This window comes from Symsagittifera roscoffensis, chromosome 8, assembly GCF_963678635.1.
Source record: "Symsagittifera roscoffensis chromosome 8, txSymRosc1.1, whole genome shotgun sequence".
Taxonomy (NCBI): domain Eukaryota; kingdom Metazoa; phylum Xenacoelomorpha; order Acoela; family Convolutidae; genus Symsagittifera; species Symsagittifera roscoffensis.
This window is the reverse complement of record NC_087069.1, coordinates 40,304,344-40,448,522: the sequence shown is the minus strand read 5'-3', so window position 1 is coordinate 40,448,522 and position 144,179 is coordinate 40,304,344. Positions and strand designations below refer to the sequence as shown.

At 37.0% G+C, this 144,179-nt stretch overlaps 3 protein-coding genes and 2 long non-coding RNA genes across 7 annotated transcripts; all 5 read left to right on the top strand.

Moving 5' to 3' along the window:
• The first annotated feature begins 35,473 nt into the window (after positions 1-35,473).
• Positions 35,474-45,825, top strand: LOC134853111 (monocyte to macrophage differentiation factor-like). Its single transcript, XM_063869054.1, has 4 exons — positions 35,474-35,773; positions 36,901-37,080; positions 44,046-44,219; positions 45,467-45,825. The coding sequence occupies exons 1-4, from the start codon at positions 35,524-35,526 to the stop codon at positions 45,658-45,660; spliced, it is 798 nt and encodes a 265-aa protein (XP_063725124.1). The 5' UTR covers positions 35,474-35,523; the 3' UTR covers positions 45,661-45,825.
• Positions 45,826-53,360: 7,535 nt separating this feature from the next.
• LOC134853057 (SUN domain-containing protein 2-like) lies at positions 53,361-60,737 on the top strand. The gene is made up of 5 exons (XM_063868988.1): positions 53,361-54,224; positions 54,783-56,252; positions 58,870-59,125; positions 59,646-59,951; positions 60,307-60,737. The coding sequence occupies exons 1-5, from the start codon at positions 54,021-54,023 to the stop codon at positions 60,609-60,611; spliced, it is 2,541 nt and encodes an 846-aa protein (XP_063725058.1). The 5' UTR covers positions 53,361-54,020; the 3' UTR covers positions 60,612-60,737.
• Positions 60,738-61,190: 453 nt separating this feature from the next.
• LOC134853359 (serine/threonine-protein kinase D3-like) lies at positions 61,191-112,609 on the top strand. Of its 3 annotated transcripts, XM_063869335.1 has the most exons (22): positions 61,191-61,785; positions 63,009-63,153; positions 63,601-63,757; positions 74,306-74,456; positions 77,570-77,875; positions 78,701-78,886; positions 81,161-81,263; positions 83,661-83,738; positions 84,067-84,266; positions 87,212-87,528; positions 88,312-88,347; positions 93,243-93,450; positions 95,848-96,325; positions 96,579-96,701; positions 97,157-97,263; positions 97,507-97,650; positions 98,460-98,580; positions 103,277-103,416; positions 103,713-103,873; positions 107,958-108,064; positions 110,636-110,721; positions 111,365-112,609. In XM_063869335.1, exons 1-22 carry the CDS (start codon positions 61,324-61,326, stop codon positions 111,542-111,544), a joined length of 3,996 nt encoding a protein of 1,331 aa, XP_063725405.1. In that variant the 5' UTR covers positions 61,191-61,323; the 3' UTR covers positions 111,545-112,609. The 3 variants fall into 3 exon arrangements, 2 of the variants coding, with proteins under 2 accessions (XP_063725405.1, XP_063725406.1); XR_010164353.1 differs by lacking the exons at positions 110,636-110,721; positions 111,365-112,609 and adding an exon at positions 104,549-104,653; XM_063869336.1 differs by lacking the exon at positions 88,312-88,347.
• Positions 112,610-117,252: 4,643 nt separating this feature from the next.
• LOC134852930 (uncharacterized) lies at positions 117,253-120,151 on the top strand. Its single transcript, XR_010164304.1, has 2 exons — positions 117,253-118,474; positions 119,648-120,151. It is a non-coding gene; the product is annotated as an uncharacterized LOC134852930 (long non-coding RNA).
• Positions 120,152-135,185: 15,034 nt separating this feature from the next.
• LOC134853312 (uncharacterized) lies at positions 135,186-136,249 on the top strand. Its single transcript, XR_010164338.1, has 2 exons — positions 135,186-135,572; positions 136,042-136,249. It is a non-coding gene; the product is annotated as an uncharacterized LOC134853312 (long non-coding RNA).
• The last annotated feature ends 7,930 nt before the right edge of the window (positions 136,250-144,179 follow it).

Below are 144,179 nucleotides of genomic sequence, written 5' to 3'. Positions count from 1 at the left end.
TTCCCACATGCTCAGACACTTCTTCCATCAACTGCATTGTTCCATGTTGGTTCTCGGTGTTGGGTACTTGCGTCATATGATGTTCGTTGAAATCCCTTCGCATTACTTCCACCATGTGCCAGAGTTGGATTGAGATGTCCATTCATACCAAAAAAACTCCTGAGACTGCTTCTCGCACTATTTCTTTTAAATCAGGAAAAAATTATACCGAATTTGTAAGGTTGCTGTTTTGCATTGAAAAGATCATTTTGAGCAATTAGTTGAGTGAACAAACGGAGTAAAAAAAAGATTACTGGCTGATTTAGAGCTAAGAGAGCAGGTATTTGACGGTACTTAAGTTGCAAATAAATTGATTTTTAGTGAAGAGTGAGGGGTACTTTCAACTCAAATCTGAGGGCTCAATCAATCAGAGTTGATTTTCTTTATTTGGTCAGTAGTCCTGTCTAATCAGATTTCAGCTTCCTATTATGGAAATTTTTGTAAATAAAAACTGTGTGCAATCAAAAACAAAGGTCCATTTAGGAATTTTTCACACATTGTCGTTTCCAATCACAAGAAATTTTCATTTTTGTTCTGGTTATCGTATCTATCCAAGAAATTGCAAAGATAAATGAACATAAGTTGTTTGCTGTGAAAAAAAAACAGAATTATCGCCGTTATAATTAACACAAGAAACAAAATTTTAACAAGTATCATCACTGAAAGTTTTACGATCAAAACAATTGAATTTTTTGTACATATTTATCGAGAAATTGTTGTTTTTTGAGTAGATAGTTTTTTTTTCCATTATGATGTAAATTTGAGATAATAACTTAAAGTTGACGAGTTTTTCAGAGCAAACTCTGGAAATCTTACTCCAAACCTGATCTCACAGGAACTTGAACATTGGAAATTTCAGTTGTCGTGAGAAACTTGAGCTTGACATCTCAATTCAAATTTTTGATAAATTGCTTTTCACCCCAAAATCAAGACTAAACGTTGCTCGAGGTCAAACTTCCTAATATGACCGACTGGCACAATTAACAACTGCAGAATTTTAACCTAAAAAACTATGAAATTTAAGTTAAGAATTGTTTTTTTTTCAGTGGCAACCTTCTATTTCAACCTATGGAAAAACATCGTGAGAACATTTAAACTTATCTGAAGTTCAAAGTATTTTTGTTACCATAATATCCTGTAATAAAAAAAAATATTTACAAAAATTGCATGATTTACTAATGCATCATTTTGTTTGTCCTTTTGCAATTAAAGTGGGGCATGCGTATTTTTTGAAGGGGCTTGCGTATTTTTTCTGATGATTTTCAAAAACAAGTCGGAAGTAGGAAAACATTTTCTTGATCATAGCTGCAATAGACTGGAACAATATGCCACGAAAAATAGTGAAGTCGAGAACACCCAACGGATTAAAAAACAACCTAGACAGTAATTGAAAGAAAATGGATTTGTTATATATGAGATGAGCTATTAGAAAAGGAATGCAAAATGAGAGAGCTCTAAGACCGTATCCGGAAGCGTCTCGGTATAGATTTTTACCAACTCGGAATTGTCCCAATTTTGCCAATCCAGGGGGGAAATAATTTTGCTAACTAGGAAGTGTCCCAATCCGAAAAAATCCTGTTTTTTGTCAATCCAGAAGGGTCCGTTTTTGCCAACCCGGAGGGGTCCCATTTTGCCAACTCAGATGGGTCCCAGTTTGGAGGGTTCCCCAATTTTCGCCATCTCGGAGGGTCCCTGAACGCCGTTTCGGAAAGGGCTGAAATGTTACGAAAGTAAGAGCTGGGATCGTTGTACGTACTTATATAAGAGCAAGATATTTAGTGGATAAAAATCAGGATATTAGGACAATTAGGCAGACCGATCAAGTTGGAAAACTAGTGACCGTACTCGTGACTTGCCATTAAGCAAAACAAAAACGACAAAAATAAGACTAGTTGAGCTCTAAGCTCGGAGATTCGCGACTCTAGGTATATTCGATAAAAGAAATCGACTTTAAATTAATTCGGATTGGAATCTGAAACTAATTTTTTGAGCAGTTGTTGCCTTGAGAGTTTTAGTAATTATAGATCGGGCAATCTGAAGTCAGATAGGTAATACAAAAGTTGGTGGGTGCAATAGTCGCTCACTTGAGAAAAAGATACTGCCTTCAAGTTTTGTCTGTTTAGTCCGGCTTTAAACCAAAAACACTCTCTCTTTAGAAACTAGTTCGACTATTAAATTGTTTCAAATCGATCGCAACACATATAATTTTTTTCTCGATTCTTCTTCTTCAAGTTGAATAATTTTTTTACTGTTTTTTGTTCTTGATTGGATAGTGAATTCAACATTTTTTGAACATCTTGACATCATCTGACTATGCTTGAATTTTATCTAGCAATCCATAAGTCATTGCAGTGCATGATTTGAAGATATTTGCGTTGTCATAACCATTCATTTTTGTGGTCACAGGTATGTTTAAAATTTGGAATTTTTTCTGTTGTGTTATTATCGTTGGCTGTCATACGACAAATACAATACTAAGCGAATCAAGTTAGTGAGCAACAACTAGTGATACGATGATTCTAGATAAATCTAAGATACCTTAGCTGGCAGATAGCTCTAGGAAGATTATACCAAAGGAACAAAAGATTACAACGAATGACCATTTTGTGGAATGATTCAAGGGGGCTCGGAACAAAAATGGAAAGAAGGTTTCAGGCAAACTGATCAAAACAATGAGTCAAAAGGTCTCGGCAGACCAACGAACAACATTGGAATTGGAGATACATTGGAGCCCTCTTAGAACAAGGACCCAGTGGAATGTGGAACCGAAGGGAACGGGATCAGGCGATTAACAAAAAAATCTACTCCAGTGGAACATGGACAGCACTTAGCAACTTCGACCGGGACTCTTGATCGAGATGAAATGTCGGAACTGTCAGTTATTTCAATTGAAAAAACAGCAGTGAAAGGCTCACCTACTGACAGCAGAGAAGAGTAAGGTCACCAAGCAAGGGAACACACTGAGATAAGTGGAGGCAAGGTATGAAAAACCTTTAAAACAGAGGGATGCGACACGAGTTTCAACTAGCATCAAACTGGTTGTCACAAGTAAGGTGACGCCTCCACCGCTGTTTCCTTTGGTCGATGAGGGGTGTCAATGGAAGAAGCCCTCACTAGGGACATGGATATGATGAGTAAGGAATAGAAACAAATTTCCAACGGAATGAACGAACAAGAGTGAGCAGTCCACAGTGAGAGAGAGCTTGCGAGAGGAGATACATTCGCAGTCAAAGCGAAAAGCACTTAAAGGAGAGAACAGTTGAACACTTGCCAGAAACTTGTCACGAATGACGCGAGAAGCCGATCAAAGGGAGCAACGATTGAGAGATGACATGGAGCAACTTCGGAGTCAACAAGAGCAGACTATTAGGATTCTCGATACGAGGATAGATGCAATGATGTAGAGACGCACTCAGGCCATAACGGATAGATTATATGGTCTCTTGGGAAACATGAGTGAATCAAGAAATAGAGGAGCACACTCGAGGGAGGTGAGCAGAGAGCCACGAAGGAACTTCAATGAACCCTCAGATAGAGAATAGTAGTATATGTTGGATTCAAACTGCCGGGAGGCATGGAGGCCCCCATGTATTAAGATAGGCTATAGACTATCCAATCTTCACCCTATAGAATAACATAGGGAACAGATTTCCCATGCAATAAGTTTATAAGTTTCAGGGTTTAGATCGTAAGAAGGTGATTTTCGAGAAGAGTCTTCAAACATTTTTAGCGCCCAATTTTGCCGATACAGCAGTGTTTAACATTCCAATTGGAACTGTCTAAATCTCAAATGTTCTGATGAGATTTTTTTCTTGAGGTTAAGCTTAGTTTTAGAAAAAAATCAAGTTTTCCGCAGTACAATTTTCAGATTTGTTTATTAAAGCAAACTAGTGGACGTAAACAAAATTTTTCTCTGACAAATATGTCAAATTTGCAACAACAGATGTTAAACCCGTGGTGAAGGAGGACGCTGAAGTTTGTAAGCAAATTTAAAGTTAGTTTGTTTAAGCGAGGTAGTGGACGTAAAGAAAACGTTTCTCAAGCTATTTTGTCAAAATTGCAACATTAATGTTACCTCCCTCCCCGTGGAGAGTGGGGACGCTGAAGTATGTAAGCAAACTCAATGTTTGTTTATTTAAGCGAGGTAGTGGTCTTTAAATTTATTTAAAACTTGTTTATTTAAGATAAGTTGTGGACATAAACAAAAAAATTTGCAAACAAAAGTGTCTAAATTGCAACAATCAATGTTACCCCCCACGGTGAGCAGGGTTGTATTACTTTTGTATATTACTGCTATTTGATAAGCGTGAGAAATGTGTAGTGTGACAGATGGAGTATGTTTTGGGAACAACAGAAAAAAATTTGGAAATCAATCACTCAATTTTGAAAATAGATTTTGATTTCCTGTTGAAATTTTTGTTTTTCCAATTTTAATTCTTAATTCAACTTTTCTACTCACTAAAAAATTGCATCTTTTTTTCTCAATTATCATTTAACACGAAATCTTTTTGTGAGGATGAAAAAAATTTATATCTGTCGCCCTTGAAAATTTGTAGTTTATACATCTTTCACGGGGTAAAATTTTAAAAAGATTTCTGTTAAAGTAAACAAAATTACCAGAAAAACTTCAATTTCAGAATCATTGTTGAGTTTAACAACATTCAGCTTACTTCTTTTAGTTTTTTATCAAATTTACTGTTACCAGTACTCAAAAATAATCAATTTTCTAAAACTTCTGGGATAATCTCAACTGGAAACTTACAAATCGTAAGTTTCCTTTTTTAAATAAAAAAAAGAAGAAGAATTCATTTACAAATAAATAGTTACAGTTACAAAATTACAGTGTCAGTAAAATCTTTACAACATATATATATTTTTTGCATCAGTTCACATCCACATAAAAAGTAATTTACTGCGTTTTTACATACAATTACTGAGAAAATTCAAATTATTATCATCATAAATATTATCGAAGTTCTTCTGGTAGAAATTAAAAATAAGAAATGTTGAATAAATTGCGTAAAAGCCACACAAATTATCAGATTTTGAAGTTTCTTTTAACTAATTCGCTGGTAATTTTCGTTAAAAAGTAAAAGTTGAAACGATTTCTTCCCAAAGAATCAGCCTAGTAGTAAATTTTGTCCAATCGATCACTCATCATCCAGCGTTTTCCTCTGTCATTGCTTGAAGCTGAAAGAGTTTTTTCAAAAGAGTATTTTGTTAGTTTAGAAATTTTATCAGCAGAGTAAGACCAATCAGACAAAATCTACAAAATTCGAAAAATGTTTTAATTTTTTTCTACAAAAAGCAAACAGTGTTTTTTTTGACAAGATGCAAAATTTTTTTCATCCTTTTAAAAAAACGCTTAAAATTGTTTCACTTTTTTCTACCAAAAGCAAAAATGTTTCAGTTTTTCTCTTAATATGTAAGCAAACGTTGTATCGCTCATTGATTTTGTCTTCTAATTGTTTTCAATCATTTGGTTTTTACCCTGAACTACTAATCTATTCCCACAGTTAAAAGAAATTTTTTAAAACATAATAATTACAAAAAAAGAAATAAATGAAAAGACAGGCAACAAGTCTTTCAAAACATTTTTGATCAAAGAGCTTTCGAGAGTCCTGGAGGTTCTCTATAGAACTCAGAGCTGTTCGATAATGATCAGGTTGTTCTGGTGCTGGAGGCGTCATTGTTTCGGAAAACCCTCATTTTCATCTATTGCGATGGGGTTTTCGGCTGATCCCATCTCCTCTTCCCAAGGAAAGAGGAAGTCGTTGACTAGTTGAGCCACATATCTAGAGTCAAGAATCTCGGGGTAGTTTATTCCCACATGCTCAGACACTTCTTCCATCAACTGCATTGTTCCATGTTGGTTCTCGGTGTTGGGTACTTGCGTCATATGAGGTTCGTTGAAATCCCTTCGCATTACTTCCACCATGTGCCAGAGTTGGATTGAGATGTCTATTCGTACCAAAAAATTTCCTGAGACTGCTTCTCGCACTATTTCTTTTAAATCAGGAAAAAATTATACCGAATTTGTAAGGTTGCTGTTTTGCACTGAGAAGATCATTTTGAGCAATTAGTTGAGTGAACAAAACGGAGTAAAAACAAGATTACTGGCTGATTTAGAGCTAAGAGCATGTATTTGACGGTACTTAAGTTGCAAATAAATTGATTTTTAGTGAAGAGTGAGGGGTACTTTCAACTCAAATCTGAGGGCTCAACCAATCAGAGTTGATTTTCGTTATTTGGTCAGTAGTCCTGTCTAATCAGATTTCAGCTTCCTATTATGGAAATTTTTGTAAATGAAAACTGTGTGCAATCAAAACCAAAGGTTCATTTAGAAATTTCTCACACATTGTCGTTTGCAATCACAAGAAATTTTCATTTTTGTTCTGGTTATCGTATCCATACAGAGTAAAATTTATCATTTAAATAAGAATAAAAAATCAAGTAAAAAAAGAAATTGCAAAGATAAATGAACATAAGTTGTTTGCTGTAAAAAAAAACAGAATTATCGCCATTATAAAAAACACAAGAAACAAAATTTTAACAAGTATCATCACTGAAAATTTTACGATCAAATCAATTAAATTTTTTGTACATATTTATCGAGAAATTGTTGTTTTTTGAGTAGATAGTTATTTTTTTCCATTATGATGTAAATTTGAGATAATAACTTAAAGTTGACGAGTTTTTCAGAGCAAACTCTGGAAATCTTACTCCAAACCTGATCTTACAGGAACTTGAACATTGGAAATTTCAGTTGTCGTGAGAAACTTGAGCTTGATTGACATCTCAGCAGATTGCAGGAATAGCTGAGAACGTTCCGAGTTGCAACTATTGTGTCGCTACAATAGTTGCAAGGCCGTTGCAGACAACGGTGAAGGGTGGAAGACAGCCTTCCGGATTACGAAGAAATCAAGATTAACGAGCTTGATTCAGTGGATTCAAGAATCCGGAAGGGTTTCGGAACTGAGACTTTTATCCTTTTATATAAACTTAAGCTTCTTGTCATGTCCTGATTTGAATTTAATTAACAACTGGATTCATTTTGATAAGGATGAGAAGCTAGGAGTTGGGGGAAAGGGTTGATCCATCTTCGATGGAGATGATGATTTTTATCTACTGAACAAAAACAATAGTAATATAATAAATAGTAGTAGTCCTGTTTTAGGAGTGACCTCGTGGTCTGGGGATACTGAGACCCAGCCATGAGCTCACTTTTTCTGCATGTAATTAAGTTAGTTTGAGTGTTTTGACCGAAGCCGAAAGCAGTAACGTTTTTGTCGACCCGATGTTAGAAAAGACCACCGAAAGCACTGGCTTGGTAGAGACGGTGAAAAGCATATAAAGCTCTGTTTAGACGTTAGCCAGTCGTCTTAGGACTTAATTTTATTTTCCGTCGATATGTATCTTCCGGGCGAATGTTACAATGACCGACTGGCACAATTAACAACTGCAGAAGTTTAACCTAAAAAACTATGAAATTTAAGTTAAGAAATGTTTTCTTTCAGTGGCAACCTTCTATTTCAACCTATGGAAAAACATCTTGAGAACATTTAAATTTATTTGAAGACGAAGGTATTTTTGTTACCATAATATCGTGTAATAAAAAACATGATATACAAAAATTGCATGGTTTACTATTGCATCATTTTGATGGTCATTTTGCAATTAAAGTGTTCTTTTTTTGAGGGGCATGCGTATTTTTTCTGATGATTTTCAAAAACAAGTCGGAAGTAGGAAAACACTTTCTTGATCATAGCTGCAACAGACTGGAACAATCTGCCACGAGAAATAGTAAACTCGAGAACAACCAACGGATTAAAAAACAACCTAGACAGTAATTGAAAGAAAATGGATTTGTTATATATGAGATGAGCTATTACAAAAGGAATGCAAAATGAGAGAGCTCTAAGACCGTATCCGGAAGGGTCTCGGTTTAGATTTTTACCAACTCGGAATTGTCCCAATTTTGCCAATCCAGGGGAAAAATATTTTTGCTAACTAGGAAGTGTCCCAATCCGAAAAGAACCTGTTTTTTTGGTCAATCCAGAAGGGTTCTTTTTTGCCAACCCGGAAGGGTCCATTTTTGCCAACTCAGATGGGTCCCAGTTTGGAGGGTTCCCAAATTTTCGCCATCTCGGAGGGTCCCTGAACGCCGTTTCGGAATGGTCTGAAATGTTACGAAAGTAAGCGCTGGGATCGTTATACGTACTTATATTAGAGCAAGATATTTAGTGGATAAAAATCAGGATATTAGGACAATTAGGCAGACCGATCAAGTTGGGAAACTAGTGACCGCACTCGTGACTTGCCATTAAACAAAACAAAAACGACAAAAATAAGACTAGTTGTGCTCTAAGCTCGGAGATTTGCGACTCTAGGTATATTCGATAAAAGAAATCGACTTTAAATTAATTCGGATTGAAATCTGAACCTAATTTTTTGAGCAGTTGTTGCCTTGAGAGTTTTAGTAGTTATAGATCGGGCAATCTGAAGTCAGATAGGTAAAACAAAAAGTGGTGGGTGCAATAGTCGCTCACTTGAGAAAAAGATACTGCCTTCAAGTTTTGTCTGTTTAGTGCGGCACTAAACCAAAAACACTCTCTCTTTAGAAACTTCAAGCTTTGTTTATTTAAGCGAGGTAGTGGTCTTTAAAAATATTCAAAACTTGTTTATTTAAGATAAGTAGTGGACATAAACAAAAATTTTTGCAAACAAAAGTGTCTAAATTGCAACAATCAATGTTACCCCCCACGGTGAGCAGGGTTGTATTACTTTTGTTTATTACTGTTGTTTGGTAAGCGTGACAAATGTGTAGTGTGACAGATGGGGTATGTTTTTGCAACAACAGAAAAAAATTTGAAAATCAATCACTCAATTTTGAAAATAGATTTTGATTTCCTGTTGAAATTTTTGTTTTTCCAATTTCAATTCTTAATTCAACTTTTCTACTCACTAAAAAATTGCATCTTTTTTTCTCAATTATCATTTAACACAAAATTTTTTTGGAAGTTTACTCTGACAAAGATGAAAAAAATTTATATCTGTCGCTCTTGAAAATTTGTAGTTTATACATCTTTCAGGGGGTAAAATTTTAAAAAGATTTCTGTTAAGGTAAGCAAAATTACCGGAAAAACTTCATATTCAGAATCATCGTTGAATTTAACAACATTCAGCTTACTTCTTTTAATTTTTTATCAAATTTACTGTTACCAGTACTCAAAAATAATCAATTTTCTAAATCTTCTCGGATAATTTCAACTGGAAATTTACAAATCGTAAGTTTCCTTTTTTAAATAAAAAAAAGAAGAAGAGTTCATTTACAAATAAATAGTTACAGTTACAAAATTACAGTGTCAGTAAAAACCTCACAACATATATATGTTTTTTGCATCAATTCACATCCACATAAAAAGTAATTTACTGCGTTTTTACATATAATTACTGGGAAAATTCAAAACATTATCATCATAAATATTATCGAATCTCTTCTGGTAGAAATTAAATTAAGAAATGTTGAATAAATTGCGTAAAAACCACACAAATTATCAGATTTTGAAGTTTCTTTTAAATAATTAAAAAGTAATAGTTGAAACGATTTCTTCCCAAAGAATCAGCCTAGTAGTAAATTTTGTCCAATCGATCACTCATCATCCAGCGTTTTCCTCTGTCATTGCTTGAAGCTGAAAGAGTTTTTTCAAAAGAGCATTTTGTTAATTTAGAAACTTTATCAGCATAATAAGACCAATCAGACAAAATCTACAAAATTTGAAAAATGTTTAAATTTTTTTCTACCAAAAGCAAACAGTGTTTTTTTGACAAGATGCGAACTTTTTTTCATCCTTTTAAAAAAACGCTTAAAAATGTTTCACTTTTTTCTACCAAAAGCAAAAATGTTTCAGTTTTTCTTGACAATTTGCAAAAAGTTGCGAACACTGTTTCAATTTTTTTGACAAGATGGAAAAAATGATGAAGTTTTTTTAGTGTTTTCTCAAACAGGTGTGCAAAGAAGTCTCTTAATATGTAAGCAAACGTTGTATCGCTCATTGATTTTGTCTTCTAATTGTTTTCAATCATTTGGTTTTTACCCTGAGTTACTAATCTATTCCCACAGTTAAAAGAAGTTTTTTAAAACATAATAATTACAAAAAATGAAAAAATTAAAAGACAGGCAACAAGTCTTTCAAAAAATTATTGATCAAAGAGCTTTCGAGAGTCCTGGAGGTTCTCTATAGAACTCAGAGCTGGTCGATATTTATGAGGATGTTCTGGTGCTGGAGGCGTCATTGTTTCGGAAAACCCCTCATCTTCATCTATTGCGATGGGGTTTTCGGCTGATCCCATCTCCTCCTCCCAAGGAAAGAGGAAGTCGTTGACTGGTTGAGCCACATATCTAGAGTCAGGAATCTCGGGGTAGTTTTTTCCCACATGCTTAGACACTTCTTCCATCAACTGCATTGTTCCATGTTGGTTCTCGGTGTTGGATACTTGCGTCATATGATGTTCGTTGAAATCCCTTCGCCATACTTCCACCGTGTGCCAGAGTTGGATTGGGATGTCCATTCGTACCAAAAAACTCCTGAGACTGCTTCTCGCAATATTTCTTTGAAATCAGGAAAAAATTACACCGAATTTGCAAAGTTACTGTTTTGCACTGAGAAGATCATTTTGAGCAATAAGTTGAGTGAACAAAACGGAGTAAAAACAAGATTACTGGCTGATTTAGAGCTAAGAGAGGAGGTATTTGACGGTACTTAAGTTGCAATTAAAATGATTTTTAGTGAAGAGTGAGGGGTACTTTCAACTCAAATCTGAGGGCTCAACCAATCAGAGTTGATTTTTTTATTTGGTCAGTAGTCGTGTCTAATCAGATTTCAGCTTCCTTTTATGGAAATTTTTGTAAATAAAACTGTGTGCAATCAAAAACAAAGGTCCATTTAAGATTTTCTCGCACATTGTCGTTTCCAATCACAAGAAATTTTCAATTTTGTTCTGGTTATCGTATCCATCCAGAGTAAAATTTATCTTTTAAATAAGAATAAAAAATTAAATTTAAAAAGAAATTGCAAAAATAAATGAACATAAGTTGTTTGCTGTAAAAAAAACAGAATTATCGCCTTTATAAGTAACAAAAGAAACAAAATTTTAACAAGTATCATCACTGAAAGTTTTATGATCAAATCAATTGATTTTTTTGTACATAATCAACGAGAAATTGTTGATTTTTGAGTAGATAGTTAATGTTTTCAATTATGATGTAAATTTGAGATGATAATTTAAAGTTGACGAGTTTTTCAGAGCAAATTCTGGAAATCTTACTCCAAACCTGATCTTACAGGAACTTGAAGATTGGAAATTTCAGTTGTCGTGAGAAACTTGAGCTTGACATCTCAATTCAAATTTTTGATAATTTGCTTTTGACCCCAAAATCAAGACTAAACGTTGCTCGAGGTCAAACTTCCAAATATGTGTAGCATTCGACCAGAATGTGAAAAATGCAATCTCTGCAGAATTCGAATTTTTAGCAGCGAGCCTTCCGGATTGGTGATTATTAAGAAATAAGAACGTTATTTGAATGATTGAACAAAACGTGAAGGTTAAAGGATTCGGAAATTGCTAATTTTAAATTTTCGAAGTGATTACGTAACATTTCTGAGAAACGTCAGAAACGGCCATTTTGGCAGAAAAGCTAGAAAACAACACAACAACATTAGTTGCGCGGACGATAACTACGAGAATCGTGATCAAAAAACAACAGCAGATTGCAGGAATAGCAGAGAACGTTCCGAGTTGCAACTATTGTGTCGCTACAATAGTTGCAAGGCCGTTGCAGACAACGGTGAAGGGTGGAAGACAGCCTTTCGGATTACGAAAAAATCAAGATTAACGAGCTTGATTCAGTGTATTCAAGAATCCGGAAGGGTTTCGGAACTGAGATTTTTATCCTTTTATATAAACTTTTAGCTTCTTGTCATGTCCTGATTTGAATTTAATTAACAACTGGATTCATTTTGATAAGGATGAGAAGCTAGGAGTTGGGGGAAAGGGTTGATCCATCTTCGATGGAGATGATGATTTTTATCTACTGAACAAAAACAATAGTAATATAATAAATAGTAGTAGCCCTGTTTTTAGGAGTGACCTCGTGGTCTGGGGATACTGAGACCCAGCCATGAGCTCACTATTTCTGCACGTAATTAAGTTAGTTTGAGTGTTTTGACCGAAGCCGAAAGCAGTAACGTTTTTGTCGACCCGATGTTAGAAAAGGCCACCGAAAGCACTGGCTTGGTAGAGACGGTGAAAAGCATATAAAGCTCTGTTTAGACGTTAGCCAGTCGTCTTAGGACTTAGTTTTTTTTTCGTCGATATGTATCTTCCGGGCGAATGTTACATACATGTTTTTATGGCGCTCCTGGGTGTTATTCTTTTTTAACATCATGACCGGCAGAACCGTTAACGAGCACTACGCGCCGAGCGGATGCTCACATTAACGCCCTTAATACGCCTAAACCGCCGGGGCGGAAGGGTAGTTCGGAACGCGGAAGCCTTCCGGATTACCGTGAATAGCTTTTTAACTTAGTTAAGACCAAAAATTCACGAACCAGGAAGGGTGGGGGGATCGGCCATTCCCTCGTTCCCTGAGAGGTTTGTGACCAAAAACAGTTAAAGATATATATAAAACCAAACAAAAAGTATCATAGTACCCAAGAAAAACAAGAAACATAAAAAATAACCGAAAGAACCAAAAACAGTAAAAAAGTAAAAAATCAGTAGAAATCATCCCCCCAGACAAGATGTGATCCGACCCCCCCGTTTGTTGTTGATAGATATGTTGTTGTTACAGGCATTTATATCAGTCAGGATTGTTACGATCAGTTTTGTAGCCCGTTTGTGAGGATTGTACTGTAGGGTTATTTGAGCATTTAAGCACGTTAATGATAAATTGCGCTCAATCTGGAAGGGTCAGCTGATTTGCGCTCAATTCGGAAGGGTCTTGGGAGAAGACTGATCCGGCAAGCAGTACAAGGAGCAACAAGAAGGGGCTCAACGACAACAACAATCGACTGTTGGGTATCGTTAACAAGTTTTGTATCCCTTTTGGTACAAAAATTAAGATAGTAATCTGTGGGGGGCTCGACAGTGCTGCACTGTAGTGACCCTTCACCGAACTGCGAATATCCGAGTTAAGCACCTTAATTCGGATATTAAACAAACCCGGAGGGGTATAGTATTACTAATATTATTACTTATTTAGCCTATATTAATAGTCTTATATCGTTTTTCAGTGAAAAACAACGAAAATAGACTGGTTTTTAGGGTCAAAATAGCGATATTTTGATCCCCCCCACAAGTCGCGATTTTTGAGATATCTATATTTTCGAAACGGAAAAAAGCGCTAAAGTAGTGTGTTACATCGTAACTGCACTACCATAATAGATAGAACCGGTTAAGTTTACTTCGAGAGTGGTTGGAACTATTTTGGTACCGAAAACCGAAATTTCGTGATTTTTGAAAAAACGAAACACTATAAATTCAGAAAATTTTTTGAAATTTTTGAGTTACAACAGTAAAAATAGTTGTTCGGACAACGTCCACTAGTGAATCTACAAGTTTTAAAACCCGCTACCCGAAAGCCTTCCGGGTTGCAGAGAAATCGAACTTAACGTGTTTGATTTGGTGAATTCATCAATCCGTAGGGGTACAGGTAGCATAGTTTTTGGCAAATTTTTTCAGCTAAAGCGTTTTAGATCGGGTCTTTTGCATTGAACTAGAAGAGTATAGGCCTTCTGAGATCGGATCAATAATTTTTAGGTCGAAAGGACCAGATTTGCGGAAAAAGTTAGGCGGAACCTATAAGAGAGAAAATTTTCGAGTTTAGAAAAAAGACGTTTTGGTTAATAACTTTGGAACTACTGGGCATATGGAGTTGATCTTGGTACCAATAGATCAGAAATTAGCTGAGCTTACTAATAAGGACAAATTTTTTTTTCGGAGAAGTAAGCGTGAAATTTTTTTGAGATTGTTTTTAGCAAATTCCTCAATTTGGAAGGGTACACCCTTCACGTTTTACAAAAGATTTTTAGAAAAGCCCTTATACCCTTACCAAAAGGTAATAGCGGTTGAATAAAGTAACTTTAGGCTGTTTTAAACGAAAAGGGAAGGCTAAAGGCACAGCAAAACCTTAATCGAGCCGAAGTTAGGCGAGCGATAAGACACTTCACCGTTAGTGTGAATTGTCAAATAAGAGGCTTAATTTCAATCCGGAAGGTTCTAGGAAAAAGTACATACCCTTCCTAGTTAATCGAAAGAGCAAAATTGCATCGGAGAACGTATCCGGAGGGGTATAGGTTGAAAGAAGGAAATCTCCGAAAAGCTACTTTCACAAAACCGGAGGACTCCCAATCCGGAGGGGTCAAAATTTTTTCAAGTTAGGAGGGGTCCGAATCCGGAGGGGTCTTATAGTTGCTAATTCGGAGGGGTCCAAATCCGGAGGGGTCTCATTTTAACTAACTCAGAGGGGTCCCAATCCGGAGGGGTCTAGATTCTATTAGTCCGGAAGGGTCCTATTTGTGCCAATCCGGAGGGGTATTATTTTATTAAAGGACTTAGGTAGACGAGAGAAAGACTAAAGTGAGAGGTATTAGGTTATTAGCACACAGGCTAGGTATCAGTGACTGCACTGGTAACTTGCCTTTCAATAAGAACCAGACCAAAACAAAACAGGTGCGAACTCGGATATTCGCGACACTAAGTCTATATTAAAAAGAGCGTGACTCATTGGTGTGGATTGTAACATAATACCTTTTTGGGAAAAGAGACTGCCCTGAGGATCTTAGTACGTCTAGCTCGGGCAGTCCGAAGGCAGATAGGTAACACAGTACTCGGTGGGTGCAATAGACGCCCACTTGAGAAAATTACTGCCTTCAAAGTTTTGTCTGTTTGGTGCAGCACCGAGCAGGGAGAGCTTTTTCTTTAAAAGACAAGTTCGACTATTGTACTGCGACCGAATAAGAGTACATTACACATACGTTTTTTTTTCATAGAGACATTCATATTCTGTCATTATATATTTTTTTGTTTTTGATTTTAAATCAATATAAACTGTGCTTGATTGGGTAGTGAGTACACTATCTTTTAAATTGACTGATAACATCATATTGTGCTAGTTTTCAATTCTTACGACCGATAATCCGTTAGTGTGAATACATTTTATACAAACTGTGCTCTGATAACATACAGGGATTCGTGGTCACTATTTATTAGAATCTTGTGAAATTTATTGTGTTGTGTCATTATTATTGGTAACAAAACTATAAGGTCACTAGCAATCAAATTAAGTCTGTAGGCATTATAAAGTGACAAATAGAGAATGAGTCTAGACAAGTCAAGGATACCGAAACGAGGTAATAGCTCTAGGAAATTTATACCTGAAAAGCAAAGAAGAACGATGACCGATCCTTTTGTGGATTCGATCAAACGATCCCGGACCGACAAAGGGGAGACGGTTTCAGGCAGAATGGTTGAAACAAGAAGTCAGAAGACCTTAGAAGAGCGAAAAGAACTGTTAGAAGTGGAGGTCAATACGGACCATGCCATGAACGACAACCAGGAAGTGAATGGACTGGAAGGGAGAGGCAGAAGGCTGGCGAGTGAATCTACTCCGGTAGAACAAGGCCATGATTTTGCCACTTCCACCGGGACATTGGATCGAGAGGAGATGTCGGAACTGTCCGACATCTCGACTGAAATAGCGGCAACTAGAAGATCTCCGACAGACAACATTATGATGGCAGGCGGAACTGGGAAACAAACAACGTCATCATCATTCTCAGAAAGAATGAAGAACACCTTCGGAAACATCTTTCCATTCAGCATGGGAGGAGGAGCAGGAAACGACGGTGAATCCCAGGAGGAAGAGGATGAAGAGGAGCAAGGGGACTTTGGATCTCAAGTCAGCCTCAATAGTTCGATCCAGGAGAATGAGGCACACGTCGGAAGAGAGACTGGAACCATGGACAAATTTGGTGAAGTTCAGAGCCACAACCTGGAGAGAGTAGAACCAGAGGGCTAGGCAACGCGTTAGCGGATCGTGAAATAGATAAGGAAAAGACGTCGAGACAGAGAGTCAAGGCCCGGATCTCGACCAGCACGAAGCTACCTGGGACCGACAGCGTTGCACCGCCGCTAGTAACGCCACTCGTGAATAACGGGGCAGCACTAGAAGAAGCCTTAAACAACATAGTGGACAGTTTAGGAGAACAAAATGAACAGATGTCAATAAGGATGAGTGAACTAGAAAGAGCAGTTCACATTGAAAGAGAAAGTCTGCGGGAAGAAATAAACCGCAATAGACAAGAAGTTGGCATGAGCGAAAAACGCTTGAAAGAAAGATAGGACGAGCATATGGCGAAGAACTTTTCGCGAATGACAAGAGAGGCGGAACAGCGAGAGTTACGCTTAAGAGACGACATGGAGAAGTTAAGAATTCAGCAAGAGCAGTCTCTTGGGACTCTTGACACAAAGATAGACGCGATGATGGAGAGGCGAACTCAGGCTATCATGGATAGGTTGGACGGGCTACTAAGCAGCAAGAGTGGACCAAAAGAAGGAGAACCGAACTCGGGAGGTCCCAGCAGGGAACCGAGGGTGAACTTCAATGAACATCAAAAGAGGAAGATGTATGGATCCACTAGAGGCAGGGGCAGTTCATCAGGCTATGCCACAAGGGGTAATGGAACATGGGGCCCGAACAGTAGAACAAGTTCAACGGGGTACAGACAGACCTCTAACGAACGACCAACGCAAGGCACACAAGCGACTGGGAGAAGTGATTCCGGCAATAGGGGGCATGCAAGCCCGAGGAGGAGTCATGTGGGCCAAGCGGGAAACACTCACGGCGATTCGGATTGCAGGGATGCACCGCATACAGAGCCTTTGACGAGGTGTGAGGACACTCAGGCGGGACACTCAAGGGATGCTACGGCAATGGCCACAGCATTTGAACCCCTAAACAAGTCTTTGGAGACATTCCTGACAAGGTTATCCAGAAACAATGAACGCAGTGAGAAGTCCAGAAGAGTCTTTAAGAAACCAAGATGCTACAAAGACGAATCTGAAGGCTGTATTGATACCTGGATAGAGGTAATGAAGCTGCATTTCGAGGAAGAGGACTTGTCGGAGAGACAGGAATGCAGCGCGCTCACCAGCAACCTGGAAGGGACAGCCCTGAACTGTGTCATGGCCAAGAAGCAATATCAACGTGACACGGCTGAGAAAATCTTCGAAATCTTGTTAAACCGTTTCGGATCAGGGGTGCAGGGGCACCAGGCGATGATGCGCTTCGAGAAACGGAGGCAACGAGAAGATGAAACGATAGACAAGTTTCTCGATGATTTGGAAATGCTGAGAAGACGCAGCCAACCGGATGAGTCAAACCGAAGGATGAACCTGGTCGTAGCCTCAAAATTCATCGATGGTGTGAAGAATGATGAACTTCGTACGATGCTAGCAACGCATTACACACCACTATCAACCAATGCGCCAACACCGGAGGAGTTGAGGCTCAAGTCAAAAGAGTATCTTTTGTTGAAACCTCCTTCTAGATCTGGATACTAAAAGAACAATTATGGCAATTTTAACAACGGACCAGCAAACCAAGGGAACAATTGGTACAAAACGAGGGATGATATGGACAAGAGACGCTCTTGTGCCAATTGCAGTTCAACGGACCATCATGTGTCAGCATGCCCAGCTTACAAACAAGGCATGAAGGCAATAGGCTTTAGCCTCGAGGACGAAGATGCGTCATAATTGGACCATGAGGATTTCATGAGAGGAGTAATTGCGAAATTCGGCCCGAGGTGTTTCTTTTGCAACTTGGAAGGTCATTTTAAATCAGATTGTCCGCAATTCTGGGATGCAGTGGCAGACATTAAGCATCCAAGACATGAAGAAGCTTTGTCAAGAGTGAAAGCCAGCAAGGCTCGACTTTTGAGTGAAGCAGAGGCACGCAGAAAAGATAAACCTCAAGAGCTGGCGGCAAAGAAAATGCAAGCGGTAACAGAGGAGACACGTGAGCCGGAACCAGCAACTGCGGCTGATGACTTCAAGATCGATTATAAGGCAGCCGCAAGGGATGCTCTAAATAGAGTACAACAGGAATTGGTGACGAAAGAGACCGAACAAAAAGTGAAACTAAAGGAAAATGAGAAGCTTCAGGAGCAACTGAATACCTTCGAAGCAACGGAGTTCGAAGAAACGAAAGTACCAAGCAGTTTGAACATGAAACTTAAAGTGATCTCCGGTAAGAGGTTCGGCATGGTGCCGCAAGGAAACAAGATACAGTCAATAATCCCAGTGGCTGGACACCAGGTAATAAGAAATCTGAGTGAACCATCCGAGTTCACTTTGATGCATTTGGACACATATGCAGATTATCTGAGGCAGGTGGAGCCACGCACCGAGTCGAGAGCTGTGCAAGCACTACTAACGACGGGTGGCCCTCGCATGAAGAAACTTCATGGACGCTACCTGGAGGTCTATGGGCCGTATCAAATAATGCTGAACGTGGATGGAATCAGTATCTACACCAGGACTTATGTAACAACAGATGATGACCAAATGGGGCAGATCTATTTGGGTGAAGAGGAACTCAAAGTCCGCAGGATAGGCCATGACGCCATGATGGAACAAGACGCGGTACACATTGGATATGAAGCAGATGTGACAGCACATCTGCTCGACACCAACGGAACAAAAATCGGAGTCACAGGGCTTCTGGACACAGGAGCGGTAGTGAGTGTGATGCCGATAAAAACTTGGGAAAGAATGGGCTTAACGCGGGAAGATCTAATTCCTACGAATCTCCGACTGGCCGCAGCCAATCGAGGAGCTATCTACGTAGCCGGAAGAACACCAATAACGGTCCTCCACATGGGAGGACGGGATCTTTGGATGAGCTTCCTGGTGGTAGAGAATCTGGACGACGCCGACCAATTCATCCTGGGCAGAGATCTTGTCAGGAATTTTGACGCGATGATTGACTTGAACAGCGGTCTGATACGGATTAGAAACCCTGACCGAAAGTATGTTAAGAGACCAATTAATAGGATAATAACAGACGAAAACAAGGTACCAATTTTTTTGGATAGAAAAGTAAAACTACAACCAGGACAAGCGGTGGTAGCAATTTTTAGAATGAGAAATTTGAATTCGTTAAGTGATAGTAAACAGGTTTGCTTAGTACCGAATCCAAATAGTCAGAGTTCGGTGATTTTAGGCCGGAGCTTCTCGGTAACGCGAAACGGACTGTGTGTCAATGTGTTATTGAACACACTGGACACCACGGTTTCAATCCAGCGTGGAAAGAAGCTTGGCTACGCTTTGCCGATGAGGACCGACTATGAGGAGACACAAAACTTGGAGAAACATTGTGTGAAAGACTGTCCCTATCATGCCAATAAAGATAAAATTTTAAAGAGGATTAATGAATTAAAATCTATTCAGAAATTGTTTTCAAAGAAATCCGAAACGGACGACGGCTTATCAAGCTGCTCGAATTTTCCGGAACGCCCCTCGTCATATGAACTAGAATCTGACAAACCGGTTTTGCCAGAGATAGAACATTTAAAAGGGAAAATAGGTCAGGGAGATTTCGAAAAATTGCGGGACCTCCTCAATCGGAACGCAGATGTATTTTCAAAACATAGGGCGGAAATCGGTTGCTGTAATTTCGTCTAACATGAAATCGAACTTGAAGAGGGCGCCGTTCCCCATAGGGAAGGCGCAAGACGAATGACGCCACACAAATCGCAAGCGTGCCGAGCGGAAATAGAAATGTTGCTTGAATACGACATGATAGAACCCTCGAAATTGCCATGGGCTTGTGGGGTACTAATGGCGAAAAAGAAAGGGGGCAGCTTAGATTTTGTTGCGACTTTCTTTACTTGAACGCGGTAACGATAAAAGATGCGTACCCGATACCGCGAATAGACGAGAGCCTCTCTAAACTTGGTGATGCCAAGTTCTTCACCACATTGGACTTGCCTCTCATTATTGGATAAAACGGTGCAGGTCACACCGCAAGTAATGCGGATGCTGGGTGGATTGTTAGAAAGAGAAGTGACCAGAGATGACCCCGAGTGGACAGCAGCAGTGACATCGTTAACAGTCAGTGAGAAGGTGAAGATCATGCCGTCCAGACGACAGCACGAAGAGAACGAGAGGGATTGTAGGACGATAGTTCAACAAGTAGTATCCTCAATACCCCAAGAGATTTTAACCAGTACTTCTTACGGACAGAAAGAACAGGGGAGCACCAAGCGAAAGAAAACCGTCACCTTTGTGGACCGGGATAAAGAGGGTGAAGAGGTAGAACAAAATCTGCTGCAAGACTATTTGTCCGGGGAGACGGATGATGAGGAGAACCAGCGATCACAAGATCAACACACGGGACAAGAAAATTTGTCCGGGGAGTCTGAGATAGACGAGAAAATTCCTGATGAGAAACAGGACCTAGAGAACAAGGTTTTGTCCGGGGTGTTCAGATGGGTGCGAAGAAAGCACAGACATGATCTGGAGGAGCGTGCAGTCTCCAGCACAACCTCTTCGACAGATGATAATTCAGGAAGCTCAGGAATGGACACCTATTCAGACAGGAATTCGAGCTCGGGATCAGAACTGTCAGAACTAGCGATACACACGCTACTAGTGGAAACTCGAGCAACGGACCTGGACAGAGAGGTGTACCAGGATCCTGACAGCGATCGCTACCTTATACCAAGCGAAAGAGTCTTTGACAACGCAGCGGATGACTTGGAGACAATAGCGGTATCGAAACGCTCGATAAGCCTGTTGCCGCAGAAAGAGGTAGTCAGGACTGATCTTCTGCCGTTTGAACAAGAAACATAACCGTTTGCGAAGATTTGGTGTGTTAAGATGGAAGAAGACACACATCAGCCCAACGAGCTGAATAGTCAGATGAGGGTCATGAAGACGTACTTGAAGGCAAGATACAGACTCTCGGACCTTCTAAGGGCGCAGAGAAATGATCGCATGACAAGCAACCTGAAAAGGTGGATCGAGAATGGTTCTCCGGATAAAGGGGACCTCGAGGAAGATAGTTATCGCATCCTGAGACAATATTTCGTGCAGAAGGAAGGGAGGTTATATTTGAACAAGGACGGGATTGTGGCTTGCAAAAGAAGGGAGGAAGACAGAGTCCTATACAAGTATAACGCGAAAGTGTTACCGCAACTCTAGCAGACAGAACTATTATTCAGGTCACATAATCAAATGGGCCATCAGGGGATCGACAAAGTATATCAGAGGATCCTGAAGCGCTTTGAGTGGCCTGGGATGAAAAAGGCATGCTATAAATGGGTAACAGCATGTCTGTCATGCCAACAGGTCAAGGATCCAAGGAAGTTGCGATTTCCTTTACAATCGATCGAGTCGTCTGAATTCAACGAGGTGGTGCAAATAGATCACCAAAAGATATGCATGACAGACAATGGTTACAATCAGGTGCTGGTCATGATAGATCATTTTACGAAGTATGCAGAGGCCGTGCCCTGCATAACTGCCTCGGCGAAAGAGACATGCGACCACCTGATCAATACGTGGATAGCGAGACATGGTTGTCCGATGACGTTTCAATCGGATAATAGAACAGCTTTCGTAGGAGAGCTTAAGAAAGAGCTTATGAGACGCTCACAGGTCGCTCAGGCTCACTCCACGACATACCACCCTCAGACGAATGGCTTAGTGGAAAGACAGAATAGGACGTTAGTGTCGATGCTAAGAGTATCTTGTTCCAGGTACATGACCGATTGGGACAGATACCTTCCACATGTGATGGGAGCATATAACAGCACGCAACACTCCACCACCGGAGTCAGTCCACACATGATGCTAACTGGACACGAAAAGTCTTTACCCTTAACCTTCTTCTACCCAGAATATGAGGGAAAGAAAACGTCCCCACAGGTCTACGTGAGGGATGTGATCAGACGCGAGCAGGAGTTGAACGATTTGTGTAGACGAAATACTCAGATGGCACAGGCAAGGCAGAGGAAAAGATTCGACAAGAAAGCAGCTGGTGCAAAGGCTTACTCGGTGGGAGACTACGTATGGGTATTTCAGAACGTTATACCACCAAAAGGGACGAAAAAGCTCCTAAAAAATGGAGGGGACCCTTCATGATTACAGAGGTGCACCAGGAGGGACGCTTTTATAGACTGAGTACTGGCCGAGCCGCCCACTACGAGAACATCAAGCCAAACAATCCATCGACAGAAGACTGGTGTATACCTGCAGACATGGAAGAAGGGGATAATCTAATGATGAATCCTGCTTGTGAGGTCATTAAAAAGGGCACCAGGGAGAAGAACGATGGAAACGAAGTTGTAGAGGAAGGTAGGGATACACCGCTGGACCTGGATTCAAACGAGGAGATCGAAGCGGACGATGAAACCTTACCCTACGCAGAGGAAGATTGGCAGGATCCCGAACAGATAGAGGTTCCCAAGAACTTGGAACCGGATCTTCCGTTCACCATACAGACTCGTCAGAAGGACGGGACGAGACCAAGAAAGAAATACAATCCTTACGGTGACGACTTTGTAGTGGATAGGATAGATCTGAAGAAGATAGTGGAGGAAGTAGTGGGTCTAGAGGAAATAATTGTGTCACAAGACATTGACATAGTCGATGATCACGATGATGAGTGGGTTGACGACTGGTCGAAACCCGAGGTAGAATTCGACGACGAGCAACAGCAGTCATGTGAACAAGACTTGACGAACCTGCGCGTCTTGGAATGGCTGAATGAAACGACCTCGGATCCTGAGGAGACCAGCGTCACGATTCAAGACGTAGATCGTGAAAGCATAAAATACATCAAGACCGAACGAGATGATCCTTCCTGGGCTGCCCAGGAAGGACGACTACTCATTCCAGCTTCTAACCTCGACTTGATACCCGGTATGCGATCGACGGGGACGTCGATGGGTATTTTGTCCGGGGAGTGGGGGTAGGACTTACCCACACTGAAAACTTGATAATAAAAAAATTAAGAATAGCAAGAGAAACAGGAGACGTAGAAGCAGAAACAGGCGAAGAACCTAAGAAACCTGACATAGGCAGGGTAGTTTGGTCATATTTTAACTTACCAAATGAATATTCAAGTAACATAATACTAACAGACAGTAATTTCATACTCACAATTAGAACATGTGCGGTAGCAATCACAGCAGACATGAGTTTTAGGACAGCGTTAGCGGCAGATTTTAAGAGAGAATACAAAAACGTGGAATTCCTTTGGAAGCAAAGACCAGGGATAGGGGGCGTAGCGGCCTTACCTCAGGCGGCGTCGCAGATACCGGGAAAATACCTATGCTTCTTGGTAACGAGGGCGACGGAGAAGCAGCACGTGGACCCAGAGAACCTTGTCTTGTCCTTGACGAGGCTGAGGGACTTCCTTGTCGAAATGGACGTGAAGGAGCTCTCGCTTCCAGTGTACGATCCAAACAGAGGAAGACTGCATCCTCGGGAATTGTACGCGCTTGTACACGTGATATTCTCTGATACGAATATACAAGAATACCTACATAAGAAATATTACTTAAGTATAGGCTGAGTGATGTGCGAGAGGGTGTTAGGCCAAAGACTAAGTTGTACGTAATATGTGATATGTGTGTCATCTTATGTTATGTTATGTTATGTTATGTTATGTTATGTTATGTTATGTGTTAGGTTATTAAGATCATGGGTAGGTAGGGGTTAGTGACCATGAACAACTAAATGACGATCTTAGGAATAGATCCAAAGTTTGGACCGTCCAATCTTAGGTCGAATTCCAAAATTTTAGAGACCAATTGATTTTAATAAATTTTAGGACAAATATCTTTTTATCTGAACTGTTTTTAAGCAAATTTTAACGATATATGTTAAAGTGAAACTGACAAGTAGGATATTTGTGACTTCTTTTCTAGATCCTGATTGATCATTTAATTACTCACTTGAGTCAAAACCTTGGAATCGAATCGAATCAAATCAAACTTGAAAGAATAGAATGGATAACTTCAACTTGGATGAATTAATGGACCTGGCAGAGGCATATGTAGGACCGATGATAGATGCAATCTATCGTCGGCTGATCGATCGAGACTTCGCTCTGGAGGACCCAGAGGTAGTCATGTCGCTGACCGCCCTGATCAACATCTTGGGGCACGACAACCGTGGGGACCGCCCCACGGAAGTCCTGTTGATGGCAGCATATGCAGAAAGAGGAGTACTAGACCGCCCGAACATGAGAGTGATGAGGTGGAGAAACGGGGCTCTCTCAGGGAGTGACTTGGCGAATGAGCCTGGATTGGGAAGTTCTAGGACTTACCAACCAGGTGAGATGCCTATGCCCTCCAAGCCCAAACCTGGGCTGACGAGAATGCATCGGGAGATGAACAGCGAGGCGACCTCGTCTGGTTCACCACTGAGAGCAGCTGTGCCACCAAAAAGGGCAAAAGTAGGACAGAAAGTTCAGACGAACCAAACCATGCAAGATCTGGATGAGATGAACGATGAACTGAAAAGTACGAAGAAGGAGCTGTACGAGATGACCAGAAGCATGCTCCAGATGGAGGAAGATCGGGACATGTGGAGAAAGTTGTTTGAAGACTGCAACAAAAAGCAGGGTCAAGAGATTGAGCGCTTAAGGCAGGAATACAAAGAGCAATCGGAGCAGGTGGCGTTGACAACGGCCGTGGAGAAAGTGATACTTGCAAGGGATATTCATCGTGGGCAGTCCCCGATGGAGCTCTTGACGCCTCGAGAAATGAGTCAAACAACGGAGACACGGCTCCCAGCAGAGACAAATCGAGTAACAATCCCGGATCCTAGTGACACCTTGGGTGATCCCGTCGTAGAACAGACAGTGAGGAAGCTGATAGAGACAGCTGGACGACTGCTCGCTAACAAGAATGCGCCAGGTTCCGGGGTGACTGCACCCTATGGAACGATTGACGACACGGGCAGAGTACAACTCTCCCAGACCGTGATCAGACAGGGGATAAGTAACGTGACACCACTCATGGGGAGCTCGAGAATTCCAGAGAGGAAAGTACGGAAGATGCCAGCGAAAAAAGTGTCTCGCATAATAGACGTGCAAAAGAATAAATAATTGAAATATAATTTCACGGGAGTTCCGGAGACAGATCCGAGGGCCTGCTTCAATCGAGCTACCTGGCGCCCGGCTGTAAACCTGCAGCAACCACCACTCGGGACCTCTCATCTGATATTGGGAGACAGCTTGGTCAGAGTGCTGTCGAATTTGAGGACCTCGTGGGTCACCACGGTGATGGCCTTTGGAGGCGCGACGATAGCCCAATTATATCGAATGGCGGAACTGATTAATCCAGGGAGGATTCCCAATGTGATGATCTTAGTTGGGACGAATGACATCTCTAGAGGTTCAGATGAGCAGGAAGCACTATGGGAGTCAATGATGGTGTGTTTGTTTACGACCCTATGGCAGAAATTCAATTGCGCGGTACTGACCGTTTGCATTGTGCCAATGAACGCGAGAAGCCTGACAGCATCAGGAAGAAGGTACAACGAGGGAGTCGTCAGGTGGAATAACATCTTGATCTTGAGGAACCTCGCAAGTCCAAACGCCGGAAGAATGATCCTCATGGACATCGAACATGAGTTGAGAGCCATGGATCAGGCCAGACTGACCACGGACGGCATCCACTTCGACAGTATCGAAGGACAAGCTTGGTTGAATCGAGGCTTCCAAGAACTCTTTGACACAGGAGTGCTGAAGGAAGAAGGAACAGTGAGTGATGCGGTGATTACCACCTTTGTGCCTCCTAGCCTGGAAACAAGCTTGGGTACGGTCCCGGCCGTCACGAACTACAGGCAACAAAGCTCCAGCGAACCAGGTCAAAGGACAGACGTACAGGATCGATTGGGAGAAGCGCCGATGAGAAGGACCATCCATCCTAGGAGAAGAATAGGACCTGTCAACCCAATCGAAGAGACAGCCGGCACATCTAGATCGGACACCAGATCGGAGACGACAAGTACCAGTCGAGAGGAGAGACGTCCGAGCAGAGGCTCATTGATGTGGTCAAGACCCATACCGTCTCCCTGGCATATATACAAAGACGAACTAATGAAGCTGGATCTCCAGAGAGTAAGCTTCATCGAAGATGCAAGGAGGATGCTGAATGGAGCGATGCTATCCGTCAGCAGATTGTACTCGATAACCGGCGTAGACTGGTTGATAGCCGCTAGCATAAATTTCAGCTCCACGACGGCCTTGAGATTTGCTGACTTGGAGGGACTGCCCTCTAACAACACGATGGAACCAGTGAATGCGAGACTGTTGCAAGATGTGAGACTGAATCATGGTGAGGGGAATCGTGAAGAGAGACCAGGAAGATTTCTGACGACGAGGGCGCCGATTGGACAACACGTGAAGATATTGAGGCAGCTGACGACACCCCCTGGTCATGTGAATGAAAGAGTATACCTAAAACTAGTGAACCAAGATGGTGATGCCCAAAGATATGGCGGAATGACAGCGATAAAGAAAGCTGAGACCATCTTCGCCGCCTATGACAAAGCAGAGATGAGGAAGGCCAAGATTATGGTAGTAGCGAATTCAGAGTTCGTGTACACCTCCAAGTCTTTGTTTTGGCCGGACGTCTTAATGTTGGCAGCAGTCGACTTGGACTTACTGCAATCGATATCTTTGGCTATAGGGGTACAAAGGCAGACGGACATGAACCCAATTACGATTGTGTCTGCTGGCATCAATGACCATCTACACAGTAGAGGTTTTCTGAGCAGACTCAGAGATCCTACAACAGCAGAGAACGCTGTATGGCCAGCGATAAAAGATATCCTTGAGTCGATGGGTGAAGTGGTGGACGCGACGAAAGAGGGGTCATTCAATAAAGTGACACTGAGAGTAGTATTCGCGTTGTCTCCGGGATATGCACATCTCCCGGATGGACTGAAATTTGTGTATGCGATTGTGGCCTTACTTTCGGAAGGAAAATATGATGTGATCATATCAGCCCCGAATCGCATGATAGAGATGGAGAACCTGAGGCCACTTAAGGCTGAACTGCCTGCAGTATGGTCAGATATCTCAAACGTGATGAGAGGATTCAAGGACCATTCGCTACACATGTTAGTATTGGACGAGGTGCTGGGGTTGGAAATGTCCAATTTCAGTCGGCAACTCAAACTGAAGCGGGGAATAGACGACGACCATCGAGTGATCGCCGCAATGTCCAACGACTTGTGGTTCCGAGCAATGGAAGTGGCAGGTGAAGACACAAGAAGGAAAAATTCACTGGAGACGAGAGCTCATCTGGAGGCGATGGTTCTGAGACCCAAGCCGGAAGCCAACCAGTGGCTACACCTGAACCCTAGAGTAGCGGCATTGGGTGCAGATGCTTTTGAGCAAGGCCCCGTGATGATCACAAAGATACATGCCTACTTGTTGAAGGAGGTGAACCTGGCGGAAAATGTCGGAGAAAATACCACTGAGTTTGTAAACAGAATGTGTCAGATTACTCTGGAAACCTTCTGGACCCAGGAAGTGAAGGGACAGGAGGGCTTTGAAAGGACAGACAGCATGCTAGAAGGGTTGGGAGCCGGATGGACCGCGTCCTTCTTGGCAAAAGTTTACCCGAAAGTCTCGCACTACTTGATAAAAGAATTCCTCCAAGCAGTAGTGGAAGTGTCGATAGTGGAACTAATAGCTTTGTTCGTGACATTCGGAGCGGAGAGCTTCGTGAAAGGAACGGCGATACTGCTCACCGATGGAATACAGAACCTGCGGCTAGACGGACTTCTGACATTGATTGCAATTACCCACGGAAACTTGGGAGGACTGATGAAATTGGCACGTTGTCCAGAGCAGATGAAAGAGAGAGTGAGGAACTTGGATATGAAGAAACCCACGGACTCGTGGAACAAGTTAAGAGACCTGAGACACACTCTTATCCAGTATCTCTTACAACAAAATCGCTTTGGAACGGGAGAAGACGAGACGATTGAAAGAGAAGAGGATGTTAGTCGACATGTGGGAGGCATGCCGCTGTTAACCGATCTGAGCTTGGCTATGAGAACCGATCCTTTGGCGCTGATCAGAGGAGTCACGGAGTTCGTGACAGTTATCTATGGACCAGCAGTCACGTTTGCGTTCCCTGACGTTAAAGTGGAAGCATATAGGAGGTCGGTGCTGCACCTGAACCTCATATCGGCAGTGGACGGTAGTACACTGAACTGGTGTGAGCAGCACACATTGCGGGAGCTCATGAGTGAAGATCTGTTGTTTGCGAAAATATCGGAGCCAGAGATGACAGTCATCAATTTCGACGATCACTTCCGTGATCGCATGGGAGAAGTAGAAAGAGGACACATCGAGGTGTTTCCAAAGCTTTGGAATCTGAGACCCTATGATAAAACGAATGGTGAAATAACCAGAGTGCCTCGTCTCACTTCAGCATATCACAAAGTGAGAGAAGAGACGAAGGACTGGGGCGATTACAAGAAGCTGCCGGAGGCAATCCCTGAATTCCCTCTAATAAGAAGGATGTTGCTCGGAGCAGTCTCCGTGGTACAAACTCCTAGGTTGAGAGCATTCGAAACCAACGAAAGGAGAGTAGGGAATTTCGTGGGAACGATGGATCCATACTTTGTAGGGAGAAATGCCGCCGTGTTACAGTACACACGATTTGCATACACGGATCAAGCGACGAGAAGGCGAATAAGCAACGCCGCGACTCCCAAGCCTGGAAGATTTGATGAGGAATGGAAGGGATTAGGCTTAGCTCCGATGAGGATGAGAGGCAGGACCGAACTGCCTGAAGCCTCATTAATCCTGACTAGTGTAAAACAGGAGATGAACGTGGGAGGCATACTGCAGACGAGAACCTTCCTAGCACCCTTCGGCCGCAAAGAAATTAAAGTGGTCCATGGAGAAGAGGAAGATAAATCGGCCGGTACACTGCTCATACCGAGATTCCCGGAAGAAGCCGACAATGATGAAAAAGGACCATCGAGCTCGAACAAGGATAAGTCAGAAGGAGATGACGGACAAGGAGGAAGCCGTCAAACCGAAGAACCCATGCAACAAGATCAAGCTGGTGGGGAAGACGACAGGGCATCGACAGGAGGAACATCCAGCCTGGATTTCAATATCTTCAGTGATGTTGAGAATAATGCAGACGCGTTGGAAACGACTGAGCCAGCGGATGAAGGCATCTCGACACTGGAGCCCCCGTCAGCCTTTATGGAAATGAAACGGAATTTGCCGGAGAGCAGCTCTCCTGGCAATTCAAGAAATAACGACCAGAGAATCCTCATGGAATCACCTAGGAGGAGAAGAATAGAGGCCTCAGCCAGAGTACCTTTCTTGGGAACGCTGCCCGAAGAAGAATGGGAAGTACATCACGGAGACCACGAGAAAAGGACGGGATGCAAACTGGACAGAGTGGCGTTTATGGAAGAAGTCTGGACCGTGGTTGAAAGCTATGGGACCCAGTCCATTCTGAAAACGGGTCTCAACCAACCCTTGATGAGAGAAGTCCTTGACAAGCTTGATGAGTGTGAAGGGAGACTGAGTGAGTTGTTGATCGACTCAGCCACTGATGAAAGTGAAGCGAATTCTCCCATCAAGATGACACCGCAGGACGATGAAGGAGAGGTGGTGTATCTGTCAAGAACTAGGAGAGGGACGATGCGATCAAAATTGGTGATTGATAAAATCAATGCGATGAAAACGAAGTTGGGCAGCAGAGTGATGCCGAGGAGAGTTGGAAAGACGAAGGTGGATTCAGAAATTTCGATGAAAGCTGGTAACTCAGCGAAAAGGAAACGAGTAGAGGAGGTCATGGATTTGGGGCAAGGTGATTATCAACTGTCTGGCACAGATGAAATAATAACTGATATAGCGATGATGCCACCCATTCTCATGGCGGCGATAAAGTGAACAGGTTATAAATCCAAAAGGAGTGACCGCACTCTGACTGGAGCAACCTTAGAAATGGAAATACTCAGCCAATGTGGAGAGAGCACAATGAAAGACTTTAAGCCATCTCCCATGAATCATGGAAAGGGAAGTGTCGCGGGACAACTAACACCAGTGGAATATAACCGACTAACAGTGTCGGAGACTGTGTCGATAGATGAACCCACCGGTGGATACATGGAGATGTTGGAACACCGAAACTCGGTTAGAGGGTATGTAATGGCCCTGGAAGACGAAAAAGCCATGGAGGGTTATCTGGAAACGATGTTGCAAGGCACCACCCTCAAGCAGAAGGCGTACGGGACTTTGGTGTCGTCTGACATACAGGCAGAAACGATAGAGCAGTTGGTGAGCCTTCCATGGAAAGCAGTAACATTAAGGTATTTCGAAGAAGAAATGAGGACTACGCCAAGAATACATGCTCTCGTGGCAGTGCCTTACGTAAGAACAGAGTTACAACTCAGGTTCGCCTGGTGCATGATGGGACTGACTCGCGAAGAATATGATTCAGAAGAAAGAAAGAGGTCAAAGGAAGAAAAGGTGTTCCTTATGACAAATCTGAGGGATCTGATAGTCCAGGAGGGAGCAGCAGTAGCGTGTGCGAAGCGGAGAGATGCTCTCTGTTTCATTCGATTCCTGATAGAGCAGATTTTAAGTAACGGCACTGAACACCTGTGTTAAAATGTTGAAGGAAGGCGATGAGCGAACGAAAGCCTTATTCTTGCTAGCACTGCTGGATATGCAGCAAAGTAAACCGATGAGGGTGAACATGAAAGAACCTGAGGAATTGGAACCCATGAAAAAGATAGACGAAATCAGGAGATTCTCAAACAAGTAGCTGAGACTCACTAAAGAATCTATGGGAGCATTGCCGAAATCCAGTGAATACTGTGGACCGATCAAGAAGAAATCGTATAGCTACGTATCCGGGATCATAGGGATTGCGTACAAGCCTTTCCTGAGTGAAGACATGCGCGATTGCTTCTTCGATTATGAGCAGGCGGTGTTGCTAAGATTCTGGACGTCTAGAATTGTAACGATTAAGAGCGTTAACAATCCACAGGCCAAATTGGGACTGGTCTTGGAAGAAGAGGTGACTGCACCTTCAGTACCAAAATCCGACAAAAGAGTGGAGTTTGGGTTGGGATTCTCAGGTGAATTGCTGAGAACGAGCTTGATGGCGGTGTGGGAATTGATGAGGCCATCATGGTGTCCTAGTCCCACCGCTGACTCAATATTACGGGCAATATTAAGACGTACAAAGGGAACTGAATGCAGACTGTAACCTGGGTGACCTCAACATCATATATAATGTGATGATAACGGCCTCTAAGAGCAACGGAGAAGATAAAGTGGAGTTGCCTGGCTGGGGACTAGAAGACTGGGTCAAACCTGGTAGCTGTCTGGCGGAAGTCTGTGGACTGGAGGGTTACGTTTGTGGAGGTCTGGATTGTGTGAAGACCCTGGAGAAACAACACAAGCAATTGACGGTATTGTTTGGAAACGTAGTGATGAAAGCAAGAACAGAAACGGAACTGATAACAGATTGCCATGGAGGGACCGAGGTGAATCTAGTGACTGCACTTGGATTCTACAGCATGTTTGGTTCATTAGAGTCATTATTGAATCTGGAACAGAAACATGAGATGGTCACAGCCATCAGTGTAGAAGTATTCCCAGGAGTTCTGCAGACTGAGCAGAAATACATAGGAAAATGGAGGGAGGCAATCGAGACGGAAAGGAACATTAGACACAGTGAGACTTATTGTAGACCATCAGGAGCACAATATTTGGTGGGTTCAACGTTGGCTCCAATGTGCAAAAGCAGATACCCTGTACATTTCGTAGCTGTGGACGTGAGGAATACAAGAACGATTGTGGATCAAGTCTTCTCAGTGCCGAAGTGTGTGAGACTGGCGAGAATGTCTGAGAAGTCATACGAGTTGCTATGTAAGATGTTCGCAGCAGTTCCAGAGAGAACCAAACAAGAATTGGAGTCAATATTAGGAAAGAAGTTCATGGGATATGTGAGCGGGAACTTCAGTGACTTCGAGAGACAGAAACAGAAAGGATCAACTGTCACAGATTACAATGCAGTAGATGAGAATGATGAAGTCCACCGAGTGATGATGGAAGTGGAACCATTGCTGGAAGCTTTGGGAAAACGTAATTGGAGGAGCATCATGTTGACGCATGACTAGTTTCCTTGCCACTGCTTGCTGCAGACCTGGTGGTATCCCAAGCGTAGTAATCTGATGTTGATCTGGGACTCTGGAGAGCTGCTCTCCATGGGTTTACCAGACTCATCACAGCCCATAACAATCGTGATAGTGGGAGTTATAATGGCGATACGATGGCTGGAAGCTCATGTGAGAGAAAATAACAGACAGGAGGCACCGACGAGAGAACATTTGCGGAGGTTAGATTGTCTAAAAGATTTAGATCTTTTCGAGACAATGTGCAAAGTTCTAAATATTCCGATGGAAGTGAAGAAGATATGGGCAAGAAAACAATTGATGCCATGGTTCAGAGCTAACATGACTGCATGGTTGTACGAGTATGCGAAAAAGCATATGTCGAAGCATAGCAGAGTGTACAGTGAATATCAGCTGGACATTGGAGCAGGAGCTTTCAAGCAAGCTCTCGTGACTCATCGGAATGCAGTGACCACCGCTGTGAAAAAAATTTCCAGGACGAGTGAACGTAGTGGAAAGGAGAAGGCAGAGATGTTAAAGGAGGATCTGGAGAGAAACGTGACGTTGTGTCTCCACAACAGCTTCTGCAGGAACAGAGAATCTAAAGTGGATCCACTACCTTGCTGCAAACAGAGGGTAGAAGAGCAGAAGTGTTGGAGGACGGCTTCCAGCAGCGTCAGGATAGCTAACGACGTGTTACAAGATACGGAAACTGAGAGTGCAGAGTTAGTATCACAGGAGGAAGAAATGGAGCATTGACGAATGACCGAAAAACAAGATGAAAAAAGAGACGAAATTAGAAGAATTTAGAAGTTTTAGAACTTCTAAACGACGAAAAAAGAAGAAAACAAAGGAGTGATAAAGAAAAGTTAAAACTCAGAATTGTTTTATGTGTGTGAAAAAACTCAAGTGAGAAACCAAGCAACCAAGTTGTAATTGAAAACTGAAACATTTAGTTGAGTTTTGAAATTCTTGCATTTATAAATTTGCATTTTGATTTCAGTTGAGTGGCTTTAGAGACACTCACTTATTTTTTATTTAGAAAGGCTTAAGTGAAGGAGTATATTTAAACATTCCAGCCTGCATGACCATTTTTAATCAGCTAGGAGAACTGATCACTTTGTGGTGGCATGGAAGGCATGAGTAATCTCTCGAAGAGGGACATTGTTTCATTGTTCTTTCTAACCACAGAGTTTCTTAGTTTTAATATTCAGGACAATAACAAGCGAGATTTCCGAAGGGAAGATCATAGTAGGATAATTTCAGCTTGTTGGTTGGCAGGACTGTCCTGCAAGCCAACACCTTTTAAATCTAAGAGAAAAAGTTTTGATCGGGCCATCGACACTGGAAGTCAGAAAATATGTTTTATTTTAGGTCATATCCTCAATGTGCAGAATAATGGAAGAATTTGAAGGCTATAGTGATGTAGTATGATGCTATTTATATTCTGCAGTGAGTCGATGTGACGTGGATAAAAGTAATTTTGCGCATTTTGTAAATTCTGTTCGATGACACTGTATCCATTTTACGAACATTGCGTGATTCAATGAGGACATTGACCGGACTTTCCGGGGAGTATGTGGCATTCGACCAGAATGTGAAAAATGCAATCTCTGCAGAATTCGAATTTTTAGCAGCGAGCCTTCCGGATTGGTGATTATTAAGAATTAAGAACGTTATTTGAACGATTGAACAAAACGTGAAGGTTAAAGGATTCGGAAATTGCTAATTTTAAATTTTCGAAGTGATTACGTAACATTTCTGAGAAACGTCAGAAACGGCCATTTTGGCAGAAAAGCTAGAAAACAACACAACAACATCAGTTGCGCGGACGACAACTACAAGAATCGTGATCAAAAAACAACAGCAGATTGCAGGAATAGCCGAGAACGTTCCGAGTTGCAACTATTGTGTCGCTACAATAGTTGCAAGGCCGTTGCAGACAACGGTGAAGGGTGGAAGACAGCCTTCCGGATTACGAAGAAATCAAGATTAACGAGCTTGATTCAGTGGATTCAAGAATCCGGAAGGGTTTCGGAACTGAGACTTTTATCCTTTTATATAAACTTAAGCTTCTTGTCATGTCCTGATTTGAATTTAATTAACAACTGGATTCATTTTGATAAGGATGAGAAGCTAGGAGTTGGGGGAAAGGGTTGATCCATCTTCGATGGAGATGATGATTTTTATCTACTGAACAAAAACAATAGTAATATAATAAATAGTAGTAGCCCTGTTTTTAGGAGTGACCTCGTGGTCTGGGGATACTGAGACCCAGCCATGAGCTCACTATTTCTGCATGTAATTAATTTAGTTTGAGTGTTTTGACCGAAGCCGAAAGCAGTAGCGTTTTTGTCGACCCGATGTTAGAAAAGACCACCGAAAGCACTGGCTTGGTAGAGACGGTGAAAAGCATATAAAGCTCTGTTTAGACGTTAGCCAGTCGTCTTAGGACTTAATTTTATTTTCCGTCGATATGTATCTTCCGGGCGAATGTTACAATGACCGACTGGCACAATTAACAACTGCAGAAGTTTAACCTAAAAAACTATGAAATTTAAGTTAAGAAATGTTTTCTTTCAGTGGCAACCTTCTATTTCAACCTAAGGAAAAACATCTTGAGAACATTTAAATTTATTTGAAGACGAAGGTATTTTTGTTACCATAATATCGTGTAATAAAAAACATGATATACAAAAATTGCATGGTTTACTATTGCATCATTTTGTTTGTCATTTTGCAATTAAAGTGTTCTTTTTTTGAGGGGCATGCGTATTTTTTCTGATGATTTTCAAAAACAAGTCGGAAGTAGGAAAACACTTTCTTGATCATAGCTGCAACAGACTGGAACAATCTGCCACGAGAAATAGTAAACTCGAGAACAACCAACGGATTAAAAAACAACCTAGACAGTAATTGAAAGAAAATGGATTTGTTATATATGAGATGAGCTATTAGAAAAGGAATGCACAATGAGTTGATCAGAAGAGGCTGCACTATTGCCTAATGATCAGAAATAATCTAGACTAAATCAGTTTTTTTTCTGTTTCCTTTTAACTTGACTCTTTTCTAACTGTCTCTTGGCGATATTTAATTTTCTACAACATAACTATGCAAATAAATTCCGAAAGTTTCTTGATTTCAGTTGTTGTAAGCTAATCGTGTGGATATTTTCAGATCTCATAGTTTCATGGGTACCTAAGTCTACAAACGCTTCATTTAATATAAATCATGATCTGTGGTTCTAGTTGCTCGCATTCAGTCGATGGTTCGATTGACTATACCCAAGCTGACAATGAAAAACCAATTTGGATGAACAAACGCCCAAAAGATGGAAAAAATTATCGGCCAACTCTGATTGAAGATGTTGCTAACGTTTTGACGCATGGTGTGTTCATTCTCCCATGCATTTGGATGGGTTTAATGTTGTACAATCTTTCAATGTCTCAAAGTCAGTCATTCACAGCAATTTTATATGGCGGTTAGTACGTATAGATTAAATGAGCTGATCATCCTTTTTGACCTTCGAATATTATGGTTACGTAGCCGTAAATAGACAACCTCGTTTTCATGCTCGTCAGTGAGTAAACAAATACTGTATTAACCAATCAGAATTGAGACTAGGAAGCAAAAGCGCGAAATTAATTTTTCATGAGTTTGCTTGCACATCTCGATGCTGAGCGGATAATATAGTATTTCTCTACTTTAAGACGAGCATGAATATGCGGTTGTCTACTTACAGAACACACTCCGAATGTTAAGTACTGATGCGCAAAAGTATATACTGTTGGCCTGCCAAAACTCAAAAGAACGTTTTTTTTTCTCATCATTGATTTAATTAAATTGTGAACGTGAACAAAGTAATTCAACGGTAAACTTCAGTGAACAAAATTAGTTCAAATTAGAATAAAAGAGACGCAGGTTTAACGTGAGCTTCAAAAGGTTTCGTTTATCTAAAGAAACGAGAAGTCTAGCTATTAGCATGCTCCTTAGGCTTGAAAGTCCTAAAAGTTGAACGTTTTTTTCCAGTTCAAGTGAGAAGCAATTCGGAAGTGTAAAAACTTATTGAGACCGGAAAATGAAGTCAAGAATCCAATTTTTATTGAAACTAGACAATGGATTCGCCATGCAGTTTTTGTTCACCCAGCAAATTTTGCCGCCAATGATATTGAGTGGTTTAGGTTCTCATTGCTACCGGACTTGAATCCCAAAGAACACTTGAACATTTATATCATGCCAACTTTCTTTTGCGGTTTTGCCTTGCGAACTTATATTTGTTGCATAGACAAATAGCATAGACAATTCGTTTAGTTCAATAATTGAGGGGGTTAGATTTTAATTGGCAAGTTTCTATAAGCTATAAAATCTTCTTTTAGCTTATGCATTTATATAGCGTTGGGAAGTCCCTTTCTAACCTGTACCGGACCGTCGTACGAGGAAGGACTCCTTTAAATTTGTTTTTGTACTTGAATGGAAAAATATTTAGGATTGATGCTGTGTTTCAGACGAAAAAGTAAGAAGTTTCTAGGTTTAGTTGATTTTTTCCCCAATCAGCCGATTTTTGAATAGGTTGAAGAGCTAAATGGTGTACTAGCTAAACAATTTTAGGAGCCCTTGTTCAACTTCTGACTTTCTCTACAATTCATCACTTAATGTCTCTCTGTGGTCACAGTTCAACAATATTTGGCAAACTGGCACATGTCGGAGACAGAGTAGCAATATTCATCTTCATCGCTGCATCTTACACGCCTTGGCTGCTTCTGAGGAGATACGGTGATTTAGATCCAAGTTAGTACTCAATTTGAAGTGAATTCTATCTCACTTTTTGTTGCCTAGCGTGCAATGGTATGCTTTCATTGTATCACAAGGGTTGCCAAGTCAAGCTTCGCCTCTGTGTTAATTGTATGTTCATGGCGGGGGTCGTAATCTCCTACACCTCTATCTTCGTACAGTTCTTGCATATAACAAAAAGGTAACTGGCCAGGATTATGTTGGGTTCAGGCCAGGAACCGTTTTTTTTGCGTATTTGACTCTCGAAAGAGTTTCATTATCAAACTATCAATTGACTGCTTCCTTATTGGCGCACTTTCTAAACCCTTGTTATCCATTTCCTAAACCCTGAAAATTCAGACAATGTTTACTATAATTGAGATTCATTTTTAATTTTTCTTGTATTTACACTAGCGATCAGATTCGTGTATTATTACGAACCTTCTTTTTTGTCTAACCTAACTCGCAAATTAAAGTGTTCGTTAAGTGTTCACTTATTTGGAAATTTCACTGTAGCATTGAAAATTGCATAGAATTTGTTCTCTGCTTTATTTGTGGCTAGCGTTTGATACCAATTAAGCTTCTGTGGCTGAGTGGTTAGTGTGTGAGACTCTTAATCTCTAGGTCGCAGGTTCGAAACTTTTTTTCCCCGAAAACAACTTTGTCCACAGGTCACATCTGGGCTGATCTCTACCTTGAATCATAATGTATTCAAATTTCATAGCGTTCCTGACCAACTTAACCTGGAGTTACGAGTATGCCTGAGACTACAAAGGTCCTTGGTTCGAGTCTGACCAGGACCTTTTTTTCAAACGGGAAATATTCTGTTTCAAAAAAAATTGTCGGCCAATTATTTGTTTGCTTATCTGTTGTCGGCTTAGTTGTCACATCTTGGAATTTTTTTCCTACGCGCATTTTTTAATAGGTGTTTTTATTGTTGATTTAAGCCTACATTTTGTAATTTCACTTACCTTGACTTCATATTTCCTTCTTTGTTTTTTTGTTACGCTAAAAAAATTCCTCGGCCAAAGTTATTTCGGCCTATTTTTTCATCGGCTTAATGACCTAATTTTCGCGGAAATTTCAAGATCAACACAATTTTAAAACTCCCCTCCGCACTTTTCTAATTGGTTGTATGTTTGTCAATCTTTTTGTTGAAATTTCATTTTTTTCGCACTTGTTCATAATTTCATTGAATGCACTTGTTCATATATGCACTCGAAAAATATTGATGCACTTGTTCATATATGCGTTTTTTGAGCTCAATTGAAATTCATCTGCTGAAAGTGACGTGAATAGCACTCTCCAAATACGAACGTGGAAATGGCGCGAAAAAACGTGATTGATTTCTAGTTTCCAAAGTGGAAATTAATTATCAGATTTGTCAGCAAAAAATTATTCGTCAGCAAAAGTTTAACCTTTTGATCCCGTTTTCTCAAATCTCAAATTGGGTTAATTTTATCCAAAAATTGCTAATCATAAATCGTTCTAGAAATTCAAAGAGCTTAAAGGGCATCTGTTTTTTTTTTCTTTGAAATTCGAAAGTTGAGATTTTTTTGAACAGAGTCAGTGTTTTTTTAATGTTTACTTGCGTTCATAACTCATTTCCAATCTTTGATTGGCTATGTTGGAATATTTTTTCCCATTTTGCAAAATATTTGGTTTTTCTCAGAAACTTTTCCTGATCTTCAAAAAATAGTATCAATTGAAAGACCGCTTTTTTTGTTTATTCTTCGTGCCTGCATACTCCCCTAGAGTCTTTTTTTTTACTTGACCCCTCTGTCTATAGCCTTCGAAAACGTTAGAATATTTGACCCATACTTATGATTTGTTTTGTGTTTTCTCGAAAACTACCCCTCTCTAATATAAGTTTTTGGTTTCAATGGATAGAACTGTTTTGAAAAACCCTCCTGCATAAGTGACTCCGACCGTTTTTTTGCACATAAAGTTATGTCCCTCGGAGTATTCAAATTTTTGGTTTTTGACGTTTTGTGGATCTTGTCGACTTTTCTCGAGAACTAACCTCTCAAATCTGATTTTGTGAGTTCAATGAGATAACAGGTAGTGGGATTAGTGGACACTAACAAACGTTTTACACAAGAAGTTATCGCCCTCTGAAAAGTCAAATTTTTGACCGTTTTCGATAGTTGTTCCTGCAGAAGCAGCGAGGAACGGGTTATAGTTGTTCCTGCAGAAGCAGCGATTCCTTAATTTTTTGTGAGAGAAATGTTATTTCCTTGGTAAAATTGATTATCTCAAAACTTCTTACTCCTTTCACTTATTTTAGTTGAGAAACAACTAATGTTTTGGCAAAGTCCAATTTTTGAAAGCACACTTTTCGTGCCGCATCAGTATAGCAAACTAATCAATATTAAACACGTACCTCCAGCTTCAGCTGGGCCTGTATTTTTTATCGAGACTTACGAAAAATTTGGTTCACGTAGTTTTTTTCAACATCTTAAATTTTTGTCGTGTTCCCGCTAGTGTTTGCGGAGCGAAGCTTTGCCTCTGTCTTTTCAACTTTACGATCTACTTAGTTTTGTGTAATTTCGCTAAAGTTTATGTTTGTGCGTTATGCATTAAACATGGATTTCTATTTTTTATAACATTTTGTTTTCGGCCCAGCAGTAGTCTTTGCTCAAGTATTGTCTACTTAAGTACAGCTAAACAAAAAAATTTATTAAGAATTTTGCGCTGGCAATAACTCAACTTTTTTTCACTAGGAAGGCTTAGGTTGTATTACGGCATCATCTATCTTGTTTTTTTCGTGTAAAGTTTGTATTTCGAGATTACCCATTCTGTTTTTTTTTTTCGAATAGAAAATTTTCCCATTCTATAAAAAATAACTTACGATCGTTTCACGGACTTCTATTGTTGAAGTAAGAAATTTTTACGATGCAGCTTATTTGGTTTCGAGAAGTTTTGTTATAGTTTTTTTTTCTGATACTTGCCCTTTTAAGTCAAAAGAAAGTAAAGATAGAGCCTTAAGTTAATTTTTTTAGATCATGACTATCTCTGATTGCAGTAATTCGAAAAACCTTGATTTTTCTTCTGTTTTATCAATCAATGTTTCGACTGATTTGAGTTTTTTAAAGGCGCTTTTATGAATTATTAGTGTTGGAGAATGCTGGATTGTGCCTTTATTGGATTTGAAGTTTTTGTAATATAAGAAATATGTTATAGCCTTGTGCTGTCCGTTGTTGTATCACAGTTTCTATATCAATTTTTGTGCTTCGCCTCCGAGTGTATCCTTAAAATTCGCATGCATGTGTGATCTTGATAAAATTAAAAGATTTCAGTTTCGTCTCATCGATTATCAGTTTGGGTAAGTTCGGTATTGTCTTTAGTTTCAAACACTCAATATTAAGGATTTGCAATAGTCGGCAAGCATTTAAATTTGTTCGTAAAATACAATAAGCTTTAAGGTCATATATTTATGCTTTAAAATTCGCAACTTGAAATTTTTTCTGTCTGATTCCTTGTGTTCATTACTTTTTTCCAACTGCACGTGAAACGAATTGGGTTTGCGAAGTGTACGTTTTTTTCAATTAAATGAATCTTCTAGATTTGATACTCTTACAATTTGACGCTCCTACAACTTTGGTGGTTTTCATTGAGAACCCTGGTGTTTTCGGGTATAGGTTTTCTAGGGCTCATGCTGGACTTTGTGAAAAATTATGTTTGTGTTGTGACGGGTTTTGACTATAACGTTGTGCAGAATAATTAGTTGTTTTTGGCTTCATGAAACTTGAGTTAATTTGTAACGGCTTTCTTCAGAACAGTTTTGTTGCCATAAAATGGTCAAATACTTTTTGATGCCCCTTATGCTGCATAGTATTGACAATTTAACAGCTACTGTAGCTGTGTTATTGGTAGCTAGTGTTTGAAATTTCTTAAGCGATCGTGGGGCAGATGCGAGCATTTGAGAAACCTAATCTCCGGGTCGGTGGTGTGATTCCGGCACAAAATTTTTTATTTTCGGAGGCATTTCCTAGCATTGTTTCCTTTAACTTTCCGTTTTCTCACTTGTTTTCGCGAAGTGCTGTTTCACTTGTCTTGAAGTTAAGTACATATTTGAGTTTTTGGTTTTCTCAAAAATATTTAAGCTCCTCTTCACCTTTGCTTAAACATTTTAGACGTTTCGCAGTCATAATGCAACAAAGTTTTGACGGGGAGGCAAATGTCTTCTCTTCAAGCAGCGAGCATGGATCAAAAATGGCGTCAAGTCTCCGACCTTTTGATTGAGAGACAGCGACCTTCTCCATTTCATCGAAAGGTCCAGTGTTGACTCAGAAGGACTCAAAAAATTAACCACAAAAATAGTTTTTACGTCTGAATCAGGAGAAAACAGCAGTTCTATTTAGAGCTGAACCATTCGTGTGATGGTTTCTTACCTTATGGATAAACGTTCTGAACTTATAAAAAATGACAATTTTTTAATCGCTCACCTAATCATTTGCAAGAACGCAGTGGAATCTTGAATCCCCCTTCCGTGCTACCCTTTTAATATTTCAACTATTGAGTGTTGTTGTGTTTTAGTGTAACAGAACGAAATGATTTTCACTTATATGAGTCAGTCGCGATAATTTTTCTTAGAAAAGTTTTAAAATTTGTTCAAAAGGAAGGCAAACTCCAATAATGGTCACGAAAAACGTGAAGGACTTAAAGTGTCAAAAATGGACTTTATTGTTTTGTGTGAATAAAAAAATCATCTATGATCCAAGATTTTTCCAAATAACTTGATAAAATATATTTCTTTCAAGCCACAGATATGAAGATAAATACTTCGAAAAGAAGATTTTTTTTCATACGCGACTTAATTTTATAACACTGAAAAAAGTATCAGTCTTCAGTATTAGCTCTCTGTTGGTTATGATTGAAATCTTTAGAGAAATTTTTTGCCGTTTTCTCGCTTGTAATTGCAAAATAAAGCGTCGCCTCTGTAAAAATTATGTAATCCCAACTTATGAGTTCTGGACAGCAGTGACTGAGCTTATTAAGTTCCCTCTTTACCTGCCTTGTGATGGCATATGTTGCTTCGTTGTTGAAAAGCAGCTATAGCTGCTTTTGAACCACTAGTGTTTTGCAAGGTGCGACCTATGCTATAATATCACCATCATTCGTAATGAACATGTTATGCTGTTATAAAGAGGTACGCTACGGCGGAAACGGTGAAAGGGTATTTTTTTATTTATGAGTCATGAACAGAGTTTTCTTATATAGGTCCTGGTGATTTTTTTGTTGTTTTTTCAGGAAAAGTCTTGTTGACGCTCAATTTCATTTTTCGCGGTTTGACTCGTGATTTCTTTTCAAGTTCAGTTCATTTTCATCGTTAAAAGGAAGGCGAACTTCGCTACCGAAGAGCAAAAATGTAAAGGTCACGAAAAATTTGATTGATTTCTAGTTTCGAAAATTATCAGATTTCTCAGCGAAGTAGAAGTTTTACCTTTTGATCCAGTTTTCTCAAATTGGGGCCATTTTAACAAAAAAGTGTTCAGCATAAATTGTTCTTCAAATTCGAAGAGCTTTAAGGCCTTTATTTTTTCCTTAGAAATTCGAGAGGTGAAGGGTCTTGAAAAAACAAGTGAGTTTTTTCAGTTTCCTTGCGTTCATTTACTCTTTTCCAACTGTCAGTTGGCTATGTTTATTTGTTCTAGTTGACAACGAGTTGTTCAAAACAAGTTCGAAACAATTTTTAGGAATTTTCTGCAATTAATAATCTCATTTGTCTTAAATGATTTTTTACTCGATGAACTTCAAAGTATACATTTTAATGGAGAGGTTTTAATCTAATTGTTTTGTTTTGAAAGATAAGCGGAACTTACTATATCGATTTTCCTGTGGAGATGTAAAGAGGAATACCTTTACTTCTATTTTCACATCCATCATTCTTTTTTGGGGTTTCACTTAATGTAATTGATTTGTTTTCATTTTCTCGGTTTAAAAAAAACTATTTTCCCCTGCTAATTCAAAAGCAGATAGTTTAATACAACACATCCAAGGCTCTTTTCAACTCCTTTCCTCCATTTTTTAATTTTAAAACTACCGTAACGTTTCCATAATGCTATGAATTTTGGCATGGTGAACAAACTACCAATTGTGAACAGATTTGATCTTCATACCTGACATCGTAACATCACACAGTTAGCAGCTAAAATCATATATAAAACAGCTAGAAAAAGAGAAAATTTGAAAGGTGGGATAAAGAGGAATAGAACCAGGGGCGGATCTAGGATTTTCTCGAGGGGGGTTTCAAAAAAAATCGAAAATTTAGGTCGATCAAATTGATTATCCGAGCTCTCCCAAAGCTTTACAGAGACACTGTTTTGGTCAAAATTTCTGCGCCGCAGGCAAAATTAAAAAAAATCAGGCCGAAAAAGGCGTTTTTAGACATTCTTCGGATAAATTTGTCAAAAAAATGGCTAGTTTTTTTGGCGCTCGCTCCGCCCTTAAAGTTAGTATATATCGGCGCCTTTAGAAACTTTTTAGGACCCGATGCCAAAAATGGATATCTCAAAATAGTACAAAGACTATTTTGGATATCTCAAAATAGTACAAAGAGGGGACCCTTTGGCTCGGCAGGGGTGGAATCATTTTGTGCCATTATCTTGCGCTAGTTGTGATAATTTGTTTTTCCTGCAGTTTTTACACAACGAGCTAGCGAGCGTAGTGTCATTTTTGGGAAGTTCTTTTTTTCAAATTCAACCTCCAATTAAAAATGCTTATTTGGCAAATTTTGTATGTAACTCAACAATTCTTGAAAACCTCTGAATCCTTAAAAAACTTTTTGAATTTCAAGAATTGTTTATGGCTGAAACTCACAAGCTTTTTTGAATTTAAAGTGAACCTTCTAAAATGACACCACGCTCGCTAGCTCTTTGAGTAAAAATTGCAGAAAAAATGTTCGCAAAAGCGCAAGAAATATAATTTTCGGTTTCATTGTTCTTTTACAATTTCCCAACCATCTGTTGGCTGTGTTTTAGAGTTGGTTCTCTGGCTGATCTGGGCAGTGGTGGTCATTGGTCTGTTCATCCAAGTGTTCTATCATGACGAGTACCAGAATGCGGAGGTGATGCTCTATGTCGCAGTGGGACTGGGACCCTCGGCTGTCATCGTGGAGAGTATCTGCTTCAACGGCTGGCACGAACTCGCTTTTGGTAATAACATTGCCAATCAAAACTCATGTTGAGGGTCTGATGACGTTTGCTTGCTAGATAGCTTGAGATATCATTACGAACTTGTTATTTGTAGGCGGATAATGTAGAGCAGGCAGACAAATGGCTAAAACGTATCGTTCCTCGTATGAATCAAAATGTTTTTTTTTCTGACCATTTGAAAAATGGGAGGAAATTTGTATTCGGGTGTCTTTTAGTTGTTTTTTTTTCATGCAAAAACAGCTACCACAAATAATCATAGAGAGTTGACTGATCTATCATATTAAAGCCTTTTCAGTCGTGATTCGAGCGACATTTAGAAATTTTTAAAAAGTTTTCGCAGTAGCGAGAAAAACAGGTTGAAGTTTTTGATTTTTCGTCTTAAGTCGACGAATGAAGCGAGCGAGCAGGCTTGCAATCGCTTATTTTAATGACTTAAAAGCTTACAATAGCTCAATTTAAGCCATGAAAAGTTATTTTTACTCAAGTGAAATTAGTTTTTTGAGTAATTTAGCGCAATTTTTCTATCAAAAATTTAGAAAACTGCAAAAAAAAATGCTTTTGTCTTTTGTTCCAAGTTGCGAATTTTTCTCTGACTGTTGAATATGCCTAAGCTCTAGTTTTTTTGTTCAGGTCATTTTTATCACACCAAGCCGAAAAAACAACACTAATTTGAAAAAAAACTATAATTTTTTAAGACTATAGTCGGAACATTCTGTGTTACTCTCACAATAACCGGCTATCCTTGTTTCTAATATACTTTTGAAGCCTTTCCTAGTTTTTAGAAGAGGTAAATACAACTGAAAATTGAGTGCTCTTTTGACGTTTCAATTTTTTGGGGCTACAATTGGGCGGACTTTGAGTTTTTCTTGCGAAGGAGAGGAAGGTTTTCTTTATAAAAGGAAAATTGTTTTTGTAATGATTTTTTTTGAATGAAATCAGGACGACTGAGAAATTAAAGTAGGCTCAACAAGTCTAAAAACAGAAACAAAATCTACTCAGAAAGGTGCTTATTTTGAACAAAAGTGGATGTTATTTTGAACAAAGGCAATCGATCAAATCATTTTGTTTTGTCTGAGGCAAGGCTACTCAATTTGGCACCCTTCTTGCAGAGGTACTGGTTTGATCAAGAAGGGTTTTGTGTTCTAATAAATTTTAAAAATAAATATAAGCTTCATTTTTGGTGTCCTAAAAATGTGAGTTTTTAACTTTCAGCTTGAAATTTATGTTGAATTTTCCTTTATTCCTAGGCGGCGCCATGTACATATTCGGAGTGATCTTCTACAAGCTAGACGGCATCCTTCCCTTCGCACACGCAGTTTGGCATCTATTCGTCATCACAGGCGCCCTCACGCACTATTACGCAATATATGATAACCTGTACAAGAATGCGAGTCTGTGTGAGACTACGAAGCCATTCTTCTTCCATTACTTCGGATTCTGATCACGTGCACATGTTGGAGATGCTATGAATAGATGTCTTAAATTTTGTTGCGCTGTTTTAATAATGATGTCTATAAAAACCAGCAATATATTAATGTTCTAGACATCAGCGCTCGTGATGACATTTTGGCTCTACTAAAGACTATCATAATGAAGAATAAGTTACCCAAGGAATTTTAACTGTGTTTCAAAGGATTTTAACTTCTGAGAGCACAAATTTATTTCGAAATATTGTTCGGAATTATCGAGCTGGATTTTTCAGATTAGTTCAATTTACAAAAGTGTGTAGATGTTTCAAAGTCACAGAGATCCAAAATGTTATTCAGGATTTCTACTAAATGCACAAATTAAGTTGATAATTTTGAAAAAAAAAAGCTACAAATTTTTCTAAAATTAAGTAATTTAAAGATATGTAGGTGTGTGCTAAGGTGTTCATACAAGTGCTGTAAATAATGGACCACATAAATAAAAATGTCACCACACAATCACAGAATACTTAAGGTGCACTGAGTGCATAGGCTGCTATGAGTTTGAAGAAAAAAAACAAAAGGCGAGACAGAAAACGATCATTTAAAGAGACAATAGTTACAAAATGAAGTATTCCAGGCAAAAACTTTCAGAATGGTAAAAACCAAAACATATCAATAACTTAATATTTGGTATGTTAACTTTATTTAACCCCCCGCTTCGCCATCCAAATAGCTGCAAGTGTTTCAATTTGTGCTTTGTTCGCCTCTCGTTACTTTTTCTTCTGCTGCTAGATATAATCTCACACATAAGTGGTAAATGAAGAACTTTCAGATGCAACAGATAACTACCCTTAAATACAATCACTGCAGTACCTTTGCGAATTGGGAGCTATTTGGCCGTTAATTATATACGTCCTCTCTTCCGCTCGTCTCTCCGCTTTAAGCAGGTAACTTCAATAATTGTAATTTTTTCGAAGTTGAGATAAAGATTTGAAGCCATAGTTAAATGGCTTTTTAGTCTCGTGGCACGAAGAGGGGGAGGGGGTATGTTTTTCTTGTTAAATTGTTAGATAGATCCCAATTCTAGTTATAGAATTCCATACTATACTTAACAATCTCAGGTGCTCACGTTCTGTAGTTACTTCGACGGAACAAACTTGCAAACTAATATTGTGTATATTTAGCTATTGTGTAACATGCCATTTTGATGGCCAGGTTTCACTGCTATACACAAAACTCACAAAGGTTAATAGAAAGGAAATAAGAAACCAACTGCTGCTAAGACTGCGGTCTCTAAAAATCTCTTTTTTTGTTGCCATAAGAATCGAAGATTTTGATAATTAATGTTTGGATCTACAAATTGGGGTTGCATTCAGCTTAAATTCCGCCCAAGGCAACCTTTCTATGACAAAGGGGGGAGGGAGGCTGTGACTCAAAATATCTTAGCAAGAGATTTGAGTTCTGGTTGGATATTATGAACGGTAAGGATAGCAGCGGCTGTTTTTGTAAAAAAAAAAACAACTGAATATGATTAGAGAGAATGTTTTACTGATGGCAGTCTATATTTTCTTACAAGACGCCTACTAATGAGAATCCCGACAATTTTTTGTTGCAAAAAGGGGGCTGTTCTTAAGTAATGAAGAATTGAATGCACGAAATTCTCAGCCAATCAATGCCCTTTAAACTGTCCAAAACTGACTGATTTTATTGCTGTTTGATATCGAGATCATGAATAATTGCGCCTTGCCTGGGAAAAAAAATTGCATTTTTTAGTAGATCCAATCATTTAGTTCTTTGCTTTTTCTACGCCTGATGTTAGTTTTAATTTTTCTCAAAAGAGGCTTCATAATACAATTTGGTCGCAAAAAGAATTGCACTAGATCTTTATCTTGCTATCGAATTTATAGTCCTAAAAGTTATTTAACTGCAAACATTTGAATGGAGAAATAGCAAAGGGCCTTCTTTCCAAAACCAAATTAAACCTAAAACGACCCAACAAAACCAAATTTCAAAGAGCTAAAAACCGCCGATAATAAACCTAAACTAGTTAATCACTTTTAGTTCATAAGAGCAGTTTATGACTTGATGCAATCAATTAATGAGTAAGTGCTGTATTAATGTAACAATCGGCTCTCAGCAGTTTATAAACTGGTTATAACTTAATTACCCGTAGGAGGTACCTTCACAGGATATCATTTTCCGCAAGGAACAGAACCAATGTAGGAGCCGTTTAGAACCGTTCTGTATTAGTTCAAAACTTCTAAAAACTTTCAAAAATTCCGCAAGTTTTTGGATCTTAGATCTTAAAGTAAATCAGACATATGCAATAATTTACCACATTATTGGTAGTTAAAATATCATTACAGTTTATTGTTTTTTTTAATGTGGTTAAATTTGGTTCTTATTTCTTAGGGCGTTGACCGAACTAAGCTGCAGATCTGTCTTTGTCCTATTTGGAACAGCAGCTTAAAACTAGACAAGGCAGATCGCACACCTAGACAGCTTGTTGACTTGTTTACGAAGTCATAGCATGATTTATGACAAAGAAACCCTAAAGGCAAACTGAAGGAGGTCGTCTCAGATATTACTGAGCTATTTTAAGAGTACCATTTGGTATAATTATTTAACTCCTAATACTTTATTCAATACCGTTTATCGATAATGGTCAAAGTTTGGATAGTTTTAGGAAACAAAAGTGGTGAAAATTCATTTTATTTTAAGCTTATTAGTACGTAAATTTGCATTTTAAAATAAATCAATTGCTTTTTAATTTGAAATGCATAAGTACTCAAAAAATAGGCTCCAAGATGAGTTCCTGCTGTTAGAATAATCACAAAATTATTACACAGTATTTTCGAAATCTTGCTGACAGAAAGCTTAGATCAGTCTCTTTACTGAGGTAAGAATTGGAAAAGTTACCTACCAAAAGATAGTATATTTTGAACAGTATGCTGAAAGATTTTTATACATAATGGAACCTACATGTATATCTTCAAAGAGCGGAATCGAACACAATAACGACTGAAGAATAGTTGGTCACATAAGTTATTGCACCACTTAGCAGTTATAACTTATTCGCCGAGCTGCTGTTATTTTTGACTAATAGTACAATTATCGTTACCGAATTGTTATTTTCGTCGAGGAGGATTGTTACTACTCGGGTCAAATATTTCAGTATAATTTGAACCAAATGCTTACTTTTGAATCATTTGTCTGCTTAGGTTTTTGACGCAAGTTGTAAAAATTCACCTCGTTTTGTGCTGTTGTGGGTAATGTCGAATTTTAGTTTTTTAAATGAGTTATTAAAATTATTGAATTGTGAATTTAATAGGTTGATTTTTAGCGCAGAGCGCTGAAGAGCAGATTTAGGGTGGTCTAATTCAGGTCAATTTCAAAATAATCGGAAAAAATGATAATCATAACTGAAGTTTGGAAGTCGACAAATAAAAAGTTTTCTAAAAAGTCAGCCTTTGGCTCCATTTGGCGTGCAATTGAAAAGCACATATGCTTCCAAATTTTGAAGTGCGCAATATACCTATAAATCTGAATTAAAAGGAGCTACAAAATAAGTTTTTTTTGCTGAAAATTATCTGCTCTTAAACATTGCTGCTCATTACTTTGTTCTGGAAATCTTGGTCGTTTTCTCATAATTTATTATGCAAATTATTCCAACTTGCTGACTAAGAAACTGTTTTCTTCTCGTTATTCAGGTTAATGTGTTTGAAGATTTTATTAAGCTCTTCTCTACATACTGTAAATGTGAATCATCTTTTGACTAAATTATTGGCTCAACCGTGCATTTTAATGCCACACTTAACTTAACCGATGCTAGAATAACTGAAGTGCATGACTAAATAATAGTTTATTATTTGAGGCGACGACCTTTTATTTGAAGTTACAGTTGAGACACACAGAAGGGTAGATCTAAAGGAGAGATTCAGAGATGTTTTCAGCACTGCTAGTACTAGCATCAAATAGATTTTGAATATTTGTATTTGACATGATCCAAAGAAAAGTGTCTTTTCACATACCGATAGAAACATGAATAAACAGCCACACCCTCTTTGATGAGATCGGTCATATTTTCAAGGCAACCCTGATATTTTTGTCTATTCTTGAGCTAATTATACCAAAAGGACAAATTCTATCGACTTGTCTATAAACTGTGATCTTTCAATTTAACTTTTTCGTTACGATTTTTGAAGAAAATAACGGAACTTTAAAGCTCAGGGTGTTTTTATTCACCATTTTTGATGATCGAGTTATTAATCTTCTAAACAATTTTACTCAAGAGTTTCAATGATTTGGGTGCAAAATCAAACTAGACGGCTCGTATCAGGGCGATTTACTGAATGTTCAGAGTGCCCTGTTAGCTGTCTGATGTAGCTTTTGGCGAACATGATAGTTGAAAAGTTTCAAAAGCAATCCCCCTACCGAATGTGAAGTACAAAGAGATATTTTTGTTTCGACTTTCGAAGAAAACGGAAATATTTATGCTTGGGGTGGTTTTTTTATTCAGTCAATTTTCGGCGATCGAAATAATAGTTTTTGATAACACATTTTAAAATCCTATTGAAGATATCGGTTCCCTGAAATCAAATATAAAACAATATTTTACCTCCGATCCTTTTTTGCAAAGTTCTGGAGTTTGAAAATTGCCAATTTGGCCCTGCTCTGGACTAATTTTTGTGCGTTTTTTGTAGTGTTTATTATAATGTTGAGAGCGTAACGCAAATTATTTATGCGTGGCGAATTATACCGCATAACAAAATCGTTTCAAATTGAATTGAGGCTAGCTAATTGGTCGTATCAGTTTCGTACGACTCAAAATTTTTACACTTGATCATTGATTTTGTCCTAAATTTATAGTTTTTCAATATTTTTTTTTGCCAAAAACTATTCGGTAAGGATTAAGGGGCAGTTGGAAAATTCAGGGCTTTGCCCTGATATACGAGCAGTCTTGTTTATGTTTACATCTGTTATAGTAGTTTTCAAATCAAATCGCATGCCTAGATAATTTTCGAGTAAATTCTGAGCTGTTTTTTTTACGCAGCCAACGCTACGAAAGAAAAGATATTTCGCCCGCAATTTCCAAAAACGATCGGGTGGCGTCCCTGATTATGGTAAGACCGAATATTACCGAATGTTGGAAATAACGTTAGCCAATCAGAATTGAGTACTAAAATATCAAGAGCTTTCCACAAATCTCAAAGTAAGCGAATAAATCCAGGCCATTAACCTTAATATTGACCGATGAGAAAAAAGCAGATACATGAATATCAAGTATTGCGAGATCAGAGACGCATTGGAAAATAATTAATAAAAAAACTAATCGGAATTTTTATTCCATATCTGTACCAATTCTACAGCAAAACTGCTGTACTGTTATAATGCTTTTTCTGTTAAAAGTGACTTCATTTCGGTTCTGTGCAAAAGTCATTTAGCGAACAGGAGCGTCTAATCATTTTGATTGATTGAAATTTTTCCATCATTCGGTCTCTCCGCCTTGAGAAGAACCCGGTGGCGTAGCGATTTGCATGCGTGCCGCATAGCATGCGCAACTAAAATAGTTACTCAGTTTAGTGCAGCATGCATCAGTTTGAGTTTTGATGCAAATTTGAGAAAACAAACTCAATTTTAATTTGGCTACTAACCGCATGCTAAGCGACACGCATGCAAGTAGGCTGTCGCCATATTCCCAGAGGTCGCTGGTATAATATTTTTAAATTTTGAACTAAGGATATGCATAGCTTTCAGACGATATTACAAAGTAACGGCAAAAATTGCTAGTTAAGAATGCAGAAATAACTGCAATTTAAGAATGCAATTTGTGGTGATATATTACAATAGGTGGTAGATTCAATTTCAATAGCGGGATCGCTTTTTATTAAACTTCGCACTTTATTTATAATTTATTTTTGGCAAAAAAGTGTAAAAATTGAGCCTTAGAATAGCATTTCATTTGGCAGAGTAATGTAATTACAAAACTATCTAAATAGTAGAACAATTGATTGAAAATGAAATGATTATATTATGCATAATAGTTCTGAAATTTAATACATGCACTATACCCAGAATTACCACCTATTGTAAGATATCACCCAATTTGTTTTCTTTTGGAGTTTGGACATTTTTGGAATATATGGACATTTGGAGTTGTACTTTGGATTTGTTTTTGTGAGCTCTGTTTCCTTTTTTTTTGTGGGTGCAAAGTATATAAACCTAGTGATATTGGGCATTAGACGTCACCCAAATAGATTTGACTCAATCTAATTGGTCGAATAATGTCTTTTGACTCAAATTTAGTTTTGACTTTCGAAGAAAAAACGAGTTAATGACATGGTAAATTGTCCTACTGTGAATGGAAAATTGCGCATACTTTACTTTAACGTTGTTAAAATAACTAATGTAGTTAATGATTAAAATAGTTTATTATTTGAATCGAGGACGTTTTTCGAGCTTTCAAAAATTCTAGTTGGAGCTCTTTTTTACGGATTTGCTCATAACTGTTGTTTGAATCATTTTTGAATGTGGTAAAATTCATAGAAAGTGATAATTTTTTTATCAGTGCCTTTTTCAAAATCAATTTTGGTTAAAGAAATGGTTTTTTTGAATGAACATATCAATGTCATAAGCTCACTGAGTTATTTTGTTGAAACTTGAAAATTGCCGATTTCCCAGACTAAATTACGGGCGCTTTGTACTTGTTCATCGGGAATACTCAATGGGTAAGTGTGAGTGATTTGAATGATGCGAGTTAATCCGCGGTCGAAGCAATCCAAATTGATGTCAGTTTATTCGGTCTCATTTTTTGCTACTAAATTGAGATAATTTTTAAAAATTACCTATTGTTGGTGGGAAAATTTTTAAAAATTACCTATTGTTGGTGGGAAGGAGGTTGCCAAATATAATGAAAAATTTGTAAAATCAAAACTGTTTTTTGAAGAAAAATGTATGGTAGAAGTTGAAGGGGAGTCAGAACACTCAGGATTTTGACCCGATACCAGCAGTCTGGTTAAGTTTCAGTTTAAATTCAGGTTTTAATGTTTTTATATTTCAGTCTGTTAGTGGACTGAAATACCTTTGATAGGATTTTTTGTATTAGTTAGTTTATTGGAATCTGTCAAATGAAACTTCGTCGCTTTCAAATGAAAACTTCGTATTTTTCTTTGTTGTTCTCCTGGGGTTCCTTTTCTCATGAATGTACTTTTGGCGAACGGTGGCGTCTGGCATGTACTTTGGCGAGGTGCAATCTTGTGTTTTGGGACCTCGGAAAAAAAATTTTTTGCCTGTGTTTAAAATTTGGTCGTTATACAAGTTCTACAACGTTTGTTAAGATAGAATTTTTTTTTTGAAAATCCGCGCCTCAACCTTTGAATTTGAAACTGCTCATCACCTAGAGCTCAACCTTTTAGAGCAGCACATGAACCTTTCAGAGCAGCACATAACCGGAAGGTCGCCCACGGGGGGTGTTCAAAGTCATGTTGGTCGATATCGGGTTTTATTGATACCAATCTGTGATTGATGCCCATACAGTTGACTTACTGTACAATTAACCGGTATAGAACAAGTGCTTTGTAAACATGAAATTAGTTTTGGTCAATTCAAGACCTAATTGATGATTGATCGGTTTAATAAATTTAATTAATATTAGGTCTGAAAAAGCAAGAAAACTTTGGAATTTTTGATTGACATCTACTTGTTTGGTTTGGTTTTGCTGTCGAATGTATCAGAAGTCGAATCATAAGACATGATTGGCGTCTAGTATGTACTAAAGTTCTTTTTGGCGTTCATGCAAAAACAACGACTAGCAGTACATTCATATTTGAAACATATTTTTCTCACTTTCCTAAAGCAGTTAGGCTGTATTGGTTGCAAAAAGTAAAGAATCGGTTTCCAGTCTAATCTTTGATTAATGTCTGCATATTTAGATTGGTATCGAATTCATCAGAATCAGTTCTAAGGTACCGCTTCTGATTCAGATACCGACACGATGAAAAAAAACTTTAAGAGATACAGATTTGACCTTTTACATGTGTCATTATCGCGTCATGTCATGTTATGTTTAATCGTTCTTACTAATTTCAGTTGTGTTGTTTGCCATCTGTATGTTGTGGTGTTTTATATCGACAAATCAGACATTGAATTTCTGTGATCTACTAATTAAGCGATTATTTAACAAATTCTTCTGGGATACCTAACCGGTGTTATTCGTACATAATACCACAAAACTGATTGCAACTGCACGATTGGACGGACTTCACTCTAATGTATGTGTATTACAACACTACGCCTACATCGTGTATATGATATATATGATAAATACTCCTAAATTAGAACACAGAATTTAGATTCTAAATAGTACGGGGAGCTCAGTTGAGACATATATTAAATGTATATACAAGGCGACCAAGATCTCCATTATTATTCCCTCCAGCAGCTAAACGGAATTAGTAGGCAAGGTTCTTCAGTAGTGGCGAACCATCAACAGCTCAGAAACTCTTCGGATTCATTCAGCCATCATAGAGTGCACGCGCATTCGTTATCCCATGGATCAACGAGTCATCATAATCGCCCACGGAAGAATCGATTCAAGGCATCAATTTAATTTTGAGACACCCAATACTTCTAATGACGTCTCAAAAGTTTATAGAGAAAAGATACCTGAAAACTTTTTGGAGATCCCTGAAATCTAGTGCTTATCCGGTTACCTTTTTTTGACAATTATGTCTAATTTTTGAAAACTATACTTTTAAGTGAATATCTCTTAGCAAATCATATTGCTAGTATTTATTGTGATATAGTTGGCTTCCTTAATGCGGAGAAGGTTTTAGGTTCATCAAATTACTGAATGATTACTTAAATAGCTGAAAATATTAAAGGCGCCTTAATTAGCCACAGCTTGTATAGACTCTAGATCAGACAAAAGAAGTTATTATTGGCTCCCAAAAAGGCGGGTAGAAATGGAACAGTGAATGTATTGCGATTATAGTCTATCATTTGTCTGAAAATAGTATCTCTTAGTTACCTTGATGAATAGGATCTATGCCACTTATAAATATTTTTTTAAATAATTTTAATTTTTTCGAAAAAGCAAATAAGCTCTTCCGTATTAATAAGAGTGTCCAAAATTAAATTGATTCTTTGGTTTAAGAATTTCCTATTTGGTTCCGGAAGCGCGGGATCGGGCTACGGGTCCTACTCGGATTTGAACTCGAACCGAATGACGAGTGACAGATATCCAGGGTCGCCAGGTGGACGCCCAAAGCGACCTCTAAAGTGCCCAATTCTACAAGCCCCCGACTATACCCTGGATTCGCATGTTTTTATAGATAGTTATATAGAGGTCGAGTCACAATATCTGGGTATTTTGAAAGATATCCAAAGAAATTTTCCTTTAAATTCCCGACAAACAGTTCTGACGACGATTGACAAAGCGAAGCAACTTGGACAATTACCATATACTTATCAGCCTTGTGACGATGTTATAATTAGTATGTCAATACATAATATAAAAATCATGAGACGTGACAACGAAGTTTTGATACTAAGAGTATTTCTTCACGAAATCGAAGCAGTGGCTATGGTGTCGGATTGCGCTGTAACTTACGTGCTTTTAAAAGTTATTCCGACTGCCAACGCCGCAAAAAGGTCCTCAGATTGCCGAATTTTGGTGCTCAAATTTGTAAGTTCAGCTCTAGCCGAGGAAACCTGTGCTCTTTTCAAGCAACTATTTGCCACGCTTTTCAATGAATCAGCCATACACGCTTTAACCCCGCCTCTTAAGGATGCCGCGTCCTTTTCAAATGGGTCAGCCCAAGGAACCCCGATTGATAATTCTCCAGGGTTCAACATAACAGCCCCTGGATCCTCTCGAAACTCATCAATAGCCTTGGAAACTTCAATTGGAAGCGGCCACGAAGTTCGTTTTTCCCGTCCGACAAGTATGTTAATATCTGAATTCCCCAAAAGCACTTCTATGTTTTATGACTCGCCGCCGCAGTATGCGAATTACTCGCCAGTTGCAAGAAATGGCCAAATTGCTAGTCCGCATTCGAGAAATAACGTCTTCTCCCATCAAAGTTCGCCATTCATGCAAGTTCAGCAACAAATACAGTTTAATCATCAAAGAGCGTTCAGCGAATCTAACCATCATCATAGAGGCTCGAATCAGCAATTGAACTCGCCCGGAAAAATATCAGCTTCGAGGCTCCAGGAGTCAAGTCCATTTATGGGCAGAAATTATTCGTCAGTTTCGACCAATCAGAAGTTTCTTAAAGAGGTTCAAAAAGCTTTAACAAACGAAGAAGTAAAACAGTTTAATGCAATAGTACATTCGTATTTACACGAAGGTCGCTCGGTTAATGAGTTTATAGAAGGCCTCGGATCTTTACTTGGACCGGAACGGCTGCATTTGATGAATCATTTGGGAAGGTTTCTATCGACATTACAGGACTCGAACCAATTAGATGTATTGTTGCGAGAACACGCGGGACGAGTGAGAGAGCAGCGGAATGTATCGCCGGGAGGGGAAGGGGATGTGGAAATAGGAACTAGAAGTGAAAACGGGAGTTCTTTGTCATCACAGAGTTTGATTCTTGCCGACCAGAATTCAAATAACTATGTTAGTTGTAGTAACTAAATGTTTTTTTTTATCCCGCAAGTTTTAAGTCTTCCGATAAGCAAAGGTATTGCCACCAGGTACAAGATTTTTTTTTCCAAAAAAAAAACTTTTTTTTTCTCTGAAATTGGGGCCATCTTCAATTTCAATCTTCACACAAGTGAGCTTTCGAGCATTGTCTTTCATAACGAGTCTACTTTTTTTCCAATCTAATTCACATGAATTAAGCTTATGTTGGAAAACACTTTAGCTGCATAGTATTGGCAGTTGAATTAAGCTTGTGTTATCAAATCTCAACATAAATTTTTTCGGGTTTTTGGTTAACAGAGCCACTGAATTGTTTGTGCTGCTCACTGACATGCACATTTTCTTAAAAACTCTAAGTTAGCTACTAAAACTAGTAACTACTGATAAATTGTATTCGATTCTAACCATTGTTTAGAAATAAATTGGAAATATTTTTTTAGATAACCATTTTGCGTCGTCCTTGTGGTTGTCCTTGTTGGCTTAGTTTCTGACTTGTTAAATGATTTATGTAAGTGGGTGTTCTTATGAAATAACGTACATAGGAACGTTTCAAGGGTATTCGGCTATACATATGTAGGCTTAGTTCCCTTATAGTTTCAAACTTGCATATTCCTCGGCACACTCGATCCGGCGGTTAAGTTTATACCTAGGAAGATCTGAGTTCGAATCCGTCTGCAAACTAAAAAAATGTCTCGCTGAAAAAAAAACTATTTTTTTTTCGGCTCAACTGTTGTCTACCAACGTTCTGTCATCCTAATTGCCCTTTAAGAAGGGGCAGTGGTTGGTTTAGTAAAAATTCTAAGGTCAAAATTTTTTAAATCAAAGTTTTTTGCAGACGGAAAATTGGTTTGCGGCGCAACTGGCGTCTACCACACTTTTATTGGCTGCTGGCGCTTATTAATGGGCTGCTGGAACGCGTTTTTAACGTTGACGATTGTATTTCTCGGCATATTTTTTTTCCTCGAACCGACTTTAAAATAAGGTTTGATATGCGTGTTTTGAGTGGTGATTCAAAACTTTTTTGAGATTTAAAATTTGGGCTAATTTTTTGGCGGCTCAACGGGTTACTGCTCCGGTATTGTCCGCTTTGTTACTGCTTCGAAAGTTTTGTTCAGTTTATTCTTCGGCGTTCAATTGCCTGATTTAGCATTTTTTTAATGAACTTTATTCTGGACGAATGGTTTTCAACGTATGAAATTTTTGTTAGATGTTTTTTTCCGACATGTTGCAAACTTTTTTACCCGTCAAATAACTTTCGTCTCATTTATTGTCGGTTGCTTTACCATGCTTTGTTTGTATCGTGTCGCATGTGGTTCGCGAAGCTGCGCTTCACCTCTGTAGAATACCATATCTAGCATTTTTGCTTATTTTGGCTGAAATGTTTTTTTTTGGCGTATGTAGCATCGGTTCAAATAACTCGTACTACGTCACTTTGCAATATCGTTTTAGCGTTTATATTGCTTTTTGAAACTTGTTTGCGTTGGGAGTTTGAAAAACGTATAGCTCTAGAATTTGAAAACGTAACTCCACTATGTTTATTTGTGCTGGCTCTTCAGTTATCGCTAGCTCAGTAAGTTTCTTCTTGATACTTTTTAACGCTGACATTGATTTTTATCGTCAGGTTTTATCGAATTGATCTTCATTCGGAACAAATATATGAAAGTTATGGATGATGATTTTTTCGTCGGTTTTGCTTTTTTTTGTTTGAGTGATTTTCGACTGTTTCCTACGACTCTCTGCCATGCTTTGTGTGTTGTATCACAAATTGTGCAAAGTTATGCTTCGCCTCAATGTCTGTAATGATAGGGTTTAATTTTTTATAATTTCAGTTAATTCGTGTCTAGTTTTTTTCTTTTTTTCCCACTCAAAATCAGCTACCACAAATAATCATCGGAGAGATTTGATTAGTATATCATAATAAAGCCCTTTCAGTTGCAATTTGAACGATTTTTTTTTGAAATCTAAATTTTACTTGTGTCGAAAAAAATGGGTTCAATTTTTTTTTATTTTTAGTTCAATTTCGAGCGAAAAACGCGATTGAGTTACGTTCGTTATATGGAAATTAACTATTTTTAAAATAATTTTAGGCGCACACAACTTTTTTTACTATCAAGAAAACTAGTTTTTTTTCAGCGCTTATTTGACATCAAGGATTTAAAAAAAAAATTAAAAATATTGTACAAAATATAATAAAAATTTAAAAAAAAATTCTGCTTTTTTGTTTGATTTTCATTTTTGAAAAAAATCTTTGTCAATCATGCCTAACTCACTGATTATCTACGCGATAGTATTTTTCGCGAATCAAACCACCAACTAAAATCGACTCTAGTTTTAAAAAATTTCCTAAAAAAAATAATTTCCAATTGGCCTACTTTCCTTTGACTATCGAATACGCCTAAGTTCTATTTCTCCGTTCAGATCTTTTCATTAGACCACGCAAAAAAAAACAAAAACCGACTTGAATTCAAAAAAATGGTTTGTTTTTTAAGACAATGGTCGGAACACTCTGTGCTACTTGCACAACAACCGGCTATCCTTGTTATCCAACGTGTTTGTTGCTAAAATAAAAAAGTTAAAAGTTAAATATTTTTAGCATAACGGTAGGTCAATCAGTAATGATGGACCTGATACACCTCTGTCATCAAGACGCGCTACTACTACTGCCGCTGACGACAACAACCCTACAACAACAAACAACAACATTATCAGCAAACATTCAAATTCATCAAGTAGTGGAGGAGGAGGAGGAGGAGGAGGAGGGAAAACGAAGGGAGCAGAGGCAAGGAAGAGTGTGATGTCGTATTGTTCATCGTCCTCGTCATCTTGCTCTTTTTCTGCCACCGCTGAAGGTGACGTCATCGCGTAAAATAAGAAAACAGCTTATTAGTATTATTGAGTTGAGGGCTCTAGGGGAGCGGTGGTGAAGTGGTTACGTCTCCGCCTCTAAATCGAAAGGTCGGATGTTCGAGGCCCACCATGATCCGTGCTCGTTGCTTGAGGGTGAGGCAACATTACCCAGCCCAGAAAATAAACCAAAAAAATTGCATGTAGATCTTAAACAGTAGCACAACCGCGGTTCTTCGTGAAGAGCTGAACAGCTCGTATGTTGGTCCTTTCCCTGGTGGATAAACCGTCTTTAACTATAAAAAAAGTCATTTTCAATTTTTGTCCATCCTCTCTCGAAATGAAAATCCACTTCTTAGAGCAAAAATGCTAGATTTGCCCACGAGTGCGTTAGAAAGATTTTTTGGTGATAAAATTTAGTAGTATTACAATTGAAAAATTTGGGATAATTTGTTCGCTTTAGAAGGTAGTTTGGAATTATTGTGTGCCCAATTGTTGGAACTGAAAACATGAATTCGTTTTAAGGTTACGGAAGTTCAACAGCTGAGCGAAACAGAGACAAAAACCGCAACTCAGCCAACGGCCCAAAGGGCAAATACTTTCCAAACTCAGAAACATCGGACGACAAGCGTCGCATTAGTCTAAGTGGCAAAAATGGCAGAGTGAAGGTAGAAAAGAGAAACAGGGAGTTCACAGGAAGTGATGAGCGAAGCGGTAGTAGTAGTAATAACAATAGTAGACTGGATAGTAGTACAAATTTGGAAGATATTCCGCAAGAGTTGCTGGAACTGGACTCGATGTTGGCCCAGATGGGAATGGTATCACCGTCTGGTGAGTTCGTTGGGTTCATCGAAATTTGAAGAAAAAATATTGAGTAATTTTTATAGAAATATGTGATTTATTTTTGAGCACTTTGTATTCGAATTTGCTCGAAATCTTTTTTTTTAATGAAAAACTAGGTATTCAAAGTAAATTTCCATAGCGTTTTGTGCGGCATAAAGTTTCATGGTGTGTGTGTGTGTGTGTGTCTTTATCCAATCTTCAAACACAATTGACCTTTTTTCGGAAATCTTTTTTTTTTGCAATCAAAATGTTTCATGTTTTGAACTCTGATTTCTTGTTCATTCCTTTTCTCCCTTTTTTTGGAAATTCATTTGATGCGATTAAAATGTAATCAACCATTTAGGAACTATTGGAACTCAGCATCGCCAAGGAATCTCGGACGATCCGATTGCCGAAAATGAGAACAAAACACTAGAAGCGCCAACAAATACGAGTAGTTCAAACAATTCAAACTCCTCATATGCAGCCAATTCCAGTACTTACAAAAAGCTTTCAAGTGGAGAATCAAAAAGAAGAAAGGAAAATGCAAATGCGGAAACAAGTAATGCTGAGTCATCAAGTAATGGAAGGGTAAACAACGCGTCGTCGGAACGTTCGACCCCTCAGCATCTGAAACAGATGTTTGATCCACCTGGAAATGATCTATAAGGCAAATTTGTGTCAAAAGATTTAAACGTGAATAATATAGGTTATGGACATCAAAATTAATGGAGCCTAAGCGCGATTTTTAATTGAGCACAGAATTAAGATCAGAAAGTAAAGTTGCTAATTGAATACAATTTATTGCATCTAGGTTATAAGGGCCAATGTTTTTTTTCCGAAATGTCACAAATTTGTTTGTTAAAGAATCATTTGACCCTAATTAGAACTTTTTTGTGAAACTAGAACCAATTCTATGAATTCTTATTTTCCGAGTTGAACTGATAAATTCGTTGAAATTAAATATTATATTTATTGTAGTTTACTCATTGATAATTTACTATGTTGCTATTTCTTGTCTGCTTAAAAAACTCAAATTCTGTTGATAATTTTGAAATATACCCAATTTAATATTGGCTGAGATGGTCGTTATTTGCAAGATGTTTTGAAAATATATTTTTGATTGAAAAGAAATATATGCCTATTATGAGAATTAATGCCTTTGTCAAATGATTGTTTTCTTCAGGTTTAAAGTGACTACTCACAATGAAATAAGTGTTTGTTAATTTTTTTGTGATTTTCAGAGTTTGTTGTGCTTTTGCAGTTAGTCGTTATAACTGCAGACAGTTCTCGACTTCGCAAAGTATGAGAGTTCTATGAAGTTTTTCTTCGTCTTATTTCGGATACTGCTGTGAAGCCTTTTCTTTGAAAGGACATCAAAATGGAGCTGAAATCAGTTGAAGAAGAAGCACCAGATAAACAAAAACAAACAAACTCTGCCAGTCCAGGTCGGTCAAGCTCATCAGAAAAGGTCAACACTCTTTTTGTTTCTACACATGTGAAAGCGCAAAGACTGAACTCAAATGGAAATCCGATTCCTTTGTCGCCGGTACCCTCCCGCGCGGCGTCGAGTGCTGCCGGACTGACTGCCGGAAGTATAGGAAGTGCAATCGCGACGCAAACACTGGCAGCGGCGACATCGGCAGCGTCGTTTGGATCCTCTCAGAACCAGCCGGGAAGTGGGAATGATACTGGTACTCACCAAACTGGTTACGGAAGTCCGAATTATATCAAGTTCCAATTACAACAAGGGTTGGTGAGAGAATCGGTTGAAGTCGATATTGGTCAGTTGACTTCGTTGCTGGACTTCAAATCTTTCGCGATCCAGTTTATGGACAGCAAGGTAGCCTAAATCTATGCAGATGATGTTAGAAGATTTTTAAGTTCATTTTTTCATTGAAAGCAAGAGCCAGGGTTGGGTTAGTTTACACTACTAGCTGATTGTGTAAGGTAAGGTAGAAAACAAAGATTTCAAGTTTCTTGATTTCTAGTGAAGGTTCCTAAATGATTGACGCGATCGACTGTTAGAGCATTCGTGGCAGTTAAAAGAAACTTTCAGAAATTTTAAACGAGAATGAAACCACTAGGTTATCGCAATGCATCAGCTAATCTACTTTATACATCTATTAGCCGTGGTAACAGTAGGGAGCTAGCGAGGGTAGTGAATTAGTATGACTACACTTTTTTCGGCCCTTACTCGCAAATAAAAGTGCTCATTTTCGGGCCATTTTGCTATAATCACGAGCTTTTTTTTCTCTCCCCCACATCTCGCACGAGCATCAATTTTATGGTGCAATGAGTGGGTTTAAAAGGTTAATATGCTGACTGAAAATGTTTATCATGGCCTAATTAGACCGCGTGTTTGTTTTCATAACAATCGGACAATGTGAAAAAAAAAATTTAGTTGTCAAAATTCGCAGGTGGGGAAAAATGAAAACCTAATCACGATATGTAGCTTTGGAAATTTCGTAGCATCGAGTCCGAGGCATAGCAAAGGTTTTACTAATTTGAGGCTTGTTTCTAATTTTTCGTAATTATTTCTAAATTTTTATAGAGCTGTTTTTTGTCGTTTTCTCGCTAATGTTTGCAAAGCGCAGCTTCGCATCTGTGTAAATAATTAGCATGGATATACTTTTTGTAGAATATTGGAAACCCAGCCGCAAAAATTAAGGAAGAGTTAAGGAATAGATTGCTTAATTTTTGCTCTCGGAGACCACATGCATCTGCATTTTGTGAACTAGAGTTCATTTTGAACCCTTTTTTTGCGTGCTAAATAAATGAAATTTAATTGACTGTTTTGAAAGAGGGCCACTTCATTCAATTTGTGATTGAAAATTTGAGTCGTCCTTTTTTCTGGAATTTTTTGTTGATATGTTCGAAGCTCAAACAAGACTGCATTAGCCACATTAACTATAGTAACTTATAGAAACCCTTTGGGTAGCAAGGGTTTCGAATCACTTAGGTAGGGAGGGACCCCCCCCCCAAACACATGTCCTCTTCTGAGAATAACCCACCCCTCCTATCCGCTTCTGAGAATACCATATAACCCGTTTGTTATTTATTTAGTTCCCAGAGCACGGACTGTACAACAGTGGCATTGCGGACAAGATCCTCCTCTTCAAGCACGACATGTCAGACGGCAACATCCTCCGACTGATCAGCCACACCACTGATGTTGCAGAAGATGACCTCATAGAGATCGTCATTTCAGGTCAACTTTGTTTTTGTTGTATTCATACGATATATTGATGTAGGTGTGAAAGATCTCAAGGACAACAGACAAACTCAAGACTTTACATATTGATTAGCATACTACTTTGTCAGTATGAAGGGTAGTTTATAATGTGGTTGATTGGCGTTTCTCTAGCTTAATCATCTTCGCCTTGAGGTCGATAGGCTTAGCTATTTCAGTCTTATTTCAGGCCATCAACTTCAAAATTTTCCGGACAAAATTTTAGTCCACACATCTGAAACGCACATATCTGCTGTACTAAAGCCTTCCCCACCATTTTCAGCGACAAAAAAAAGAAAAGTTCTCTATAAAGAATTTGTTACTATTTGCATTCAAATATAGCCGTCAAACAAGATGGTCTTCCAAACCTGGAAAATTTTGTATCTGTGTTGCTTTGCAAAGAAGCTATCTTGATAATTATTTCAGGCAAAGTGCGTAGTGCCGACTTCCAGATTAAGCCGCATTCTCTCTTCGTGCACAGCTACAAGAGTCCCGCATTCTGCGACTTCTGCGGCCAGATGCTGTTCGGCTTGGTGAGACAGGGACTTAAGTGCGAGGGGTGTGGGGTCAATTGCCACAAGAGGTAAGTCAGATACGAGTTTTAAAAAATTTAAAGAATTTTAAAAGTTTTCTTTAGACAGTGGAAAGTTTTGATTGAAAGGGTACTATGCACTAAGCGGCCCTAAATAAATTTTCTGTATCTTAACCTGATTTTTATGCGGTGGAATCTGATTGGCTAATTTTAGTCAATCAAATTCAAGCAACACGGCGTTCAGGCATTCCGATCAACATTTCCAGAAGATAAAAATATTAGCTAAAATTACCGAAAAAGTTGAACTTAAAATAATCAAAAATTTTTTGAGTCACTTGTGAAACCTTGCCCAGATGAGAAAAGTTCAGTAAAATAGCTTGAAAAAACAAAAAATCTTTTTTTTTTTTTCATTTCGGCTAATAAATTTATAAATTTATCTAATTGAAAACTATTTCTATTACATATTTAAATTCGGGATTCAGTATCTTACCGTCTTTAAGCTTTTACAAAGTATTATTTTGGTTCGCTTAACAAAAGAATTTTTTCACGTGTAAGCTATATCGTATATTGCAATGGTTAAGAAATTTATTTTCGTGTTTCCAGTTTGAAATCGATATTTGTTTCACCAAGTTTTCAATTAGCAACTCAATAGTGGTAGTATGTCAGGGTTCCCACAGGTGTTGCGAGTTTGGCCTTCACTTCTGAATACACAAATTTTTTTTAGTTTACGAGATACGACGATTTTTGAGATTTTTTCAAAAATTTTCAGAAAAATTATTAAAAAAAAACTTCACAGAATCTGAAATTCCCAGCCCTGTAGTTGGGTACTGTCAAGATACTCTCGTCTTGCAATTTTTGCCTGCAAATATGGCTGCTCAAATCCATTAAGTTTTCGAGAAGAACGTTTTTTATGATTTTTCAGAAATTTTTAGATTTACAAATTTTGATAAAATTTGAAAATCCTAACTCTGTAGTTGAGTGATGTCAGGGTATTCGTGTTTAGGTTTTTCTAATACTTTAGTTTACTAAATACGGCGTTTTTTTAGTTTGTTCAAAAGTTATCAAAACTGAGATATAAAACTTTTACAAAATTGGAATTTTACAACCCTATAGCTGGGTGCTGCCCGGGTAAAATTCATGGGTTGAAAATCTGTCCTCCGAATGTGACTGCTGAACTCATTTCATTATCCAAGACGACGTTTTTCAATGTTTTGCTCAACGCATCTCACTTTCCTAGAAATGACTTTTCGATGATTTTTCCAAAATTTTGAGGAGTTTTAAAGTTCAGAAATACTTCTCAAAGTTTGAAATTGTCGAACCATTGGTTGTTGTTGCCTAGGTGCCCGTAGTTTGGCCCTCCTCTTGTCCGTCATTTGTGGCTTCTTCTGTATCGAGTTGCAGGAAAGCAGCTGCCTCGATCGGGTTTTCCCAGAGTGCGTGGGGGGTGAGTGTAGTCGGGTTTGCGCTGCACCTGAATAGGTGACCCGTTGTGTGGGTTTCTGAGTTGCACTGTGGGCATGTTTCTGGGGTTGATTCGTCTAGTCTGTGTAGGTAGCTTTGTAGGAATGGGGAGTAACCGCTCCGCAACTGGGCAAGGGTCCGTCTGGTACCTCTCGGCAGTCGTAATTCATCCTTGCTCAGTTTGGGGGCTGGTTCGTCGAGCACTTTGTTGTTGTCCCGGTTGTCTAGGGCGTCTTTGACCTCATTTGTGTGCACTTTTTTGAGGAGCCCTCTGTAGTCCTCTTCGGTAACGTGCGTGTCGTCGTCTTCTTCTGAGTCGGATGTTTCGAGGAGTGCAGTGACGTACCTCTCGTACCTGCTGAAGAGCGTTTCCTTCATGTTTCTGGGCGGTTCCGGTCGGTCTAGCAGCCTGTTGCCAGGGTGTCCTTCGAGATGATGGGCTAGCTGGTGCTGGACTGCTTTCATACGGATATGCCGCCTGACAGGTAGGATTTTTGTCTCGTCGTGCAGGTGCTGGATAGCGGTCATCGTGGTGCATCCTGTGGCCACTCTTAGGGCTGAGTTTTGGACTTTCTGCAGTGTTTCTACGTGGGTCTGTGCAGCGATCGGAGTCCAGACTGGTGATGCGTACTCTAAGATGGGCCTGATGAAGGCTTGGTAGGCTACTATGAGGGTTTCCTTGCTCTGTCCCCAGGTAGTTCCTGCCAGCGCTTTCAAGACATTCACTCTGCTCCTTCCTCTAGCTGCGGCTAGTTTGCAGTGTGGGCCGAATGTCAGGGCTGTATCGAAGGTGACGCCTAGTATTTTCGGTGTTTTCGCCAGAATGAGGGCTCGTTGATCTTCACGTCTGGTGTGATTTTGTGTTCTTTGGTGCTGGGCGTGAAGAGCGTGACGGAACATTTCGGTGTTGAAACCTCCAAATCTCGAGAGTCTAGAAAATTGCAGAGCGTCGTCAGGTAGCTGTTGATGTCTTTGCTTAGTGTCTCTATGTCGGTCCCAAGGGCGAAAACTGTGAAGTCGTCGGCATAGGATACTAAGAAAATTGTCGGTGGAGGCATTGGAGCATCTGCCACGTAGAAATTGAACAGCTTAGGAGCCACAACCGATCCTTGTGGAACTCCAAATCTGACAATACGACTGCTTGACAGCGTGTCTCTGAACAGTGTGCGGGCCTGTCTACCGTGCAGGTACGTGGCTAACCAGCGTTCAAGTGCTCCTGGAAGCGTGGACTCGTTAATCAGCTTGAGGGTAGCGTGACACACAGTATCGAAAGCTTTCGAGAGGTCTAATGCAACGAGAACAGTACGGGCAGCGGGTTTTCGTTGATTGAAGCCGTCTGCGATTGCAGTTGATAGCTCATTGAGCGCTGTGACTGTTGAGTGTCGCGGTCTGAAGCCGTGTTGATGTTCTGCCGTCTTGAGGTGTTTCTGGAGTATCGGAAGAAGGCACTTCTCGAGTATCTTGACTGCGGGGCAAAGAAGTGATATCGGCCGGTACGAGGCACTCTCGTTGGCGGGTTTTCCTGGCTTCAGTAGTGGAATAATGATAGAAGTCTTCCAGATGGCGGGTATTTGACTTCTTGAAATCGACAGGTTGAACGTGCTCGTCAGATGTTCTATGGCTTTGGGTCCCAGGTGTTTAAGATGGATCATTGTGATGCCATCTGGGCCTGTGGCTTTCGAGTTTTTCGCTTTCTTCAGTGCCTTGATCACCTGGGTTGTGGTGATTGTCGGATGGTCTTCGAGGGACCTGTTTTGGATACTCTTGGTGATGGTCCTGTAGGCTTGCGACGTCGTGTGGGGCCTCGGGGTGGTGAACTGCTTGTTGAATCTGTGTGCCAGGTCTTTTGCGGAGGTGAACGTCTTCTTCCTCTTTTTCCCCTTGAACTTGATAGGCTGGTTTCTCCGCTGTTTGCTCGTCTTGTTGTCCAGCGCTTTTATCGTCCTCCAAAGTTTTGCTGCGTCGGTCCGGTGGTCGAAACTGCTGACGAACTCCCTCCATTTGGCTGTTTTGCTCTGTCGGATGGCCATCTGAATGCGGTTGTTCAGAATCTCGATCTCCGATGAAATCGGGTCATGAGAACGGAAGTTGTCACGTTCGATGATCCATCTGGAAGCTGACTCCGGAAGTTGGGGTATCACATCCTTGCGGCGGCCAGAAGGGATGTGATGTTTGGATGCTGTATTGATAGCGTCTCTCAGGAGGCGTTCGCCAGAGTACACATCCGGGATCTGAGGTTCGCCCAATCCCAACCCCCCCCCCCCTAGTTTGACTTCTGCAGCTCACGCCAGGCGCGCCAATTAAGGCCTTAGAAGGTCTGTTTATACTCCTGGACGAGTGTATGATGGTTTCCACTTCGGCTGAGAAAGCTTCCCAGTCGGCCTTGGCGAGATTGGTGTAGGTTTTCTTGACTGATCTAACTGGTGTCGTCGCGGAGCTCATTGCCAGTTTGATGGTGATTGGCAAGTGGTCAGAGCTGAGGGATGTCTCAGTGCTCCATTCTGCTGAGGTTAGCAGAGACATTGAGGCTAAAGAGACGTCCGGTGACGCCGGCTGGTTGTTAGATGGGAGCCTAGTGGGAGTGTTTTCATTGAGAACTCCGTATTCAGAAAACTCGATTTCCCCTGCTAACTTGTTGCTTCGAGTGTCGACTAGTGGTGAGTGCCAAAGGGGGTCGTGCGCATTGGCATCTCCTAGTACGAGGGTATTGTCTGTTTTCAGAAGCGGCTCTATAGAGGCGCTGTACCCTTCGGGGCATGAGCTAGTGGGTGGGATGTAGTAATTTATGACCCTGAACGAGGTGTTATTGTGGTCTACTTTGATACCCATGCACTCCATAGTCCCATCTTGTGGTAGTTGCATTGGGGTGTACACAATGTCTTCGTGGATGAGGAAGGCCAAGCCGCCTCCTTCTCTGTTGGCTGGTCTGTCTTGACGAAGTACTGTGTACGAACCAAAGTTAGGGTCTCTGTGTACGAACCAAAGTTAGGGTCGAACCATTGGTGGGGTGAAGTCAAGGACTCAGTTGCAGATCTGGATGTCATCCTAATATTATTGCTCAAATTGTTTTTGAAGGTGACGTTTTTTCACATTAAAAAACTTTCATCAAACTCAAAATGAAATTATGAAAAAAGTCTTGTTTTTCTAAATTAATTACACTGTTTTTGATGGCAGCGAGCAATTCACATACGGGTCAATAAAAAGAATGAACTAAGTTAAACAAGGCTCTTATTCATGAATTCTGCGAATTTGCCATAAGATCGTTAAACATAGAAAAAGCAGTTGTATGCTGTCGGCCATTTTAGGGTTTTTCTGAGTTCAAAATAAGAAGATCTGAAGCCCAGTAGTTTTGGGGATTTGAACATTTAGTTATAAAATAATCTTTAAATTGAAGTTATTTTATTGTTCAATTTTTGAAATCAAAAGCTTTGTTGGATGCCCCCGTCTATTGTTACCGTTGCGTTCTTTTCGTTTTGTTTTCTTATATCTTATAAATAAGCAGTTTTCTCGTATATTAATCTGTTTGGAGCTCTGGAGGAGCGTTACACATAATTGAAATGCTTGAAAAACCCGTGTTAACTTGATTCGCTAATTAGCCAATCAGATTCAAGCACATAATTTTAGATCAATAGATGAAGAAATAATGATTCTGGACCGTTAGTGCATAAGGCCACAAATCAGGACATGAAATCAATTGGTTCACTAGAAAAAAAAACATCCACTCAGAAGCAATGGTTTAATTGAAGTTTTGTTCAATCCTATTCAAATTATGACGTGAAATAATTGACCATAAATAAATTTTCACTATGAGCTAATCATTTAATTGAAGTTTTACTTCTTCGGTGGTTTGATCAATTAAATCTCATCGTTTCGCTCATTAGTTGGCGAAAAATGCAGCCAATTTATGAACATAACGAACAGAGTTCATTGTTCCGACCACCGACGATGTTGGGACCTTCAATTTGTGGATCTGTTTTATTGCTGGCGTGTTTTCCTATTGTCAAGCGACCATGGGGCAGATGCGATGATGTATGATTCTTAATCTCGAGGTCAAGGGTTCGGTTCCGGCTGATATAATTTTATTAGTTTTACCTTTTATTTTGATTTTTTAACCTTGTTTTATTTCGACTTAAAAAACAACTGGAAAACTTTGTTCTTCTCAAATTGGGCTAAGTCAAGACAAAAACTCAAATGCTCTAAAATTTAACTTTAATAGGTGATACTGAACGAAGTATCTTACTTTTTTTCACTTACTATACAAATACTTTTGCTGCATAGAAATTGAGCTTTTAGCATTGCCCATTCAACAACATGTGTCCTTTTTTGGCTAGAAACTGAAGGTTCTGTGTGAAGGTATCAAAAACCTTGAAACTGGATGTTGCGTTTTGAAATACCGTTTAAAACAAAATTTTTATTTTCTGAAGTAGACCCCTTTCAGACAGACTCTTAAATTGGTCGCGATTTTTTTTGCTATTTTTGCGCTTTGACATTTGATTTGTTTTTAAGTTAAGATCAGTTCTTTTGTTAAAAGGAAGCCGAACTCCTTTATCGAACAGCGCAAGTTTAAAGATCACGAAAAACGTGATTGTTTTCTAACCTAGAAAATGGAATTTAATTATCAGAGTTCCCAGCGAAATAAAAAATGTTTCACCGTTCTTCCAGTTTTACTCTTGCTTAGTGTATTATTCGATTATTTGTATTATATGATTAGCAAGCGTTTTCAAATCGGAATATAGACTTTTTTGGGTTATCAAATAGCTTAACAAAATCATTTGAATCACTACGATTGGTTCATATTAAATCAAAAGTCAGTTGTTATTTCATCGCACTTGGTCTGGAGGTAATGCAGTTGCATTTGAAACCGAATGTCAGGGGCTCGAATCGCGGCCGGATCTTGTTTTTTTTTTTTTCAGTGTCTCAAATTGAATTTTTTCCGGGAAAATTGATTAGTCGGGTTTTAGTTTGTCGGCTTAGTTGCCGCTCCAATTTTTTTTGCGCTGTAATCAGTATTCGTTCTAGCCCCAAGTTTCGTTGATAAACTCCTGTTTGTTAAAATTACTATACCTGATTGGTATGTTCGCAGTTTTTTCTTGGGTTTTTTTTTCGCTTAGTAATTTTATTCGGCCTGACTTTTTCTTGTTTTGTCGGTTCAGAGAACTTATTTTACATCGCAATAAGGATGAAAAATTATTATTCATACCTTTAATAAATCAGCTCGGCTGGTAGTATAAAAGTTGAATTTTCGAACTTTTAATCGCTCAAATTTTCTATGACAATAATTTCCTTTGACATTTGTTTTCGGTTTAGTTGGCGTCCAACTCTGTGTTGTTGGCTTAATTGGCGCTCGGAAAATACTGTGAGCTTGCTCATTGCAACTTTTTGTGTTTTTGACAGTTTTTCTGAGATTCAATTTTTCGTATTTCAAAATAAATTTGATTTTGATTTCACAACATTTTCTTTGGTTTTTTTTTGTTTTCGGATTAATTGCAGTCTAACCACATGTTGTTGGCTTAGTGGACGCTCGGAAAATACTAAAATCTTGCTTAATGCCAGAGGTTGTGTTTTTCGTTTGTATGTCTGAGATTGAGTTTGTAATATTCCCAAAAGTAATTTGAATTTTTTTGACAACCAATTTTGTTGGCATTTTTGTGTTCGGATAAATTGACGTCTTACCACACGTTGTTAGCTTATTGGTTGCTCGGGAACTACTTAATGCTTGCATAATTGTGGTGGTTGTGTTTCTTGTCCGTTTTTCTGTGATCGAATTTTTCGTATTTCCATTTTTTCAAGTTTTATTCCACTTAGTTATTTTCATCTCACTGACCATTTAGTGCAATGGTTTTCTTTTCGTTGTATCGCAAGTAATGAGAAGCTCCGCTTCGCCTCTGTATAAGAATTTTTTTTCTAATCTAATTCGCAAAAAAAAGTGTTCATTAAAATGTTCATTTATTTGGAAATTTCAAAGTAGCATTGGAAATTGCATAGCATCTGTTCTCTGCTTCATTTGTGACTAAGTGGTTAATGGTTAAGATCCTGTTAAGATTCTGTGATTGAGTGATTAGTGTTTGAGTCTAATAATCTCTAGGTGGCAGGTTCGAATCTCAATTGTTGCCGAATTTTTTTTTTCTAATTCGAGGCTTATTTCTAATTTTTATTAAAGCGGTTTATAGAGCTGCTTTCTTGTTGTGTCCTCGCTAGTGTTTGCGAAGCAAAGCTTCACCTCTGTGTCTCAAATTGGTTTAATATTATCAAAAAAGTGTCAATCATAAATTATTTTAGAAATTCGAAGAGCTTCAAGGCCATCTATTTTTTTAATCTCAAGTGGAAAGTTGACATTTTTTCAATTAAGCATTTTTTTTTCTGATTCCTTGCGTTCATTGACTCTTTTCCAACTGTCTGTTGGCTATGTTTTTCAAATGATATTTTTAAGATCTCCTTTGATTTTTTTTTGGTACTTCTGTTGTGCAGCTTCGCTTCTTTGTTATATGTTTATTAAAAGCTCGTATTTTTTTTTTTGATTTAATGAAGCTGGTTTATTAACGTTTCATTCTGATTATCTCGAAGCTCGCTTCTCAAATTGCTTTGAAAGCGGGTTCTAATTGAGATCTGCAATAACAAAAGTTGAAATGGTGAAAGAGTTTGCTCCTTAATTACGGTTTGATGTTGTTCTTAATTATATTCTTAATTATCCCGAAAATGGGTTGTGTTCTCTAGCAGTATGAAAAAACTAAATTGACTAGGGTCACTCAAAGTTGTTTAAATATGTCAAAGTTGTGTCAGTCAACATTATTTTCTGAAATAATAGAGGCTTCTGATGACTAACTTGATCGTTTCATTTAAAACTGTCATGTTGAAGTTTGACCTCAAATGCTGAACATTTACTGCTTGTCCGTAGACAGTGCTTGTCAATAGTCAATAATTGGGGAAATGAATGTCAATTAATTGCACAAGTAATATAAACGAATTGCTCTTAAAATTAAAATTTCCTAAGCCCTGATAAAAATTCCCCACGCGCGATAAGTTTTAGGAATGTAAAGGACCGAAAATATCAGGAGTCTTGGGGACAGTTGCAAATTAGTCTCGGAGTTTCTCATACGTCATTTAAACCAAATTTATTTCTTTGAGAGGCCAATATGTTTATTTGTATTGTACTGAATTTGAAAATTAATAAAATGCGAACTTAATAATTATAATTAAAATAAAAGGGTTGTTTGTGATGCCTGGTTAGGGGAAACAGCACTCAATATTTGATAGGGCAAGGTACTCTGATATTTTGAATGGATTTTAAAAATCAATTACTGTTTATGCTTGCAATTAAAAAGCGTTATCAAAGAGGACATTAGACTTTTTCCAGGTAAACAAATTGTCTAAGAGAATCAATGAATAATTTCGATGTTTGCTTTAATATAAATCCAAATTACATATCTTTTTCGGCGGTATATTTTTTTCAGTATTTTTTTTCAGGGCGGTAGCTTGAATGCTGGAACGATAAAGGCCTGCAGTTTGAATCTGGCCAGGACCTGTTTATTTTTGCGAACCAAGAAGTTCCCTTTGAAAAAAAGTGGCATACAAATTTCCAGTTTTTAGTTTTATCATTCAAAAATTTTCATGGCAATGTTTGTTTTGCGCTCAACAGGCGTTTGCCTAAGATTTGTCGGGTTTGTTGTCGATCGATAAGTTTCTCTCAAAATGAACATCTTTCGAGACAAACGTGTGAAATTTTTATAGAAGGAGTTTTCCTAAGATAGTGTAGCGAAATATGTATTTTCCCGGTCTTTTTATCCCATTTTGTTCAGTCAATTTTCACCGATCGAAATAATGATTTTTTTTCCTTATTTTTGAAAACTGTTTTTTTTTCGTAGGGTAAATTGTTTTTCATTTTTCAATTTTTCTCATTTCTGATTTTCAAGTGATGCGAAGCTTAATTCGGCTATTATTTTAAAACATTTTACCAAAGCAGATTTCGGCGGAGTGCATGAAATTCAATGGAAAATGAATTTTGAAATGGCTAAAAAGGAGTATTGTTCATCTTCGATCTTTCATCAATAAAAAATATTCTGAAACTGCGCTGAATGGTTTTTGCAATAAGCATCAGCATTTGACAAAAACAAGGGTATGACAGATACAGAATGTTTTGATGACGGTATTTGATAATAATAAATTACAAAAAATGGTTTGAAAAAAACTGAAAAAAAAAATCCATTTTTTTTCTTAGATTTTCGTTCACATTCTTTACGTTTTGCTTTTTTTCAAGGGGAGCAGCTATGATGTTAATTTAAACTCAACTTATAAAAACCATTAGTCCACATGTGGAAAAAAAGAGTTTTGGGAACTGCGGGAACTGCTTAGACAGTCCGAAGAGCAAAATCATTCTGACTGTTTTTTCCCGATACTTTTTTTGATCTTTCGAATCCGAAGTACATCTACTAGGGTTGTAACATGCTACCGCTTTTGACCCCCATGAATTTTCTTTAGACAGTCAAAATCAAGCATTAAAAGCCCATCATCATAGTTATTTCCTACTTTATGACTGGTCGGAACAAAAAAAATGAATTATGCGGGCAGAATTTTCAAGTAAATTGAGAAAGTGGTCGCCTTTTGTAGAGCAGAAAAGCACATTTTTCGCCTTTTCAGTTTAACCGTTTGGAGAAATGAAGTTTTAATTCATTAAATGCTAATGAGCAAAGTGATTTTTCCAAATGTTTCTTTCTTGTAGTATCAAAGGATAAATGACGTAACCAAATTTAATCAGATTTTTTCTCAGTTTGAATTGAATGTCAAATTCCAAATTGATTTCTAAGCTTCGTCATAGGATTTTTAAAAATGATTCTCGTTGGGGACGCAAATTTAAAGTGAGTTGATTCTACCCGAAAGTTTTCTTCACAGGAGTGGTTAAGAACTTCGCTCAGCTTCAATAGAAACTAAGTTTTAAACAAATTTTACATTGAATGGTTTTTGGGTTTGAACTCATCAAAATTTTTTCAAGAATTGTTTTTAATTTGGTCTCTTTCCAACTATAGATTGACCCAAGCAACTATTGTGGGTGCAAGGCTTGGAAAGAGACCGCAATTGAGTCGTCATTATTTTTTAGCAATTGAGTCGTCATGATTCTATCTGATGTTTTGTTGGTTTTTTTAGGTGTGCGTACAAGATACCGAACAATTGTACGAACAATCGACGGAGGAAGAGTTCTTCCCAGGGAACAGGTTTCATTTCGAAAGACTCATTTGGAAATGTTATTCCCTCGTTCGCTCCTCAGACTAACACGCCCAACCAGCCAATTGAACAGGTTCGTTTTTGATATTAAAAGTTAACTGGAAGGTTTCATTTTAAGCAAAAGTAATTTGAAGTTACTCATTTTGCGAAGCATTTCAATCATATGGCCATGCTAAGAAAGGCGATGGGTTTGAAATTAATGATTTTAATAAACTGCTAAACTATCTTACCTTTTTAAGAGTAATGAACGTAGTGAAGAATCTTATATAGTTCTTGCTGATTTTTTTTTGTTTTTTTTTTCCGGAAAAGTCTTAAAAGTCTCTAATAACTACATATGTGCATTCATACATATTGATGCAGTTATGAATGCACTGAGGTATATATGCACTTTTTCAGTTCATTTGAAATTCATCTGCTGAAAGTGACGTAAATAGCACTCTCCAAATACGAACGTGGAAATGGCGCGAAAAAACGTGAACGATTTGTAGTTTCGAATGTGGATTTTAATTTTTAGATTTCTAGCGGAATAAAAACGTTACCTATTGATCCAGTTTTCTCAAGTTGGGTTCATATTATCAAAAAAGCGCCATTCATAAATTGCTCGAGAAATTCAAAGAGCTTAAAGGGCATCTATTTTTTTCTTTGAAATTCGAAATTTGAGACTTTTTCAAGAAAGCCAGTGTTTTTTTTGTTTACTTGCGTTCATTACTCTTTTGCAATCTTCGATTGGCTGTGTTTATGCTGCCATTCCTAATTGCACAAGCGGTCTTGAGAGCATAGGCTTATAAGATCTGTCTTTTTTCTAAATGAAGTCGTACTTTTTAGGGCAAAGTTTATAGATTTATTAAGTATCATGTTCTAGCTAGATCGGCTTTTTTGAGCGCATTTTTGATGCCTGATAGCTCAAAATAATCTTACGTGAAAATTATTAGCCAAACATAAAGCCAAATCCTCTATGGACACAATGTCTAACTTTTTTTTTAAAGGACTTTGGTAACAGAAATCAAGCGTCAAGCAGGAAATTTTTTGAAAATTTAATCTACTACTTTCTAAGTCATTGAAGCTTCCTTCAAATTAGGGTTAGACTGCTTCGACAAGTTTTTGAAATTTTGAGTAGGAAACGGCAGATTTTTCAAACAAGTAGGGACTATAGAGAAAAACTAAATAGAAGGTGCTTTGAAAGGAGAACCACAAAGCTGCTGTTGCAACTCACAGCAATGATCCAAATGGCAAATCAATCTTTCTCGTTCCTATGAACGCTTAAAACTGATCAGAGGAAGAATTACAGATTTTTCTTCCCAGTTGCGTTGGCAAGTGTGTTGCAACTGGGTACTAGACTTTTTCTCCGTAAAAAACTTTGTACGAAGATTCCAGCATGTGACATTAGCGATAGAGGTGCGTCCTATAGATTTAATTCAAATTAATTTTGGTTATTTCCTCTATGGATCGGTTAACAGTCTTTTTCCAATATCTTTGCGATGAAAAAGTTGAAATGAGTTTTTTTGATATTTTGACTTGTTGCTTCTTGTTTCCTTTTGTCGGCTTAATTTCCGATTTTATTGCGAGCAAAGTGCATCCCTTAGCTAAGTGCTGTTTACAGGGGCTTGAACACTAAGTAGTTTTTGTACGTTTTTTCTAACATAAATTAGTAGGTTTTTTGTTGAGTAATTATTAGGCTAAGTTTGTCGACTTTAATGCTTACGGTTACGTTTCTTATACAAACATTTTAATTAGTTTCTTTTTAAGAGTCGATAATCGTAGTTCAGTTTCTTATGTAGTGCTTGATGATTTTTTTTCCCGTTTTTCAGGAAAAGTTTTTAATTTGTCCAGGCTCGCATAAACTGTTTCGCGGTTTGACTTCTGATACTTGTGATTTCTATAAGTTTAGTTTATTTCCTTTGTTAAAAAGAAGGAAAACTGCACCATTAAACAGCAAAAGTGTAAAGGTCACGAAAAACGTGATCAACTTCTGCATTCGAAATTGGAGGTAAGTTTTCAGATTTTCCTGCGAAATAAATATTTTACGTATTGATCCAGTTTTCTCAAATTGGGTTAATTTTTGTCAAAAATGTGTCGATCATAAAATGTCCTTGAAATTCAAAGAGCGTTAAGGCTATCTATTTTTTTTCTGAAACTCGAAAGTTGAGTTCTTTTTTCAGAAGTTGAGAAAAACAAGTCAGTCTTTGTCTACTTGCGTTCATTGACTCTTTTCCAACTGTCTGTTGGGTGTGTTGATTAATTGCAAAGCATTACTTAGAAGTGGTTCTTCGTTTGTTCTACACTTCGGAGTGATTTGCGAATCAGTTAACTCTAAAGAGATGCTATCTTTCACCATCATAAATGTTTGCCTAAAAAATTTAAGCTAAGCTTATTTGATTGTTTTACTGAAGTTCAAGGGTTTCATTGCAAATCACACAAACTTTCATTCATAGTTTCCACAGACAACGAACAAGTTTCTGAATACAAAATTTGGGATGTCTGATTGATGCTTATATATACTATAAAGGAGTCTTGCCTTGTCGAGAAAATTCTAAATTTGTTGTTAAGGTTCAGTTAAATGTCACATTAATGTTAATAGTTTTTGGCAATAATTTGATTCGTGTAGTTGTCCGTCATTTTTCCCGCTTAAACTTTTTGGAAGTAGGCAGCCCACGCACCACTCTCCTTGCAAAATTATGCAAAAATATTAAAAATGGCGTCTGAAAATGTAGTTTCAATTATGGCTGTATGAGGAGGCGTGGAACGTATAGTTGCAAATTTTTAAAAGGTTTGTTTAGTCTAATGCAAATCTAAGTGGTAGCTGCGCACAATTCTTCAGCTTGTGAAGTTTCGCTTGAGATGAGACGAATGTAAAATCACATTCGATAAATTGACCATAATTAGTTTACACGATCGTATCTTTTTTACATGCAAAAAGTGCGCTCAGAGTGCTAGCCGAGCTGAAATTTTTACCCGAAAGTGTATACCGAATATGGATGTTAGTTACGTGATATGAGAACATATATGAAGACAATCCCCTTAAACGAAGAAAATTCACCCACCTTAAAGGGTGAATTCAAACAGCGTTAGCTGATAAAAAATAGCTTTTAACCACGTGAACCAAGGGCGTATCTGCGAATTTCTTGTCGATGATCAGTTCGCTTAACATCTGGTGTATTCGCACTCGAAATAATGTTTTTGTTTCAGCGTGCTGGAGTGCCCCTGGCGGGTTCCAACACTCTAACTTCTCGACTGTCAACGTCCAGCAACAGCTCAATCTCAACCGCATACCCACCCGGGACTCCCAATTTCTCCCCCATGAGTTCAATGAATAGTGGAACCCTAAATCAACCGTTTTCCCCTACGTCCCAGGCAATGGGGGGAGTTGTAAGTATGACAGGTGTTGGCGCGGGTGTTGTGGGTAATGGAGGGCAAGTTATGGGCGTGATGGTGACTTATAGCTCGAGTTCATCTGGAACTTTTTCTGCAACTGGGGCATCAAACATGGCCCAGGTATCTAGCAGTCGGAGTTTATTTTTAAAAATGTAACTTATAGTTCTAATACTAAAAATTGATATCGTTGATATTTTTACTGTTTTTTTTGAAAATCAGGCTCGATTGAGTGACAATTTTGATACAGCTCAGAAGAAGTCCGAATGAAATAGGTATTTTATAAAAAAAATCGAAGTCTTCAGGATTTCATCTTTCAAGAATTATCTTGAAATGAGGGAGAAACTAATATTTTGGATGATTCATAATAACAATAATCCTAATAAAAATACTTTATTTTTTGTTTTAGTTTTTTTTTGGATTTTGATAGCAACCTCAATTTTGATAGCTGCGAAGATTTGCCTTTCATTTGTATGCCGCGCAATCAGCTCAAACCTGTGTGTCAATGAAGTTTTTTTCCAAAAATACATGCTAGGGCATAGATTATTATATTCAGTGTTTTACAGATGAAACAAATTGACATTAGCATTGTCAATTTGTTTCATATGTAAAACACTGAATATAATAATCTATGCCCTAGCATGTATTTTTGGAAAAAAACTTCATTGACACACAGGTTTGAACTGATTGCGCGGCATACAAATGAAGTGCAAATCTTCGCAGGTATCAAAATTGAGGTTGATATCAAAATCCAAAAAAAAAACGTTTAATTACAATGTTTGCAGAACTTTCATCTTGCAGAACTTTTAAAATCTTTTCTCTTTAGCTCTGCTTTTCTAAATGTCCTAATGGAATTCTAACTGGTTCTACGATTTCAAATTACCATTTTAATTTGGCTCCCAAATTCGTTTGTGCTTTCGACTCAAAAAATAAATAATTCTTTTGCAGATTCCGAATCTTTCTCATTCATTCAACGCTCCGACGTTCAGTACCCTCTCGGGTGCAACAGGAGTTGTGCAGAACCCTCTTCCGGGCACCGGCACTGGAGGCGGTGGATCAGGAGGGGGAGGGGCTAATTCATGGTACCAATGCAGACCATTATGGATTGATCGAGCTATGCAAGACATAATCAAGGCAAGTTCGGAGATAATTGATTTTTATCAATGGTATTTACACAAGCGAAGCGTAGTGTATTATCACGAAGAATTTTTTTCTAACAAGTTGCAAATAAAAGAGCTAATTTGGTGGCACTTTTGGTATATTTCAATTTAATCATATTTAAGCCTATATAAGCATAAGCATTTAAAATCGTATGTTGCTGCTTGTTTTTTTTTGGCAAGTGTTAGGTCCTGTTTGAAAAAACAGGTGTTATGAAAATGTATGGGTTTGTTGTTTTTTGTTGTGTTTTTGCGAAGCTTTGGAAAGTATTTGCACTTTTCGCAGAAATTTCAATTTTTCTCAAAAAACACTGTTTCAATTTTCAAAAAAAGGTACCATTGGAAATACCAGCTGCGCATCTGTGCCTTCATATTTCTCTAGTCTTTCTTCATTTTGCGCCACGTTTACGGCGTTTGAATTTTTCAGTAGAGGGACTTTTGACCTATTTGTTTTGATTTTTTTTTTCATTTTCTGAGATATTAAATACACAAATCTGAGATGAGGGTTTCAATCAAAAGATTAATTTATGGTGATTTCCCCTTTACAAGTGACTATTCTCTAATGTCGGTAGAAAAAATTGTGGCCTCAAATAAGTCCATTTTTTGGCATTTTGTTTGTTTTTAAAATTTATTGACTTTTCTCAAACTACACGGCCAAATCGGAGATTAAGGGTTTGACCATTTATGCAGTTATGACCAGTGATTAAGAAAAACAGTCAGTTATTCTTTGAGCTAACGGCTATGCTCTGCGTTTTGAAAAACATATGGCCTTAGAAAATGTCCCTTTTTGAATTTTTGATGACCGTTTTTTGGAAGTTTATTTGTTTTTTGTTTTTTTTTTCAAAACTAACCTGCTGATTCTATTGTTGACAGTTCATTCAAACTAACATGGTGCTTAGATTTTCCCTGCGCAATCTGCCTATTTATTTGCAGAAAAGCTGATTTGGACTTCATTTTTTGTAGAAATTCATCTTTATCCTCGAAAACTTCTTACTAAATCTTATACCAGTGTTCGATCTGAAAGGCTATTCCCATGCTTTTGAAGAGAAAAGCTTATGGATTTATGAAATTTCAAATTTTTGGTTTGTTTTCTGGAATCTTATTCACTTTTTTTTGAAAACTACTCAGCCAAGTTTGAGATAAATGCTTCAATCAAAAAACTGTAAAGTAGTTTTCTCCTTTGAATAAACGGCTAATCACCTACTTATGCAGAGAAATTACTAGGATTTTGCGTAAAGTCTTTTTTACGAAAATTACGCATTTTTGTATCAGTACAATCTATAAATAAAAATCTGAAAATAGGTGGATCCAGCATAAGCTGGGTCACTAATTTACTTCCAAGCGACTGTATCGCAGATGCGAGGACGTTAGACTCCTAATCAACAGGTCGGAGATTCAAATCCGGAACATTGAAATAGTTTTTTGTCGAATTTTTACTCCTAATCTCGCTAATGTTTTTTTAAAGGTGTATTTTTTTCGTTATTTTTTGTTTTGCCTGTCTAAAGCTCTTTTTTGCTTTTTCCGCGCTTGTATTTGCAAAGCGGAGCTTCGCCTCTGCGTGAAATTTTTTTTTGATCTTGAGCTTTGTTAAAATATAGTAATTCAAGTGCAAGCAGTACCAGTTTTTAAGTGTAAATTTGGGAAATATTTTAAGTGTAACTTAAGTGTAAATTTTAAGTGTAATGTAAGAAAAGAACAAAAAATTAGGTCGTTTTTTTTTTACTTTTATAGCAAATGTTTCGTTTTGCGGTTTAAATTTGAGTTTTTTTTAGTTCGATTCAATTTTTTTTTTCAAAATAGAAGATAATTGTTGCTCTCCGATAACAAAAAAAGTTAATGATGCGAAAAAACGTGTGACTTTGATTTTCGAAAAGCAGTTTTTTAGATTTCCGGGCGGAAGAAACAAATAACGTATTGATCTACTTTTCTGAAGTTATGTTAATTTTATCTATAAACCGCCAGTCGAGAAAGATCTTGGTATTCAAAAGATTTGACGCTTAAAGTTTTTCGAAATGCTTCAAAGCTAATCAGCCAATTTTTCGGTTTTTGAGTATCCTGTCACTTTACCAACTGTGTTTATTGGCTATGTTCGATGATGTCTTTATATGATAAGTATATAATGTTCGTTTTCTATCTCTAGCTGAGCTTGATTAATCGAAAAAGCCAGTCATAGAAAACCATTTTTGATTTCTATGGAAAATTATTAGTACAGTTTCGTTTTATTCAGTGAAATGATGTTTTTGTTATTTAGGTGCCCCATACGTTCATAGTGAGAACATACAAGACTCCGACTATCTGTCAGTACTGCAAGAAGCTACTGAAGGGTATATACAAACAGGGATACCAGTGCAAGGGTGAGTGAAAAGAAAGACAGAAAAAATACTCTCCCTAAATCGATTGAAGTGCATTACATACATCCCCAAAGGTAGTATTGTCCCGGCCAGGAAGAGGAAATGATCTAAGGTTTTGGTTAATTGTTTTCACGCAATGTTCGGTAACAAACATAAACGTCAGATGATTTTGAGACAGATATTTAAATCTTCGATGTTTCTGCCAGTGTTCCGAAAAATGGGCCTGAATGTTTTGCATTTCTGACATTAAATACACTTAAATATAAAATAGTTTAAAACATCATTGATTAAGAAAATCTGCAAGCTTATTTTTCAAGGTCAGGCCAATTTTTTTTGTCCAGTGTCGCTTATGTTAGTCCAAAGTTTTTGTGCAACGTGTAATGAAATTATATTTTTTGAGGGACGTTTTGGTACTCTTTCGAAATAATCGACACTTTGATTTCAATTGCAAGCAGATATTCAAATTGGCCTCAAATTTTGAGGGACTGACAGGTGGCTTTTTGTCGATTTGGCTGACTAAGTTATGCGCTACGAAACGTTTTTAAACGTTTATTTCAAGTCTTTTGTTGTTTTGGGCTTACTCTTTTTTCAAGAGGAAATTTAGTGACATAATCAAGCTTGTTGAGTATAAGAGAACTGCCTAAAACTTGAGTTTTGATTAAATCTAATTTTTGGCTGTCAAATTTTTCCTTTTTTTTATACAAATTTAACGATTTTCTTGCTGCTCTTTTTGTAAATTGCCTTGCGCCTTTTTTGACTTCGAATGAGATGTTTTTTTTTGTTCTAAAAGCTCCCATTTTTTAGTAGTAGGTTGAAACTTTTTCCGAATTTTTGTCGCATTTAGGAGATGGGTTTTTTTGCTAGAAGAAAGTAAGCTTTTCTATATCGCTGCCTGAGCGTACAACTCAATTTAATTTTGGCTACCTTATAGGGGATGATTCTGCTCTACGATAAAAAACTGAAAATGGCTTGAAAAATTGAGCTTGATTCATAGTTTTGAAAGTGGCATTTAGGTTAAATCGTTGCCGATGAAATGTTAACCTTCTTTTTTAGTGGTTTGACTTTTAATTTTTTTTCTTGCTGCGTTTTAAACATTTATTAAATGGACAGCGCATAACGCCGTTCAAAAACAAAAGTGCTAAAGGAAATAAGAAATTGACTTTAAGTTTCAAAAGTGATTTAATGTTTTTAAAAAGTTCCGTCTAATGAAAGTGTTTTTCATAATTCTAGCTCTCTCCGATGTTTAAGAGTAATGAAACTAGTGATTAAGAGTAATGAACGTAGCGAGTACTCTTATACAGGTCTTGGTGATTTTTTTTCAGGAAAAAGTTTTGAAATTTGTTCACGCTCAATTTTGATTTTTCGCAGTTTGACTTTTGGTTTCTTTTTCAGTTCACTTATTTTCTTTTGTTAAAAGGAAGGAAAACTCCACTAACGAACAGCAAAAGTGTAAAGGTCCCGAAAAACGTGCTGAACTAAAAGTTTCGAAAAAGGTAGTTAATTATCAGATTTCCCAGCGAAATGACAGTTTTACCTATTGATCCAGTTTTCTCAAGATGGGTTAATTTTAAGAAAAAAGTCCATCATAAATTGTTTTAAAATTCGAAACAACTTAAAGGCAATCTGTTTTTTCTTCAAAATTCAAAAGTTGAAGGTTTTAGAAAAAAGTTTTCTTGCGTTCATTACTCTTTTCCAACTGTCAGTTAACTATGTGTTTTTTCATTAAATAATTGCCAACTTTCAGATTTTCTTACTGTTAAAGAGCTCTAACGCGATGTAGTTTCTTCGATGAATCTGTCGTATCTTTTTCCATATTGGCGATTCATTAATTTTTATGTTACATCATGGCATGTTTTAACGTTTAGCCTAGTAATTCTGTTGATGATTACTAGTTGTTTCTACCAGCCCTCTAAGGTGTGAAGAAAATATGGCATATTGCCTATTTTTTTCAGCTAATTTTGACCCGATAAATTGATACTTAAGCCTTTATTTGTTCACTTAATTCATTCGTCCTCTTAGAACTTTTGTTTGACTTTTGTTAATTTTTTCTCGAAAGTTTGCTCAGAAATGTACGCTCAAAAAGATAAATTGACTTAATATTGAGTTATAGATTACATTTTTCAGCTACTGGGTTTGTTGGCGATTTTTAATCTGTACAAATCCTCTGTCGCAAATTTTTTTAAATTGAGTTGATAAATCTGATTTTATTTTGAAAGCGATCCTATCGCTTTTGCAACAAAAAGTATTTTTAATGTGATTCGCATCTTTTTGCTAACATGTTGTCTGTTGGATTGAAAGAATTTATTCTTCCAGTTTATATTTACTGAACCATTTTTTGCAAATTATTCAACAAAAATGATTTGATTGCTTAGAAAATTTGAGTAGCCGTTATGTTTCTAGACTGCAAATACAACTGTCACAAGAAGTGCGCAGCTATGATACCCAAGAATTGTCTCGGCGACAGAGCTCTCAGCGAAGGTGAGCTAAAATCAATCCATATCTAACTGCATGTCTTAAGAGTAAGACCATTTATTCACTTTATTCACAAGGGAAACGTCCAATATACAAGCTAATCAGTTCTTTATGGAGAACTGCTGTTGCTAACTACATGCTTTTTTGTTATTTTTCTGGGCTGAGAATTGTTGACTCACCCGCGACTTCCTAACATTTAGAGCCGGAATCTTTAATGGAACAGTCTTCGATTGTTTTTTTTTTCTAAATGTTTCTAGAAGAGCCTCTACAAAAGTGCATTTTGGATGGTTATTTGTGATGGGCGTCAGTTGATTTCTGTTTGTTTTTTGTTCAGAGAACTACGACTTGCAGGGTGGTTACAGCACAGATCAGGAGTCCATGATGCCAGGCACTGGAAGTGATACCGACAACGCCCCCTTGGGTATAACTGGAGTGGGGATCGGAGGAGGTTGTGGATCTCTCAAACATGGGGACCAACAGGACTACTTCGATGAAATGAAAGAAATGGAAGCGAATGTCGAAAATCAGAAGCAGGTACTAACTATACTTTTCTAATATCTCAATTGATCTCACAATTTTAACGTCATGTCAATTGATGTCACAATTACGAATTAATAGTGGTAATTTATGCATATTAATAGCTTCTTAAATTCATATAAATTTCTTTTACCTTATAGTTAATATGTTCATTGCACGCTTAATGCAAGTCGATGAATAGATCGTGATGAAAATCGTGATGAATTTTTAAAAAAAGTTATATTCATTCCCTTTGTTAAAAGGAAGGCAAACTCCATTATCGAACAGCAAGTTTTAAGGTCACGAAAAACGTGATCGTTTTCTAGTTTCGAAAGTAGTATTTAATTTTCAGATTTCCCAGTAGAATAAAAATTGACTTTTTAATACAGTTTTCTCAAATTGGGTTAACTGTATCAAAAAAGAGCTAATCATTAATTGTTCTCAAATTCGAAGAGCTTGAAGTCCATCTATTTTTTGTCGGAATCCGACAGTTGAGATTTTTTCAAAAGTCCGTTTCATGCGTTCATTGACTCTTTTCCAACTTTTTGTTCGCTATATTTCCTTTTTAACATTCGCGAGATTAGTTCAGACTCTTGAATAGGTCGCTTTAAATTCTTCTCTTTTTTCAGGAAAAGTCCTAAATTCTTTCAGACCTAAATTTATTTTTTCGCGGTTTGACTTCAATTTATGTTTGAATTCAGTTCATTTCCTTTGTTGAAAGAAAAGGAAACTCCAATGTCTATCAGCAAAATTGTAACAGTCACGAGAAACGTGATTGACTTCTAATTTGGAAAGTGGATGTTATTTTTCCGATTTCTCAGCAGAATGAAAAGTTAATCTGTTGATTCACAATTTTCTCAAATTGGGTTAATTCTATCGAAAAAGTGCGAATCATAGATTGTTTTTGAATTTCAAAAATGTTAAAGGCCACCTATTTTTCTCTTTGAAATTTGAAAGTTGAAGTTTTTTTCAAAAAACAAGTTATATTGTTTTCCTGTTTACTTGTATTCATAGGCTCTTTCTTAAACTGTCTGTTGGCCATGTTTTAGCTTTTTAAGCTACTTTTGGCATTTTGTTACTTGTTTTTTTTTCGCGAATCTCAGCTTCGTTTTTGTGATAAGACTTAATTTTAAGTTATATTCTTGCCTATCTTGCACCTACATCACACCTACATATCGATTTTTGCTATATTGAACTTTAATAACTGCTAAGTGCTTTTAAGAAATTTCGTATTTTTAGAATCCCGTATAGGGCTGCAATTTGAGACTATGCTATGCAACTTCCAAAGTTTTCAGTTGTCAAGAAGCGGATGTTTTGCTTTAAAAAAAGTTCAGAATATAAGCTGACAATACAAATAATGCAAAATAGCGCTCGTCATATCTTAATATGTTGTAAAGGGCTGCGTTTTAGAAGGAAATTTGAAGACCACCAACCTTCGATTTTTTGAAATACGAAACTCTTGTGAAATTGGCCAGAAGTTTTATTGTTGAAATACATAAGAATAGCATTTCAAGTTCTGTGATTTCTCAACCTTTGATTTTTTTTGTGATCGCGATGTTTTTGAGTTTAAATTTGGTCGCTTCTATCGCAATGAGTTTTAAAAATCCCATAGTTGCTAGTTCAGAGTGGGAATGTGAGACTCGCAATTTATTTCATTTTTGAGATTGATTTTTTGAAAAAGTTTGCTTATGAAACTTGAAGGTAATCCCAAACATTTCGGTTTTGAATTTTTCATACAGCCTATTCTGACTAGAGGTCGGGACTACAGGGACTATGCCTTATGATTGGAAGTGTTACTTTGTTGAAAAGCAGCTTTAGCTGCTCTTGAACCGCTAGTATTTTTGCATGTTAATATCTAAGCTTTTATATCACCATCATTCGTAGCGAATATGTTGTTTATCTGAGATAGAGCGGAAAGGATGTAAAGGTCATTTGCTATGATAGTTTGAGCTTAAATCAAGTTCAAAACAAATTTTGGGGAAAATTAAGATAATCTAAGTTTGTGCAATTATGAATCTCATTTGACTTCCCGGTGAACTTAAAATATATATTTTGCACGGAGACTTAATAAATGTTTTTGTTATCTTAAAGATAAGCTGAACTTGTGTTATTTGTTTTCCTGTGATGTAAAGGGAGAAACCTTTACCTGTATTTTCACCTCCATTGCTAATTTTAAAGGTGATAGGTTTTCACAATTCAAAAATTGTGACAAAAATATTAATGTTTTTTTTTGCATTGATCTTGCGATGCGAACATACGTATTGTTTTTTTTCTTTCCATTACACTCAGCAGAAAACCTATGGCCTTCGAAAAATACAAAAAGAGTTATAAAAAATTTCAGGAAGACGCTAAGAAGTTAGAAGACGCTATAGTAAAATTTAGGTTTCGCGTCTTAGATAAATATTTCACGGCAAATCCATCTAAAATTAGTCTGCATGCTCGCTGTTTTCGCTCGAAATAAGACTAAAATAAAAAGTTTCAAACCGCTTTTTCTCAACACTGAGAAAACTTTTTGGAAACTTTTTAATGTCGTTCGATTCACGACTGAAAGGGCTTTGATATGATTTAACACTCGACTCCTTCCGAGGATTGTTAAAGGTACCTAATTTTGCGCCGAAAACAAAATTAAACAAAAATTAAAATACACTCTAATACAAAGTTTCTCCCTATTTTAGGCAAACAAGGAATCACGCATTTTTTACTACGTGTGCCCAACTTAAGCGCAGTTCGCTACGGCCGTTAGCGGTCGTACTTTCAGATGCGGCGTTTTAAACTAAATTTTGCAAGTTAATCGCGTTACCGGCGATTTAGTGGTCATGTTTATTCAGCATTCACCTGGTCTACTTATTGAGCTCATGCAAGTAAAGCGATTGCTTGATTCAGTTCAAAATTTAATGTACTAACTGCCTCCTGTTAGTTTTAAAGGCTAAAGTTAGTTTTAAAATGCTAAGTAACGTGTTTAGGTCGGAGGCGTGGGAAATTCGAACCCCGAAGTGGCCTACTCGCAATACGAGGAAGACACCACAGTCGAGGTGACTCTAGAAGTCCCTACTGGGCCGAACGGTGGCAACAACAGTGACTCATCTGGAGTTGGGAGTAACAGTTATAACCAGACTAGTGGTTATGACACAGATGGAAATGGTGGCACTATGATGGATTCTAGCCAGTCGAGTGACCAATTGGGAGTGGGGCAAAGGGGGGACCGTGGTTTTATCAGTGGCGATGCTAAAGAAGGGGGTGACGAGTTACTCGTGGGATCTGCAAGTGGGGAGACTATTCGGTAAGTTTGCCAATTTTTATCTTTTTTTAGTAAATAAAGCGATTGTTGCAATCTAGGTTGATATAGATGTAGGCTTGTGTTTATCAATAGTTTTCTAATAATAGTTTTATGTTTAAGTAATGTGAACTGATAATGAGCAACGAGATTTCATCAGACAGGAAAATGTTCGAAATTCGGAGATAAAGTTAATACATTTTTCCTAGATTTAAGTTCCCTTATGACCTCCAGTAGTGCAGAACTAACCAATCCGGCTTGGCGCATTCCATGTATTTTGAACCTTTTAGCTTAGCTCCTAGCCTTCTTAATCCTGATTTAATTTGTTTGAAACGCATATAAGTAAATGTAACACAAATCAGAGAAAAATGAAAACAAAGCAAGACGCAATGAGATCTTTGCTGTATTGAACAAATGTTTTGAATAATCGAAATATATGTATATAAAAACGACATTTTCCGGCTCTTTTCCAGTTATAAACCCCCCCCCCCCCTCCTCGTAAAATTAAAAAATAAAAAAGTTCAAAAATTGTTCGCGCGGCCTTTTTTGTTAAAAATGCTGTGCAAATTTGTTCACGCTGACATGTTTTAACGCAGTTTATAACATGAAAAGTCATTTTAAAAAGACTTTCATATATTGAATTTCAGAACATATCAAAGTGGGGGGGGGGGGGGGCTGGAAAAGAGCCCATTTTTCAACTTCTCTTTAATCTTTGAAAGTGCACTGTTATTTAAAGCACTGAGAGTGTGATTTTGTGATTGGTGTTTTTGCATTGGTGCACTATTTTAGATATCGCTCTTCGATATACCAGAGTATGCCTGAAATGTAAGTGCAATGCTACAGTAAAGTACAACTACATCTCATGTTATCGTTTCTTGTTCATTTTCTTCATTTTTATATTGGAAGAATTGCTTCGGGGCTGCTTTCTCTATCTTTCTGTAGCTCTAGTGATCTCATTTGAAAGAGGCCTTGGGTAAAAGAGTGAATCTTATATCAATTCGTGGTGATTTTAGGCAATATGGATCAAAAAGTTTTCTTAAAGCGCCTTCAATACTGGGCTTAAAATTGTGGTTTTTAAAACTGGAGTTTTTTCTAAAAAAAAAAAAAAAACTTTTAACTGTGCGACAAAATCCAAGTATAGGGCCTCTGGGTTTTTCAGGAGTTCGCAAACATCTTGCTGGACCAAAAATAAATCATAAGTTTGCCCCCTCCCTGGAAATTCTTAGAATCGACCGACCTTGGACATCAAATGAACTGTGCTTGAATTGTTTCTTCTATCTAGTCCTGATCACTAGAGTTAAGTTTTATGCAATTCTTTTCTTCTGTCTTGTTTTGTTCTGTAATTTTAGATCAAGCAAAGCAGGTTTTTGACTGAAAGATAATATGCGTATCTTGCAAATGCCCTGCATTCTTAGGTGATATTGTATCATAAGTGGTTCATTTAAAAAAAAATTAAAACTGTGTTAGTCCTGCAATGGTCACCGTATACATCAAAGGAAGTAAAAAATATCCGAAAACCCTCTCACATCGCAGATACCAAACGTTTCAGGGGGTGAGGGTAGGTTTGGAAAATTCTTTCTTAATACAAACCAAGTGATAGTTTGTGTATTGTTTTTTTTTGGTGCTGCATTAATATCTAAATATGTGCGAAAGTTTGAATTTTACTCCCCTCTAAGTTTGAGTCAATGGAGCGATGAATAAGGGAAATTAATTGACCCGGATCCGGAAAATTATTTTTTTTCTTAGTTACTTTGACATCATAAACTTTTTCTTTCGAGAAGATAATGCATTGTGGTTTTCATTTTTTTCAATTTAATTTTTTCAAACTAAGAGTCCTAGAACACACATCAACCTATTAACTATAGTTATATGAATTCGAAGTTGGCATAAATGCTAACGCGATCTGTAATTTGAACCTGCTACGCTATAATCTGCCCTTTGTTAATCAACTACAATTCCTCGCAGAATGTTTTGTATGTGGTGACGGTGGCTTTACGTGTTATTTTCGTTTTCAGATCAACTGAGTAATTCTTGTTACGACCACTATCATGTATTGCCTATGCTTGTTTTTTTGGCGCGATTACATTTACTCGAGAAAATTTTTCGTACGGTTTTAAGTGGGATATCATAATTAAGCCCTATGATAGATTACTTGCAAATACAAGTGTACTAAATGGGGAATAAAACTTGAAACTCGTGTTCTAACTTGAACTTTTACCAAGTCTTTTTTTGTATAATTTCCTTTTGATTCTCTGTTTCTTTTCGCTTAAATGTTTTCGGAATATGTTATGTCGGCTTAGTTTGCCTCACTTTGTAAGTGGTTGAAAAGACGGAAAAAAGTTCTGTTGTGCTTTTTTGTGTCAGGAGTAATGGGGCGTGAAAAGTTTGCTTAAGGCTCAAGTGGTGTCTATTCAAATTTTTTCGGCCTATTTGCCACCGGTTAGTGATTTTGAATCCTTATTTATTGCTGGTGGTTGTTTCTTGACATGTTGTCCTCAAAATGAACTCAATGCGAGACAAACAAGTTTTTGTGGATATAATGTTTTTTTTTTTAAATCAATGAACGCAGTGACGACTCTTATATGGGTTGTGATGATTTTTTTAATTTTATTTTTAGGAAAATATCTTAAAATTTGTTCTAGCTCAAATTTGATTTTTTGATTTGTTTTAGCTCATATCCTCTGTTAAAGAAGCAACATTTCCAATGTCGAACAGCAAAAATGTAAAGGTCACGAAAAATTTGGTTGTTTTCTAATTTGGAAAGTAGATTTTAATTATCAGATTTCCCAGCGAAATAAAAGTTTTAGCTATTGATCCAGTTTTATCTAATTGGGTTTATGTTATCAAAAAAGTTTCAATTCTAAATTATTCCAGAAATTCAAAGTGCCATCTATTTTTTTTTCTGGGAAATTCGAAAGTTGAAGTTTTTTAAAAACAAGATGTTTACTTTGCGTTCATTGACTCTTTTTTTAACTTTCTGTTGGCTAAGTTTTTACTTTTTAGGCTACTCTTTTTTGTGCTATATTTAGCATTTTTTCTGTTTTGAACATTTTATTCTGGCTTATCTTGCACCTACAACACACCTACATATCGATTTTTGCTATATTGAACTTCAACAACTGCTAAGTGCTCCAAAGAAATTTCCTATGTTTAGAATCCTGTATAGGGCTGCAATGTGAGACTATGCTTTGCGCTATGCTAAGCGCCAATCATAAATCGTTCTTGAAATTGAAAGGGCATCTAGTTTTTTTTTGAAATTCAAAAGTTGAGATTTTTTCAACAAAGTCAGTGTTTTTTTAAATGTTTACTTGCGTTCATTACTTTTTTCCAATCTTCGATTGGCTATGTTATATTGGCTTACAATTCATGTTCTGGCCGCTAGCGTGCAATGCTATGTGTGTTTTTTTATAGCAAGTGTTGCTCCGCTCAGCTTCGCCTCTTTGTACAAGACCTGTTCAACAAAATCACCCTCTGATTAAAAACTCTGCATTCATTTTTACTTCGAAGAGGGACAGTGGTACTGCTTTCAAAATTTGTGAGCTACTGTGTAATATAGTTTGTTGGTTTTGTTAACTAAGTATTATAAGCTATCTTAGACTCTTCCTTTTCGTATATTCATGGTTGTACATGAGATAAGTTCCACAAAAACAAAAAAAACTTCAAAAGAAAAAACAAATGAAATTTTGTCTTTTCATTTTTAGCAATCATTTCTAGCTATCATTTTAGATAAGCTTTTTTACTTGAGATTAGTAAAGCTATTTACATAAGCAAAGTTTCTGTGATGGTATGAACTCCCTTTTCTAACCTAAATCGCAAATAATGTCGCGACCCAAATATTGTTGCGACGAAATGTCTTCATTTTGAAAGTGTTCATATTGATCAATAACCAGCTATCAAGTACAGCCAATGCTAAGGATATTAACACAGACTATTTAGTTACAAATAGTACTTTAGCTTCAAGGTATCATGGATTTGTAGCGTAGAGGCTGGGAAGGAGACCCGCAACAAAATAAGAGGGTTCGAACCTGAGCAAGGTCGGATGTTTTTAATGAACATTTTCGTATACTAGTTAAATGCGTCCGCTCTATCAATTGAGGCATGTTGGTAAATTTCTTTTTTTTCAAATTGACTGGTACTGCTAATGCGTAATGATTGGCTTGCGTATGTTAGCAGTTATGTAGACTCATAATTGGCGTGCATAATTTTTGTAGACTCTAAGTTTTACCCATTCAGTTTTTCTCAGTAGCGTTATCGGTCTTTTTTTTCGCCTCTGTGTGCAACCGTGTTTTGTACTTTTTCTGTCCCCAGTTTTCAGCGGGTGACGTAATTTTTTCGTCTTGACATGCTCAATTTCATGAAAATACAAATTTAAATACGAGATGCTGTTTACGTTGACAAGCTCTTTATCATAAAGTTTCTCATTTAAATACCAGTTGTTATTGCTCTTGGCTTTTTATTTTTACTGTTTTTGGCTTGCATGGTTTCGGTCTATGTTCTGTCGGATTGGTCTACTTAAATTGGGGCGTTTAAGGGATAACTAGTTTTCTATGGTTTCATAATTTTCACTGAATGCTTTTTTAACGCTGTCAATTGTGTTTTTCGGCATTTTTCCTCGAATTGAACTCGAATTTCCCTGCTGAATAAAAGGTTCAATAAAAGGAGTTCTTGGTCCAGTTTTTTTGAAATCAAATTGTGTCTTATCAGAATTTGTCAATCATTCTCGATTATTATAGAGCGTAAAGGCCATATAGGTTTGCTTTGGAAGTGATTTTTCCCGTTTTCTTGAAATCATTGACACTTTTAACTGTATGTTTGCTATATTCTTTCGGTCAGGATAGTTCACTACACAAAAAGGGTCAAACTACCATCTGCTCAGCTTTTTCGCGGAGAAATTTTGTTTGCCTCTCGCTAAGAAATTTGATCAATGTTGTCGGCTTTTTTTCTATTCTGAGTAGTGTTGCTTTACCCTCAAGCAAGGAGCACGGATCATTATGGGCCTTGAATTAATCACTGACCTTCGACAGAGACGCGGAGACGTCGACAGTTCAACTTTGCCCCAAATTTTTTTTGGCGTTGAAACATAATGTGTCTGAAAAATTAGGATGCTAAAACTTTTCCGAAATGCGGGTCTTGTTTTAACTGGATGAGATTTAGGTGCAGTGCGAGATCCTTGTGAGTTGATTACTGTATCTGTATCTCTTTCTTACCAAGCAAATCAATTCAAATAGTTAAATTGCTCTGTTAATTTTTTAAATATCTGTAACGTGTTTTAACTGTGTAAGTGTCAACGAATGAAATAAAAGACACCTATTTAAGTCCGAGTTGTTTTTTGATCACTTTCAGTTTCAAGTTTACTTTTCTGTTGACTCTGTGTATGTTCCGACTTCTGATTGTTAATTTAAAAAGCAACCTGACAATGTGGCCGATTTTTTTCCTCAAGATAAAAGTTTCTGGCCTAAAATAATTTTGAAATTGGCCAATTGCTCTTGTTAAGTGCCAGTGAATGTTGTGAAGACACTTATATTTTTAATTTGATTTTTTAATTTTTTCTCGTCTTTTTTATGGTCGGAAAAATTGTTGATTTTCTTTCAATCTCCTTAGTTAATTGAGACTTTTCTAACTGACTGTTTTGACTGTGCAAGCTTTTTGCAACTGGTTCATTGATCTTTATTCATGTTTTGATCGTTGGCTAATATCTGTTGTTGTTGTTTGTTGTTTAGTCCGACGTCCAGCAACAACATTCCTCTGATGCGAGTGGTGCAGAGTGTGAGACAGACTAAGCGACAGGACCAGTCCACTCTGATCAAGGAGGGCTGGATGGTGCACTTCACTGACCAGCCGAACAGTATGAGGAAGAGACACTACTGGAGACTGGACACTAAGTGTCTCACTCTCTACCAGTCTGACAACACAAATAAATACTACAAGGTAACTACTAAACTGACTCTTTTTAACTATCGCCCTCTATTACCAACGGAGGGAGGCGGCGGGGTGGGGGGGGCATGGGGTTGGGGGTGGGAGTTGTTTGTTACTATAGTTGTTACTGTTCACATTTGCTTAACTGTTGAATTTGTTTTGTTAAAAGTTGGCGACATTTTTTGTAGGAACTGTGGGAGGAGGGAAAGAGTAAACAAGGTCCATTAATTAAATTAAATTTAGTTAGACATTAATTAAATTAAAGAGTAAGTTATATAGACGTGATTTGTTACAACGTACGAATATCTGCACATATGCTTAGCCGTTGAATTTATTCTTAATAGGGGTGGCAATTCTTTTCTACTTTTGATAGTGGAAGGGAAATAGTTATCATGATCCACTAATTAAGTTTAATTAAACATTTCTTCGGCAAGAATAGTAATCGTTATGAATTAAATTCTATGCTAAGGTCCGAGGAAAGCGACGAAGCAAACTAACACTATATAGTTGTAGCAGTGCAGTGCAATTTCATCGGAATGTTCCGATAAGGCACATAGAAGAAACTTCTTGATACTGGGTGCTGGGTTTTTTGTACTGTGTTAGAAATTTGTACTTTTTTCGTCTACTGGGTGAATGTTACGACCATTTCACGAAGAGTACTGAAGATACTTTAATAATTCGTGTTGATTTTTTCTCGTTCTTTTTCAGGAAAAAGTCTTAGTTGTTTTCAGGCTCAATTTTGATTTTTCGCAGTTGGATTTTAGACTAAAGTAAGGCCAACTACATTTTAAGATCGGGCGAAAAATATGAATGGTTTTAGTTATAAATGAAGTTTTAATTTTAAGGTTTTCCAGCGGAATAAAAAAAATTGCCGTTTAATTTAGTTTTCTGTAATTAGGATGCTTTTATGAAAAGTAGAAAGATTCCTGAAATAGAAAGAGTTTCAACTTGATGTATAAAGTAATGAACGTAGTGAGTACTCTTGCATAGGTTTTGTTGATCTTATTGGTTTTTTTTGTTAAAAGAAAGGTAAACTCCATTATTGACCAGCAAAATGTAAAGGTCACGAAAACGTTATGGACTTCTGATTTCGCAAACGGAATTCAATAATCAGATTTCCCAGCGAATTAAAAACTTTATTTTTTGATCCAATTTTCTCAAATTAGGTCAACTTTATCAAAAGAGCGCCAATCATAATTTTTTTCGTGAAATTCAAAGAGCTTTAATAGTATATATTCTTTAAAATTCGAAAGTCTTTTTTTGCTGTTTCCTTGCGTTCATTACGCTTTTCCAACTTTCAGATGGCTATGTTTTGAAAACTATTCAAAAAATAACATCATTTTTTTCCGTTTTCTTTAGTTAATTGACTTAAACACTCTGTTGATTAGTTTCAAATTAATTTGCCGAGGGGAAGCAGAGGAGAATGGGTCCTGTCGAAATCATAGCTATGCTTACCTTTTTATTTAAACATCTTATCTGGTACAATACCTTTTTGTAAGGTCTGGATTACGCTTCAACCAAATTTAGTGAATATTTTTAAATAGTAATGAGCGAATTGAATACTATGTAGGTCTTGGTGATTTTTTTGTTTTTTTTTCAGAGAAAGTTTCAAAATACTCTTATAACTACAGATGTGCATTCAAACATATTGATGCATTTATGAATGCACTTAGGTAAATAAGCACCGTTTGAGTTCAATTGAAATTAATCTGCTGTATGCGTAAATAAGACTGTCCAAATACAAAGGTCGGAATGGCGCAAAATAACGTGAACGATTTCTAGTTTCGAAAGTGGAATTTAAATTTTAGATTTCCCAACATAATACAAACTTTATCTAATGATCCAGTTTTCTCAAGTTTGGTTAATGTTATCAGAAAACTGCCAATCATATTATGTCCAAAAAATCAAAGAGCTTAAAGAGCTTATCATGATTTTTCAAATTTTTGAATAAACTTTGTAGAAAAACTCAACAAAGTTTGAAATGTTCAAAACTATGTTGGGGTGCTGTCAAGGTTCTCTCAGGAAGTTTGTATCTGGGTTCCAAATTTGCTTGCTCAAGGCATTTCATTTTTCTAGTTATCGTTTTATAAATGATTTTTTCAAATATTTTCATTTTTTAATCTTCAAAAAAATATATTTTCATTATTTGAAATCCTGGATACAGACAGTCATTATTCATTGTATTCTTCAACTTGGATGATAATAACTAGTTCCACGTTTTTGATCTAATTAATAAGCGTGAATTTTCTCTATTTTCAAAAATTTGAATTATGGAAGTTTTGTGGGGATAAATTTTTGATTTCAGATATTTTTTGAAAAAAAAATGATTTCCTGATATTTTTTTACCTAAAAATGTTGTTTGAAAGGGCGGGTTTTAATTGTTGTGACCGCATCTTTTATATTCTTCAGGACATTCCACTCTCAGATATCCTCTCCGTACATTCCTCCGATTCCAGCAACCTCCTCTTGACCCTAGATCACCCTCACCAGGAGTCAAACAACAATAGCAACCCAAAAAACAGCAGTAAACAACAACGGACGGCATCCTCTACAAACACTAACAATAGTTCATGTACAACTCAAGCTTATATCGAGAAGCAACAACAACAACCCTCAACATCATCCAATCATCACAACAATAAAAATGATAACAGTAATCAACAGCAACCGAAACATGCGTTTGAAATTGAGACAGTAAAACTGACCTATTGTGTGGGTCAGTTAGATGACGTAGACGATGAAGAGGCTGGTGTTGGCACTGTGTACAGCCAAGCCTGGGAGATGGCAATAAGACAGGCTCTCATGCCAGTCACGCCTCAGAGCTCCTTCCCCCTGTCTGTGAGTTGTGCGAACATGGTCGCCAGTGGGAGACAGAACACAGATAATAGTTAGTTGATTCATTTAATTATAAGTGACAATGACCTTAATTAGTTATAAAGAGATGAAGTCCCAATGTTATGATATTTTGTGTATGTCATTCATGTTTGATGGTGAAGCACTAACTGATTCTATTAAAAATCCAAAAAAAATTTAAATAATCGCTAGTACAGAAAATTCAAGCCGAGATCCATAAATTCCCAGGCCAAGCTCCAACTCGTTGAGTGAGTGTACTCTTAAAGAGGAAAACACTTTGGCTTTAGCGCTCCTGCCGGACCAAGCAGCTGTGGCTCTGAGTCAAGCGGCGGGAGGGCAGCAGTCCTCGTCCACAGATCCCAATTCCAAGAATCCAAATGACTCCTCTGGCACCTCCGGAGGAACATCAGGTTGGAATCTCTGAAAATGTATTGTTTTTTTTTGCATCTCATGCGTTTTTACAAAATAATTTCGTTTTTTGAATGGAAGCAAGGTTAGTATCATTTGTGGACACCTTTCATTTTCTCCAGGTGCATTTTTTGATACAGAATTTACACGATGCTTCATTAAGTCATGCTCGAAACAAAATTTTTGATGATTAATGTGAAATCGTTGGCAATAATGTTAATATAGAGCAAATTAATGGATCAGAAAACAGAGTTTTCAGTTTGAATAATTTTTTCGACTCAATTTTTACGGAAGAATTGAGTGAAAAATGAGTTTCCGAAGCCAAAGTGAGCAAGGTTAATTAATTTGGTTCAGATTCTTGGAACGAAAAAAGTTATCGCTAAAAGTTTGACATCAACTGCGTAATAACAAAATTTCAATAGATCTACTGAGCAATCAATCAATATTGATAATGTAGGTTCATCTTCTGGAACATCTGGAGGTGGGGGCCACGGGAGTCAGAAGACACTTCAGGGGGCCACAGATGAGGACATAAGTGTCTACTACCAAATAGTCACTGACGAGGTACGTTTCAATTGGATTAAATTTTGGCTATTTTGAATTCTAATCGAATTTGAATTTCCTATCAAGGGTGTATAGCAGAAAAAAAAACACAAGGATCGTTTATCATCAATATTATTTTTGATTTTGAACCAATGACTATAATGGTTCAAATAAATTGAGGAATATTTGATTTTTCAGGATTTCCTGAGAGAGGGGTTTGAGGTGTGGTAATTTTGATGTTTCTAATTATTATATATGTGTTAGGTGCTGGGTTCGGGTCAGTTTGGAGTGGTGTATGCGGGGGTGCATCGAAAGTCGAGGAGGGAGGTGGCGGTGAAGGTGATTGACAAGCTCAGATTTCCCACCAAGCAAGAGGCACAGCTCAAAAACGAAGTGGCCATCCTCAGAGTAAGATTCTTTGCAGTCACTTGCTTGCAATTATTATTGTAATCGCCACACGAAAGGATGTTTGATTTAACCAGAAGGTATATGAATTTTTCATCTTTTTTGTTATTAACGAATCTCACTTTTCGCAAAGAATTTGTTCTCTAATTTAAAACTAGTCTACCAAAGCTTTAAATAAATTCACAAATCGTGACTCGTGACCCACGCCAATCGAGACAAGACTGCATAGTTTTTCGGTGATTTTTTCGGACTGGGAAACGTTGCTTCGCCGAGTGACCGATATTTTTGTCCTAGTGACCGATACTTCAGCTACTGTATTACCTCGGAATATCGTCTCTTTTTGCTTTCCCGCACCTCACACGATCATCAATTTTATTGTGTAATGAGTAGTTTTACGAGGTTAGTTACGCAGGCAAAATATGTTTGTCATGGCCGAATTAGTCCGTATGACAATTTTCATAACGATTGGACAATCTGAACAAAATTTTTACTATTAAAATTTTCTATGTGGGGCGGGGAGCATGTTAAACAAAAAAGAGCCGCAATATCATTTTTCTTTAATTGCTAGGACTGATATCAACCGCTTTAAATTTCTTGGACCGAGTTCATTAGTAAAAAATGATTCAAGAAAATGTGGGAAAAACATACACATGATGGCGATGATTATAATGACATAATATTTGAGATCTTTGGGTGGCGCGTAATGACGTTTTTATATCCAATCATGAGGCTTATTTTTTGAGTGAGCATTAAAAGTATACATTAAATTGTGCTTTTCGGTTTTACTCACTGGCTTCTCTTACCTTTTCCAGAACATCTCCCACCCTGGAATTGTGACGTTCGAGCAGATGTTCGAGACAGTCGAAAGGGTCTTTGTGGTAATGGAGAAACTGAAGGGAGACATGCTGGAAATGATTCTGTCCTCCCAAAAAGGTGAGAAGCTTCCTTCGTGATTTGTTGAAAAGTTTAAATGTTCCATCTTATTGCTTTTTGAAATGGCGACATACTCTGTGAGTTTAGTTTTGGCAATGAGTTGGCGCGTTTTCGGATCGGAGAAGATTTCTGTGACATCTTTGCGCCAAACAAAAAGCATATGTAGAAAATAAACTTGTTCATTTTCTTATTAGAGAGCTTATTTAATAGTCATGAACGAAGTGAATACTCTGCTATAGGTCTTGGCAATTTTTGTTTGTTTGTTTTCAATGATTGTAGTTTAAACTTGAACCTTTTTAAAGTTTTTTTTTACAGTAAGGTTTTTTTCGGCTTAACTGGTGTCTGCTCAAAGATTGTCGGCCTTGTTTCCGCTTCTTCAGTTTTGTCCAGTTGCTAATATGATTTTCAAATGTTTGCTTTGGCATGCTTGCCTAGAATTCCTGTTTGATAAAAACGGGTATTATGAAATGTATCGGTTTTTTAAATTTTTTTAAGATGCTTTGAAAAATTTTAAATTTTAACACTTTTTTCCAATTTTCAAAAAAGGGGTAGCCATAAAAAGACCGCCTGTATTCTTGTGTGTCTGCATACTCCACTGGCCTCTTTTTGCTTTTCCTTTTGTCTACAGCCTTCGACAAAGGTCTGTGGAGAGAATATTTTACCGATGTTTGATTTTTTTCTAAAAAATTAACCAACCAATCGTAGATTTTTTTTTCACCGAATAGATCGGATTTGAAAAGCTCCCCTCTAAAAGCGATTAAGCCGAAATTTTTTGATACATTTAATTATGGCTCTCGGGATAGTCAATTTTTTTAAACCGTTTTTTAAATTTTTTTTATAATTTTCTCAAAAACTAACCTCCCAAACCTGAAGTTGTGGGTTCAGTGGTGAAAACGAGTAGTAGGAAGTTCCCTCGATTTAGCGGCCTTCCAACATTTTTTTTACTTAAAAAGTTTTCGTCCTCGGAAATGTAAATCTTTGAGAGTAATGAACGTAGTGAGTACTCTTATATAGGTCGTGATGATTTTTTTTTCGTTTTTTTTTCATTTCAGGTGAAGTCTTTAAATTTGTTCAGTATTTAAATATTTTTTAGTTCAGTTCATTTTTTTGCTAAAATTAAATCAAACTCCACTATCGAATCGCAAAAGTGGAAAGGTCACGAAAAACGTGATCGGCTTCTTGTTTCGAAAACGGAATTCAGTTTTTACTTTTCGCAGTGAAATTTAAAGTATCCTATTGATCCAGTTTTCTCAAATTGGGTTTTTTTTTATCAGAAGAGGGCAAATCGTAAATTGTTTCAGAAATTTAAAGAGTTTTAAGACCATCTATTTTTCCGGGAAATTCTAAAAAAAAGTCAGTATTTTTTTCTGTTTATTTGCGTTCATTGACCCTTTTCCAACTGTCTGTTGGCTATGTTTACACTAGCGAGCTTGCCAGACTAGCGTATTAGTATGACTCTGGCAGTTTTGCCACTGTGTTTTATAATGACTTGGTGGTCTCTTGTTGCGTCGTTGGATGACCGAAAACACTTTTTGTGCGAGTGTGTTCTGAGAGGAAGAGGGACTTCGAGTTTTTTTAGCAGCTCAGAAATTTAAGTTTTTTTTTGGAATGGAGGGTTCCTGCTCATGTATTTTTGGCTATGTTACCTCTTGGTAATTGAAAATTTAAGAATTTTCTTCTGCATATGTCCAAGAAGTAACACGGCTGCTTGAGACGGCAAAGCTTTGTGGTTCGAATCCGACCAGGACCTGTTTGTTAAACAAGTTTTTTTGAGCTTTTCTGACTATCTTTTGTTTGTTTTGGTCGACTCAATTCCCGTAGCCGGACTTTTTAAGGGTAACAAACGTAGTGAAGAATTTTATATAGTTCTTAGTGATTTCTTTAATTTGTTTTTTTTTGCCGGAAAAATTACTGAAGTGCTCTAATAACTACAGCTGTGCGTTCATACATTATTATTGCATTGGTGAATGCACTTAGATTTGTATGCACTTCTTGAGTTAAATATATAATCATCTGCTGAAAATTAGGTGAATTCCACTTTCCAAATACGAAAGGTGCGAAAAAACGTTAGACTTCTAAAGAGGAAATTATTATTTAGGTTTCCCAGCGTAATCTAAATTTTACTTAATAATCTACATACTAAATTAGTGTAAATCTTATTTAAAAAAAATCAAACATATTTTCGTATTGAATTTCAAAGTTGGGTGAGGTTTTAAACTTTTTTTACACAAGCATTTTTTTTTCGGCTCAACTTGTGTCTGCTCAAAGATCGTCGGCTTTGTTTCTTTTCGTAAATTTTGTTCAGCTGTCCATTTTTGCTGATTTAAAAATCAAATGCAAGGCATGTTTGCGTGGAATGAACTTCTTTCGAGACATGTGATTTTTTTTTCAAAATTTTTCGTTTTCGGTTTTTTATGTTTTTATTTTATGTGAGTGTTGTATTGCAAGTGGTGCGAAGCTACACTTGTAATACACTACGTTCTTCACTACGTTATTAAGGGCAACAAACGTAGTGAAGAATTTTAGATAGTTCTTAGTGATTTCTCTAATTTGTTTTTTTTTTGCCGGAAAAATTTCTGAAGTGATCTTTATAACTACAGGTGTGCGTTCATACATTATTTTTGCTTTTGTGAATGCACTTATATTTGTATGCACTTCTTGAGTTAAATATATAATCATCTGCTGAAAATTAGGTGAATTCCACTTTCTAAATACGAATGGTGCGAAAAAACGTTTAAAACTTCTAAAGAGGAAATTATTATTTAGGTTTCCCAGCGTAATCTAAATTTTACTTAATAATCTACATACTAAATTAGAGTAAATCTTATTTAAAAAAAATCAAACATATTTTCGTATTGAATTTCAAAGTTGGGTGAGGTTTTAAACTTTTTTTACACAAGCATATTTTTTTTCGGCTCAACTTGTGTCTGCTCAAAGATTGTCGGCTTTGTTTCTTTTCGTAAATTTTGTTCCGTTGTCCATTTTTGCTGATTTAAAAATCAAATGCAAGGCATGTTTGCGTGGAATGAACTTCTTTCGAGACATGTGACTTTTTTCGGTTTTTTATGTTTTCATTTTATGTGAGTGTTGTATTGCAAGTGGTGCGAAGCTCCTCTGTGTTAAAAAAACGTTGTCTGTATCAAGAAAAATTGGCCTGAACTTTTACCTTTTTTCGGACTTTGGGTGAGTAAACTTTGTGAGAAACAGGATTCTTCTGCTCACAATTTTAACTGCGATTGTTTTTTTTGGTTATGGTTGTTATTACTTTTCAATCGTGTGAAGAGTAATAAGTAGTGTAGACTCTTAATAATTCTTGGTGATTTCTTTACCTTGTGTTTTTTCCGGAAAAATTTCTAAAATGCTGAAAGTTAAGTGAATTTCAGATTCCAATTACGAATGTGGACATGGTGCGAAAAAAAAGTTAACGACTTCTAAAGAGGAATTTAGTTTTTAGGTTTCCCAGCGGAATATAAATTTTACTTATTAATCTACTCTCTCAAATGGAGTAAATCTTATCAAAAAAAAATCAAACATAAGTTCGTATTCTATTTCGAAGAGGGTTGGTGCCATATAATTTTTATTTCGAAATTCAAAAAATCAGTCTTTTTCCGGTTACCTTGCGTTCATTACTTTTTTTCCAAAAATCAATTGGCTAAGCTTTCGAAGGATCAGCTTTCTTCCAATTTGCTGTAATGTCCGTGCTTGGGACGACAAAGTTCAATTCCAGTCCGGGAGTTTGATTCCAGTCGAGACCTGTTTTTAAGAAAGCTGGAAATTTTCAGCTTGCTTAGGTTATTGTCTGTCTGCTTATTTTTTCGTCCTAGTTCCGCAGAAAGGACTTAAAATCTGTTTCTTTCTGGCTATCCGAAATTTTTTTGTTAAGTTTCTAATGGTGCAGGTATTTTCTTCCAACGATTTTGGGTTTTTGCTGCAGTTTTTTTCTTTTCATTTGACTTTAATCATAGTCATTCATTTTTGTATCACCTCTGTGTAAAATTTGTTCACGCTCAAATTTGATTTTTAGCGGTTCGACGTTTGGTTTTTCTCAAGTTCGGTTCATTTCCTTTGTTAAAAGGAAGGCAAGCGTCCTTATCGAACAGCAACAGTGTAAAGCTCTCAAAAAACGTGATCGATCTGTAGTTCGAAACTGGATTTTAATTTGCAGATTTTCCAGCGGCATATATATTTTTTTTACCAATTGATCCAGTTTTTATAGTTGCAATCAGCTTAGTGTATAATTACAAACCTTCTTTTTTTTTAGCCTAACTCGCAAATAAAAGTGTTCATTAAAAGTGTTCACTTATTTGGAATTTGCACAGCATCTGTTCTCTGCTTTATTTGTGGCTAGTGTTTGGTGACTATTAAGCTTCCGTGGCTGAGTGGTTAGTGTGTGAGACTCTTGATCTCTAGGTCGCAGGTTCGAATTTTAGAGGTAGCCGAATTTTTACTAATTCGAGGCTTATTTCTAATTTTTTACTGCTCTTTCTAGAGCTGCTTTTTGTCGTGCTTCGCCTGTGTCTTAAAAAAATGTCAATCATTAGATTTTCGGGAAATTCAAAGATCTTCAGGGCCAACTTTTTTCTTTGAAGTTTGAACGTTGAGATTGTTCCTAAAAACAAGTAATATTTTTTGTTGACTTTTTTCCAGCTGTCTGTTGGCTATGTTTTTATTAGATTGCTTTATTTTTTCTCAATAGGGAGGCTGTCGGAGAGGATCACTCGGTTCCTGGTGGCTCAGATTCTGGCAGCCCTCAAGTTCCTCCATTCAATCAACACTGTGCACTGTGACCTCAAACCAGAAAATGTTCTCCTCTCCTCAGATGACTCATTCCCAAAGGTATGAACTTGTTTATTGATATTTATTGTCGTTCGGCTGATGAGTTGTTATTGCTCCCATTCCCTTTACTGTGACAGTTTCTATGTATCAACTGAGTTTTCAGTTTCAAGCCATGAAGAAAACAGTGCTGCTCATTAAATGAAGTATTAAGTCTGGAATGTTAAGTTTAAACAGAATAAGATTGCATCGAGACTTTTGGCCAGTCTAACATAGTTATTACTTCAGAAGTGTCTTTTTGTAATTCTGAAGTTTTGTGTATTGCTCTGGGGGAATTATTTGTGTTTTGTGTGCTACAGGTGAAGCTGTGTGACTTTGGCTTCGCCCGTATCATAGAGGAGAAGAGTTTCCGCAGGAGTGTAGTGGGAACACCTGCCTACCTGGCCCCGGAGGTGCTGAGAAACAAGGGCTACAACAAGAGTCTAGACATGTGGTCTGTTGGAGTCATCATATACGTCAGGTCAGCCTGAACAATTTTTAAATCATATCGTAAGTTGCAAAAAGTTTGGTCTCATAGATTTAGTTGTAAAGAGCAACCTACCTATTTTGATAAAGTTTTGCATGCAGAGCATGTTTCAGATTAGTTCAGTCTGAGAAATAGTTCATATGTAGAGGTTTCTTAAAAGTTTTTGATTAACTGTGTCGGTCGAACTTCTTCATGCTATTTTTCAATTTTTTTTTTCAGTTTCCTATTTAACAGGCAAACTTCATGTTCCATGTTACTGCATGATCTTTGAAATTTGTCAAAATATAAAATGAAGCATCATTTTGTATAATTTTTCCAACCGTTTGTAACCGTCTGACATTATTGGCTTAAGCTCAGTTGTATTATTGCATCGGTCGCGGATAATTATTGCAAAATTAGACTTAACAAGAAATTAGAAACACTGAATGGTTCGAAACGCAAAAAGTCACGACGGGTTAAAATAGCAAATTCTTTTACGTACAATGAGCATAACACTGGTTTCTGTAGAGAATTAAATTATTCCTTCAATTTTTTTTAATGTTAAGGACGACAATGTCCTATGGGGTTTTGGTTCACAGATCTTAATTAGTTGTAGCTTTCAATCTTCAGCCATCAAAACTATTTCAATTCATTGCCTGCATGTTTGCATGTTCTTTTTTGTTTTGTTAGAATGGCATAGCCTTGAGCTACACAATACCTTGACGTGATAATCGTCTCGCCAGTCGAAGGTTGTCTGTAGATGACTAGACGGACTAAATATCATGGTCGAATCAGGTCTGCATGTTTCTGTTTAACCTAACTGTCTGTTCTCAATAATGCAAACTATCTGTCCGCTGATCTAAATTGCTTTTGTTAACGTTGGCTGTTAAAAATTGATGCAAGGCTTGAGAAAAAGCGAATATTAAAAATATTGTACATGAAAACAAATTTGTGAGAACGACGTTCCGAGAACACAATTTGTATTTTCATTCGTTGCTAACTGAGGTGGTTCGAAAGTGCCGAAGTCATAAGTTTTGAAAACAAAAAGTTTGATCAATGACATGCCGAAGATCAAGAGTTTGATAAATGAACGTTATTTGGTAGCTTATTTTCAGTTTTCTTCAATAAAACAAGCTTGCGAGCCATTTGTTATATTACGCTTCAACGTTTTCACAGACAACTCGCAAAAAGTAGTGTCCATTTTGGGGAATTTTTGCTGCCCAGTATTGGCAATTTAACATATGTCCTCAGCTTTATCATAAGCTGGTTTTTCGGTGCTTTAAGCGTCAGAAGCATAATTTTTAGGGCAGTAAACTTGGATGATCGGGGGCTCTGATTTGATTTCTGTGGAGGCGTTTATTTTTCAAATCTCCTTGATATTTTTTTACCTTTCTTTTTTATAGTGTCTTTGAAAGTGGTGAAGACTCTCGTATAGGTAGTTATGTTTTTGTTTTCAGGAAAAGTCCCTTTGTTAACAGGACGGCAAACTCCACAATCGAACAACGAAAGTGTAAAGCTCACGAAAAACGTGATCGACTTCTAGCTTCGAAAGTGGAGGTTAATTTTCAGGTTTCCCAGCGAAATAAAAGTTTTACCTATTGATCTTGTCTTCTCACCTTGGGTTAATTTAATTTAAAAATTGTCAATCATAATTTGTTTTGGAAATTCAACGAGCTTCAAGGCCAAATTTTTCTTCTTCAAATTTTGAAAAACCTTCTAAAAAGTCGGTATTTTTTTCAGTCTCCTTGCTTTCATTCTTATTTTTTCAAATGGCTGTTGGCGACAATTTACCTTTGTGAGGCTAGTTCTTGCATTTTTGCGCTAATGTTTGCAAAGTGCAACTTCCCTTCTGTTTAAAATCGTAGAACCGAAAGCTGAAGCCAGTTTGCGCAATTTTTGGGTTATTGTTTCCTCAAAAGGTTGTTAGTTTAGGACGCCGATTTTGAAAACTTAATTGCTTTGACTAACGATTAGAACTTTTTCTTGCCAGCGATTTAGTTTTATCGACGCTCTTGTTCTGTGGCACTTTTGAACTGGACCCTAACTATTATTTTTTTCCAATATTTTTAGATATCACCGAACGTAGTGAAGACTCAGGTCGTAAAGATTTTTTTGCTTTTTTAAGGAAAAAGTCTTCAAATTTGTTCACGGTCAACTTTCTTTAAATCTGTTCACGCTTAAAAAGCAAACTCCATTATCGAACAATGAAAAATTAAAGGCCAAGAAAACGTGACGGATTTCTAGTTTCGGCAGTGGATTTTCATTTATAGATTTTCGATCAGAATAAAAAAATGTTTTTCATTCAATAGTAATTTACATTGAAAATCATTTGCTGCAAACTAATCAAATAGCGGTATTTAAAAAGGAAAATGCTATTGGCGCAAAAAAATTGATTGACTTTTAGTTCCAAAATTGGACTTAAATTTTATGATTTTCTACAAGTTTTTTAATTGGGTTGATTTGAAAAATCTATCATGAATTTTTCGTGAAATTCCAAGAGCTATATATTTTTTCTTTAAAAGTCGAAAGTTGATTTTTTTTCTGTTTACTTTCGGTCACTGATTATTTTCCAAGTGTTTGTTGGCTATGTTTTCAAAAATAAGTCAGTTTTTTTTGCTTCCTTGCGTTCAATGAATCTTTTTCAACTGTCGGTTGACTATGTTTTCAAGGGCTCCTATTAGTTTTTCAACGTTAAAAAACTTCAATTACATCTGCATTCAATTACTATCATTGCATGTCACGAAATTTTTAGTTGTAATGTACGTAGTGATAGTGAGTACTCTTATATAGGTCTTGGTGATTTTTTTTGTCAGGAATTGGTGATTTATTCACGTTCAATTTCGATTTTTTGCGGTTTGACTTTTGATTTCTTTTTCAGTTCACTTTGTTCGTTTTGCTGAAAGAAACGCAAACTCCACTATCGAACAGCAAAAATGTAAAGGTCACGAAAAACGTGATCGATTGTTATTTTGGAAATGGTAATTATTTATCGGATTTCCCAGCAAAATAAAAGTTTGACCTATTGATCTAGTTTTCTCAAATTGGTTCTATTTTATCAAAAAAGTGTCTATCATAAATTGTTCTACAAATTCAATGAGCCTCAAGTCCATCTTTTTTTTTCTTCGAATCAAAAGCTGAAATTTTTTCAAAAAACAAGTCAATTTTTTTTCTGTTTCGTTGCGTTCATTATTCTTTTCGAATTGCAAGTTGGCTCTGTTAGGTTGGTTTTGGCATGAAATTAATCAGAGTTGATCCAAATTTTCGGTAGATTTCAGGTAAATTTGAACCCTTCTTCAAAGAAAAAAGCCATTTTGGTCAAGAAATTTCAACCCCTCTAAAACAGAGTAAACCGATCGTTTGAACGAAGACACGTACCGTAAATACAACAACACGAAGCTTCATACAGCTTTTATGGAATTAGAATGTTATTTCGGCTGAGCATTATCAAAATAATTTGTCATCTAATGTCCGGTTTCATATCTAATCTATGTTGACCTTAACCTTCATGACCTTAAACTCGTTTCATCCTTTGAAGATGAATTATCTTCCAATGCCAGCCTTCCAATGAAACCTCGAAGTTGAATTGAATTTTGTTGTTCTATAATAATATCTCAGACAATACAATTCAAATCGAAATAGTCAAATTGATCATTTTGCTTGTTCACGAAAAACAAATTGTTTATTGACGAAAACCTTTATGCAAAACTTTTTTCTTTTTTCTTTGCGATGTAAGATAATCGCGCTCAGAACATTCTGTGCTCCAAAATCTTTTGTCATTTTAATAAAATACAAGGAATAGTTCAGTCTTTTAACAATCTATTGCTTGCAACTGAATTTCATCATGTCTTTAATGTCGTGCTTTCCATTTTAGAAATCTGGACTGCTAATTAATTATTCCTCGCAATAATTTGCTATTTCTCATTATAATCCCCCAACCTTTTGTAAATATTTAGTTCATATTTTGGGGTATGCTAAGAGTATAGTTTGCTAAGTCGTTGGTGTGATAGAAAGGCTATAATGGTATATGACTCAGTATTGAAACAAAAATTATAATAATCGCAGTTTATAAATAATAATTCTAATAATAGCTTTGTTTCAGTTTGAGCGGCACTTTTCCCTTCAACGAAGACGAGGATATCAATGATCAGATCCAAAATGCCGCTTTCATGTACCCGGCCAATCCCTGGAGGGAGATATCGAGAGAAGGTAAAAATAAATGTGGCATGTCCGAACTACAGAAAAGTTCCTTCTGATCTAAATGCTTATGTTACTTAAGACCCTGACGAAAGTTTGTCTTTTTCTTCCATAGACTTTGATTTGGATATTGGGCTTGTTTATTGGGTAGTTATGGTAAAAGATAGGCTTCGGTAAACTCGATGTTTCATTAATTCGAGAAAATGTAAATGATTTTAGCTAGTGACCCAGTTTTCTCAAGTTGGGTTATTTTATTTTAGAAAAATGTCAATGATAAATTGTTCTTGAAATTTCAGGAACTTAAGGGCCATATTTTTTTTGCGAAATTCGAAAGTTGAATTTTTTTTTTTTCAAAAAACAGTAAGTTTTTTTTCTGTTTCCTTGCGTTCATGACTCTTTTCCAACTGTCTGTTGGCTAAGTTTTGATTTTTGGGTTGGTTCGAGCCTCATATTATTTTCAATGAAGCTAAGGATTTTACCGCAAAGTTTTTTGTTTATTGTTTAATAATGGCTGAGGCCATGAAACAATATTTTTGAATAGATTTATGAGTATTAATCAAAGCTAATAATAATAATAATACCCACCTGCGCACTCAGATTCAAAAAGCACCCTTCTACCATATTTCCGTGTTAAAGATCGCGTTTGAGAATAATACAATTGTTTCTGCTTCTTGTCTTTTCTTGCATTGAGCTTTAAAAAAGGCACAAATGAGACAATTTCAGGCTCTAAATTGAAATTTGCAGTCATTTAAGTATACACCTGATAGATTTGGGTTTTAGTTGATATTAACAATCATTAAACCGCAATTATCGAACATTAGGGGGGAGACTTTCAAGTTGACGGTGACTCTTAGTCTACAGGTTTGCGGTTCGATTCCTTGTCATGGCGGTTTTTATCGTATTTAAACCTTGTTTTTGCAATTTCTTTTCTTATTTTTTTGTGGAGCTAAGTTTTGGCATTTTGTCGCTTGTTTTTGAGAAGTTTGCTGAAAGTGATCTTGAAATGAAAACAACTTGCTGTCTTTGGCGCTTTTTCTCTCCCCCTCACCCTACCTGCTAATTTTTGTAAGTAAAATGATTCTTTACATTGTCTGACTCTTATGAAAATTGGCATGCGGTCATGACATCTGTCCCATTTTTTTTTGAAAATTGGCATGCGACTGTGGCATAATTAATCATGACAAAGATTTTTGGTCTCTTCATACTCAAACTTGTAAATCCATTTGCTACACCATAAAATTGATACTTAAGGGAGGTGGGGCAAAAGGAAAAAGAGCATTTTTGAATGAGAGCAAGCACTGATAAAAGGCAATTAAGCAAAATACATTCATTATAAAAATTCAATCTTTCGTTGCGAAAACGGAGTAAAGTTAGTTTGCTATTAAAATACATTCATTATAAAAATTCAATCTTTCGTTGCGGATAACGGAGTAAAGTTAGTTTGCGAGTCATGGGATTCCACAATAAATGGCAAAGATTGCGTTTAAACATGAAATAGTTCCGCCCAAATGTGTTCTCGATTCCGCACAAATGCGGTCTCGCTAATCCTTATGCAGATTGCACGACTATTGTTTGATTTGTTGTTCCGAAAATTTATGGATTGCAAAAGTTTTACAGGTTGAGTTTATTGTTCCGATCATTAAAATGGGGAGGAACTTTGTATTCGGGTGTCTTTAAGTTTTTTCTTTTTGTTTTTCGCGCCAAATCAGGTACCACAAATAATCATCGGAATGGATCGAGTGTTATATGACATGAAAGCCCTTTCAGTCTTGATTTCAACGACATTAAAAAATGTTGCAATTTGTTTTCACAGTGACGAGAAAAACCGGTCTGAAATTTTTGATTTTTGGTCTTATTTGAACTAATAAGGTGACAATGTAGGCTTACAATAGCTTACTTAAGCTTAATTTAAGCCGTGAAAACTTAGTTTTACTCGAGTTAAGGTAGTTTTTGCAGTTTTTAGCGCAATTTTGGGAATCAAAAACCTGAAAATTCAAAAAACTTCTGCAGAAAAACTTTTGATTCAAATTTTAATTTTTTTTTTCGTTCTTCTAGTCGTTTTTTTTTTCAAAAATTGTTTTCCAATTGACCTATTTTACTATGACACTCAAATATGCCTAAATTCTATTTTTTCGTTCAGATTTTTTCATCACAACATACAGAAAGAAAACGACTCCATGAGAAAAAGACTGGTCGGAACATCCTGTGCTACATGTACAGTAACCGGCTGTCCTTGTTATTGGAGCTGCATTTGGTTTTAATCATTTGTCACTGGATTCTACGTCTCTAAAAAGATTAAATAAGACAGCGCTGAATTGAAATCTACGAAATCTTTTTTGTGAGCCTTACACTACATGCGGGTTCCGCAGTTTTGCCGCACGGCAACAGCTTGGCATTTTAGAAGTACTTGCTTCTTGAATAAAGATTTTGGTCCAGGATAAAAATCATTAAGAAAGGGGTAAATATCCCCGTCGAACAAATCGGTAGAAAAATAGGTTATCTGTGTTGAGCTTTATAACTTAAATAATGAAAATTAAAGAATTATTACATGCTCAGTTTCATCCACCACCATGCGTGTTTTAGCGATTGACCTGATCAACAATCTACTGCAAGTGAAGATCAGAAAGCGATTCACTGTCGACAAGAGTCTTGCCCACGTCTGGATGCAGGTAAATAATTTTGGTCCTTTATACTAATATTCAGAATGAGAAGATTATTAAGAGTCGGTGATCACTTAGTTTGACCTTTATATAGGTTGCTATGAATTTTTCTTTTTTTTTTCAGGAAAAGTATTACAATTTGTTCACGCTCAAGTTTTTTTTTTGTAGTTTGTTTTGTGATTGCTGTTTAAGTTAGTTCATTTCCAGCGAAATAAGAAAATCAGCTCCCAGCGAAATAAAAAATTTACCTTTTGATCCAATTTTCTCAGATTGGGTTAGTTTTATAGTTTTATCAAAAGTCCCAATCATAAATTGTTCCAAAAATTCAAAAAGTTATAAGGGCATCAATTGTTTCTTTGAAACTAAAAAATTGAGTTTTTTTTGCTTACTTGCGTTCATTGACTTTTTACCAACTGCTCTTGGCTATGTTATCTAAATGTTATGTAAATAACTGTTTGTGGTGATCAATTTTGTTTGCTAAAAATTTTGTAAAACTGGGGGTTTATTGTCGAGACAACTTTTTGGATTCTTAACTTGTTGCGCGATAGGTTTTCGGTCGGGCATTGAATTCTAATCTAGGATATTTGACGATAATTAGAAAAAAAATAGCCAATCATCATCAGCATTCATTTTTGTTGATTTTATCTTCTAGGATATTTTGATGTGGTGTGACCTTCGCAAGCTGGAACAGAAAGTGGGCCAGAGATACCTCACACACGAGAGCGACGACAAACGATGGACTGAGATTGCACGGGAGAGAAGCATGGACATCTCGGGACTGCTTCGTCCTGGATCCGAGAGCAGTTCGGCCGCATCTACCGGCTCTCAGTAATCCACTGACGAAGACCGAGTCGTTAAGATATGCTATTAAAGAAAACTGACTACAAAAGTTAAACGATTTCCAGAAATGATCGTCTGACTTACACTGAAGATCGAACTTATTTCTTTATCTGGAATAAATACGATTAGTGGACGACAGAAATTCTTGTCGGAAATAGAGTAGTAGTTGTTACAGTCGATGTCAGTGTTTTATGCTACAGAGCTGTTTTGGTCCAATTTTTTGGAAATATTGATTTTTTATCACGAATTTTGATCACTTTGCAGTTGCATATTAAGTAATATGTTATAATTTCTTCTCTTATCCTTCTTATGAAACTAGCCAGACATTATTCCACTTGGGTGATTCAACCCTTTTTAACTGTTTAATTTGTAAATTAATTTATTAAATGTTCAATATTCCCGAAATGCTATTCGCCCCGTATAGAAATGAGGATCAAATTTTGCATTGGAAAAACCCACAAGGACTTCAAATGTGATTACGCAATTGTCTGACTACACAAAATGCAACGATTCGATTACGTAATGAAACAGACGAAATCATGGTGACGTAATTGGATCATAGATTCCTCGCTCATCTCGAATCTAATCGAATTGTGGAAAAGCCAGCAAAGAACTTGCCAATTTATATTGAAGTTGCTGACCCATAATAGGAATAACTGTAAAATAGCGCTTGACTTTTTGTCGAAAATTATTTAATTTAATCACATTATCTTTGTGAATTATTTAATTTGTATGAAAAAATGCCGTGCTAAGATTCGTGCAATAAATTAGTCCAACTACATTTTAGATTAAATGTTTACATAGTCAACATTTTCTAAACCAAATTTTGTTTGGAAGTTCGAGAGAGATAGTTATTGTTATTCGTGGAAACTGTAAAAATCTGACTCGTAAAAAGGATATGAAATTGATGACAATTTTGAATGAAGAGTCAGGTTTATGATTTACTCATCTCAATGTACTACTGTTATTAAAACTTTGATATAACGGATTTTCCGTGTTGCTCACATTTTAGATGGCATAAAACGGATTAGGTTTAACGCCATTCCCAGGGAGTTTAGAATTTAGATTTGAAATAAGAAAAAATGAAATTGTGATCAGTTTTTGGTAAAACTATTTTCAAGGTTTTTATTATCATCCTAAGTTTCTGGTTGTGAAAAAGTTGGCCTAATCCGCTGTATGAAGTCACCTATAAGCACTATGTGTTTAGATTGTAATTTGTTTAATTTATTCTATGAATCTTCTAAGTGTACAAGTATGAATCGCTTTTCCGAAATTTCAGCGCTTTACTTTGAAAAATAGGGTGAATTTTTGCTCAATCAAAAGGTCAATTTTTTTACTTATAAAATTTTTCCCGTTGGTTCAATTATAGTTTGATTTCTTCCTTAAAATCGTTTTCAGATAGCTGTTTTTTACCCTCGCGATAAGCAAGGGTATTCCAATCGGGTACTAGACTTTTCCCCCTAAGCAGCTGTGTCCACAAGACTCATCTGGACTCGTGGAACCTTGGCTCATTTTGAATTGTTGTTTCTTAGTGTCTCTTGCACTTTTAGCCTGGAGGTAACTAGTGTCTGTTTTTTTTTTTCAAACTAATTGTTCCGGTTCAAAAAAATTCAGGCTAATATTTGTCTGCTTATGTTTGTCGGCTTAGTTGCCAGATCTAAAAATCGTTTTTTTTTTGCTGTAAACAATTTTCACTGTTGTTGCTGTAAGCGTTTTAGCATTTTAGAAATCCGGCCGAATCGAAATTTGTTTTAGATTTCCCAGCAGAATAAAAAAAATTTTTAATCCAGTTTTTTCATATTGGGTTAATTTAATCGAAAAAGTGTCATAGTTTGTTCTTGAAATTCAAAGAGTTTCATGGCCATTTTTTTTTTTGAAATTTGAAGTTTTTTCAAAACATGTCAGTATTTTTTTCTATTTCCTTACATTCATGACTCTTTTTCGACTGTCTGTTGGCTATGTTTCATACTTGTTCTTAAGAAATAATTTTTCAGCCGAGTTTACTAATAAGTTTAAATATCGTTTCTACTCCACAATTTCTCGCAATTCTACGTTGCATTGCCATGTGGAAAATGGTGCATAAAACATGAAATTAAATTCGATCTCATCTAAATTATCATTCTAATTTATTCTGTTTTAAACTGAATATTAAACAGTGTTTTGTAAATATAGCAGTTTTCTCTCACGCAGTAACACAATGCTCAACTCAGCTCAAGTTAATAATTGGACTGATTTATTAAAATTAATAAGCAACACAGCAGCAGATAATAAATTATGTGCAGTAATAATTGAGTCGAATAGTTGTAGATATCTGTGTGCTTTAGAAATAAATTCAATTAAGAATGTCAATTTATTATTATTTATAGTTTTTTAACTAGGCAGCTCCCATTGATTTGGCAGAAGTTTAAAAGCAGTGCATGTGTTACTATTGATACATGAATGTCGTCCAGTTTCTTATAGCAAAAAGATTGAAATCTTTTTTATTTTTTGGTTGGACTTTCCATGGGCGTTTTTAATAATCAAGTGATAAGCTCTTGTATAAGTTATAAAGTATATCCCAGAGGGCCATTGTGAAAAAGGCGTGAAACACGTTTCTTGTAGTTTTATTTGTGAAGTAGCCGCGGAATAATTATGTATTGGTCAGGCTAACTTAAAGCTACGTCAATTGACTGTCATAAAAGTGATGACTTCTATGTAATAAGTCGTGATGATTGTTTTTTTTCAGATTTTTGGCGGTTTGACTGTCAATTTCTCATTCTTTTTCATGAAAAAGAAAGGCAAACTCCACTTAGAGAGTCAGTGAATATAGTGATTAACACGAAGTTTGATCTGCAGTCTTACTTTTGATTTAATGTTGAGTTAAATTAAAATTAAATTGTTAAAAGCAGGGCAAATTACGTTTTACGATTACGAAAGTGTAATGGCGCGAAATTAATTGAACTACTTCTGGTTTTGAAAGTGCCTTTCATTTTTAGATCTTCCAGTGGAGTGATAAACTTACCTATTGATCCACCTTGCTCAACTGTGTTAATTATATCTGAAAATTCTATCGCAAGTTCTTGAATTTCAGAGCTTTGAGGCCATTTTTTTAATGGCCTCAAAGCTCGAGTTTTCGAAATTAAAGTAAAAATTTTAATAAGTTTGAAGATTCTTTGCATAGGTGTACACTTCACTACTGGCTGTTGGCTATGTTTTTTTATTTGATTATGCGTTAACGAACGTTAATTTTTAATATTCAAGTAGATTTTTTTGAATTTTTAAATTAAGTTTTTGTTCTCTCAATTTGAGTTTTGCCTGAAACCTCAAAAACTCTTCCTTTGTTTGTTCATTTCAAAAAAAGGCAAAGTAAGATGTCAAATGGTGAAAATGAAAGGTTTTAAAACTTTCAAACTTATCTGCTCTTTTACCCTCAAATTACACTCAAGCTCCAGAGTAAATTTGGGTCAACCTATCCGTACCAAATTTTCGGTGAGAACAAAACAACGATTTTGATCGTTAAAACCAATCGAGTTATCAGCTTTTTTAAATTCTGAAAATAGTTACTAACTCGGCATATTTTAAATTTATACGCGCACTCTGAGGACTTGGTAGCAACTCTATAACTTCCGATAATTTTTCTCGTAGGTTCCGAATTTTCTTTTCTTTTGGTTCCATTTGTCTAATTTTGTTTAAAGACTACTCTCGAAAATCAAAATTACTGACAGAAAACAGGCGTGGGCTGCTGATTTGTCTCTCAAAATGAGTTATGAGTTTTTTATGTCATAGAGCTTTTTCAAGATTTTCACTTGGACAAAAGGTTATTTTGTTGCTTTTTCACATCATAGACACTTCTTGAATAGTAAACCGTTGTTTGAGGTGGGTTAAAATTGATTTGAAACAAGTAACGTCTGGTGTTAGCAGCTCTAGTTCTAAGCGTGTTAAGTAATGCCTGTAAGTATATATAAATTAAATTGCTCAATTGGTGGATCTGTAACTTAGGAAATTTCATGGCATCCGTTTACGCTGTATTGGAGCATAGTGCTTGCTGATTGTCATGCAATCGTGGCACTGATGGAAGGACGTGAAACTCCTAATCTACTGGCCAGGTGTTTAATTCGCACTTAAGAGTAGTTTTATTGTTCGGACTAGAAGAAAAGAGAATATTTATGTTTGAGTTGATTTTTTTTTCAGTCAATTTTTCGGCGCTCGAAATAATATTTTTTGACAAAAATTTTTTATGCCCAGTAAAGATATTGACTCCATGAAATCAAAGATAAAAAGTTTTTTTTCTAAAGTTCTGAGAATTTGAAAATTGCCAATTTGGTTATGCTCTGGACTAAATCATGAGCGTTTTGAAGCTTCTTAATACTGAAAGCGCATCGCGAATTGTTTATGCGTGGCGAATACTCCCGGACAAGAAAATCGTTCAAGTCGAATTGAGGCTAGCTAATCGATCATATTAAGTCTGTACGACTCAATTTTTACTCTTGATCTTTGATTCTGTCAAAAGTTTATATTTTTTCCATTCTTTCTCAAAAATTATTCGATATGGATTAATTGGCTGTCTTTGCCTATATATGTGAGTCTTGTTTATTTTTGGTGGCTTTTTGCTGCTTTACTGGTGACTAGTATTAAGAAGTTTTCAATGGTCTGTGGCGGAGAATCGAGAACTTGTTGCCACACATCATAAAACCGAAAACCGCATTTACGATTCCGACACATTGGAAAAGTTTTACTAATTCGAGGCCTCTTTCTAGTTTTTGTTTTTTTTCCAGGTTTGAGGGAAGCTTTTGGTAGTTTTCTCGCTTGTGTTTGCAATGTGCAACTCATCTTCGCCTCTGTGCTAAATTTTGTTTGAACTTTTTCGAATTCATAAAGAACATTCAAGTGAAAATTGAATGATAAAGTCATCATTAATGTTCTGTTTGCAGCTTTTGAAATCAAAAAGGAGTGGAAAAATTGGCGGAAAAGTGGAGCAGAATTTTCCCGAATGTTGTTTTGAAACTGGAAATTTTGCGTAAATAATTGGTCGAAATGGCTAAAACATGGATTGTAATAAATGTCAGTGAAACCCGTCTTGTACTTTCCGCTCCCGATGTTCATTTTCATAATACTTATTTCAACCAATAACGAGATTATTTTGAATTCTGCTGGAGTTGCTGGAAGAAAAACCTTTTCTCATTATATAAAAACTCGGTAAAAAAGCATTTGCTGAGAGAATCAGGCAGTTAATTAATGTCGGTTGAGATTAACTCAAATTGAACTAGTTTCCACAAATCTGAAATTTAACTGATGAGGTATATTTCTGAGGTTTTCTAAGGTCGCACTGAATTTTGAAATCACCATTCCTAGCGGTCGTTAATCAGCATTGACGATACTGAATTTGCCAATCTAATGTTCTGGGGCTAAGGACTGTTTTGGGTTCAAAGTGCGAAACTTTATCGGCGAATTTACGATGATTAATGACAGGGGGTGGTCATATTCAATTGGACCATTAGGGCGCGTCGTTCCATAAAATACGTGAACAAATTAAAAGATGATACCATATCATATAAGATGGAGTGAGTTCAATTTATGTTGTAACATGTTCTTTTAGAGTTCAACGCTTGTAGTAGTGTTAGATTCTTGCCTAATCCGAAGTCTAAACTTGGCGTGAACAAATATTGAGTTACACTTACACTTGAACAAAATGAATTTTTTTTGCGTTGAGATGATATAAGTTACGTAATAGTATAATTCAGAATTGTTTGTTCACACCGATTGTGCGTAAGTTACGTCACAGAGTATAATTCATTTATGCGTGTTCACACTGGCGAATTCGATAATATGAAATTTTATATTTTATAAAATATAATAAAAGTTTCCACTGCAATTTAAATATTTGATTTAATTCGCCCATAAGTTTCGATGGCCTGAAAAAAGTCAAGAAGGTTCAAATATTAGCCAACCTTTGCTCATACCCAGACATTTATATCAACATTTATAACTAAAATCGGCAGGAATAGCTATTATTAACATTACCTTTGACTTCGTTAAATCAAAATTAGTTGTTCACGTCCAAACTACTCATTAATTTTAATCCCAAAAGTTGAAGTCCAAATATCAAAATATCGACTTATGTAAGCTAATGCCAATCAATCGGTCCATAAAGTTGACCCGAATTAGTTTTTACTTGCGGGTTATTAACCAATCAGTTACGCTTTAACTGATTAAAAAGTCAACACCTTTTCAGTAAATGCGCCATAACAAATTCTGATCATATTGATTAATCTTCAACTAGCTTTGAGATCTGTTATAAATAAAATCGTATTTGATGTCAGTTCTAATAACCAGTAACATAATTTTTACCGCAGCCACGCCCGTTATAACTAACTGAAAACAATAAACAGAGTTAATTTGCAATATTGTGAGTAGAAATGGATCGAATGTTTTCGTTTTCGATTCGAAAATTTGTCCTCTGCAAAACAAACCAATTACTCGACTATGTTGAAGTGCAATTAGTACCACCTGGTGACGAGCCGGATTCGAACCCGGATCTTGAGTGTCAGGACGCAGCGTCATCATCGACAATTTCTACCCCGGAAAAGGAAATCGTTTATACCTCACAAATACCCGGACTTAATTTAAGCGAATCCAGTTCTCAAATAGCTGCTAAAAATAGTCAATCTAGTCATAGATTTTCAACCAATCAGCATTCAGGAAAGATTTCACAAGTACCAACAAATGAGGCAATCAGTTGCCACTGTGGCCATGAGAACTGTCTGTCAGGAGTTACAGTTGCGAAGACACGTAAGATGAAGTATAGTTTGAGTTCTCGGTTCAGACGGCCGAATAGTGTAGTTGGCATAACTGAGGAGACGAGAAGCGCCGACGAGATGGATTCGGATTCCGACTCGGCTTATTCGCAGTATTCAACTAAGTCCTGTCCGACCGACAAATCTTCGTGAGTTGCTTCAATTAAATACGCTTTTTTCTCGATTTGGACTGATGGTTATAAGTTGACAAGTCATTGATTTGAGGGTCTCCAGCTATATTTTGAGGGGGCTTATTTTATTTCTGGTCGCCAAGAAAGAACTTAAAGCGCAGTAATTGCTATGGCCAAAAGGCGTTTTCTACGTTGCAACTCAATTGTTCGCCTAGAGGTCAATTTACCCTGAGTTCAAACTGAATTTAAGCCTATCCTGTTTACCGAAGGGATTAAACATAGATTAAAAGCATCGGCGTTTGATTAACTAAACAACTCTTGCAAATTAAAATGCAAAATTCACTACCATAATATAATGTGATACATTCGAGGCTCAATTTGAAATAATAGCGCCAAACTGATTGATGTCCTGTCCATCGTTTTTTTTTGAATTTGACTGAAAGTTCTCTAGCGCAGGGGCGGATGGGGGGGGGCGTTGGCTTCTTCTCTTCTCAGAGATTCGACCCCCTGCCTACCCAAGGGGTCCCCCCTTTGTACTATTTTGAGATACCCATTTTTGGAGATGCACCCTAAAACTTTTCGAAAAGCAAAAGCGTCTTCGGTGCCAATATGTACTAATTTTGAGGGAGGAGCGCTCGCCGGAAAAACGCGTTTCTTTTGGTCAAAATTTTCCAAAAAGTCCCTAAAAACGCCTTTTTTGGCCTGTTTTTGAAAATTTTGCCTGCGGCGCAGAAATTTTGCCCAAAACAGGGTCTTTTTAGTGATTTGGAAGAGCTCGGAGAATCTATTTGGTCGAACTAAAAAAAGTCTGCCCCCCTTCAAGAAATTCCTAGATCCGCCCCTGCTCTAGCGTCTCGTTTTTTTGACTTGTTCTCAGGGAAAAACTCAAAAATTGTCAGAACTTTTGCGGGAGGGCTTTCATTTTTTCTGGATTAGTTGTGTCGGCGTATCAAATTGAAATAGTATATTAACTACACAAACAAGTTGAAAATATACAAGAAAGCCAGCAAGAAAAATTGGTCAGCCGTTTGGAGCCTCAAATCTTCAGAGTGATTTTTGAAATATTTAATAAGTCCATTGAAATTATCATCGGATTTTGGTTACTACCCCCCCCCCCCTATGGTAAATTTTGCAAAAGAGGGAAATAGTTAACACGATCCTAATCTGTTATCACTTTTTTGCATGTTTCAGACAATCTGGAAGCAGACGAAAAAACGTCTCTTTTAATCTCGAACCCCAAATTGTACTTTTCAAATGCGACTCTAACACCACAGTACTCGATGACGTCAGAACACTCTCTCTACCTTCCTTATTTGGAAGTCCCAAAATGAAGATTATGATCCAGACCAGGAGACCCTCAAGAAGCTTATCACTCGACCGAAACAACAATGAGCCGATATATGGCTCGGGCAGTCAGAAACGAAGCGAACTCAGTCGAATCATCCGATACGACTAGCTTCTACTTAGAATTCCTCAGCTTTAGTTTCTGTTAAAACTGGAAGTTTCAACAAATTTATGCGAAACCTTCCATTAAACTGAATGATTTTTATTGTGGTGATTTTTTATGTTTAGAACTTTTATTTTTGCTCTTTAGCTGCGATTAGTTGCAATTTATTGTAGTTCATTGCGTTTAAAAAATTTAGTTGAAATTTATTTTGTTTGGTAAGTATCTGAATTCGACAAATTCCTGCCCTCTTTTGTATTCGATGAGCAAACTATTAGTTTATGCCAATATTCAGCATCGAATTGAACCGGAACAATTAGCGTACAAATGGTCTCAATTAAGCAATTACCGAGACAAGGCTGTATTTTCAATTGCCTAGTTTAAGTTACGAAGGAATGCTACCAGAATATCAATTTTTTTTACGAAATAAGCGCTGGTGTTATACTACGAGTAAATATTTTTCCAAACTAAGTACTCATTCCACTTTTCAAGAAAAAAAACGGAACATTTAGAATCGATTGAAGTTTCTTCAGACAAGTTTTGACTTTTTCCTAGCCATTTTAACGAAAAAAATTTTCCCATGAAAAAATCAATGCCTTGTGAGATATGTATTGTGGCTGATAGAAGGATCTTCAGTGCACGCACAAAGTCCTTGCGTTAAGACGTCACATAGCGTACCTGAAATAGGATAAATATTGAGAGACCATTGTGACAAGTTAACCAATTCGTATCCAGTTGTTTTAGGGTCTCCACTCTGCTAGGTCGATTGCCCAGCGAACCATCAAATTTTTTACTCCTAGGTGTCAATAAATTTCTGATATTAGCTAACTTTCCAGTCTCGTTACAGGCAGTGCAGTTCGCAATTACATTCTCTATTACTTCATCTGTATCTTTAATTCATAGGTTGTTACTTGCATTTTTTTTACTTGCATGGCCGAATCTCAGATGGATATTTTTGAATCTTTTTCTATCAATCTCCTCATTGTAGATTCTTTTTCTATCCACCTCCTCATTACAGATTCTTTCCGTCCAATAGATCTTCTCTACTTTTCTAATTCGTTGTTTCATGTGCAACTTATGTGTATTCAGTTTTACTCTCCATATTCGATGTCCCAAGCCCGATCTGGTTAGTTTAAACCCTTTTTCTGGGGTACACATTAGGTTGTTTAAGAAATCCATGGTCACTGTTAGCTTTTCAAACGCTTGTATTCTTAGTGTTAGAGGAATGTCATCATCAAACACATTCAATTTTCTTGTTAGAAAACTTCTCGCTGCCCTATTTGGTAACAACTCCACAATATCAGCTGTGATTACTCCTCACCAAAATTTAAATTTGCTTTCTGTTTGGATTTTCTTTCTTTTAATTGTTTCATTCTTCTGCCGTAACTCTCTGCTCAATCTCTCTCCATTGTTTCAATGACATCGTTGATCTTGCCGCTCCCGAATCTACAATTATGTCGAGTTGAAGTTCATCATCCCTTTTTTCTTCTCTCCCCTCCTCTATCTCCCCTTGGTCCCTGAAATAACAGGGTGACGCCTCAATGGACTCATCAGTCTGCGCAAAATTCGATTGATGCACTTTATTTTAGGTATGTTTGTTCACCTCTTCTTCCATTTCCCATCTTCGTTCCAGAATTTGTTTTATATTCTCGCATCCAATTATCTAATGACCCGCATCGAAAAAATCCTCCTTGCTGAACAGATCTTCCTTTTGCCGATCTGTAACCCCCTCTTCCTCTCTGTTTTTGGCCCCTCTTTCCCATATGGTATCCTTTTCTGTGATTCTGGTTGAATAGGATTTTAGAGGTTTGGTTCTCATTTACCGTCAATCTCCACAGTGTCTGTTCCAACACGGTTGGGTCCATTCTTACTTCTGTTCCCCAGTGTCCTTTGTTTCGGGCTATCTTTTCTATGTGATTTTTTGTTGCTTCGTCTAGGTTGGATCCTTCTAGGAGCGCTATGCAAAATACTCTGTCATTTATTGTCATTTCAGCTTCGTTCATCTCCCTTCTATATCGCTTCATTCCCTTTACGTACTCATCCCAACTTATCTCCGGACCTTTTTCACATCTTTTCTATTGTCTGTAAGTTTGGGCCAACTTTAGAAACGGATTTGGTGTCAAGTACTTATCCAGCATGTCAATTATTTTGGTTATTCCAGATTCGGTTTCTGCTTCGTCTCGATCCATCGTAACGACTTCGTTCAATAACGACTTCGTTCAATTCTGCGTTTGCTATCCCATTCGTAATGTCATGTAGTGCCTGCATATCAATGGAATTTGCGTACATTCACTCTTCCACAGTAACTTTTTCTTCCACCTCCGATTTTTTTCCACTACTGTTGACTTTAAAATTGGTACATTTACATCTTTCACTCTGATTATCGATGTTTTTTCTATTTAGTTTTCTTGTGTCCACTGCTTCTCTCTCTCTCTCTCTCTCTTCCAATGCTTCTAACCTTCGTTTTAACTTTTCCAATTCTACTCCCGCATCCTCTACATTACTGTTGCCTTTACCCACCTCGGCATTCCCCACAAACGTCTGTAGAATTCATCTGAATTGTGTTGTAGTGTCCCCTATCGGTGTTCCTTCGTCGTCTTCATTCATTTGCGATGTTTTTCTCGTTTTGATCGTACTTATCTTTCTTTCGTTCCACAGTCTTCTGCGTGTCATTCGGTTTTGTTGAAGTTTTTTCTTGAGGTAAAACAACTGGATACGAGTTGGTTAGTTTCTCACAATGGTCTCTCAACATTTATCCTTATTCAGATAAGCTATGTGACGTCAAAGACGTCTTAACACAATGACTTTGTGCACTGAAGATCATTCTATCAGCGACAATAAATATCTGACATTCGCCCCGTGTACGAACATACGTAACCAATGTAATCCACTTTTTTAACAATATAATTTAAACTAACACATCGTTAAGCAAAAATATATCACCAGTAACTTAGGGCATCCTGTAAAGATATAAATATTTTTAATTTACCTCCTGCTACCATGTTGAAGGTTTCTCCCTTGAGGTAAAACAACTGGATACGAATTGGTTCATTTGACACAATGGTCTCGCAACATTTATCCCTTTTCAGATAAGCTGTGTGACGTCACAGACTTCTTAACACAATGACCTTGTGCACCGAAGATGATTCTATGCCTTTTCAATATCAATAAAAATTAGAACATTTTTCACCAAAGTTTATTTGTTGCAAGCTTACAGGACTGTTATCGATGATATTGATAGGTGATCTGTGTATTATCAAAACAAGTTTCAAGATTAGCAAAATCCGGCTGCTTATTGTAGGGTATCATATAGCCATGGACAATTTACAGAAACTAAGTTGACTTAAAAAGAAATTGTGTTCTAAGCGGATAAATTTTGTCTCAGCAATTTGATCACGGGTTTCCAGTTCAGCTTCGGTCGAATGACTTCTGAGTTGTACGTAAAAAACGCCTGTTAGTTCGCAATCTGTTTTGACATTTCCCAGTGGCGTTATTCCTCGCAGGTTCATCATATCCTTCAGGATTCTTACTGTTTTTTTTTCAATTAGGAACAGCTATTTTGGAAATGAGGGACAGCTGTTTGAGCCATAACTGTCCAGATTCTAGGATTTCAGGATTTCAGACGATGTAAAGAAAAAAAAACAAGACGCCAACAGAACTTTCCATTGAAGGACTACGAGTCGACTCTTTTCTTAAGTAGAAGCTTAATGTGAGTGAGCTCATTTCAAATTTGGAGAATGCGGTCGGCGAATGACAAGGAGACGGGTCTGATCGAGACCATGAACTAAATAGACAATTATGAGAAACAGTAAAGCAAACAAAGCAGATTCAAGGCATCCTACAAGAAAAAACTTTTTAGCCGGAAAATAAATCTCAATTTGTTTCAGCAGTTTAGTCTGTTCCGACTTTCGATACGAAATTAACGGAATATTCGTGCTCGGGGTGGGTTTTTTTTTCTTCACACTAATTTCGACTTTTTAACTAGCCATTTTTTACGGATTTTTTTTTATATCATTCAAAAGGTATTGTTGTCCTGAGCTTAAATTTGAAAGGATATTTCACCTGTGATCATTTTTCGTGAAGTTATGAGGGTTAAAAGACTGCCATTTTGACCAATTTGGGACAATTAACGCGCGATATAATTCGCGCTATTAACGCGTAAGCGGAGATTTAATCCGTCTTATAAATCGTTCCAAATTGGTTGAACGAAGCTTATTTGCCATAATTGATTTGTTACAAGGAACGAAATCTCTCTTTTGTACTTTATATGGCGTGTGGGTGGGATGATTTTCATAAAAAATTTCAATTTTTAGAAAAAAAAATTCGTTTTATTTTATTTCATTAAATTTTTTTAATGTTATTACTGCTGCTCCATAAACCTTAAAGGCAGTCGGAACATTCAGGGCTTCGCCCTGATACGAGCAGTCTTGTTTTTGTTCGATTTAAAGGCAATCAAAGCAACTTTTGAAACAATTATTGTATACCACCTAAATGCCTTCATTTTGCTTGTTTAGCTTGTATTAAGTTCACTGTTTAATCTTTTGGACTCCATCAGAGTAGAAATGGCAGAACTTTATTTCAAATGATTTTATTTTTTCATTCTCAATTTTCTTCTCCAGAACTTTGATTTTGGTTTTCTTTTAAAAGAAATTTTTGCATATAAGATTTTAAAAAAACCGTTTGTCCTGTTATAAGAGTTTATGAGGCAATTATACAAATGAAAACATAAACCCTGATTTCCACAACCATATCATCTGACAATGTTTCATGTGTTTTATTGTACTGGGAGGGGACAATCAAAAAGTATGTCATGGAACAACACATTAGACACAATAGTAGAGGCGATCAAGAATTGAAACGGATATTTCAGCATGCTAGTTTGTTCATAGAACCAGATGCAAAACTTGCTCAGAGCGGTGATTTTCTAATTTTGATTTTGCTGCGATTATTTGTGCGAATTGCCAACAAGATGTCGTACAAAACCCTTCTCAAATGCGCTTGTATATATGAGATGAGAAAGATCAACAGTTATCGAGCCAACAGCCTTGATCTTAAACACAATTACAGGAACAACACAGAGGTTTCTTTTGCAGAAGAGTTTTCGAAGCTGTCGCTTGTCAGCATGGAAAATTCGATATGAGCATCCCGACGAAACGTGCATGATATACCGATGCGTCTAAAGTGACCTAAAAAGTTGCCATGGAAAAATCGAATGGAAAAAAGCCTCACGAAATGTAATTTTTTGACGTTTCGAGAAAACCTGACAATTCCTTAGGAAAAAAACTGTTCTCTCACTAGAGGCCCAGTTAAATTAGATACCTGTTTGATATTTTTTGATTTTGTTGTACTGATGTGGGATGAAATAGATAATTTCAAAAATTTAAAAACTGGGCTTCATCCAAAACCTTAGTTGTTGCTCAATTAAAATATTAGTGAAAAATTTTGTCATTTTTGAATTTTCCTGATGCATAATTTTTTGTACAAATTGTAAGGCGATGCATTTTTTGCTCGGAGGCTTCCCAAAAACCTGTTGACTCTATTAAACCCTTGATTTCAGATTGGGTTGTTTTCGAGAAATGTCAAAAAAGATTCAAAATACGGACTAGAAATAAAAACAATGTTTTTCTGAGGGTCATAAAATTGTATAAACAAATTCGGCGTAACTGCTTATGCAAAAGAGATTCCCATAACTCGATCTACCCATTGAAAGCCAAATCTCAGATTTTAGAAGGTAGTTTCTGAGAATAGTCAATTTTTTTTTAAATAATCAATAAATCGAAAGTTTGACTTTTCCTAGGGTCATAATTTTTCTCGTTACAAAATGTGGGCTTAGGTGATGAAAAAGGGGAGCTTCCCACAACCCTTATTTTTGGTTGAAAACAAAACCTCAGATTTAGGAGGGTACTTTTCGACAAAAGTCAAAAATTTCAAAAGTCAAAAACCGTAAATTTGACTTTTACGAGGGTCATTACTTCTTGTGTTTGAAAAAATGGGCGTAACCGCTTCCCATAACCAGTTCTACAAAATTGAACCAAAATCTCAGATTTGAGACGATAGTTTTTCAGAAAACAGAAATCGTAAAATTGACTTTTCTGAAGGCCATAACTTTTTGTGTTACAGCAATTTAGGCGTAACCGTTTATACAGGAGAACTTCCCACAACCTTTTTATACATTGAACCCAGAATCTCAGATTTGGAGTGTAATGTTTGAGAAATAAAAAAATGGGTCAAAAATTCCCCCCGACTTTTTTCAGAGGGCTGTAGAAAGTGAGTTAAAGTAAAAAGAGACTAGTGGATTATGCAGGCACACAGGGTAATGGGCGGACTTCCAATTGGTACCACGTTTTGAAAATCGGATGAGTAGTGTTTGAGAAAAGCTAAATTTTTGAAAAAAAATGAAAAATTTTCCAAAGCCTCTCAAACAAAATAAAAAAATAAAAAAATTAGACTCCAGACATTTTCAGAATATCCGTTTTTATCAAGCAGGATTTAAACAGCTATTCGATGGGCTCACTAGTTGTAAGTATGGAGTGGTTTAGTGGCTCGTATTAGGTTGACAAGTGATTTGTATTTGTTTCTTCAGAGTTTGTCCTTCCGAAAGCCCGAGTTCTCGTTAATATACAATTAGGTTGATTTATCATGTGCAGGGCATTTAGATTTGATAACTAAGATTTTGTTTTACTTTAAGAGCTCAATTGGCAGAGTCCGGAATGCGTGGAAAAACCCGTTCTGAAATGCGATAAATTAATTCACAAAAACAGTTTTCAAATTTTGAACCACTTTGCACATCTACGCCCAATCATGCGGCAAGGGTGCTACATAATTCGTTCACAGAGCTTATACTCATGAATTGAAAAAAAAACTGGTCAGTCGATATGAAATCGTAGACACGCCCTAATAGTAATTTTTCCCCTTTGCTAAAAAAAAACTATTTTGAGAGTTAAGAAAAAACCTATTTCTTCTTAGACTCCAAATGAAAAGCATTGTGTTTCATAAGGTTTTAAACATGCCATATGTAAACATGCCATACAAAAAGAATAGGAGTTTGTAGCCTGTTTAAAAAAAAATCCAGAGAAACGGAAAAAATCCAGTTTTTGTGTATCCACGACTACGTTATGCAGACAAAAACTTAAAAGTTGCATGCAAAAACTTTTGTTTTTTGAAAACCTTTGTTTCAATACAAAATTCGATCTGCGGTTCAAAAAAATTGGGGCAATTTCAATATTATTTAAAAATATATTTAAAGTCGTCATCAAAAAAAGGCTAGTCATACAGTTTTGATATTTAGAAACTGTATGATAAACCATTTTTTTCCAAAAAAGAAAAGTTTTTTTTTCATCTCCAGGCTGTTTTATTTGGTTCAAATAGCCGCAGAAACTAGTTCAAATCTTTTTTCAATGATTTTTTGAAGTTCTATAAAAATTGTATGATAAGCATTTTTCCACATAATTGATGTATGGAATTGTATCATAAGCATTATCGGTGTATGAAATTGTAAGATAAGCATTTTCGGTTTATGTAGGTAAACCCGGGTTGTCTAAATTGAAATAACTAACGCGCAATATATGGCTTTCTTATAACACGCGTAAGCGGAAAACTAATGCGTTCCAATTTGAATTGAAGCCAGCACTTAAGTCTCATTAAACCAATACGAGACAATAAATACACCCTTTGTATTTCACTGAGCGATTGGTGGATAAATTGAGGAAAAAAGAACATTTTTTTAAAAATATTTTCGATTATTATTCAAACAAAAACTTTTTGAAGTGCAGTCGGAACATTGAAGGCTTCGCCAAGATATACGAGCAGTTTTTTCAAACTTAACAACGAAGTCTTATTTAATTTCAACCAATCAGAACCGAGCGGGTACTTTTCGTTTTTCATAGCTCGAATATTATGAATTTAGATTGATAAGTAAAAAGACCCAAATTTCCTCGCAATTGGCAATTTCTGTATCTGAAGACGATCGAATTGCGAACAGAATTCTGTTTGGACAGTCCAAGTTAACTAGTTTGTTATTTTCAAAATCTAGGTCAAAGTGGGAAAATCTGAAATCGTTTAGCAATGGACTCCACTGGTTAAAGAACTTACAAATACCATTGCTTATTATTGTTCCGACTTTCGATACGAAAGTAACGGAAAGTTTGTGCTCGGGTTGGGTTTTTTTGAGACAAGTTTCGACTTTTTAACTAGCAATTTTCGACGAAACTTTTTTAATATCATTCAAAAGGTATTGTTGTCTTGAGCTTAAATTTGAAAGGATATTTCATCTGTGACCACTTTTTGTGTAAGTTATGGGGTTTAAAGATTGCCTATTTGGCCAATTTGGGACAATTAACGCGCGATATAATTCGCGCTATTAACATGCGAGCGGAGATTTAATCCATCTTAGAACTTGTTACAAATTGGTGGAAAGAATCTGATTTGCCATAATTGATTTGCTACAAGGAGCGAAATCTATTCTTTTCTACTTTAAATGGCGTGTGGGGGGATGACATTCATAAAAAATTTCAAGTTTTAGAATTTTTTTTCATATTATTTCATTACATTTAATTTTTCATGTTGTTGCTGCTCCATAAACCTAAGGCAGTCGGAACAATCAGGGCTTCGCCTTGATACGAGCAGTCTTGTTTATTTAAGTGAAATAAATAGAGATTTTGGAGTCAGTACTAATTTTTATTTAAAATATACGCCTGTGGATTTTGGTACATAGTGCAATGAGGTCAACAAACATAAAACTGCCATGTGGCATCCGCATTATCGCGTTTCCTCCATCGTTTTGATTTTACCTGACGATATTGCTTTATTTATCTCATAATAGTAAGCTCTCTATTCTCTAAGCAAAAACTGGATCTTACAGAACCCATTGTTTGGTCAAATTTTCACGCATATGGCTCGCAGTTGGGCTCCATCATGGTCTCTTCTTACGTGATAACCCGGGACAACTCGAGATAAAAATTGGTCTCATTCAGCGCCTTCCCATCCCAAAATGGGGACAAAATTAAGAAATCCATTTTGACGAAAACAGGCTGTTTTATCCGCTTCAATGGTAATTGCAGTCGAATATTTGAACTCAAACTTTGGAGCTAGAAGTTTTTGTAACTAATTAGTTTAGAATTTTTAGCGAAATTGATTTTTACTACAGAAACAACTTGAATGGATTTGGAGTCAACATATTTCAGACTTGGGCTTAATTAAATGACACGAACTATCACTCGAGAGTAATTGGGTCGTAATCTTGTTTCCAAATAAGTTTTTGAGATATAAGGACGTCCGCGCTCAAAAATAGTAAGCCTAATGAAAGTTTTCGCTCAATTCAAAAGCTAGCTTAACGTCTTGGCGGAAAACTTGTCATGAAAAATTACTCTAAATAGTACAATATAACTTTAAAAATATAGTTTTTGCTGCACAGCCTTCCTGTGACTGTCATGTTTTTTTGTTGATGCCTCGTTTCAAAACATTACATGAGAACTATAATTTTCAATATTACCTGGGTTAATTTGATTTTTAGAAGATAATTTCATTCATCTCCTTCTATTAAAAATTAGACGCATTGGGGACCCGTGATATATTTGGGATCATTTTGGTTGAAATCGGTCTCATTTGTCTGCTTCTCGGCAGAACTAGGATCATTTAGCGTGAATTCCTAGGCATTGTGCCAAATAGCTGGCCCCATGTAGAAAAAGAACTGAGTGACCAAGGAAAAGTTTTGAACCGCTTAATAAATAATTGGTGCCAGACTAGCAAAAAATTGCTCACTGAAGTTTTTAGGTGGGGAGGGGAGATGTCATTCCGGTTAAAGTGTTTGATGCATAGATCTCGATGCATGTCCATCAGAAGAAAAGCCGAGTTTCGTACGAGCGTTTTTTTAAGGAAAAATGATATCTCAGTACTTGATGTTTTTCGTACTGTGATTTGAACTGACTTCGAAAGCCTAGAACATAAGTTTACATAAGTCCCAGGGCGGATTTAGGGGGGGGGGGGGGCGGACGCCCCCCCTCCCCTCAGGGATTCGACGCCCTGCCGCCCCAAAGGATCCCCCCTTTGATACTTCTTCAGAAATCCAATTTTGGCCGACCGACCCTAAAATTTTTCTAAAGGCGTCTTTGGCGACAATATATACTAACTTTGAGGGGGGAGCGCGCGCCAAACAAAACGCGATTTTTTTGTCAAAATTTTTCAAAAAGTGCTCAAAAACGGCTTTTTGACTGTTTTTCAAAAATTTGCCTGCAAAAAAGTGCTTTTAGAGAGCTCGAAAAATGAATTTGGTCGACCTAAAAAAACAAAAGGTCGTCAAAATTTTCGATTTTTTTTTGGAAATCCGCCCCCCCCCCTCGAGAAAATCCTAGATCCGCCCCTGATAAGTCCCTAGAACGATTGAACCTTGTGTCTGTGGGGGCGTTCTTCAAGATCGCTAAGAGATCCTGAACCCTCATTGATCTGCAAGAACCCCCTACATCCTCAGCTCTAGACACATAACCTAAGCGCCGACGCACGCACAGTCATGACATGCACACAAAGCAGTTGGAACCTTTCGTTCACCAAAAGTTAACAAAAAAGTTTGAAACCAAGTTACTTTCATGAAAATGCAACCAACTCCAACTTCCGGACAGATTGGTGTGATAAATTTTCTAGACATATTAATGAAGAAGAAGCCAAAATTCGACTTTCTCTAACGCATAGACACGACAACAGAGAACCAAAACTGAGAAGATATCAGCATTGAGTTTAGGTCCGGGTGGCTTTCTCATATAGTAATTCGGATAAGGTATACCGTCTGGAAATATTATTTTCGTCATGCCATTTTATTTTCGATCAGATCAATTCGTGCAACTTCTTAGTGTAATACTGATCCCAATCTTACTCACTCTAATAGTTCCTAGTCTCAAAAGATCTAGTATATACTGGTATTCTTGCGAGGTTAGAGGAAAGAAAGAGGCAACTTGTTTCGAAATTAAATTATTCTTTATCTGGCTGAAACTATGAATAGTTTCAATTTTACAATTTATCATAAATTATAGTAGTGAATCATGATTGGTTAGTTCTAAAAATTTTGGTTAGTTCTAAAAAGGTATATAATAAGTGCTTTGATTACTTGTTTTCAACTGTTTCGAGCGTACTGGAATCAGTTGATCAATTGAACGTTGAAGAACTTTTTTTTACCTGACACCCTGGTCGAGATGCTCGATTTATGATTTATTTTTCTCGACCAAAAACTGGTATTTTTTGACCATCTCGACCACGTTTCGGTATGTTTTGGCTTTTTCGACCAAACTTTGATATGTTTCGACTTTCTTGACCCAACAAAAAATTTATTTTGTTTGACCCAGTCTTTGTGGTGACAATTTTTTTCTTATCGGTAACGACTGTGCTCGAGTTATGTTTCGGCTCTCTCGACCGAAATCGAATATGTTTCGATTGTGATCGACTTATGTTTCGACCGTGCTCGACGTATGCTATGACTGTGCTCGACCTATGTTTCGACTTTCTGTACAGAAATGTGGTATGTTTCGACTGTGCTCGAACCATGTTTTGACTCTCTCGACCGAAATTGGGTATGTTTTCACTTTGTGCACGACTTTCATCTGCGTTTCAATCGCTGAATTTCAGTCGCAAAACTGCACGTGCTCGACTTTCAGAGTCGAAACATGAATCGAGCGCCTCGACACGGGTAACTTTCGTGAGGCAACGATTCGTAACAAGCGGCAACTCGTAATAGGCAACAATTCGTAAAAAGTGACAATTCATAACAGTAGATTATACTGGTAATACTGATTCACACACAGTATTTTTCTCGTGCCTGATGAAAGCGCAGCGGAGCAAGCGCGTATGCTACTTGCCAATGCTTTGTTACGAATTGTCACTTTCTACGAATGATTGCCCTTCTAAGAACTTCGCGCTTGAAATTTTGTGTTTTCTTGAAACATAAAAGAGCTTTTTAACTAAACAGAACAATTTTGAACAAAATTTTCTTTTAGTTATCAAATAATACGTAAGAAAATATAATTATGACTATCATAAATTATATATTGAGATATTTTACAGTTTTTTAATTCCTGATACACAAAATACAACAGTTGTGAGCAAAATATGGTATATAAGCAGGTGTTAAGCACAAGCTCACCGAAGATTCTGAGGTAATATGGAGTTAATTTAAAAAGTAATACAAATTGTAAAAGCAGTTTTTATAATCAAGTTGGTCAGGTCAATTGATCTATTAACGGCGCTCATCTTCCTAATTGACGAATACTTATCGAGAGTTTTGACAAACTTGGATTTTTTTATAAATTTTTACAGTTTCGAAGGCTATTTTTTACACGTTTAATTGAAATATATTGAAGCATCGTTTTCCAAAGCCATAATTTTTTAAGCGTACCAAATCATTTTTTTAAAAACATTATATACACTGGTTTAAAATGCCAAAGCTGTACCTTAGTTATTAAATCATATGCACAATTTTTATGATTATTTTTTTTCAGTTCAAAAGGTATACGTATGCTGGGGTAAGTTTTATAACTATCTAAATGAGTTATGATGACTTGTAAAAGTTTCCCGAAACACTAGATAGTAACTTGAGCCATTAATGGCGATTGAAAATTTAATTGTAAGCTATTAAGGGTAATTTGAAAAGGTTTCATCCGGTGTAACAGCAAATGAAAAAGAAAAGGATAGATATATATCGATGTTCATCCTCTAAGAATGAACCAGAGTCCGGTTGCTAGATTGCTTCGGAAGGTTATTTCGATTCTAGTTTTTCCAGAAGTTTCGGGATGTTTTGCTTGTAATTGTTCGGCGTAGACAGGTCAAAGTAATATTTGCCTGAAACATGAAGGCCAAGTTTCCCTTTTGGTCGACAGTTTTCCTGTACGCAAACGTAGACAATTTGCTTTGGGTGACAATAGTTTGCGTATTGGAATTCTAGCATGCAGTTTTCGCTTGCTCCGTAAGCATCCGAGTAACAGCAGATGATCCAACTGGCATTTTCTACTGCCTGTGCCATTTCATTAGCTATGTCTTGACCTTTATGCATTTTTTCATCGTCTATCCATATCGGAGTCTTGAGTTGTTTACGAAGATCGTCAAAAAGATTACGCACAATTGCTTTCTGCTGGTGACAATAACTAATCATAATATGTTTTTGGGAGCCAGCTCTCTGCATCACATCAGCGGGATTTGTCAAGATCATTTCCAGGTTATCTAATTCGTCGTTTTTCTCATCGAAGCTTTGCGTTGCAGGTTCTGGGAAATCGACGCAATCGTCACTTGCTTCTTTTGTGGCTGAAAATAGAAAAATGTTTGAATGCTCTCAACGCTTTTGTCGAGCTTTGCTTCAACAATCGGTCAAAAAGTTTTTCTTTTGTTGGAATGGAAGTTTATATGATATGAAACTCGAAACAAATCCGCATAACTTGGAACACCTAGAACAAAGGTGATTTTTTTCAAGCCCAGGAACAATGACGATAACGCGGGCAAAAGTAACTATTTTTAATACCAAAAAGTACAAGTGTTTCTTTGTCACAAAAATTCATACGCGGCCCTCGCCAAGTAGCGCAACTTTTTTTGCTGTTTTTGGCAAATGTTGATAGTCATGACGCACTACAGATTTTTGTTGCAATGGAGAAATTAAGCTCTGACCCGGTAACCATGGATCTTAGGATTGCGTATACATTATTTTATCAAGTTTGACAAATAAGATACTGCGGTGTTATCAGTATTATCATTCAAGTTGTCAACGAATCAGGACCATATTAAATATCTATCTTTTGCTTTTGATTGAAAGGGTAATTTGAAATTTTTATTTGAATGGGCTGAGGGTTCTAGTACGCCAAATTGGCTGGTTTTATTACCTTTGAGTTGAATCTTTTTTAGCAGCGTCTCTGCAACTTCCGCAATCTCCTGTATTGGGTGTGACTGATATTTGAAGAGCAATTCATCGAAATTGATCAGCTCGTCGCATATTCCATGGGTACTTATGCAATCAAGCAGATTAAGAGCCCACTTAGATCCCAAATTAGACATTGAACTTTTGTAACCATCGAACGATTCAACAGCTGCTCGTATCAAAATGACTTCACATTTTGCTATTACCCCTTCTTTTAACAACTCAATTGAGTTTTGTTTGTTTTTTGCTAGATATGACAGAGGTTGAAGAAATTCGTCAGCTCTGAACTGAATTCGTGATCCAAATAGTCCTTTTGCTAATTTTTGTGTTTTGTCAGACTCCTTAGTGAATTGAGCCAACATATTGAGTTAGGACTGGAGTGTATAACTCATAGAGTAATTTCGGATAGGGTACACCGTCTGCTCGTCACGCTATCTTATTTTCGGCCGGATAGATTCGTGCAACTTCTTAGTCTAATACCGATCCTAATCTTACTCTTATACTATCTAGTCTCAGGTTGTTTAACTAGTCTCTGCTAGGCTCAATAGATCTAGGGTATACTGGTTTATTGCGGCTGCTGAAGTGCTCGGGAGAGTCCAACTAATTTCTAAGTTAAATTCAAATCTCTCTGGTGCTGAAATTACAAGTAACTTCAGCACTTACAAATAAGTGGGTTGTTAGTTAGATGGATCATGATTGGTTAATATTAAATACTTTACATTGGTAAAATATCTAATTTATCCAATCATAAAATGTAGTTTAGATCAGGTTCCAATATCATTTAACAAAAAACCTATGTTTGATTTACTGTTTCTAAGCACCTGATTGTTTTGCTTGCAACTCCAATCAATAAGATAAGGCAAGGGGAGAATGACAGCATACTTTAGCGATGAGTCCAATAAATCAAGGAATTCAATCAGAGTTTCGTATATCCCGGTTTTGCGAATGGTTGCTCGTGATTCGGGGATTTTCTCGAGAACATTGAATAAAGTTCCCAACGTTCTTTCAATTACACCATGAACTTCTTCGTTCAGATGATATCGATTGGCGTCCGCTACAGACACGCTTTTCAGAGCTTTTACAAGCTGAAGATGAAACTTTTTATCTAAAATATCTTTGCAAATCTCCATACTTTCGCCACTCATGTTGAAAAGCATTCTCGAAGAAATCTTTTTAACTGGATTTGCATTTAATTTGTCAGCAGATGTGATTAACCCAATGAAATTCAAGCGAACCATCTCCTTGCAGAATTCAGTGTCCAAATTGCTGTCATTTTTAACATAAAAGTCAGACAAATTCAGAAAGCCTTGCAAGGAAGCAGATTCCGTTTTCGAATTTTTGATTTCCGCGACTGCATCTCTTGCCGGCTGTAACCAAGACATTTTGATAAAACTCTCCCGTACTGAACTTTTTGTGCCATTTCACGGCTGATCATCCATTTAGCAGGGGAGAGAATATTCTCAGGACTGTTCCCCCATTATGCAGGGCTGTTCACAAGTGAGCATGCGTATTTTTCTACAGACGTGGTCATACCTGGATCTTACATGATCAGACCTGAGTGAAACATGTTCATGCCTGTCGCAGACATGATAACGACTGACTGAAAACTTGACAAATTCATATTTATTTATACATTACTTCTTATCTTGACTAATTGGTCTTTCTTGTTAAAAATTTCACTTTTTCAGATTTTGTTTGAAATGAGCTTATCCAAATTTACCTCCTCGAGTCAAATATCTTCAAATGAAGAAAATTATGTCGCATCTACATCCCAAAAAAGAGGACTTCAGGTTAATTTCAGGGGGTCAACGGGAGGGATAGTCGAAAAAACTAAGAATCCCCGGTTTGAACTATAAAGCATTGAATTGAAGCAATTCGTCACAAAATTTTTTGGCCAATAACCCTTCAATTTTCGCGAACCAGTAGCCGCAATAATTGCGAATAAATTAAAAAGATTTGATTGGTTGATACTGATGATCTTATTGAATAAATTAACAACAAATGTGCGACTACTTTTTAGCGCATGATTTTTGCAAAATTTGATTGGAACATAAAAATCTTTAAATTTTCGCAAACCAGTAGCCACAATAATTGCGAATAAATTAAAAAGATTTGATTGGTTGATACTACTAATCTCATTGAATAAATTAACAACAAATATGCGACTACTTTTTAACGCATGATTTTTGTCTAGTTTTATTTGTTAAGCATTTATTTAAAGTGATGAATTTTTGACTAACAATTAGCTTATGTTGACAGGAAACAGAGAAAAGTATCCACACGCCCCGCTACCAACGACTCCCTGCTGGCAATTAAAGAAAGATGCATCTAACCGCTACAGTAAATTTTCAACAAAAAACTTCACCAATGTCAAAAAAAATCTGAAAAAAAAACTTAAAATTTGAAGTAAAGTGTCACATTATCAAGCTGAGTTTATGATGTTGTTACAATTTAACCATTTCTTTAATTATCTTATAATACTGAAGATAACGATTTGAGCATATTCGGTTCAGGCATGGTCATGTATCCTGCAGGTGTGAGCATGTTTAGTTCAGGTATGATCATGTATCCTGCAGGTGTGAGCATGTTTAGTTCAGGTATGATCATGCATCCTGCAGGTGTGAGCATGTTCAGTTCAGGCATGATCATGCATGCTGCAGGTGTGAGCATATCTTCAGTTAGCACACCTGATGCAGGTCTGATGCAGGTATGTGCATGCCGAATATAGACATGCTGCATATCTGTTACAGACATGAATTTTGCATGATTTTACAATGATCAGATATGATTATGGCCAAAAAGTTCGGTACGGGCTGTTTATGTGTAACCAGGCACAAACTATAAAACTATATAATCAATGAAACGAAGTGTCTATATATGACATGTATTTAATTGAACTGTATTCATGAAACAAATATATTTGTTTTCAAAAGCAACTAACTGATTGACTGTTCTTTTAGTCACATAGTCATGTAGTTATACATAGTTTGCTAATTTTGCAGATACATGCTTTTTCTTGTTTTGAAAAACAATTGTTTTTTTTCTCAATATATTATAGCAACCCTTACTTACGAGCTTTTGCTGTTTCTATTAGACATAGCTAGATATTATCAACAATGGCATGCGCAGAAAGTTGATCAAAGAAGAGGTAGCGTATTTTCAAAAATCTTATGAAACTCATTTCGAGTTTTATAGGGCAAAGAGAATGGTTTTTAGAGCTCTCATTAAAACCCTATGAAAGCTCTCTTTTTCCCAAGAAAATTCCGAACCGCATGCGAGTTGTTGATAAAAAACTGAGTTATGTATGAAGTACTACACTCATAGAGTAATTTCAGATAAAGTAAACCGTCTGCTCGTCACGCTATCTTATTTTCGGCCGGATAAATTCGTGCAACTTCTAAGTCTTATACCGATCTTAATACTACTCTTTTATCTGATAGTCTCAATAGATCTAGTGTACACAGGTTTATGCGAGTTAGTTCCAGAATGAGAACAACTGTATTCTAAGTTTAATTCAAATTGTTCTGGTGTTGATACTACAAGTAGTTTCAACACTTACAAATAAGTGGGTTGTTAGTTTGATGGAGTATGATTGGTTAGTATTCAATTTTTTATAGAGATAAAATATCATAATAACAACCAATGATAAATACTAGTTTAGATCTGGTTCCACCCATCCGGGGTTTAGAGATTTTTAGTTCTTCAGTGATCTATTGTAGTGGAGGATAGATGATGGTGTTTTTCTTTACAGGTTGCGAGCATATTCTTTTTTCTGGTTTGGAAGAAGAGTTGTCATCACGATCGTTTCGGGAGATCGTATCATGATTTCCGATCAGTTGTGATGAGTGTTATCTGGTTGATAGGAACATTGCTATTCTCATTCTCGTTCGGGAATGGCATGTAGTTCGACTTTGGATGCAGTGCCTGGTGACTTGGATCTGTACGTATACTTGAACATCGAGAAGGCCCTCGTTCGGATGCAATGAGTTTTCTTTGCTGCAATGTCAAGTCGTACTTTAAATCCGTTGAGTGTAGTGACTGTAGGCAGCATGTCAGGTATGTTTTGCCATTCCTTAGTTGGAGTGTGATTGGGTTGTCAGGTTCATTGCTGCTCGTATTTGGGCTGTATGTTATCTATATACTGCATTGTATTATTTAAATTTACAAATCTTTGTTAATTTTGTTTTTAGTCATGGTCTTGTATTAGTTTTTATCGCAAAAGCGCTATTGTTTAGTTCGGTTATTTTCAAGAGCTACTCACACTTGAGTAACACTCGTCAAAAATAGAGTTGTGGGTCACAAAGCGTGGATGTAGCACGGTGGGTGCGGCCGGCTACAGAGCATGCTCAGGTCGTCCTCTTTGGTGGGTTAGGCCAGTAGTGAGGGTATAATTGTATGCTCTCTTTTATGGAGGGTCCTGTTTGTGTTCAATTTTCATGCCTTTTTTATTACTGGTTTTTACCTTTTTGTCTAAGGTGTTGAGGGTGAAAACATATAGTGTTCTAAAAAAATTTTCGGTTAGTTGTGGGTTAGCATATTTGTAGTCATTTAGGTAAATGTCTTTGTTAGGTCTTATGATGTTATGATTATAGTGGTCGATAGAATATTCGTTAGTTTTTGATGCGGTGAATTTGATGAGTGATTACTTGTATTGAGTGCTGCCTTGTTCGTTGTCATGAGGGGTCTTATGTAATGTTAATGATAGTGGATTAGTAAAGTGATAGTATGATGACCATGAAAGTGTAGGGTAAAACACAAGCTCATTTACATAATTTGAGGTTTCGTCATTGGGATCTGAAAGAAATTATGTGTACTGGGGAAAAAAAGTAAACATATTTGGAGAAATTCTTTGGTGTTAGTGTGGAGGGGATGAGAAACAAATGTTTTGGATGTTCCTGGGTTAGAGGGAAATGGAGTGTTGGGGAATTTTCTTTTAAAGGTACGGTAGGCTCTGTTTGTACTGAGGATGGGGTTGACGAGGGAGTTAGGTATGATGGATTTGATGATATAGATTGTGAGAGTTGGTGAATAGTTAGTGTTTGAGGGTGCTGTAATTGTTGTTGCTGTGTGATTAAATTTTCAATCTCGTGAGATATTTGCGTATGTATAGAGCTTTGTTGTCGGAAAGGTCACTAGTTAAGGGAAAAATTGGGGTGCTACGTTGGAAATAGAAGAGGGAGTGGAAAGGGTTCAATTTTGATTGGCAATGGAGAGGTTGAAAGGGAGGTTGGGAAAATATAGGTGGGCTGGGTTCGGAGTTATCAAATTCGTCGGGGGTTTCAAGACGGAGTCATCGAGTTGGGAAATAGTATTATATAGGGTGGTGTTTGAATTAGTGTCTGAATCCATGCTGGATGAAGTGTTATCATGAGGCAACTGAGGTGGGGGGAAAGAAAAAAAGGGATGATAGGGAGGTTGCTTTGAAGGTTGGCTGGGTAGGAAATTGAGCGGTGGAGTGATCCAACTTGGCGGCTCATTGTGGGCTGAAAAGATGGTTGTTCTGAGAACGAAAATTAGTGATATGTGGTTTATTAAACAATTTGTTCGTATGTGTCTTCTTTTTTAGGTTGTTGGGTTATGATGTGTTGAATTGGGCTTTGTGGATAGTTAGATCTTGAAGAAATAAGGTTTGTCAGAGCTATATTTCCGAAATTTCTTGCTACTATGGATTGGGGATGGTTATGGCTTAGGTTTTGTAATTGCGGTGCTGTATTCATGCCTTTTCATTACTGGTTTTTACCTTTTTTGTCTAGGTTGTGTTTTTTTCTCAAAAATCAAATTGTTAATTTTGGGTTTGTCTTTCGTTTTTTTCAGTGTTTTATTCTTTTGTGTTCAGACTTAAAAGTATACTACAAAAGAATAATTTATCCAGTTCTAAGCTGGTGTTAATCCAGTTTGGGTACTGTGGGTTTTCTTTCCTTAGTCACACTGTTAAGTTGTGGTTTGCGGTGTTTAGTAAGCTTGCGTTGGTTAGTTTGGACTATTATATAGTTCCTTTCTAACCGGGTTAAAGAAAAATTTGAAACGTGTTCAAACTGGTTAGAGTTGTTATCAGTGAAAGTTAAACTCAAATTCATTATTTTAAACAATTCTTCGTGGGCGAGCTGTGCGATTGTGGATAGAAATTGTGGGCGAGTGAATATTTAAACTTATAAAGAAGCGTCTTTGAAAAGGTTTGAACTGCTTCAACTTATAGACAATTTTTAATAACTTACTACTTTGAAATTATTAATTTTCTTTGCTTGATTTGGGGTTTGAAATTTTAATTTTGATTTCAATTGTAAAAATATTTACAGCATGGGGGAAAAAGTTTGATATTAATTTATTGCTTTGTATGGGAAATTTTTATTGCTTCATTTATTGAATTGGTTTATAAAAATTTATGGTTCCAGAAAAAAAATCTCTGTTTTTTGTTTCGTTTTTCTTTTTTGTAGATGATTGATGATCGTGCTTGTGAAAAATATAGAAAAAGGGAAAACATTTATAAAGAACATTTAGTTCTTTTCAGGTTTATTAGTAAATTATTTAATTCATATTACCTATTCGTTGGTGAAGACTCCGTTCGGGAAAACTTCGTGGATGATCTTTGATGATGTTAGTAATTTAGCTACCAAACGGATGATGTATTTAGTCTGAAGAAATGGCCAAAGCAATTCAAGTGCTTTAATGACGTTGTGCTCCTCAGTGCTAGGTTAGAGTTCATAAGGTGTATTTTGAGAGAGGTTATAAAATTTATGATTATATATAGTCTTATGAATGAATTGCGCATGTATTGTAGCTTCCTTTTAGAAGAGAAAAAAGAAATCCAAGAAAATTAAACATTGCGTATATTATAGTCAATCTTTCTAAGATGTATTAGTGCCCTCCTAGAAAGGCAAGAAGTTCGTTTTTCAAATTTACGAAGCTAAAAATTTTTATTGGTGATATATCTTTTGGTCTGTATTTTCCACAATTTAGGTAAATGTAATCTTTTATATCTGTAAAATATCCGCTGTAGTCTTGTGCGTAGATGTCTGAAAAGCCTGCTGTTTCTGCAAGTTTGCGTAGGTTTTGATCTATGGAATGTCTTTGTATAGTGTCCAATTTTATGATTAATTCTTGAAATTCTTGTGAACGTATATGGTGTCGAATGTCGGATTTAGACTATATGCCGATCGATTGTAAATCGATTTTTGGGTTGCGGGCAATAACTTTAAGGCTTTCTGGTAAAAATTGTTTTGGTGGCTGCATAAGTGTAGGGTATGGTGTGAGAAGGTAGTATCAATCTTTGTCAGGGCTTAACTGTACTACATTGTGGCTGTTTTCTGATCCAGATGGGACTGCTGTATCCCAAAAATAAGTTCCTAGAGAGTGTATCAACAAAATTTACTTTAATTTTTTTAGTATATAGGGATTCTTCTTTAGCATCTTTTGTCTTCAAAAAGGTATAGGGAACTTTTTTGGTACAAGTGTAATACCATAGTGTGTTTCCTTCGTATTCAATAAAATTTGATCTGTTACCGAATAGTAAATATCCTGCATAAGGGATTTTGAGTTTTGCTGGTGCTAGTGATTGTAGAATTTGTGTTCTTTCAAATTGGCATAATTGATGTAAGATTTCAAGTTCTGTTAAAGACATTTCTTGAAAAATTCTAATAATTGTACAGTCTAATTTCTTGTCTAGGTGTATGTCATAGTGAATTGCGCCAAAACGAGTGTTGTTCATTAGTGATAGTTCTTGTAAACGTGTACTGTCTGTGTCTTGTGGTTTTAATTTTCCACCAATTCTTCCTCTGTTCTTTTAAAATTTTACTGGGACATGTGAGTTTTTGTCAGTGGTTGAGTGAGATATAGCCATTGGGTGTAGTTTTCTTTTTCTGTATTCATGTCGAAACTGTCTTCGTATTCGACAAGAATTTCTGAATATTGTGTTTTGTGTTTTGTAAAGTGGTTTTGGTGTACTTACAAGCTAGTTCCGTTTCTGGGCATATTAGGAAACGTGTTAATTTATTTTCTATATTATGGATGTTTCTAAATTTATAATTACTATGTCTTAGTTAGTCAGGGTCTTTATCTACAAACGGGATTGATTCTTTGAAATTTTTTTGGTGAAATTTTATCATTCTAGCGTGTATTTTTGCTACTTGAAATGTTACAGGTATCTTCGGGGAACCAAACGATTGTTGCTTGTGCGCGTGTAGTAGGATCGCAAAATCCTTCGTCGTTTATGCAATGGAGTCTGATTCTTTGATAAATTATAGTGTCATCTGTTAAATCTCTGTATTTTCCAGCCAAAAACATTATTTCTTGGTACCCTTTATTTTTAGTGTCTGCTTTGCAATTTGAGCGGTTGTTTATTCCAATGTGTGGTTTTCAATTTTTATCATGGAGATCGTAAGTTAACCTTCCACGTGCTCCGTGGAATGGAAATTTGTTATCTAGTTTTATATGACCTTTGTATCTTTCAAGTTCAGCTTGATGTGCTGCGTCTGGAAAAAACCTGAAACTTTACTACTTTTGTGTTTGTGCCTGTGTTGAGCTGTTTGTGATTTTTAATCGTTCAGGTCCATTTTTACAATTGTCAGGGCTGAGATATAAAAGTCTTTCGTTATCACTTCGGTAAAAAGTTTCATGATCTAGTCTATTTTTATTTCCGTTTGAGACTTGGGAACAAAGTACTTTCTTTTCGGGAAATGTCGCTGTGAATTTGTATCCTGTTAGTGTTGTAGCTCGTGCTTTTGAGTAAAGTGTAGCTATTATACTTGGTTTTTCGATTGGTTGTGATTCGGATTCCCATTAAGTTACTTAGTTTTTTGCTTATTTATGTAATGTTTTTTGTTCATTTTCTTCACAGTCATAGTGTGTGACTAGTATATCCTGGGGTCCTGTTCGTGGGGAAGGATTATTATGATCGGATTTCAAAAAATTAGGAAAAAGAAGGGTTTGGAAAATTAGTATCTTTAGAAGATATATGCGTATGATAGTCCTGAGTATGGATTTTAAAACAAGTTTTATATCCAATTGTCTGTTTCGTGCATCTATCGTATTTGTAGATGATTTCTGTGGTTATAAATGGGGGAGGTAAAGATTGAGCTGTTATATTGGGGGGGGGGGGGGCTACGAATAAGGAATGGTGAATGATTTTATTTAGTTTTACTGTGATTTCCAATTTTAGTGTCAGACTATCCTGTGTAAGTGTTTGTATGTTATGTTCTTGTATATCTATGTGGATATCTTGTCGATATTGTAATCTGTTTAGTGGCCTGATGTGTATTCTGTTACTTTGGTGATGATGCACAAATAACGGAGGGAGTGCTACGAATGTGTTCCAATATAATGGTAGATGTATGTTATTGGTTGAATTTTCTCTATATCCAGCGTCGAGATTTGTAGGAAAATTTGGAGGATATGGTGTTTGTGAGAATTGAGTGAAAGAATGGGTTGAAGGGAGGGAAAGAGGTTCTGGTAATGACAAAGTTGTGTCAGATGAAACGTCTATTGGATCATGTTTTAAATTTGGTTCACTTTGAGTAAAAGCTTGTGTCATCCAATATGGGAGATGTTCTGTAGTAGCTGGGGGGTTAAAAGGATTTTCTCTGATTTGTTCAGATGTAGGGGTTGAACCTAAATAATCTGATGGGATGTTTGATGTGTTTGGTTATGATGGGGTCTGGGGAGTACTTTGAATTGTACTACTGGAAAGGTCTATAGGATTTGTTGTTGGTGACTGAGGTATGTTGAATTGAACTCTTGGTGTTTGCAAATTCCTATTTCGTCTTGAATGTCTAATTTGTCTGTTTATTTCGAGCGTGTTCTGATTTTCACTTTGGTGTCTTGCTCTATTAGGATCTTGTTTTAGAGGGGGGTATATAGTACATATTGGTTTGTTTTGTGGTTCGCTTAGCGATGCTTGGCGAATTACTGGTTCTTGTGGTTCGGACAGTCGAGCGTGTCTTTCTTCAAATGTATATGGATTAATTTGAAAAGAGATGCGTGTTGATGATTGGTATTTATTTGTTTGGCTATTTGTTGGTGTTGTCGGAGGTTCCTGGGATGTTGTTGGTAGGGACTGGTGTGGGGGGTTGTTGATTAGAAATTTTGGAAAAGTTTTGAAAAATTGGTAAGTTACGATAAAATTTTATGTTTACGGTAATATTCTTCAATGTAATGGATTAAAGTTATCGTTGCTAATGCGAAGATTATGATAGCCTTTTTTATACATTTGCATACTGTCACTATGAGGGATGTCAGAAAGGGGAGAAGTATTATAAAAAGAAGAAAAACATCTGTTCTACTGAATAGATGTTGGAACATTTAGGTAGTTATTTGAAATATCGTTCATGAGGAGGTGGTCAAGTAATTTGGAAAAACTAATGTAGGATAGGATTAGGGAGTAATGATGAAAAAAATGCAAAAAA

Bases quoted from the DNA above. Each gene is read 5' to 3' on its own strand.
- LOC134853111 (XM_063869054.1), top strand. From the start codon at position 35,524: ATGATCTGTGGTTCTAGTTGCTCGCATTCAGTCGATGGTTCGATTGAC. The intron at 35,774-36,900 runs GTTAGTACGTAT...AAACAATTTTAG, and splicing joins CACAGCAATTTTATATGGCG to GAGCCCTTGTTCAACTTCTG. The intron at 44,220-45,466 runs GTAATAACATTG...CTTTATTCCTAG, and splicing joins CTGGCACGAACTCGCTTTTG to GCGGCGCCATGTACATATTC.
- LOC134853057 (XM_063868988.1), top strand. From the start codon at position 54,021: ATGTATATACAAGGCGACCAAGATCTCCATTATTATTCCCTCCAGCAG. The intron at 54,225-54,782 runs GCATCAATTTAA...CTTTGGTTTAAG, and splicing joins CACGGAAGAATCGATTCAAG to AATTTCCTATTTGGTTCCGG. The intron at 59,126-59,645 runs GTGACGTCATCG...ATTCGTTTTAAG, and splicing joins TTTTTCTGCCACCGCTGAAG to GTTACGGAAGTTCAACAGCT.
- LOC134853359 (XM_063869335.1), top strand. From the start codon at position 61,324: ATGGAGCTGAAATCAGTTGAAGAAGAAGCACCAGATAAACAAAAACAA. The intron at 78,887-81,160 runs GCAAGTTCGGAG...TTTGTTATTTAG, and splicing joins CTATGCAAGACATAATCAAG to GTGCCCCATACGTTCATAGT. The intron at 108,065-110,635 runs GTAAAAATAAAT...TGCGTGTTTTAG, and splicing joins GAGGGAGATATCGAGAGAAG to CGATTGACCTGATCAACAAT.